The sequence below is a fragment of the Aulonocara sp. 'chitande type north' Nkhata Bay genome, linkage group LG23 (genome assembly GCF_057382095.1).
Source record: "Aulonocara sp. 'chitande type north' Nkhata Bay isolate Kocher_YH1m ecotype deep benthic linkage group LG23, A_spYH_male_GT1.1, whole genome shotgun sequence".
In the NCBI taxonomy this organism is placed as follows: Eukaryota; Metazoa; Chordata; class Actinopteri; order Cichliformes; family Cichlidae; genus Aulonocara; species Aulonocara sp. 'chitande type north' Nkhata Bay.
The window spans coordinates 49,279,220-49,423,398 of NC_141365.1; the positions used below are offsets into that span (position 1 = coordinate 49,279,220).

General features: G+C 41.6%; 5 protein-coding genes across 8 annotated transcripts; 2 read left to right on the top strand and 3 right to left on the bottom strand.

Moving 5' to 3' along the window:
• Window positions 1-2,367: 2,367 nt before the first annotated feature.
• On the bottom strand, window positions 2,368-5,106 carry LOC147302901 (uncharacterized). 2 transcript variants are annotated; one of them, XM_086284544.1, is made up of 5 exons: window positions 5,031-5,106; window positions 4,524-4,835; window positions 3,124-3,240; window positions 2,812-2,870; window positions 2,368-2,520 (listed from the first exon to the last, which is right to left on the bottom strand). In XM_086284544.1, the coding sequence occupies exons 1-5, from the start codon at window positions 5,104-5,106 to the stop codon at window positions 2,368-2,370; spliced, it is 717 nt and encodes a 238-aa protein (XP_086140670.1). The 2 variants fall into 2 exon arrangements, with proteins under 2 accessions (XP_086140670.1, XP_086140671.1); XM_086284545.1 differs by having other exon boundaries at window positions 2,812-2,857; window positions 3,123-3,240.
• A 5,324-nt stretch (window positions 5,107-10,430) lies between these two features.
• LOC147302902 (uncharacterized) lies at window positions 10,431-11,751 on the bottom strand. The gene is made up of 3 exons (XM_086284492.1): window positions 11,737-11,751; window positions 11,214-11,579; window positions 10,431-11,144 (listed from the first exon to the last, which is right to left on the bottom strand). Exons 1-3 carry the CDS (start codon window positions 11,749-11,751, stop codon window positions 10,431-10,433), a joined length of 1,095 nt encoding a protein of 364 aa, XP_086140618.1.
• Window positions 11,752-34,907: 23,156 nt separating this feature from the next.
• On the top strand, window positions 34,908-87,539 carry LOC147302903 (NACHT, LRR and PYD domains-containing protein 3-like). The gene is made up of 7 exons (XM_086283607.1): window positions 34,908-35,181; window positions 51,771-53,541; window positions 53,621-53,794; window positions 76,344-76,527; window positions 82,106-82,275; window positions 84,865-85,044; window positions 87,347-87,539. The coding sequence occupies exons 1-7, from the start codon at window positions 34,908-34,910 to the stop codon at window positions 87,537-87,539; spliced, it is 2,946 nt and encodes a 981-aa protein (XP_086139733.1).
• An 8,638-nt stretch (window positions 87,540-96,177) lies between these two features.
• LOC147302904 (uncharacterized) lies at window positions 96,178-115,214 on the top strand. Of its 2 annotated transcripts, XM_086284519.1 has the most exons (15): window positions 96,178-97,702; window positions 98,349-98,427; window positions 98,733-98,777; window positions 99,478-99,522; window positions 100,731-100,775; window positions 101,476-101,520; window positions 102,729-102,773; window positions 103,158-103,163; window positions 106,871-106,915; window positions 107,711-107,755; window positions 109,300-109,344; window positions 110,142-110,186; window positions 113,644-113,773; window positions 113,973-114,067; window positions 114,270-115,214. In XM_086284519.1, exons 1-15 carry the CDS (start codon window positions 97,578-97,580, stop codon window positions 114,279-114,281), a joined length of 852 nt encoding a protein of 283 aa, XP_086140645.1. In that variant the 5' UTR covers window positions 96,178-97,577; the 3' UTR covers window positions 114,282-115,214. The 2 variants fall into 2 exon arrangements, 1 of the variants encoding a protein (XP_086140645.1); XR_015127316.1 differs by lacking the exons at window positions 96,178-97,702; window positions 98,349-98,427; window positions 98,733-98,777; ... (8 more) ...; window positions 110,142-110,186; window positions 113,973-114,067 and having other exon boundaries at window positions 113,408-113,773.
• A 14,356-nt stretch (window positions 115,215-129,570) lies between these two features.
• On the bottom strand, window positions 129,571-132,316 carry LOC147302905 (uncharacterized). 2 transcript variants are annotated; one of them, XM_086284547.1, is made up of 5 exons: window positions 132,241-132,316; window positions 131,734-132,045; window positions 130,331-130,447; window positions 130,019-130,077; window positions 129,571-129,723 (listed from the first exon to the last, which is right to left on the bottom strand). In XM_086284547.1, the coding sequence occupies exons 1-5, from the start codon at window positions 132,314-132,316 to the stop codon at window positions 129,571-129,573; spliced, it is 717 nt and encodes a 238-aa protein (XP_086140673.1). The 2 variants fall into 2 exon arrangements, with proteins under 2 accessions (XP_086140673.1, XP_086140674.1); XM_086284548.1 differs by having other exon boundaries at window positions 130,019-130,064; window positions 130,330-130,447.
• Window positions 132,317-144,179: the final 11,863 nt, after the last annotated feature.

Genomic DNA, 144,179 nt, shown 5'->3' on the forward strand with positions numbered 1-144,179 from the left:
TACTGACCTCTGTCATCATTTTAAGTTGGGGAACTTGCACAATCGGTGGCTGACTAAATACTTTTTTGCCCCACTGTAGCAAAAACCATGATGGTCGCAGAGGCCACAGAGCCAAGTGGCAGGATTTTCAACGTTCAAACCAGATAAAAAACAGAAATTAAATGGTGTTAAAAGCCATGAATTAAGGCAATTCATTCACAACATCATTACAAGTTTTACTGGACGTTAATATTTTTCTCTTTTTTCAGTGCAAAACAAACTAACAGTACACATGATGCTGGCAAGTTAAAATGTCAGTGTCTTTTATAGATAGCATGTCTAGCATCATAGTTTTATAGATCACGTAGTCAGGGTAAAAACTCCATCTCTGATTATTATTGTACATGACTGTGACATGCAGCGGCCTCAGCATCATGATGAAGGCGACCGGAGGAGATAGTTTGGTAGACATCGATGTTTTGCCGATGAAGGCTCATGTAGCGGTCCTCTTTGTCCTAAACAACAATTTACACTGTCATTTACACTTAATTAAAGTGCAGCTTAAAAAACAGACATAATGCACTGCAGCCTCGGCACAATTAAGTGTAAAACAGAACTATGGAAAACTCACAAACATCTGGCGAGTTTCAGATCCTGTTAAGTTAGTTAGACCTGATCTGTTTTCTCTGTTAGGATAAAAACATCAGAGGTCATGGGGTGAAAAATACCTCAAAAACAAGACTAGCTATGTCTACAACTAATGTGTGGTGTTTTAAAAGAACCTATGAGATACTTTGAACACCACAGTGGCTGCTGTATGCAGTAATGTGCTCAAGTGATTTCAAAGGGTCATTTCATGAGTTTAAGTGCGTCAGTAAAAGTTTTCACCTGCGAGGATTTCTCCTCAGGCTGTAACCACAGGTTATCACAGCCACACTGATGAGTGAAGCAGCAGCAGAAATGATGGGAACTGTAGCCATGAACTTCATGCCAGAAGAATCTCCATCGTCTGTTGAATGTTGCCACACACACAACAAAAAAACTTCATTTTGAAAACATGAAAAGTCACGAAATTTGCATTAGCCTGTTATATTAAAGTGGAAAACATGTTTATCTTTTCATTACATTAGAGTTACAATTGCATCATTCAAACATTTCACTGATGAAATAACACCAAAGTTGTGATTGGAGCAGTTTTATAATGAAATTTTAAACAAATTAGCCAGAAGAACAGCTTAAAAACATTCCAGATGTTCATCTCCTGACTGAAACCTTTCATTAATCCGCTGCAGGCGGGAATGACGACCTCAAACCATGTATGACAGAAAAGAAAGTGTTAACGCAGTTCCAAACATCCACCTTGAATCTGCGGTGTGGGTATAAATAGAAAATGTTTTTACCTCTCACAGTCACACTGAGATGGAGAACATACAATCCACCACGAAATCCACACTCACAGGTGTAGTTCCCACTGTCTTCAGATGTTAAGTTGAGCAGGTGGAGAAACACAGTCTCATTTTCTTTGATCAGTGTGAACCTGGAGTCACAGCCATGAATAAAGCCTCGGTCGTAACGATAGAGCAGACGACACTGTTCTCCTCGGCTCCTCTCTGTGCTGATCTCACACAGTATCATCACAGTAATATTCAGAGTTGTTTTGCTGCATATTTGAGTGGAATCGGGTTTCTTTCCAATTGTCTTCACAAGAGTCTCTATAAATTGTTCCAGTTAAAATGAAACAAAATCGGGATTATAGTTTCTATATATTTGTTGTTGTGGGAAAATCAATCACATATATTATTTCACTAACCTAACTAAAGCTTTCTTCTTAAACACCTGGCTTTACAGCTTTTCTTTTTTAATTATATATATTTACCTTCACTGCTAAAAACCACAAGCAGAAGCAGGAGAAAGCAGAGTTTCCGTGCAGTCATGCTGGTGAGGAAGTAACTGTGGCTGACAGTGTGAGGTAGACTATAGTGAAAGCAGGAAGACTTGCACCCTCCTTATTTCACCTCTTGTGTCTACACTGAAACTTTTACTATGTCTAAAATAGAAGTGCATAAAAGTGGAAGGACAGTAGAAGGTAAACCACCAACATTGTTTAAGCCAGACTGATCTCTCTGTTTATCTGGATGGACATTGTGTTCAAATTATGATGAGATGTTTGTTCAAAAACAAAACTAGTCTGATACAAAGAGTCATGTTTGCCACAGTTTATTGTGTTTGTATTGTATTAAATCTGAGAGCCTGAGTTGGAGTATTATGACTGAATGGTCTCCATTACTGGGAAACAACTATCCAGTGTGAAAAGATGGACGTTTATTTTAATATATGAATATTATTATATTAGTATGTCACCTAAAGTTTTATTTACTTTAAAATGTTTCATAGAGCTTTATTATCCACTCCCACAGTTCCTGTGCTTCTTGCTGAGCGTGTCTTGTTGTTGTGTTGATGGTTCACTGAGATGATAGTCTGGTAGGAATCACTCGATGGCTGCTGAAGGTTTGTATAGGGCTGATCTGGCTCATCGTCATCCTTTAGAAAAGTGAAATATTTTAGGTATTAATCAAGTTCAACCCGGTCTACCCACACACTCTATTGATCTTTAAATCTCTCCATCTGTTGCCTGGATTATTTAATGTTTCTGCTCATTTCTGTAAGAGCTTCTTCACAAAATAAAGGACACTGAAGTTGGCACTAATAGTATTATAACACTAATCTGTAATTATCTATATAAGTAACATCCTAAAACATAAATGTACATGTTTTATGTTTACTGGCAAACTTTTAACTAGCTGCTGTAGATCGTAGCAATAAATTGCTCACCAAACCGTTGGGATTTTCAGGTACAGACACTCCAGATGTTCCTGACCTTAAGCAGCCACGTTGATAAGAAAGGATGTCAGCATTAGTGTAACACTATTCACATTCAAACAGAGAAAAATCAAGTAAGAACATCTACATTTATATTATCTTCTCTCTTAATAATGATAATTATTTTTGGAAGGATAAAAAGTGTTCATTCTAGACATGATGTTTAACACACACCGAATTCTCATTTATTGAAATGCGATGTTTCCTTTTACTTTCTCTACATCTATATCATCTTTGAATTACTGCAGCAAAAATAGTCTCACCCATTACTTTTCCTCCAGTAGATAAATCCCACGATAACTCCAGTTATAAAGATGATCACAACACCGGGCAGATAAACGGAAAAAGATTTGTCTGCTGAAGTGTGGGCCTCGTTTGTGTCTAAATCATTGAAAAGATGCATTTGTCAGTAAAATCATTTACTTTCATTTCCTGGAAATCAAAACACAAATCAAACACAGTTTACGTCTACTGAAACTCTGAGTGAAGTAATGAAACCCCAGTTTTATAACCACAGAGCTTTAAATATTGTCACTGTGCTCTTTTCTTTTGTCTTCTTCTTCTTTTGCATCTTTTCTGAATATTACTATGAACTGAAATTGGTCCAACTGCTTATATACATTCACTGGCCACTTTATGAGGTATACTTGTTCAGGGTGTAACACAAATATTTCAGTGTTCATTTCATTTGTCAATCACATGTCAGCTTCATCTTCCTGGTTAAATAAAGGTTAATAAAATAATAAAATGTCAGCAAATCAATGCTCAAACAGAGCAACATGGCACATGTTACTGGTCCCAGTGCTTCACAAACTGCTGATCTGCTGGGATTTTCCCACACAATCATCTCTGTTCACAGACAATGGTCTGAAAAATAGAAAATATCCAGTGAGCTGTGATTCTCTGGGTAAAAATGCTGTTTACACATCAAACCTTGAGGCAGAGCGGACCACACTGGATATCACTGCTGTCCTCTAACAACAGCAAGCTGAGGCTACAGTTTGCAAGTCTGGACAACAGAAGACTAAAAAAACGATGCCTTGCCCGATGAGTTGATTTCTAACAGTTCAGACTGCTGGTGGTGTAATGCTCTGAGAAGGATTTTCTTTGCAAACTTTGGACCCTGTAGTAACCACTGAGCATCATTTAAACACCACAGCCTGCCTGAAGGTTGTTGCTGACCACATTCATGTCTTTATGCCCAAAAAATACCCATCGTCTGATGGCTGCTTCCAGCAGGATACCACACCATGTCACGGCGCTCAAATCATGTACGGCCTGCGCAGTCACCAGATCTCAATCCAGCAGAGCACCTTTGGGATGTGGTGGAACGGAAAGTTTGCTTCAAGTAAGAGCAGCTGACGAATCTGCAGCAACTGTGTGATGATGTAATTTCAATATGTCTTGAGAATCTTTGAGGAATGTTTTTAGCGCCTTGTTGTGCCACAAAAAATGAAGACATGTTTGATGGCTGAAGGTGGTCCAACTCGGTTCAAAGATGTACCTGATAAATGAGTCAGTGAGAGTATTTAAACTGCTGTAAGTGAAAATAAGAAGAAAAGAAATGAACAAATTACAAGAATAAAAAACACATAAGCAGGTCAATACAATGCTAACACAGTGCTGAATAACTGTGTCAGATAAAGAAACCAAAATGCATTTACCTTCCACAGTGACACTGATATGGACAATATATGTCCCTTCAGTGTCTGTACACTCACAGGTGAAGTTCCCACTATCAGCTGGTGTTAAACTGGTCAGCTCCAGAAAGGCAGTCTGATTTTCTTTTGTTATTGAGAACCTGGGGTCACATTCCTGAGTAACGTTCTCTCCGTGTCGATACAGCAGATGACACTCTCCTCCTGTGTCCCTCTGTCTTTTGATCTTACAGATAATCAAAACAATAGTAGTCTGACTTTCCTTGTTGCAAATCCGAGTGACATCGTGTTCTCTCCTGACTGTCTTCACAACAGTCTCTGTAAACAGGGACAGCAAAATACGGTAAATACAAGATTCAGCCTGTGTCAGAGAGGACTTTAGTTTCTATATTTTGTGAATGTTAAACCATCTTTTTAATCCCATAATAATGTGTTTAGTTTAAACTAAAAGCAAGGAGGTTATAAATTTAAAAATATTAATAATGCATAATGAAAATAGTTTCCTTGTATTACCTTCAGCATCATGGGACACAGCTAGTGGTAACAGCAAAATCAAGCAAAGTTTTGATACGTCCATGCTTGTTAACATGTCTGTGAGCCACCGACAGTGAAGAGGAAGATGTGCGGAAAGAAACAAGCTGAAGCTTTCCTGGCTAAGCAGACGTCAGACTGTTGCCCTTCACGGGGCAAGTGTGAAATGATGTAAAAAGGAAGTGTACTGACAGGACTTTCATATTAAAAGGCTGTAAAGTTGAAACACTGTGCGAGCTCCCACACAAAAAGAAAACAAGCTAATTTTTCTTTATCACAGAGGAATTATTACACTGCTAACTGTCATGTTCGCTGAAACTGAAGGATGGATAATATTGTAAAAGTAACAACAAAACTACCATTTATCATAACATTATAAGCATTTTAAACTAAAATAGCGTGTTACGTCATCAAACCGCTTCATCCAATCACTCAGATACTTACAAAGTTTTGACTGCATTACCTTTAAAATTTGTACGAAGATGAGCATAAAATGAATAAAACTGACATGCTTGCATTTGTTGTGTAGTGCAACAGGTGTATGTGGCTGAGGGATTCCCATGATGCAATGCGTATTTCTTCTTCAGTCACCTTTCCTACTCACTGTGTGTTAATGCAGCTCTCTGCACTGAATCATACCTGTTATTAACCTCTGTCTCTCTTCCACAGCGTGTCTTTATCCTGTCTTCCTTCTCTCATCCCAACCAGTCGCAGCAGATGGCCCCGCCCCTCCCTGAGCCTGGTTCTGCTGGAGGTTTCTTCCTGTTAAAAGGGAGTTTTTCCTTCCCACTGTCTCCAGACTGCTCACTCATAGGGAGTCATATGATTGTTGTGCTTTTTCTCTGTATGTATTATTGTAGGGTCTGCCTTACAATATAAAGCGCCTTGAGGCGACTTTATATTGTTGTGATTTGTCGCTGTGCAAATAAAATTGAATTGAAAATTGAATTGTGAAGGCCACACCAGAAGCCACACAATTGGGAAGTCAGTAACGTCAGACACCAGCATCTTTATTTTAATTTTAATGCACATTTCCACAAACATAAATAACGACACATGTCCCATAAACAATTTCTGGTTAATGTTTTACTGGTGCTGGAGGTCTGTTGGACTGCTGAGGGTAACTGGAGAGAAAATGATGTGTTGTTTTCATTGGGCGTTAAGGCGTCTGGGAAGGGATCTCAGACCATTTACATCCTGGGCCATCTGACCTCAGGAAATCACATGATAAGGTGGGACCAGGTTTCACAATGAGCTCACCCGAAACCCTGGCTGATTAGGACCCACACCCGCTTTCACACCTTGGCTCATGTGATTAGGTAGAGGATCATCAGGGGGTCCTTTGTCCCTCTTTGGGGGGAAACTCCCACTGGTTTTAAGTCTAGGACTCCCCACCATTGACCCTTAGAACTGAAGAAGCTTCTCGGATGAGAGGTGAAACGTCTTCAAGCAACTCAAGAAGTCCAGACGCTTTTCTTTCCAAGCTCCTTAGACTACGATGACCTGGATGACTGAGAACCTTCACAGACTTAAGTATTAAATTAATAGTTGGTTTTCATTCTTTGTTTTTAGATATTTTTTTTTCTATTCGTATCCCCTCGTGTATTTAACTGGCCAGTTCAGTCCAATTTACTTTGGGAAATATTTAATCTGAGGTAGGGTTGCACCGATACCGGTATCTGGTATCGGCCTCGATACCACATTTTCTAAAGTACTCGTTAAAAGTTCCCCGATACCGAGGACTGATACCACGGTCTGAGACCTGTCTATGTTTGAGCGGCATGTAAGGGGTTAATCACAGGCGCCGAGTGCCCGCCCCACAGGCCCCGGCTGCGTCTCAGAGCTGGGAGAAGGCGAGGCGAGACAAGTCAGCCGTGTGGAACTATTTCAAAGTGAACGAAGACACGAAAACAAAGGCGGACTGCAAATTGTGCTCATCGAAATTGTCCAGAGGAGGCTCAAAAGGTAGCGCATTTAACACAAGTAATTTAATCAAGCACCTAAAATCCCAACACGACAACGAGTACAAAGAGTTTGCCCACGCTTATTTACCCACGCTTATTAGCACAGAGGAGCATAGCTGATGCTAAAGCAGTGGGACGGAAAATAGTTGGGCATTTTAAACATTTTAAACGCCTTAGCCTACTCCCGCCTCGAGGACATTCAGGGACAGCTCAACCAGCCAATAAAGAGACTGCAGCAGGACATACAGACACGCTGGAAGAGCACGTATTACATGACATCAGTCCTATTTTTCCACATATTAATACATTTATGAATTTTGTGCAGGTATAAAGAGCGCTTCTTCTCCAACACTGCTCCAGAGGCCAAGCTGCACCTGAAGCAGGAGCTTCTAGAGGTGAGGCAGAGGGGAGTCGGGCAGAAGCTGCAGAACCTCCTGCTAAACTGTTCCTCAAGGCCCAGGCTGCCGCTGGCAGCAGGTGCTGCCATTGAGCTCGACACATACCTCGGAGAGGCCCCAAGCCCTCGTGAAGACAGTCCTCTGAAGTACTGGGGTGTCAACAAAATCAGGTTCCCCACTTTGGCTAAAATAGCCTGTAAATAGCTCTCAGCCCCATGTAGCAGTGTGGACAGTGAAAGGCTTTTTAGCTCAGTGTCACACATTATAGATGAAAACAGAAACAGTCTGACTGCTGATGATGCAGAAAAGCTACTTTTCTTAAAAAACCCTGCCACTCACTGTTTCTCTCCATTTAGTGAGTCATCTTAGACTTGATGTTAATACCTACCTCAGTTGCACTGACTGCCACAGTTCTATGTCAGTGGATGTTGTTAGTTTATTCACATATTGTGCACTAAATGGCAAAGATGTTTATTAATGCCCCTTGTGTTGTCCAAAGCGGCAGAGTTTAAAATAAACTGAAAAATACTTGAGTTGCACTGTCACTGTTTAAATTTTTTTTATAATTATTTATTCTGTAATATGTTGCATACAACATGCTTTTCATTTTAAATAAATGTTCTTAATTCCAAACCAGTCCCTTGTTTGTTTGTTGTTAAATTATAGGACTAAAGCTGTTACCTGTAAATTTAAATCATGTTTTTATTAAGTACTCGGTATCGGCGAGTACTGAAATGCAAGTACTCGTACTCGTTTCCAAAAAAGTGGTATCGGTGCATCCCTAATCTGAGGTAAACATTTTGCTTTTCATTTGACCCCTGACCTGTCTGCTGTAATGCAGGAGGCAGGTTTATGACCTATACTGCAGCCAGACACCACAGGAAGCCTTCCTCCATGTTTTCTTTACAGTAATTGATTCAGCCAGTTTAAGTCTCCTTTGTTTTTGTGCATTAGATCACTGTGTGGGTTGTGTTGAGTGGTTATGTATTTGTAAGTAGCCATTATGACTTGACTAGTGGTGTTTATCTCTTTTAAGGGTCTAGTATCATCAGTTAATTAGTTTTTACACTTTGCAGGCACTTTGCTGTAAATACAACAACACTGCTGAAAACTCTAATTTAAATAATTACTACTGATGCACCTATCAAATAAACTAACATTTGCACAGGTGTTGAAATGCTGGACTCTTCCTCTCCTAAATCTGTGGCAGAGAAAAAATGTTGCAGGAGTGTTTTTTTTACATGATATGTAAGAAAAATAAGAAAAAGAAAGAAACCCTGTGATTTTAATGTGAATGCATTACTGACATCTTATCCAAACACACATTGTGCACACTACTTTATCCCCTATTACAACTGCAGCTTTTATTAGTGCATGTTCACGGGACTTCTGATTCTATAGGGTCTTGACAAAAGTCTCTGCAATCAATTGATTACAATCAAGTGATTCAATTGAAACATGGAAATCAGCATTTCACCATTTTATACTATACATACATGTTTTGCTTTCAAGACTGGACAGGAGTGGCATGTGGGCGGCATTGTAGAGTGTGTTGACAGGAGGAAAACTTACACGCTCAGTAAATCACCCCCGTCACTACCTAAACCTCAAAGTCTCTAAACAGGAAGTGCATCTGCATGAAAGCTTCTGTTTTATATGCAGACAGATGACCTTTTGATGTAAAACCTTTCTCTGTATCTAGAGAAACACTTTAACTATATATTCAACTATATAGTTTAACATTTGGTCCGTAACTATCATTTAAAAACAATAAAAAGGTTTAAAAGAATATACATAGGCGGCTATAAAGACTGCAGGTCAAACATCGTGCAGATACAGAAGGACCTCCTGGGGTCCAAAATGTCGCACTATTACAGAGCAATGCTTACAATAGTCTTGCATGGTTAGCCAGTTAGACAGATGCAAATGTTAAAGTGCTAAAACAGACATGTAAATAAAATACAACATCATGTTAGCAGCTTATTGGTATTAATGTCTCTTAAAGCTCTCCATGACCTAGCTGCATCTTAACTCTCTGAGCTGCCACAGTCTTATAAACCCACCCGCTGTCTCAGGTCAGCTGATCAGCTGTTCCTGAATGTTCCCAGGACTGAGCGTAAACTTAGAGGACATCGTGCTTTTGCTGCAGCATCTCTGAAACTGTGACACGATCTGCCTTTAGAGATTAGACAGGCTTCTTCTCTGCCTGTTCTTAAATCACTCCTGAAAACTCATCTCTTCACCCTGACCTTTGACACCTTGTAAGATGTTGGTTTTTAGTTTGAGTTTTTTAGTTTATTTTTGCTGTTTTATCTTGTTTTGAAATATAGGGCTGTTTACATTTTTTATGTATTATGTGTTTTATTTTTTTACTGTTATGTTTTATTCTATTGTTCTTAACTCATTTACTGTACAGCACTTTGGTTTTGTCCTGGGTTTTTTAAAGTGCTTTCTCAATAAAGATGGATTGGATTGGACTGGAAGATAAACACTTTAGTTTGCAGTACTGTGGTGAGTTCACAGTAAAGCACTGTGTTGGACTGGCGCACAGTGATTGTGGCGTTCATGGTCAGTGTTAGGTTACCTCAAGTACAGTGGATTCATTTGCATTTAAGCTGATGATGCTTCGATTAAGTCATCAAATTTCACCTTTATATCAGCTCTATAAGCCAATTCTCAGGATACTGTTAGTGTAGGAAATGGAAAGACAACCAAGATATCTGTGAAACGTCTGCTTACATCTTGAATTCAGCTCCGGCGTATGTGGTAAGTTGTTAATGAGTGACTTTAATTTATTATTTGTTCACATGTGGCTATACACTCTACTGAGAATAAGCATACTGTCATGATATGAGTGGATCTTCAAAATAGACATCGAAATAGGTCATGGAGAAAATAAGTATAAAAAGTAAAGATCTTATTAGGAATAATACTGTTTGGATAATTATAACCATCATAAGCAACCGAATCATCTCAACATGTATTTGCTCAAAAATGTATTTATTACCACAAACATGTATTTAATTATCAACACAAGGAAAATCAACAGTTTCTAGAACTCCAACAGGGGCAGGACTTGGAGGTACTGGGATTTCAGGAGGCAGCAGAATGGTACACTGGTCAGTGTCATTATTATTGACCTGTGATGGTGGATGGCCTTGGAGGGAGCTGAGAGGTAACTCAGACCTCTTGTCTTCAGGACACGTAAAGCAAACATACTCCTTCTCAGCAGCTGGAGACTTAGAGACATCCCAACTCATCAGCCTCATGCGTTTGGGCATCAAATGTTCCTCTTCATCATTAACAGAAAAAGCAGTAGAATACCTGCGCTTTCTGCAGAGACCTAACTCTGCAGTGGGTGGAGGTCTCGGAGGCAGAGGAACATCGCTAGGACACATGAAAAACATCACTTCATCATCCAGGGATGAACGATCGTTTTTCAAATCTGGATGCATGATCTTGTCTGTGTCCTTTGCATGAAAGCTGGCATCAGCAGGTGGAGGAACTGAAGAAACTGGTACATCAGAACTCATCAGCCTCATGCGTTTGGGCATCAAGTGTTCCTCTTCATCCTCCACAGAAAAAGCAGTAGAATATCTGCGCTTTCTGCAGAGACCTACCTCTGCAGTGGGTGGAGGCACTGGGATTTCAGGAGGTAGCAGAATGGTACACTGGTCAGTGTCATTATTATTGACCTGTGATGGTGGATGGCCTTGGAGGGAGCTGAGAGGTAACTCAGACCTCTTGTCTTCAGGACACGTAAAGCAAACATACTCCTTCTCAGCAGCTGGAGACTTAGAGACATCCCAACTCATCAGCCTCATGCGTTTGGGCATCAAATGTTCCTCTTCATCCTCCACAGAAAAAGCAGTAGAATATCTGCGCTTTCTGCAGAGACCTACCTCTGCAGTGGGTGGAGGTCTCGGAGGCAGAGGAACATCGCTAGGACACATGAAAAATGTCACTTCATCATCCAGGGATGAACGATCGTTTTTCAAATCTGGATGCATGATCTTGTCTGTGTCCTTTGAATGAAAGCTGGCATCAGCAGGTGGTGGACTTAGGAGCTCACATGCAGGTGCGCTGATAGGTCGGAACATGAAAGCGGGAACTTCATTGTCCAGAGCACAACGGTCTGCACTGGATGAGCGTGGGAGCTTCTCCTTTGCCTGTGGAGGAGGCAGACTTTGACTTTGTGTTGCAGAGGAACATTTAAGTCATCTGACGTTTTGCTCTGTTACATATTATTATTGTTGTTGTTGGATTTTTCTTTAAAAATTCACACGATTTAATGTTTAGAAACAGACACAGTGAAGGGTAACTTACCACAGCTCGAGCCATTTTAGGCGTCTGTCAAGGCAAAGACGCAGGATTTGGTTTCTCTGTGTAAGATTACAGGACAGTTGTCAGTTTCATTTTCAAGTCAGTTGGATAAATTCATATCAAACTTCTCAAACTGTATCATTAAAGCATTGTTTAGGTGGACAAATATGAAAGATATGAAGATAAAAACAGTAACAGCTGGCAATCAAGGGAAAACAACCTTACGAAAAAGGTCTTAATCATTATTGTTTAAAAGTAAATCTTTCAGTCCTTACTTCAGTGATTGTTTGAAGTCTCTGTGCTTGTTGTCAGTCGCAGATTTGTGTAAAATATTTGCAGTTTGTGAATAAAGTTTGCAGGAGCTCCAAAGTTTGTCTGTTCAATACCAAAGTAATGAGGAGACTGAGTGCAGGTTTGGAATCCTCAGTGACAGAAGAATGCAGCAATGTTTGAATTTGAATTTGTTATTGTTTTATTAACAACAACTACCAGGATCATACCATAGCAACACAGTGATGCCCAATCAAATGTCAGGTACAAGGGATAGCCCACATACACATCCAACAGCACAGTAAAGCAATGGGCACCAATGCCACCAGTCAGGCCTTAAAAATACCTGAGTTATATAACAGCACACTGACAGTGTCTCATCCAAAAATATAAAATGTATAAATACAGTTAATATCATTTTTATTTAAATTTTATTTAATTCTCTTCATATAGTGCCAAACAGATGTCTCAAGTCGTCACTGTTACAACATAGATAAACATGAACATGAAATCCATTATTTAATTCTCTTCCATTCACTCCAGTTCAATTCAATAGCTATATAGATGGATAGACAGATACTGTATTATATACTATATTGATTCCAAATGGAGAATTAATGTGTTATATCACCAGGATAATGAATTCAAGTAGTACAATCTCCAATAAACAGACAACACAGTTCAAGTTCAAAGTGCAATATGTGCAGGATCCAGGCTTTATATTGTAAGATGCAAAATGTTTATATATACATAATATTGTTGAAAAAATAAAGAAAGTTAAAAATCAAAATAAGTTTATTGTCACTGTGGCTGATGTGATTGCAATATGAACCCGGAAGCAGACAAGGGAGAGATGGAACTGAATCTTAACAAAAAAACAAACCATTTATTAGGTTGAAAAACACGAACACAAAACAAGGCCCAGCAAACAGGAGCGGAAACTAAAACTAAAACCTATCCTGGGAATAACTCGGTATGACTATGACAACTATGACAAGAAAAACATGAACATGAATCCGAGGAGGTGCATGCGAGAAACTCTGATGAAAAAACATGAACATGAACATGGACCTAAACAGAATCAGGAGATAACCTGAAACCCGGAATAACGTGAACGGAGGAAAACGCACCAACACTGCCCAGAGGAAGACAGCGGACTTAAATACACAGAAGAGAAAGGAGGGAAGTGGAAACACAGCTGACACAAATGAACCTGACACCACAGGGGAAGCAAAATGAAACACACTGAACATGGAAACACAACCCTTTCATAATAAAAGACGAAACAAGGAGAGACGTGGACGTGTGATGGGCTGAGTTGCCAAATGGCTGGTAGGCTTTTAGCTAGGCTTTAGCTTCAGCCAAGTGGAAGCTAAATTGGCTAGTCATTCATATGTAAATTAGGTTGTTACCTGAGAATTCTGGAGGGGAGTGGGGGTGTGTGAATGATTGCTGATTTCTAACTGCCAACTGCCTCTTTGTTTGTCTGGGGGGGAGCTGCTAAAAGCGGTGAACTTCCTTTTGTGTTCGTCTTGATGCATTCTCAATCATCCAGGAAAATAAATCTCCAAAAGTCACCAACTTGGAGTGGTTAGTTTCCTGAGCCACAAGGAAACTTGTGTTTCAGTTTGCCATCTTAGGGAGAAATCAACACACATGGGTGTATTTCCTTTGTTGCTGAGATTTATTGATAAAAACAGTACAAAAAAACCAACCATTTGTACACATATTTACAAATAATAATAAAAAGTGAGTGAGTACATTTCAACATTTTCAGCAATCACTCACAATCCTGGCACTGCCATGGTATCTGTAGTCTGCATTTACCACATGTGTATCTGTAGCAGTGAACACATCGCACAGTGGCATGATTGTTCTTGCATTTGTGTTTGACCTGACACATGGCTCTTTTTCCAGGGCTAGGTGTGGAGGGTTGTTTCCGAAGCAACTGTTCTTTTCTTGCCTTCTTCCCAGCTACATGAGAGTGAGCCAGCTCTCTTGCAAGCTCCACCAGGAAGTCCACCGTCTTTCCTTCGTCCCGGTGCATGCTTGATACAGCACATGTGCATTCAGTGCTGCCATGTCAATCATAATTATCAAAGACCAGTGGTCTGATTGATACCACAATGGACCTCTGATCAATGGTCCACTGTTCTCCCCGTGTTTGCGTGGGTTCCCTCCGGGTACTCCGGCTTCCTCCCACCGCCCAAAGACATGAAGCTTGTGGGGATAGGTTATTTGGATAATCCAAATTGTCACTAGGTGTGAATGTGCGAATGAATGTGGGGGGCGGTCAGCCTGTACTCGTGTCCCGTCTACAAGAAGCCTTGACGCACCGACCTGAACTTCATCTTCTCCCTGCAGCTGAGGAGCGTGCAGCCGCCCGAGCACTGGACGCTGCGAGGCGCCGCGCTGCTCTGCGACTGCAAGTGATCCAAACGTTGTTGTTCCACAGACACGGACAGACACTCACCGTGGGGCTCTGCCGTGTCTCACTCAGACCTCCCCACAGGTTTCACTTTTTTATTCTGATGTTCTGATATTTTCCATTTTTCTTCAGCACCAAACATGTTTGTAGGTTTTTAGTCTGTTAAATTTATGAAAATCAAAATGTTTCCACCTCTTCTCTCTGCAAGTCTCTAATAATAATAATAATAATAATAATAATAGTAACATTAATGATTTTGTATGGGACCTCACACAGTAAAGCTGATGTGAGGATCATCACAGTTTTGGTGGTTGTATGAACTTAGAATGCATAAACTAATAATTTGTTTTAATTAAAAAACTTTCTCTCTGTCATTTCCTGAGTGTTTCAAAATAAAAGTCCTCTCTTTCATGTTTTGAATGTGAGGCTGTTCCTGTGATGCCTTCAAATCTGTTTCAGTCTGCAGATTTTTACATTTCAGACCCAAAGTGACTCAAACATTTACTTAAAAGAGGTTTTTGTTCGTCTGGGTTTTCCTGCTCAGCAGCTCTAAACAGGCAAAAGCAGAAACACACAAACAGAAAGAAACAGGAAAATATGTGTTTCTGTGAACAATGCAGCAGCAAAATGAAAGACCAGGATTTATTTTTAATGATTGACCAGTGTTGGGTAAGTTACTTTAAATTAGTAACTTAGTTACATTGCTAGTTACTTCTATCAAAAGTAACTCAGTTACTTCAAGTTACTCGTTACTTTCAAAGTAACTAGTTACTAGGGAAAGTAACTTTGGTTTTACTCAGAATTCTCTTGTTAATGTGTTGCTTCCATAACTTTGCCAGTCTTCTAGCTTGCTTACCTGCCACAAGTGCACTGTGCCACCTACCAATAGAAAGGAAAAGATAATGTGCATATTTCCACGAGAGAAATCCCACGCCTGGACCGTCGTTGACCGCCACCATGATTCTAGCCTACGTCACAGCATCATGTGCGCCTTTTACATCCAACACAAAAACTGCAGTCATGGTGCTGTCGATTGTACTCAGAACTCGGAAATTCTGCCTTCTGAATAGGAAGATGTAGGTAACACCAGACTGCAGATGAGCTGCATACAGGGCTGGACTGGGACAAAAAAATCAGCCTGGGCATTGTGACTAGAGACCGGCTCACCATTATAGCAAAAATCCTAAAGCCTTTGAATGAAAACAAACGCTGTTGTGACAGTGATGCTCACTGTCTTGATGGTATATATGCATCAATCTATCAATCGTTTGTTGTAAGATTCAGATAATTATTTTTTAAAAGCGAGACATTTTAAATGAGAATAAGAAAGAAAAGTATTTCTTTGTGCCCCCCTCTCCCTGTTAATGCCCTACCTGGCCCCCCTGGCAAAACTTTGCTAGACCCGCCCCTGCACAGTTACCAGCTGTCAGCTACCTAAAAAAGGATCCTGGTGTTATTTGTCTCTCAGAAACAGTTCATAACTTCCCTTCAACTCATTCATGTCACCTAAAAGGTAAACCTGTTTCTCCATCACAGCTCTGATGATTCAGTAAGGACATCTCCTGGTTTCATCTTCATGTTTCCCTCTCACCACATAACCAAACCGACATCATGACCAGCAGCTTTACAGCTGTGGCTCCAGCAAACATCAGCTGATACTAGAAATTAATATTAAATAAATTCTAACAACAGCTGATCAAGCTTAAACGTGCTGCTGTTGTTTAACGTGAACTCCGCTGGTTTCCTCTTTCTGATGCAAAGTGGGCGATAAACAAACAAGAGAGACGATCAGCTGATCATTGATCAGTTTTCATGATTGAAGTAGAAACGGGAGAGGGAGGGGGAGAGAATGAGAGAAGAAGAGGCAGCTGTGCAGCAAAGACACAGAATAAATCCAGCTTTGTGCCTTTTTCATTGTAGCTGAATTACGGGACTAACTGTTCCTTTTCACCTCAATAAGAAATGCGTAATATTTTCTCTGAATACCAGATGAGACGGTTGGCAATTCTAATAACTTATGAACAAAATAAAGTTCAACATCATTAACTTCATAGCACCACCCAGCTGTATAGAAACTCTGTCATGCTAGCTAGTACGCAGTACGGAAAAAGTCAGAATAACAAAAATAAACTCCACCTAAACTTGGTTTATATCTGACCCAGAGAGACTGCAGGTCATAACTTCTTACCTGAAGTTCAGTTCACACTTGGACCGGCGGCTGCCTCGGGTCTCTTTTCCTTCTGCGTCCCCTTTCCTTCATCCACCTGCTGGCTTCCACCACTTGCTAATGTTACTGAATCTGTGGAAGCTCCGCGATAGTCACCACACGAAGTAACGAATAACGAGCCTATCTAAATCCCAGTAACGACTAACGCGTTCCTGATTTTAGCATAATAACTAGTTACCGTCCTCGTTACCACAATAATAACGTAGTTACTGTAACACGTTACTTAATAACGCGTTAGTCCCAACACTGTGATTGACAAAAACATTAAATGATCATGTTTATTTTCACACAAATGTTCCATCGGTCCTTCTTTTAGAATAAGTTTAGAAATGAAAAATACTAATAACACACCAGGAAAAAGCCAACAGCACGAGTCCTGAAAGGCTTAAAGAGAAAATAAACGCACAAAGAATGAAACAAAAAGGCACAAAACCTCAAAACAAGAGTGAATTAAATCTGAGCGACACACAAAGATGCTAAAAGCCCCAAACATGAACCTGTGAGGTCATTAATACCTGTGTGTGTGCATGTTTACATGTCTTTGTGGGGACCAAAATGCCCGTCCCCACAAGTTTGAAGACATTTGTGAGACTCAGAATGTGGTTTTAGTGTCAGGGACAGTCAGGTCAGGGTTAGGCATTCAGTCTTAATGGTTAGAGTAAAAGGCTGAGGAGAGCATGATGTCAAATAGATGTCCCCACAAGGATATGAAAACACATATATGCGGTGGCCCCTTGAGACAAAACATGTACAAACTCCAAAACACATTTCTAGCATGAACTGAACTTCCAAAGCTGAGCTACTAGATCACTTAAATTACACAATTGAAAGCATGTGTGTATTGTTTGTGTATTTATACACAGGCACTCATATATATTCAAATAATTAAAAAAAAATTTTCATTTACCTGTTACTACCACACACCAAATCCGGTCGTCGGTACTTGCTGGCTTGTGTAGCCATGAGGTAACAAAAGCTCAACTCTGCGCCCAGCATCCTGGAGTACTTCTGTTGTCTTTTGTACGTGTTTTGAGTTTTTATGTGCTTCTGAGTTTTTATGTGCTTCAGAGTTTGTACGTGATTTGAAGTTTGTATGTGCTTTGTCTCTAGGGGCCACCGTAAATATACTTTTATTTATTCACTCCGCATAAAATGTAATAAATAAATCATATAATACAAAAATCAACTATTCACATTTCAACTTTTAACTGTTTAAATTTTCAGCTTTTTCCTTTTACAAATTTAAAGTGAAACAACACAAAACACTGCAAACCACAACACAATTAAATATAAATTAAAATATGAAAACAAAAAGAACATGCATATTCTCTGTCATATGGACCTGCATGAATAAACTTTCTGAATCCTTTATCATCTCCAACTGAAAATAGTTGTGGATGATTACTATACCTTTCTAATGTGACGTTGTTGGCCCTGGCTCTTTCTCTCTCTCTGCCTCTGTTCCTGTGAAGCAGAAAAAAAGTGCAAGAGAGAGAGAGAGGCTGAGAGAAAGAAAAAAAAAAAAACATGTGACGGCTCGTGATAAGGAGGCGGCTGCGTTGTTCACGTCTAAGATCCGGCTCTAAGAGCCATTTCGTTCGCGAACGACCCATCACTAGTTCAGAGCAGCAGGAGGAGGAAGGTGGAGCTGAGGCAGGTGAGTGTTAACATGAATATGTTTCTTCTTATGACATAAAATAATTCCACACTGTTCGTGTCTGTGGGTGAAACGTGAGGCCGGTCGGCTCCTCTGAGCGCTGGTTTCCTGTAAGTAGAGAGGAAGTGAGTTCAGCTGAGAGAGCAGGAGGAGAGTGAGAGCTGTGCTGAGGCAGGTGAGTGTTAACACCGCTCTGACATTACTGTGTCTCTGTGGCGGGAACAACAGGCTCCGTCAGTGGAGGCAAAAATAATCAGACTTTGGTTTTTCAAAGGAAACTACTTTATGTTGGGAGAAGCCGCGCGCTCATTGGATAACGACTTGTCAATCTCAAGTTATTAGCCAATGAGCGCGCAGGTTCACAGTAAGACCCGCCCTTATCACGACGGGTTTTAAAACTAAAATGGCGACAGAAACTTTTTTTTTTAATTAAACTTTATTTACAAACAACAGTATAACATACAAGGCACCATCATTAATCCGATTATGTTACATCCTTGGTTGAGCATCAGAGGCGGAGCCAGATATTTGAAACACCCGGGGCTTAGCCCAAAGAGTAGTATGCATGTGGGATTTTTTTTTTTTTCTTTTGGGGGGGGGGGGGGGGGGGGGGTGTGTAGAAATGACTGAAAGATTAATAGGCTCTGTTCAAAAAAGAATGACTTCATATAGGGAAAAATCTATATCACATGTGCAGGACACCTTAAACTAGTTTTTTAATTAAGCAGCAAGGCAGAACAAGGTCAGGGCTGTATCAAGACACGAGGACTAAACCCCAATTCAACCAGACCCAGAACTGATCCAGAATTAAAACAGGACTACAACAGTTCAAAATCAGGACTACTGAGGACTTAACCAAGACAGAACCAGAATCAGAACTAGATGATAGTAGCACTAAAAACCATCATAGACCTGCACTACACTTGTTTTTTAATTCTACCAAAGTCCACTATTTAGATTGAGAAAAGTTTATATAATTATTTAGCCTTGTTGTACAAACAAGCCTGCATAACTTAATAAATACAGAATTTGAAAAATAACAAACCTAAAAAGAAACACTAGGTACGAGATACATGAGGACCTATGATACGGTGATACTTTTGGTAAACAACCATTTGACTAACATGTGTGTCTCACCTGCTCTTGTTCATCTGTTCTGTCCTCGTTCTCCTCTCTCTCCCTCTTTGTGCTGACAATCATCAAATATACAGTTGAAACCAGATATTTACTCTTCAGATAAAAACACTTTTTTAATTGTAACATCAAATCAGACAAAATGTTTATTTTTTTAGATTGATAAATATAAAAACATATTTGTTAACTTTAAGAGTAAAGAGAGAAACTATCTGTATTTCTTAATTGCAAATGGCACCAAATTGTATTCAGATTGAGCCACACTTATGAAGCTCCACAGTTCTTTTCCTGGTGTTTTGGTTGACATCTCTTGATGTTCCCATGTCAAAGAAACAGGCTCTGTGTTTTGCCTTATATGCATCCACAGGTGTGTCACCAGTTTACTCACATGGACTCTACAAACCTATCAGAAGCTTCTTCAGCTCAGAATGGAATCGTCTGGAGTTTTCTTATTAATTAACAATAAACTTAGTGTATATGTACTCCTTAATATGATGAAAGTGATAATAAATAGACAGCTCTGTCTCTCTTTATTCTGACATTTAACTAATTCAAAAGATATTTCAATATTTATCTAAAACAAAAGTTTACTCTAAATTGATGTTGTACAGTAAAAATGTTTTATGTTTTCTCCCTAAAGTGTAAATATCTGGTTACAAATGTGAATATCCTGCTGTGTACTGAAATCCCTCTTGTTTTGCATAGAAATATACTGAACAACATACAAAGCATAATATATAAAATAACATCTACCTGAGTTTTTTCTTTGAAAGAACCCTCTAATGTCCATTCTTATATTTCAGTACATAACTGAAACCGATTTAGTCGGGGAGGGTAAGAACTGAAAATATGAAATAAACACACGTAAGCTAAGACTCTAAAAAAATAGCATTTGTTCGGCTTTTCATTTCGCCATTTGTTGATTCACTCGAAGAGCAAGTAACGTAATATTGGTCAAGTGATCAGTTTGATATCAATCTTTCGTGATGCACCGTCATATTTACATTATTTGTACAGTACGAATGATTTTCTTTGGTACCTGGTCAAACTTCAGCTCTCCTTAGTATGGCTGGCTGCGTTTCTCCAACAGCGCACTCACTGCTGGCAGCAGCTGCCCCGCCCCCTCGCTCAGTCGCTTAGTGCCTGAGCTCGGATCATACCAATATCAGGGGGGATTCACGCACAGTCGTAAATTCCCACAGTGTGCACTATGTGCTTCGAATATTGTGTGTACTTTTTGTTTTATACAGTTGTCAGCCAGACATCTAACTATGAAAAATTACACTCCAAAATACCCCGGGCTTCTGACAAAACAACCCGGGCTTAAGCCCAGTAAGCCACCCCCACGCTCCGCCCCTGTTGAGCATTATAGCAAAACAAACAAACAAACAAAACGAACAAAAAAAAAAAACAACAACAACAACAACAATAAGCACAAAGCTAAAAGAGTTAGCACAAAAAGAAAGAACAGTCATTGAAGGATTTGAACCAAAGGCAAAAAATAACGTGCAAAAAAAGGGCAGTCGTGATTATAAAATAGGGAGGTTTTTTTTTTAACATAGGTTAAACTCTTTAAATAAAACAACAAGTTTATGGGCTTTCTTGTTATTCACAAGTTTCAGCGATTTAGCCCAGAGTCTAAAGTCATTCAGCCATCTGTTTATACATGGTTTAGCTTTAAAGTATCTGCATTTGTGAAGAAAAAATTTTCCCATCGTAAAGAAAACTCCCTTAAAATATGGACAATAACAAACCTGCTAAATTCCTTCCAGAATCTCTGTGTAAAAGAACAGTACCAAAAAAGATGTGTCACAGTTTCTGGATGATCCCCACAGAAAGTACAATTAGTATTAATGTCCCTTTTAAATTTTACCATGTAGTGACTGGCTGGATAACATTTATGTAGAATTTTAAATGAGACTTCTTTCACCTTATTTACAATCAAATATTTATGGGGGACCATCCAGACTGTCTTCCACTTGATATCTGGAACATATCGGTTCCAATAAGATATATGGGAGAGAGACGATATCTTCTTGGAATAAACTACGTATTCTCTTATTGCTGTTACCAAGTTCCTGTGAAAAGCAGATTTTTCCTATTGGTAACTCAGCTGGATCAGGGAGAGCATAGGTGTCAAACTCTGGCCCGCGAAGCCATACCAAATTATTATTAGAGCTGGCCTACTGGTATTATACAGCTAATATATATATTGTTTAGTATTAAGCTTTGCTTGTTCCATATTCAGTTTTTCAGAAAAACTTGTTTGAGTCCATAAGAAGAGATTCATTCTTAAATCTGGAGGAAGATTTTTTTTTCAGTAAATATTAATGTTAGCCCGCGACCTTGTTCCAGTTTTGAATTTTGGCCCACTGTGTATTTGAGTTTGACACCCCTGAGGGAGAGTGACTGAGGTAGATATTGAGCTGTCAGTGTTTTTATATAATATTAAAGTCCCTGAGGGTATGGCACCAAGCACCATTGAGAATTCCTGAACACTGATTGGAAAATTATATAGTGCAATAAAGCCGTTGTAAGTAAGTAGTTGTCCCTCTTTATTAACCAGCTGAGCCACCAATAGGATCCCATTTTGGACCCAAGTTTCCAGGAAAAGTGATTTATTTTTCTATAAAATATCTCTGTTGTTCCAGATGAGGTATTTGTGAGGTGAGAAGTTGTGTTTATAAATGAGGGTCCACGCTAAGAGGACCTGCTTATGGAAGGATGAAAGCTTTACAGGGAGTTTCTCAACATTGTAATTACAATTTAAAACAAAATTAAAGCCACCAAAACGAGAGAAAATATAATGTGGTATAAAGTTCCAGATAGAGGTAGGGTTTTTAAGAAAATGTTTGGCCCAATTAATTTTGAAAGTGTTATTTAAAGTAGAAAAGTCTAAAACGTTAAGCCCACCTGATTCGTACTTATTCATCACAACAGTTTTTCTAATATAATGCGTACGGTTTTTCCATATAAAATTAAAGAGCATACAGTCAATATCTTTACTAATTTTCTTATCCAGATGTAAGGAGACAGCAGCATATGTTAATCGGGATATCCCTTCTGCTTTAGTAATTAACACTCTACCTTTCAAAGACAAGTCCCTTTGCAGCCACTGGTTGAACTTTTTTAGGGTTTTCTGTATAATTGGAGTGAAGTTTGAAGAGAATCTTGATTTTTGGTCTTTGGATATTAACAGTCCCAAGTATGTGACTTCTTGTCTAACAGAGATATTACAGATAGTATTTGCAGGGCAGTCTTTAAATGCTAGTAACTCACACTTTTTTAGATTTAGGCATAAACCAGAGGCCTCAGAGAAATCACTAATCACAGTAAGAGCTGGAGGGATTTGGTTTGCATTCTTCAAGAAGAGTGTGGTGTCATCGGCTAACTGGCTGATGACGAGCTCCTTATCAGCTATGGTGATTCCTTGTACAACACTGTTTGAAATATTAGTTGCAAGAATTTGTGTACAAAGTAAAAATAAATATGGTGAAATAGGACATCCTTGGCGAATACCACGTTTCAGGTCAAATCTCGGGGTGGAGCCGTTAATCATTTTAATAGAACTATTGCCATTTGTGTATAAGGTTTTGACAGCTTTACAGAAAAACTTGCCAAAGCCAAATTTTTCCAAAGAGTGGAAAATAAATTGATGTTCAATTGTATCAAAAGCCTTATAAAAATCCAGGAAGAGAATGAAGCTATTGTCAGATACCAAATCAGAGTAATCAAGTAAATCCAAAACCAGTCTAATGTTATTAGAAATGTGTCTGTTTCTCATAAAGCCTGATTGTGTCTCATCAATAATTGTTTCCAAGACCTCTTTAATTCTGTTAGCAAGTATTAAAGCCATAACCTTATAGTCATTATTGAGCAGGGAGATGGGTCTCCAATTATCAATAAAGAGTAAGTCTTTGTTTGGTTTTGGAATAAGTGTTATGAGACCTTGAGTAAGAGAAGGAGGGAGGATGTTATTCTCTATACTTTCTGTAAAAACCTGCAGTAGAAATGGAGCCAGGAGATTAGAAAATGATTTATAAAACTCTGCAGTCAAACCATCTGTGCCGGGAGATTTATTGGCCTTAAGTGCAGAAATGGAATTACAAACTTCCTCCACAGTCAGAGGGCTGTCACAATAACTTCTATCTTCCACAACAATAGATTTTAGGTTTTTAATATTATTGAAAAATCCTGTTGAGACAGCCTCATTATATTTTGAGTCGTATAGTTTAGTATAGAATTCGGCACAGAAATGTGAAATTTCTCCAGGATTGTCAGAGACAATGCCATTAATATTTAGTTGATGAATAGAGTTTGTTTTTGATCTGTATTTTTCAAGTCTGAAAAAGTAAGCAGAATTTTGTTCGCCCTCCTCCAGCCACCTCTTCCTGGATCTTATGAAAGCACCCTCAGCCTTGAGTCGTTATAAACCGTCCAATTTATTTTGAAGTTCTAGTAAACTTAATTTATCTTCCTCTGAGATTTCTTCTGGGGACTTCTGGTAATAAGAGGCAATTCTGCTTATTACTTCTTGTTCTTCAGCTTTCCTTAATTTAGCAATTTGACTCCCATATCTTCTCAAGAATTTGCATGCTTCAAATTTAAAAAGTTCCCAATTGGTACAAAAGGACTTCTCTCTGTTAGCTTTGTTCCAATAATAAACAATTAATTTATTAATCTGCATGTTAACCATTTTATCTTTTAGTAAAGAATTATTTAACTTCCAATAAGAGAATTTATGAGGTATATTATCCAGTGTAAACATTCGGACGTTAATGTAAATTGCTCTATGATCAGTGAGGGGCGTGGCAAGTATATTAATGGTAATATTATCTTTATCAATACAGTCAGAAACAAGCCAAAAGTCAATACGTGATTGCCTGGATCCTGTCTTATTGCTCCAAGCAAAGAGTCTATCATCTGGAAATTTTTCTCTCCAAATATCCACAAGATTAAATTTTCCCATGAAATTTTTTAAGTTTGCACTGTATGAAGACTGCTGCCCTGGAGGCCACCTATCAACCGTATTGTCTAAAGCAATGTTAAAGTCTCCACCAATTAAGAGGACTGAATTTGGGTATTTGGAGAGCCAGAAATTAATTCTTTCTTCTAAGGAGTCAAGTAATTTATCATTTTCAGTTTTATTATTGTAACCATATATATTTACTGCACTGAAAGTACTGTTATTGTGTCTGATTAGTGAGCAGAGGTAGTGTCCTAAGGTGTCACAGTCAGAGTGTAACACATCTACAGAAAAAGAATTTTTAAGCGTGCCAACTCCAGCAGAACGCTCAGAGCCATGGGACAACCAGACTTCATTACCCCATTGTGATTTCCAAAAATTTGTATCAGCAGGTGTGGAATGACTCTCTTGGAAAAAGCAAAAATCTGTTTTAAATTGTTTGGCAAATAAAAACAAAGCTTTGCGTTTACATGTTTGTCTTAAACCCCTGGTATTAAGAGAAACAAATGAAAAAGACAAAGTTATTAGAAAAAGAAAGGGAAAAAGTAAGTTCTAAACTTCTACAACTAAGAATAGATCTATAGGATAAGGGGACCGGGTGCTGCACAATTTAGGTAGTAGAACAGTAAAAACCCTGAGTGACTAAGCTTATAAAAATACAGTATTTAACTATCTGCTATGGTTTAAATATAGCTTTTTATAGATAAACACACTCTTCAACACAAAATAAAACTTTAACCTGAGGGTGAAAATATCAAGTTCACCATGTAAACAAGCTTACAGAAATGTCATTTCGGAGACTGAATAAGCGTCTCTATGAAGGAGGGAAAACTTCTGATCCACTGATGAATCCTCGGCCTCCCACGAAATAAGCCGGCTTACCCTCCTTACGGGCTTTGTCTATCATCGGCCACAGTTTGTCACGACGTTCTCTGTCCTCCCTGGACAGATCTTCAGCGAACCTCAAATGATTGTCCTGCAGGTAGGAGGATGTTTTGGCTGCTTTCCATACAGCATCTCTGTAGATTCGGTAGGTGAACTGCACGATGATGCCTCTAGGTCTGGTGCTACCTTGTCGCTTGGCTCCGAGTAGGTGTACGGTGTCGATGACGTCAGGCAGCCTATGATTTTGTTCTGGCAGAACAGACTGGCATATCACAGTCACCTTTCCCCTTGCGTCTTCTTTCTCAGCCTCCCTGACTCCATGTAGTCTGAGATTCCACCTCCTGGAATATCTTTCCAACTCAGAGATTCTCTGTTGGCAGTTGTCCACTCGACCTTCCTCTTTAGTTACTTTTTTTTCCAAGTCGCAAACTTTCCCCTTCATATCTTTCATTTCCGCGCACACAAAATCAATCGTCTTTTTGAGACCCTCAATCTGGAGCGTATTCTCTTTCACCATGTTCGAGTTCTCTCTCACCATGCTCTCAATGTTATCAGACCTGGTGTTTATTAGTGCCGACAGACGAGAAATTATCTCATTTACATCAACTGGGTCAGAGTTGCTGCGTTCGTACATCACCTTCTTCGGAGCTGGCGATTTGAGAGGTGTAACAGGGAGAGGTGGGAACTCATCCACTTCTTCTTCGGCTAACGTGAGTGCCACCGTAGTAGCTGCGTAGTTATGGAAGCTATCCATTAGCACGTTGCTGGGCGTAGCACTCTCCTCGTTAGCATTCTTAGGCGCTATCTTAGACTTGGAACTTTCCAGTCCCCTTTTCGCTCCTTTCTGATTCGGCATTCTGCTGCTTCTTGCCCTATGATTGCTGCATCTTCTCTTATTTAGTGAATTGTTAGTGTTAGCAGCATAAAGTTGAGGTTTTACCGTTGTTCACGAACTTTCTGTGCAGAACTCGGTAGAGAGCGTCTACTCACTCCGCCATTTGGCACACCCCCGATCGGGTAGTGACAGTGTCCAAATTCATCGGCTGCATCCTCCCGAGGACCCGGCCTTCGCGGCGTACGTGGGCTGGGTCCTCAGAAGGTTGGATATGCTGGAAGTAAACAGCTGGGGAAATTGGACGGTCTAGCCTTCTGATTAGCGTCACCGCTGTCTCGGTGGAGTTTAATAAACTCGGCTGTCTGTTCCTTGCTATCTGCAATATAACAGGACACTGGAGTAAATTCTCGACCGTCTCATACTTCTGTTTAATCAGTTTTCTGTTTGATGTTTATTCAGCTGTGTAAAAACCAAGGAGGAACCCACCCGGGGGATTAATAAAGTTTTATTTTATCTAATCTAATAACTTTAATCTCAGCCAAACCGATTTACTCACGAACAAACAAAACACTGAAAAAAGCCAAACAATAACATTTTTAGGTTGTCTAAGTAAGTTATGCAGGCCCGTGCAGAGGGGGGGGGGGGGGGGGGGCTGGAGGGGCTTGAGCACCCGCCCCTTTCCTGATGGGTGCCCAAAGTGCCCTTTTGTTGAGGCAACTTTTAAAAAACATTTTTTTTTTTTATTTATTTTTATGTGTGTGTGCGTGCAGAGTCCTGTCTGTGCCCCTCAACAATAATATTTAACTATTAATCACAGTTTTGCTAAATAAAAGGATCTGGCTTGCATCAGTCACATGATCACATTTAACCAATGATCGCCCTTGATGGCAGAACGCGCTGGTTACGAGCCGGGAACGAGCTCACAAAGAGCACGCGCATTTTTTGCGGTCCGGAGCTGTAGGAGAAACACAAGTTAACTCAGAGACACAGACTGATGCGACAAACCCAGTAAGTAGGTGTACAGCGTACACTGTAGTGTGTAGCACACAGGAGTATTAGCTTATTACGTACACGTTGGTAAGTTGTCTTGTGGCAATTTGATGAACTGAAACAAACGAGCGTGCTGTGTGTGCAACAGCGTGACAAACATTACCTGTCCTTTTATTAACTGCACATGTAGTGCTGGTCATAGCTGCTGGCTACCTGTGTAAGGCTGTCATGGGTCTGTAGCTCTGTCACCGTTTTAGGGAACATATTTAGTTTTAAAGTAAGTTACAGAGCATTTCCTGCCTTTCTGGGGGGATTATATTTCACTAAAAACGATCTAATATGCATGTCCACATAATTATGCATTATTATAATATTTTAAAAAACACACGCTGTATTTTAAAGAACATACTTTAAGAAGCAGATTATATTAGATTTATATTTTAAATAAGACAAAATTTGGATTTTACAGCAGCAAAATTATTGTATCTCTGCAGTTTAAACATGTAATAAGCTTTGCCCCTGCACAGAGTGGATAGTGAAACAAATGGAATCATCATAAATACATTATTTCATATTTATTACTTCCCCCTCCTCATTGCTTTATTATTGTAGCTCTAGTAATAAATAATAATGTAAGGATTCTGGATCAGCACCATTATGCCCATAGTATATACAGTATTCTGAAGAAGGTCTAAAATGTCACTGTGTGTGCGTGCATGTGCTTGTTTTATGTATATGGATTTTTTTAAATTATTACTCATGATATAACATTGTCCAGACATGGCTGGTAAGGACATGAGGAGGAAACAGTAGGAGCTGTGTGAGGCTACTAAAGGCAGTGCTATAACATTTTTCTGTCATCATTTTATTATAGATTAAGTGCAAGAGTTGTTAGGTGTGGATAATTAGATTATAGTTTATTGCAATAGCAAGTTGTGCCTTGTTCTCAGATAGACAGCAAGTGGAGAGTGATATATGAAATGATGGGATGGAAGGAAGAAGAGAAGCAAAGAGTGATTCACAGGCAGAGCCTAATTTGTTTCTCACAGTTTTTTGTTGCCTTATGGTTCCAAGCGCTGTCACCAATCTTTGCATTTTGTTATTATCTCATGACACTTGTTTAATCAGCTACCATCTCTCCTATGGACTTTTTAATGTCTACAGTCTCAGATCAACACAGCCCTGCCCTTCAGCACTATCCACAGCAACCCCTCAACAGCAACATTGTACCCATCAGGTAAAACATCGACTACGTTTGCTTTGCCTTGTCGCCACCTCACAACAGTGATATAGTATGATGCAATCCCATATTAGATTGTTGATGAATGTGTGTTGTTGTTATTCAGCCTGGTTCAATGTGCCCCTTTTTAACTTTGAGCACCCGCCCCTTTAAACGTCTCTGCACGGCCCTGGACTTATATATCATGTTTAACCTGAGTAGCGAAAGTCCGCGGTGATCTGAAAATGATGTGCCGGGAGTTGTGCCGTTCTCGGTGGCTTCAGTGACCCTCGAGCTCCCGGCTGGCTATAGTGCTGGTGAGTAGCAGACGTCTCCGAAAACGTCAAAGCACTTTTGCAAATATGCGGTATCTTGATAAACCGAGCAGATATTTGATGTTTACACAGCTACTTTCTCGCCTGAAAATATGTTAAAAGTTTATTTTGTGACCCAGAAAGATTAGTATGAGTAATTTTAAAACTTAGTAGCGGCCGCCAAATTGAGGAACTGGATTTGGTGGTCATGAAAATGGCATTAAACAAGTCCCCAGGGACAGATGGACTCACTACTAATTTTTATCAATTCTTCTGGAAGGACCTAAGAACTTTATTGTTTGATGCATTAAAGGAATCGATAGAGAAAAAAAGAACTGATGCCGAGCATGAAACAAGCGCTGATAACCCTGATCCCTAAATCGGGTAAGGATAAAAGAATTTTAGACAATTTAAGACCCATCACCTTAAACACTGACTATAAGATCCTGTCTGGAGCTGTAGCTGAGAGGCTAAAGAAAGGCATCTCAAACATTATCAGTGAAACACAATCAGGTTTTTTGAAAGGAAGACTAATTCATAACAATATTCGGCTGGTTTTGGACCTCCTTGAGTACAGTGAAATAATCCAAGATGTCACGGTCCTGAGTCTGTGGACTCAGTGTTTTTCTGTTTGTATTAGTTATCTTTGATTTCATGATGTGTTTTGATTCTCTTGGGTTTGATTTTTGTCGCTAGTATTCCTAACTCCCTAGGTCCTTGGCATTTCTTGTGTTCTCCTTCTTAGGTCGTGGTTCTGTGTTACTTCTGTTAGTATACAGTCATCTCTGTCAGTGTGTCTCTTGTTCTGTCACTGTATCCCCTAGTTTAGTCCACGTCTGTTCAGTTTCCTGTTTTACTTTGAAAGTCTGTGTACTATGTCAATGTGTTGAGTTTTGCCGCCCCTTGTCTTGTCATGTCTGATGAGTCCCAGCTGTGTTCTCCTCCTGTTTCACATTCCCTAATCACCTCAGTATGTATTTAAGCCCTGTGTTTTTCTCTGCCAGTTGTTGCGTCCTCCACGTTTGTTGTGTGTGTATTCATTGTCGTCTACCTTCAGCATCTCCAGTCTAGTTAGTTTAAGTTGTTGTTTATGTATCGCCAAGGGTGACTCACCAGCAAATAAAGCTGTCGTTTAAGTTAATGTTTTGTCTCCGAGTCCTGCACGTGGGTCCAGCCACTGACAGCCACACAACTCATCGTGACACAAGAGAGAGGATACATCCTGTTCTTAGATTTTTACAAAGCATATGACTCAGTTGAACATACGTTCATATTAAAAACTCTGCAGTCTTTTGGTTTTGGACAGGAATTTATCAATTTTATAGAGATGCTATATAATGACATTAACAGCTCTGATTTGCTAGAACATGGTACATGTTCAAGGTTTGAGGTTAATAGAGGGATAAGGCAGGGATGTAGCAGCTCACCACTTCTGTTCATCATGGTTGCTGAGCTGTTGTCTATTTTGATTAAAAACAGTCACATTGACAGATAATAATCAGTCAGCTCGCAGATGATACCACCCTGTTTCTAAAAAACGAGGACCAGATTCCTTTAGCCTTACAGGTGATCAACCACTTCTCCAAAGCTTCTGGCCTGCAGCTGAATATTAATGAATAAGAAATTCTAGCTCTGCATGAGTGTACCCTGCAAGCAATAAATAATATACAGATAAAAAAAGAGGTGAAGTATCTGGGCATTGTAATTTGCAAGGATAAGACATCAACAGAAAATAAGAATATCTGTGCCAATATAGAAAAGTGTAAGTCAATTTTAAACAGGTGGCTGCAAAGGGACATAACTCTGTTTGGGAGAATCTTGCTAACCAAAATGGACAGTCTGTCCAGACTAATCTATCCAGCCTTTTCTCTGCCCATATCTCCAAAACTAATTCAATCTATAAATAATCTTAATTTTAGGTTCATATGGAGGAACAAATGTCATTATATAAAGAAAAATGATATGATTAAGAATTATGAAGAGGGTGGGGCTAATGCCATTGACTTTGATGTTATGAATGGTGTACTAAAACTGAAATGGTTAAGATCTTTCATTAGGAACAAAAATTCCTTTTGGAACATTATTCCCAGTGTGATTTTTGGCAAAATGGGTGGAATAGACTTTTTGTTACGTTGTGACTTTGATTGCAGTTCGTTACCTGTTAAACTCTCAGCTTTCCATCAGCAGGTCCTTCTCTACTGGAAGATCTTAAGGGATTTGGGCTGTAGCTCATTTTATGGATGATAATGGGGTCTTATTAAAACATGAGACGTTTTGTGAGAAATTTGATGTAAGATGTACTGCTAACAGATATAAATCCCTAGTGAAAGCCATTTCAGTCCCTTTGAGATCAATGATAAAAGAAGATATTGTGCACTCTAAAATTTCTCCTGGACTGAGGCAGCTCTGCATAGCTGGAGCTGAATTTGGTGACAGCAGGTTTACAAACAAAGTGATCAGGAATATTTTGATCAACGACATTTGCCCTAATCCGGTTAAAAGAAATTATATCCTTAAAGAATTTGAGACCATGGAGGTTAAGGCGATAAGAAAAAAGTATATTTCACTTCCTCTTTCCCCTAAAGTAAAAGAGGTTCACTTTAAAATCATTAATGAGGTTTATCCAACCAATGAATTCTTAAGACGGAAATTTAACTTAGATGTGAACGCCTGCACATTTTGTGAAAATGATATTGAAAGTCTGGATCACTTGTTTTTCTACTGTGAATCAGTGCACTCCTTCTGGACTGACATGTGGAGCTGGCTACAGTCCAGGAGAATTCAGTTACCACATTTGACGGTGACAGTAATAAAATTTGGAATACTTGCTGAGAATGCAGATTTTGACCTGTTGATTAGGACGATTTTGTTAATGGGAAAAATTTTTCTTCACAAATGCAGATACTTTAAAGCTAAACCATGTATAAACAGATGGCTGAATGACTTTAGACTCTGGGCTAAATCGCTGAAACTTGTGAATAACAAGAAAGCTCATAAACTTGTTGTTTTATTTAAAGAGTTTAACCTATGTTAAAAAAAAAAAAACTCCCTATTTTATAATCATGACTGCCCTTTTTTGCTCATGGTATTTTTTGCTCATGGTATTTTTTGCCTTTGGTTCAAATCCTTCAAAATACATACAAAATCAGTATCGATACTGACGTAAATTAATAGAAATAGAGATGGACCGATACGTAATATCGCATCAGTCCATCTCTATTTCCCTGTCTGGATTAAGGAAGGTTGTAAAAGCAGCTCGATGTACAACCTGTTCTTTGGATCCTCTACCAGCCTGGGCTATAAAGGAACTGTGGTCAGCATTAGGACCCTACAACCTGTTTCTTTTAAATACTTCATTGAGTCTTTCCTGAATGTTTTAAATCAGCTGTGGTAGTACCAATCTTGAAAAAGCCTGGACTGGATGTTGACATGGTCGCAAATAGGGCAGGGTATCGTCACTGAATTCTAGAATCGATTTGATTCCGATTCACAAGGTCCTGAATCAATTCGATCCACGATTTGATTCAATTCGATTTGAATCTGGGAAATTTTGCCTCAGACAGTCAGAAATATTATAATTCAGATCAGTACATTTACATATTTTTGTATCTATAAAAAGGAAGCTGACACTCGCAAGACTTTATCAAAGGTGTGAGCATCACAGCAGAGGCCTTTGTGTCAAAGTAGCTGAAGATAAAACAGAAAAACATGAAGGTGGTTTTATAAAAATATTCTACAGTAGATCAAAAACGAAAGAAAACCATTAATCGACATATGAACATTACCTCTGAAGTTACAGCGGTTTTATGACAGACACAGTGTTTTGCAATTTGCATAATTTTAAAAAGTTTAAATTTGTTCAGAAGCCTGTTGAACGGCAGAAATTAGGTTTTCTTTTCGGAAGTAAGTAAAAGGAAAAAAAACAGCGGCCGACAGCGCTGTAAACAACTGTAGACTTGTGCGTAACAAGCAAGCGAATAATGCAGAAAACAGATTTTTAGACAGGAAACTGGGTGTGTGAGAGAGAGAGAGAGAGAGAGAGAGAGAGCTGTGCATGACGTGTGATTTTATCCTGGTGGAAGCAAAACAGCAAAAGTCAGAGTGAGTTCATGACGATGTTTATGTGAAGCGTAGTTTGGATCTTCTTTTGCTGCTGGTTCAGTCAATATTGTTTGGAGAGAGATAAAACTAACAGCTTTAGAATCAGCGTAAAAAGGACGTAAACACAAAGCTCGGAGCCGCCGAAACATCAGAATCAGCGAGCTGTCGGCTTTCAGCCCCGACCGTGTCCGTGCCATCGGGTGAGAAAGGCGACATCTCACTGATTCTGATGTGTCGGCGGCTCTGAGCTTTGTGTTTACGTCTTTGTGCAGAATCCGTGTTCCTGCTCTCATTTACTGTTTCAGCTGTTTGGTGGTTGTTAAAGTTTTGTGAGGTTTAACCTGAGATTCTGGCGTTGGTGCAAAATGCAGCTGCTCGCATTTTAACAAGAACTGGGAAATTTGAGCACATTACCCCTGTTCTGAGATCTCTTCACTGGCTACCTTGTCAGGTTCGAGCAGATTTTAAGGTCCTGCTGCTCACCTACAAGGCTTTAAACGGATTGGCACCTTCATACCTCTCCGACCTTTTACACCTTTATGTTCCATCTCGTGCTCTCCGATCTCAGGACTCTGGTCTTCTAAAAGTTCTTAGAGCCAGAAAAAAGACAATTGGAGAGCTTTTTCTTTTCATGCCCCGTTTCTGTGGAACAACCTCCCACAAGATATTCGGCAGGCTGCTCTGTGGAGGTTTTTAAAACCAAGTTGAAGACACATTTGTTCACCCGATCCTACATGTCTTAATTCTATGGCTTTTAGTTTTTACATTTTTATTGTTTTTAACTTGTATTGTGTCTTTTACCTGTATTGCTATGTATCGCTTTTATTTTATTTATCTCTTTAGTTGTACAGCACTTTGTTTGAAAGCGCTTTATAAATAAAGTTATTATTATTATTATTATTACAAGGTCCACGTTTACGGGAACATCTGCTACAGATATGGGAGAATATTTGATTTCTATTGTAGACAGAAGCCACGGGTGTGTTCAGTCAAACGTTTAGAATAAACTTTGGTCTATAAATGTGTTTCATGATTTATTTTTAACTCCAACTGCTTATTTGTACTATGCTTTCATTTCAGAGCGCAATGAGAAATAAAAAGGATATTTTCAATAAAACTGTCACGATCCTGGGTCTGTGACTCAGTGTTTTCTGTTTTGTATTGTTAATCTTTGATTTCATGATGTATCTTTGTTTATTCTTACGTTTTGGTTCTGTGTTTTGTTGTACCTCTAAGTTCAGTCTTCCTATTTCCTGCTTTGTTGTGAAGGTCCGTGTCTCATGTCAGTGTGTTTAGTTTGCGTTTCCTCTGTCTCGTCTTGTCAATCACTCCCAGCTGTGTCCTCCTTCTGTGTCTCATTCCCTCGTTATCCCTCTGTGTATTTAAGCCTTGTGTTTGCCTCTGTTAGTTGCTGGTTTGTCTGTGTATCTGTCAGGGTCCTGGGTCTCCTGATCTAGTGGTTTCAGTTCTTTGTGATTTTTGTGTTATGCCAGTTTAGTTTGTGAGTTATTCTATGCTTCCTAGGTTTTGATTCCCTGTCCCCCTTGTTTCTCTGTGCGCTCTGTTCTGTGTTTAGTCTTCTCTGTCCATTTGTTCCGCCCTGTGTTGTTGCCTTCTGTGTCTCCCTCTGTGTAACTGTCTATATAGTGATGTGTTGTGGTGCTTTGCTTCCACCCCTTGTGTTCTGTGTTTTCGTCTTCCCTTCGTGTACTATTAGTTTTTAGGTTTTTGCTTAGTTTCCATGCTCACCTTCGCCATTTCTGTTTGTATCACCATGTGATGAATAAACTCACTTGCATCTGAGCTGCCTGCATAAAGGGTCCTTTAATAATTTACACACGGCTCGCAAACCGTGACGAAAACACTGGAAAAATTGGGCTGTTCTAAAACGTTTGACGGGTAGTGTATATATTTAGTTTATATATTTTCTTTATTTATAATAGTTTGTTTTATATTGTAGCAAAGTGTTACTTGGATACTTCTCTATGTGCTTCTTCATGTGCAATTTTGTTGCATTCTGAGCCTTAGAAATTTATTGGTGGTAGTGATGAACTGCTGTTAGAATCAAGTTAAATTCTGATAAATCAGACAATTACCTCTCCAGCTGTTGTTACAGTCGTTGTTTATCGGATCCTTACAGGGTAAAAGATGACGACACCTAAAGAAATCCTTCTGGGGACTTTGAAGGATTTGGGACGTGATGACTTTGAAGAATTTAAGTGGCATCTGAAGAATGGGTCTGTAGAAGGTTTACCAGCAATCCCAGAGAGTGAACTGGAGAATGCAGAGAGGACGGACATAGTGGATCTGATGTTTGATACCTACTCTATCAACACTTTTGAAGTTGCTAAAAATCTTTTGGGGAGGATAAACAGGAATGATCTGTTGGAGAATTTAAATAAAACCATCCCAGAACCCACAGGTAAGTCAGGGAATGACTAAACAAAAAACACATAAACAATAAAAACCTTAGTTAACATTACACAGGTGCCATTAAAATCCATATAAATAATAAATCCAAAACACTTGCCAACACTTTCAGGAGTGAGAGACTGCAGAAAGCCAACAGTTTGTGTTTTATGCATCTGCACAAATAACCTCCTGTGTACACATGAATATCTGCTCTTTGGGTTGGTTTGATTAAAATGGGACCAGCAGCAGGTTTTCTGCCCATTTTACAGATTTATATTGTCAGATTGGTTTTAGAGCTGTTTTATCAACATAAATGAGGCGACAACAACAGTTTGGGACACGTCACAAATATGATCAAAGTGCTTTCTCTTAAATCTATTTACCAGTTGAAGGTAAAGTTAAAAAAAATGGCTGCCATTTCTTTCTGCTGTTTGGAGACCCAAACAAAAAAATGCCCACACAGTAAATGCTTTTTATTATGGTTGATAAACAGGACACTAAGGTGATTGGTCAAAGGTTGGAGGAAAGCCACAGTTCTCCTTATATGACTAAAATCCACCATTTCAGCTCATGTTTTTTCTTCTGCAGCTTTCTGGGAGATTCCACTTCAGCCTTCTGCTGGCAACGCTCCCGTTACCAAGCTTCCCTTAGGCAGCATCATTAGAAGACATAGCATACATTTACACTGCTATGCAGATGATACCCAGCTCCATCTGTCCATGAAGTCAGATAACACACACCGATTAGTTAAACTGCAGGAACGTCTTAAAGACATAAAGACCTGGATGGCCGCTAACTTTCTGCTTCTTAATTCAGATAAAACTGAGGTTATTGTACTCGGCCCTGAAAATCTTAGAAATATGGTATCTAAGCAGATTCTTACTCTGGATGGCATTACCTTGGCCTCCAGTAACGCTGTGAGGAACCTTGGAGTCATTTTTGACCAGGACATGTCCTTCAACGCACATATTAAACAAATATGCAAGACTGCTTTCTTCCATTTGTGCAACATCTCTAAAGTTAGAAATATCCTGTCTCAGAGTGACGCTGAAAAACTAGTTCTGTCATGGTCCTGGGTCGTTCAGCGTTTTGTTTCATTTTTGGTATCACCTTGTGTACTTTGTGTTAATTCTGATTTTGTATTAGTTCTTAGGTTGATCTCTACCTGTGTCTTTCCTCTGTGTTCTGTTCGTGTCCCCGAGTTTGTGTTGTAAAACAGTCTGTTTCCTGTTTTACTTTGAAGGTTTGTGTCTCGTCTTGTGAATTAGGATCAGCTGTGCTCCCCTCCTGTGTGTCATTCTCTCATTACCTTGTGTGTATTTATAGTATGTGTCTGCCTGTGTTCCTCGTTGTGTCGTCTGCATTACTGTGTTAATCAGTGTTACTACTCGTCTCTCTATCCAGCCTTCTTTGTGTCATCTCTGTGTATTCCCCGCTGTCCTTATGTTTTCAGGTTTGTCTGTTACAGTGGCTTGCAAAAGTATTCGGCCCCCTTGAACTTTCCCACATTTTGTCACGTTACAGCCACAAACATGAATCAATTTTATTGGAATTCCACGTGAAAGACCAACACAAACTGGTGTACACATGATAAGTGGAATGAAAATCATACATGATTCCAAACATTTTTTACAAATAAATAACTGCAAAGTGGGATGTGCGTAATTATTCAGCCCCCTTTGGTTTGAGTGCAGTCAGTTGCACATAGACGTTGCCTGATGAGTGCTAATGACTAAATAGAGTGCACCTGTGTGTAATCGAACAAGGCCGAACAAGGAGAGTGCTGATCCGAAATGCAGCCAAGAGGCCCATGGTGACTCTGGACGAGCTGCAGAGATCTACAGCTCAGGTGGGGGAATTATTAGTCGTGCACTGCACAAAGTTGGCCTTTATGGAAGAGTGGCAAGAAGAAAGCCATTGTTAACAGAAAACCATAAGAAGTGCCGTTTGCAGTTTGCCACAAGCCATGTGGGGGACACAGCAAACATGTGGAAGAAGGTGCTCAGGTCAGATGAGACCAAAATGGAACTTATTGTTCAAAATGCAAAACGCTATGTGTGGTGGAAAACTAACACTGCACATGACTCTGAACACTGTCAAATATGGTGGTGGCAGCATCATGCTCTGGGGGTGCTTCTCTTCAGCAGGGACAGGGAAGCTGGTCAGAGTTGATGGGAAGATGGATGGAGCCAAATACAGGGCAATCTTGGAAGAAACCCTCTTGGAGTCTGCAAAAGACTTGAGACTGGGGCGGAGGTTCCCCTTCCAGCAGGACAACGACCCTGAACATAAAGCCAGAGCAACAATGGAATGGTTTAAAACAAAACATGTCCATGTGTTAGAACGGCCCAGTCAAAGTCCAGATCTAAATCCAATCCAGAATCTGTGGCAAGATCTGAAAACTGCTGTTCACAAACGCTGCCCATCTAATCTGACTGAGCTGGAGCTGTTTTGCAAAGAAGAATGGGCAAGAATTTCAGTCTGTAGATGTGCAAAGCTGGTAGAGACATACCCTAAAAGACTGGCTGTTATGCCCTTGAGTCAAAAGTCAGCGGTTGGTGTGTGTGCTGATTGAGCCACATAAGCAGAGTGATAAATAAGCTCAGAGTGAGACATCATTTCCACAAGAGATCTTTGTATCCTATGTGCGGAAATGGAGCGAGGGAGCGTCCTGTTCACTAACCTATCTTTGATGTACCCTTTCGCTTATGATGTCGTGAAAAAGTGCTCCGGCAGTTATTAAATAGGGACTAGTTCATGTTCACGCTAAGAGTGCTCTACACGTTCGCACCTCGGAAAACGTTCGGAAAACGTTCGTCTTTGTGAGTATTGACATGTGTAGAGACAGTCGTTATATGTGTTTACAAACCAAGATGCCCTGGTGCTTCAGTGCGTTACTTTTGTCTTGTTTTTGTGCATTTCTTCTGTGTCTGGGCACTCCTCTGGATATTCTTACACCAGAGAAGAGCTCCTTAACTGCAGGACTACAACGCCTGTGGATTTATTTCCGATATTTGTCGCATCTGCGGCAGATTTACTGCTGACTCTGATCAGGAAAGTGAGACGTCGAAAGAGAGGTAAGCGAGCCGGCGTACTCGTGCGTTTGAGGAAACGCGGACTGAGAACGGCCCTTCCTGGGATCTTCCTTTCTAATGTACGCTCACTCTGGAATAAGATAGACGAACTGGCCCTGATGAGAAGCATGAACAGAGACTTTGCCTCCTCCTGTGTCTTATGTTTTACGGAGTCGTGGCTCAGTGAGGACATCCCGGACTGCGCGCTCAAGCTGGAGGGCTTTCATCTGCTGCGCGCGGACCGGCAGGCCGCTCTCTCCGGTAAAACCAAAGGTGGAGGTGTCTGCTTCTACATCAATAGTGGCTGGTGCACAGATGTAACAGTGATTGCTCAGCACTGCTCTCCCTCTCTGGAATATCTTTTTATTCACTGCAAACCGTTTTATTCTCCGCGGGAGTTTGCTTCATTCATCCTGGCCGCTGTTTACATCCCGCCAGACGCGGATGCGCGAGCAGCTCAGTGCTCACTCGCAGAGCAGATTCTCCACACGGAGCGGACATACCCGGACTCTCTCATCATTGCTCTTGGGGACTTTAACAAAGCCAATCTGAGCCATGAGCTTCCGAAATACAAGCAGTATATTAAATGCCCGACCAGAGAGGAGAGGACATTGGACCACTGCTACAGCACGATCAGCGGGGCCTATCGCGCGGTGCCGCGCGCTTCACTCGGACTTTCTGATCACGTCATGATCCACCTAATCCCCGCGTACAGACAGAGGCTGAAGCTCTCCAAACCTGTCGTGAGGACTAAAAAACTGTGGAGCAACGAGGCTGTGGAGGAGCTTCGCACGTGTTTGGAGACCACAGACTGGGACACATTGAAGGCTGCTTCTAACAGCTTGGACGAGTTTACGGACACTGTCACCTCCTATATCCACTTCTGTGAGGACAGCATTGTGCCATCACGCACCAGGGTGAGTTATAACAATGACAAACCCTGGTTTACCCCTAAACTCAAAAAGCTGTGGCTGGAAAAGAGTAAGGCGTTCAGAAGCGGAGACAGGGACTGCTACAGAGAGGCCAAGTACAAGTTCACTAAGGAAGTGGACATTGCCAAACATCAGCACTCTGAGAAGATGCAGCAGCAGATCTCAGAGAATGACTCGGCCTCTGTGTGGAAAGGTTTTAGGAATATTACAAACTACAAGCCTAAAACCCCCCACTCCACTGACGACTTGCTCTTGGCCAACACCCTCAACGACTTCTACTGCCGTTTTGACGAGCCATCAGGCAGCCTTCACACCTCCAACGACCCCAACAATAGAGGCACTTTGGACACTCATTCCCCCACCTCTCCCCCCTCCATAGAGCCATCACCACCTTCAAACTGTTCACCTACAACACCCCCCTCCTCACCCCACACAAAAGAGGATTTCACACCACCTCCTCCGACCACAACTCTTCATATTCATGAAGCAGATGTGAGGAAGCAGTTTAAGAACCTGAATGCTCGGAAAGCTCCCGGCCCAGACGGTGTGTCTCCTGCCACCCTCAGACACTGTGCAAACGAGCTGGCCCCAGTGTTTTCTGGCATCTTCAACTCCTCACTGGAGGCATGTCATGTGCCTGCCTGCTTCAAGTCCTCTACCATAATCCCTGTCCCCAAGAAACCTAGGATCACTGGACTAAATGACTACAGACCCGTGGCTCTGACATCTGTGGTCATGAAGTCATTTGAGCGCCTAGTTCTCTCCCATCTCAAGACCCTCACGGCCCCCCTCCTGGACCCCCTGCAGTTTGCATATAGAGCCAACAGGTCTGTAGACGACGCCATCAACATGGCCCTACACTTCATCCTGCAGCATCTGGACTCCCCAGGAACCTACGCCAGGATCCTGTTTGTGGACTTCAGCTCTGCCTTCAACACCATCCTTCCAGACCATCTCCGAGGCAAGCTTTCCCAGATGAATGTGCCTGATCCCATCTGCCGGTGGATCACTGACTTCCTGACGGACAGGAAGCAGCACGTGAGGCTGGGGAAGAATGTCTCGGACTCCCGGACCATCAGCACCGGCTCCCCTCAGGGCTGTGTTCTTTCTCCTCTGCTCTTCTCCCTGTACACCAACTGCTGCACCTCCACCCACCAGTCTGTCAAGCTAATCAAGTTCGCAGATGACACCACCGTTATTGGACTCATCTCTGACGGGGATGAGTCTGCCTACAGGAGAGAGGTTGAACGTCTGGTGTCCTGGTGCAGCCACAACAACCTGGTGCTGAATGCCCAGAAGACAGTGGAGATTATTGTGGACTTCAGGACGCACACAGCCCCACTCCCCCCCATCATCCTGACTGACACCCCCATCACCTCTGTGGACTCATTCCGCTTCCTGGGTACCACCATCACCCAGGACCTGAAGTGGGAGCCCACCATCACCTCCGTCATCAAGAAAGCCCAGCAGAGGATGTACTTCCTGAGGCAGCTGAAGAAATTCAACCTGCCAACACGGACGATGATGCAATTCTACACTGCAATCATCGAGTCCATCCTCACCTCCTCCATCACCGTGTGGTACGCTGGAGCCACTATCAGGGACAAACAGAGACTGCAGCGTGTTGTGCGCTCTGCTGAGAAGGTGATTGGCTGCAGACTCCCATCTTTGCAGGACCTGTACACCTCCAGGACACTGCGGCGTGCAGCCCGGATCTCAGCTGACCCTTCTCACCCTGGACACAGTCTGTTTGACCTGCTCCCCTCAGGCAGGAGGCTCCGGTCCATTCGCACCAGAACCTCTCGCCACAAGAACAGTTTCTTCCCCTCTGCTGTTGGACACATGAACAATAACCACATGACTGTCCCCGCCACTAACACATGACCCTACGCTGTGTCACTGCATCATTTCATGTCTGGCACTGATCACCACCTGCACTCATGTATATATCTTTCAACGTAGCACTCTTAATTCTTATTCTCATGTATATATGTTTGGCACTGATCACCACCTGCACTCATGTATATATCTTTCTACGTAGCACTCATAATTCTTATTCTCATGTATATATCTCATGTATATCTCATGCACATATCTTTCTTTCTACATAGCACTTTAATTCTTATTGTTTGCACTGAAGCACCGCAGCAATTTCCTAATGTTGTAAACCTCAACATCTGGCAATAAACCCATTCTGATTCTGATTCTCTTTTTTTTTTTTTTTAATAAATAGGACAGGGGGAATGAATGAGAGAGAGGGGGAGAGAAAGAAAGAAAACCAAAGGGGAGAAGAGACAGTGAGAAGGGGGGGGGAAGAGAGACAAAAAAAAAAAAAAAAACTCCTGGGTCACCTGTATGGAGAAAAAAAACAAACAAACAAACAAACAAAAACAAACAGAGGAGACAGCAAACAACAAAGAGCAACATAATAATAGAGAAAACAAAGCACCATCACAATAAACTAGCTAGTCATAGATATCAGTATTTACTAAGTAATAAACGATATTGTGCAGCACGCAAGATAGACAGCGCACAGTGTGCTTTGAGGCAGCAGCCAAGAAAGCTTTAGTTCGCGTCTGTGAATACCCATGTGTGCATACCTGTGTGGATCAGCATGCTTGCATTCCAAAGGTTTCTCCATGTAATGATCTGCTAGGGAGTGTGGGGGGGCCACAGCCCCGTCCTCCAGGGTGTGAAGCGGGTATGGAGGAGATCAAAACTCCAGACATCCAGAGGCCCCCAGAACACAAGAGACCATGGAAGACCAACAGAGGGGCAGCCGCGCCACTGTCCCAGTAAGAGCTGAGGAGAGTCCCAGATGAGGGCTCGCCCAGCAGCCGCGGAGCAGAAGTCAGGGGGAGTTGCAGTGACGCGCCCGTGAGCTCCGCCGGCCCCCAGCTGCGCCTGAGTGACCGAGCCCTAGGCCGAGAGGCCGGGGGCACCCCACCTCCAAAGGGGCCCGAGCGAGCCCCAGGCCCCAGGCCCCGACAAGCGGCCGCCAAGGAGTGAGCCGGTGTGTACCCGGACGCCCACCCCCAGACACAAAGAACCACCAACACACCGACACCTGAGGGAGTCCGCCACCGGCAGGGGAAGTGGTGGTGGGTGGAGATAGGCCTCCAAACCTTGGAGGGCCTGAGGTGTCCCCAGAGAGGTGGCGTCTGATACCCAACCTGACATATAGACACAGACATACAGGCACACACAGACACAAACATCCATTCCCACCCTCATGCTCTCATATGCACTCACTCCACACTCAACCAACGTGGAGACAGACATAAAGAGACGCCGTACACACAATCACACTCCCCAAGCGTACTCTACAAACCGGGTCTAGGTACCCTTGCCCCTGGAGGGGGGAATTGCACCCAGACCCAGGTGGTGTTACCCTTTTCCCTGCGGTGGGGAGAGGCAGACCACCCCGACTCCGCAGCAGCAGGGAGGCCCCACACCCCAGACCGCAGTCGGACGGCCAACTCCTCCTACTAGCCCTCCCGCTCCAGCAGGCCGCAGAGAATGGGGGTGGGAGAAGACTCCAAACCTCCCTCCACCCGCTCATTGTAGTGTTGATGCATATGTGTTCTAAGGTGCAATTAAAACCCAGGAGGGCATGGAGCTACCTGCCAAGGAGCAGCAGGTAAGCGCATAGTCCCTCCTGCTAGCCCTCAATGACTAAGTGTATTTAAAATTGAGAGGTGGGCAACGACGTCAGGGGTGAGGTATACACCCTGATGGTGATTTGGACTCCGTGATTGTGCCCACCCCCAAGATCCTATATGTATGTGTAATGAGAGTGTGAATAATGTGAATGTCTAAGTTGTGGGATAAAATTGAGGCAGAGGCAGCCAGAAGGGGACAGGGGGGGGGGGGGGGTTAGCCTCCTCTGCACCCTGGTGACATACCCCCACTCCAAGGCCCTGCATGTGTGGGTGGTTGTGGAGGAGCGGGAAGAGGGAGGCAGCTGGAGATGGGGAGGGAAGGAAGGGAGGGGCAGGTAACCCCTCCCTGGGGCCAGCTCCCCCGCTGACCCCAGTAGGCACTCCCACCCTCCGCGACCCGCCAGGGAAGGGGGGCCCAGGCCCATCAGACCGGGGCCCAGTGCAGTAGCGCCCCCCGGCTCCACAGAGCCCTGGACAGTCCACCCAACCCCACCACAGAGAAAACTGCACCCACCCCACCAACCACACATCTTCCAGACTACATAAGACGGTAAACGCCCAGGCTGAGATCTTCCTCCACCTCTCCTGTATCTCCCCCTCCTGCAGAGAGTTCCTGAGAGAAGAAAGCTCCTGCAAGATGTGACCATCCCCCCCACCAGTTGAAGAGCCCCCCAGGCGGCTCGATGCACCGGCGGCACCCTGCTCCAGGGGCGGGCCCCCATGCACCCACCCGCCCACAACCCCGGCAACACACCAACCAGGACCCGAGCCCCCGAGGCCCGGCCCGGGCCCCAGCCCAGAGACGGAGCGCCCCCAGAACCTCACGCCCATCCCGGACCCACCCAGGGGCAGCCAGGTTGCCAGGTCAGTAACCCGCGTCCGTCAGCACAGACCCTCCCCTAGCCCCGCTGCACGCAGCCGCGAGGAAACAGTCACCTGAGAGCCAACAGAGCCCTCAACCGGACGTGACCGCTACCCCGGGTTGAGCCCCCCAAGGAAGATGCCTCCGGGGAACCCCCCGACGCCCTAAGCCTGTCCCTACCCCCTCACCAATCACAACAGTGAAGGCGGGACCAAACTATGACCCCCCACCCCCACTAGGTGATGGAGCTGATAAAAGGGGCCCAGAGCAATTGATCTAATGTGGTGGCAGAGGCTGTGTCAAGACTAATGTAATCTAATAGATAATTTCTATATTGGTTAGAATTAAGATTATTTTTATTTTTCCAGTTCATGAGGACTGTTTTCTTGGCTATGCATAGGGCAGTGAAGATCATATGGGCTATATTCTTTTCTGAAGTGACATTATCTAAGCTGCCCAACAAACACACTAAGGGGGAGGTTGGAATGTTACATTTCAGACATTTTGATAAGTCTTCACATATCTCGCGCCAAAACTTTTGCACTGGTGGACAGAACCAAAGAGCGTGGATGTAATTGTCTGGTGTATTGCCTTGACAGTGTGAGCAGTTGTTGGAAGATGTAAAGCCCATCTTGAACATCCGATGACCTGTATAGTGCACTCTATGAAGTATTTTGTATTGTATTAATTGCAGACTGGGATTTTTAATTAATTTAAAAGTTTTTAAGCAAATCTGAGACCAGAAGTTTTGGTCTAGGTTGACTGATAAATCTGCTTCCCACTTTGCAGTAGGAAGGGATATTGATTCATCTAATTTAGAAAGTGTTCTGTATATTTTAGATAATAATTTGGGGGATTTAAGAGTAAGAAAATGTGCCGCACTTAGTGGTGTTTGTAATTCAACTTGACTGAGGTTAAATTTCTTTTTTACTATGGATTTAATTTGTTGATATTCTAAAAACCTTGTCTTGTTGATCCCATATTGTTCAACTAGTCTGTCAAATGGAATAAATTCTGTTCCCTCTAATATATGTTCTAAGTATTTAATTCCTTTACAACTCCATTCTGGGAAATTAATCATATTATTGTTTTGTAATATGTCAGGGTTATTCCAGATAGGTGTACGTTTGCATGGGATTAATGAAGACTCCATTATTTTTAGAAACTCCCACCATGCTGTTAGAGAAAAGCTGATGTTGATACTTTTAAAGCATTCATGTCTTTTGATGTTTGAGCTAATAAATGGTAGGTCTGAAATCTCTAGATCCTTGCATAGTGCCTGTTCAACATCTAGCCAGGGCTCAACTAAGAAGGTATGTTTTAACCATTCTGAGATGAACTGAAGCCTGTTGGCTAAGAAGTATTGGTAAAAATTAGGCAGATCTAATCCTCCTCTATCCTTGGTTCTTTGTAGCGTTTTTAAGCTAATACGCGGGGGTTTATCTTTCCAAAGGAATTTGGAAATATATGAATCCAGAGATCTGAACCAATCTTGTGATGGTTTGTTAGGGATCATCAAAAATAAGTAATTTATTTTTGGCAAGATCATCATTTTTATAGTGGCGACCCTTCCCATGAGTGATATGGGTAAAGATTTCCATCTAGTCAGATCGCCTTCTACTTTCTTTAGAAGTGGGATGTGGTTTAGTTTAGTTAAGTCTGAAAGCTTAGGAGAGATATTAATACCTAAATATTTAATATTTCCGGATTGCAGTGGGGCAGAGGAAGAATTATGGAAGGAGCAGTTAATGGGGAGAACTGTAGATTTTGGCCAGTTAATTGAATAATCTGAAACTCTTGAAAACCAGTTTATTAAAGTAATTACCTCAGAGAGGTTGGTTTGTGTGTTTTGCAGAAAAAGCAACACATCATCCGCATAGAGACTGATTTTATGTTCTATGTTCTTACATTTTATGCCCTTAATTGTTGTAGCCTGTCTAAATGCTGCTGCTAGAGGTTCGATAAAAATTGCAAAAAGTGAGGGGGAGAGTGGGCATCCCTGTCTGGTGCCCCTCAGGAGACAGAAGCTGGAGGATGTCTGGTCATTTGTTCTGATACGAGCCGTTGGGGAATTGTATAATATTCTTATCCAGTTTATGAAAGAGTTTCCAAAACCAAATTTGTGTAAAGTTGCGAATAAAAATTTCCAATTAACTCTGTCAAATGCTTTTTCTGCATCTAGAGATAATATTATGGCTTCGATGTTTTTATCGTATGAGTAGTCTATTAAATTAAGTAATCTACGAGTGTTTGTTGAGGAGTGCCGACCTTTTATGAAACCAGTTTGGTCAGGATGAATTAAGAGGGGGGTCATTTTCTCTAATCTCTTTGAGAGAGCTTTGCAGATTATTTTAAGGTCTACATTTAAAAGAGAAATTGGACGATAGCTTGAGGGAAATAAAGGGTCTTTGCCTGGTTTTAGCAGGAGACTAATGTTGGCAGAATTCATATTTGGTGGTAGTCTGCCCTTTTCCTCGATTTCCTGCAACATGCTGTGGAATACTGGTGCCAAAATTGTCCAGAATTCTTTGTAGAATTCTGCAGGGAAGCCGTCTGGACCTGGAGCCTTATTATTGGGCATACTTATCAGGGCTTCCTGGAGTTCACTTGGCGTCAGTGGCGAATCCAATTCCATTGCTTGACTGTCTAGTAATTTTGGAAGAGTTACGTTGTCAAGAAACAGATCAATTTCATTTTTAGATGGGTTTATTTGTGGTGAGTATAAAGTTTCATAGAAATCCCTAAAAATGTTGTTTATTCTTCCAGGATCATATATTGTGTTCCCCGATAAATCTTTAGCAGCACATATAGTTGTTTTTTCTTTATTTATTTTTAGCTGGTTAGCTAGAAATCGACCTGATTTGTTACTGTGTTCAAAATTCTGCAAGCGAAGTCTTTGTATAAGGAATTGTGTTTTTTTATTAATAGTTTCATTTAATTCTAGTTTTGTTTTGCATATTTTGTTCAATGTTTCCTGATCTTGGTGGGACGCGTAGGCTTCTTCTAGTGATTTGATGTTTTTTTCTAATTCCTGAATATTTTTGTTTTCTTCTTTCTTTTTGTGTGATGAGAAAGAAATTATTTTACCTCTCATCACAGCTTTCCCTGCTTCCCATAGAACAGAAGCAGATATTCCGGGAGTGTCATTAAAGTCTAAATATGAAGTCCATTCCTTTTTAAAGTATTTAATAAAGTCTTCATCTTTAAGTAGTGATATATTAAATCTCCAGTTTTTACTTGGCGTAGTATTATTCTTGTGCATTAGTGTTAAAGATACAGGAGCATGATCGCTGACAGCTATAGGATGAATCTCAGTGTCTGAAATGTCACACAGCAGTGAGCTGCTGACCAAAAAATAATCCAGACGAGAGTAAGAGTGATGAACATGCGAGAAAAAAGTATATTCCTTACTGGTGGGGTGAAGAGAGCGCCATGCATCGCAAAGACCAAAGTCATTCATATACTGTTTGATTATATTTGTGGACTGCCAATTACGCTGAGTTCCTGTTGTGTTGAGCCTATCCATTTCTTCATTTAGTCCAAGGTTGAGGTCACCGCCAAGAATGAGTGTGCAATCAAGGTGTTCAGAGAGTGCACTAAAAAAACCGTGGAAGAATGAGGGTTCATCAACATTTGGACCATATATACTAACAATACATAGTTTTTTGTTCAATATTGATAGTTTAATAATTAGAAATCTACCCTCTGGATCTATAACTGTATCGAGTACTGTAAAATTAACATTTTTATGTATTAAAATTGCTACTCCCCGTTGTCTAGAATTATAACCGGCTGCAAACACGTTAGGAAACTCAGGTGTTTTAAGTTCATTTAAACCTGTGACAGGTTTGTGAGTTTCTTGTAATAAAACAACATCTGCCTGTAGTTTTTTAAGCTGGTTAAATATTTTTAACCTCTTTCCTCTGGTGCCAGCTCCATTTACATTCCATGTGACAAACCTCAGCATGCCCATAATTGTGCGTGTATGTTTAATGATGTATGCTGGGTGTTTCGTTTAGACAGGTGGAGAGAATATGGAAACATCCCTTGTTTATAAATAGAAAGAGAAAAAGAAGTGTGGTGAGAGACTCCATAAGTCTGACTATGTGTGTGAATATTCACTAATATGAACAAGCGTGGCTTGCTTATGTGTCCTGCAAGTCTGTGCGTGCTGTGAGGCTGTTGTGAATGTGCTGCCGTTGAGCTGATGTGTTTGCGTGATCGTGTTGTGAAAATATGGAGAAATAGAGGGTGTTGTTTGTAGGTGAGTGGGGGAGTAGGTGACCACAGCAGTGAAAGACAAGAGAAAGAAAGAAACCACATGAACTGTGAGCGACAACAAAAAAAAGGAAACGAAACGGAAACATTCCAATTAAAGCAATGACGGAGGGTGACGGTGTTATATGGTAAATGGTAAATGGCCTGTATTTATATAGCGCTTTACTAGTCCCTAAGGACCCCAAAGCGCTTTACATATCCAGTCATCCACCCATTCACACACACATTCACACACTGGTGATGGCAAGCTACATTGTAGCCACAGCCACCCTGGGGCGCACTGACAGAGGCGAGGCTGCCGGACACTGGCGCCACCGGGCCCTCTGACCACCACCAGTAGGCAACGGGTAAAGTGTCTTGCCCAAGGACACAACGACCGAGACTGTCCAAGCCGGGGCTCGAACCGGCAACCTTCCGATTACAAGGCGAACTCCCAACTCTTGAGCCACGACCGCCCCGCGATCTGCTATGACATCCTACTGATATTACTAGGTTAAACACATTTTAAAGGAGAAAGTGTGAATGAATAAGAAAAGAGTGTAGCGGGTTCTTATCTGGAGTGCAGTCAGTATAACCACGGTGTGGTGCCGGGGTCGCGGTACAGCTGTCCGTCCACGTAGAGCCGGTCCACAGCGATGACAGCACGGGAGCCTTTCTGGATAAAGCTACGTCGAACTGGGAACAGGACCTTGCGTCGTTCCAGGATCTCTTTGGGGAACTGGTCGTTCACGCTGAAGTCCGTTCCTTTCAGCTCTCTGCCGCGACTCTTCACCTGTTCCTTCTGTTTGAATTGACTGAATTTGGCCACAATAGGCCGTGGTCTCCCGGTCCGCGACCGCGCGCCCCCCAAGCGATGTACTCTATCGAAGTCGATGTTCTTTACGGTGTCCTCCGGCAGCTTCAGGTGGATTTTAATGAAGCTTTTCACCGTTGCCTCTGCGTCCTCTCCGGCAGTTTCTGGAATACCAGAAAACACAAGATTATCTCTCATGCTACGGGCTTGTAGATCGATAACGGACTCTTTTATTTTTTTATTTTCAATGTTTAGCTGGGTCACGTTATCGGTGAGAGATTTAACCGACTCCCGTAGCGTGGCATTTTCAGCGGCAAGCGTTTCCACCTGCCGCTGGCTGAATTCCAGGGATTCTCTCAGAGATTTAAATTCCCGGTGTAAAATCTCCACCAGGGACAGCCTCGCATCGAAACTGGACAATCGCTTGTCGATTGACTCCAGGATTTCTGCGATGTCTTTGCCGGCAGGCGATGTTGTACCGGGGGAGTCTGCCTGGCGACTTCTCTTCGATGACGGCGTCTCGATTTTGGCCGGGGAAGATGCACTCTGGGCCTTATGCATTACTAAATCTTGAAAACAGCGGTCGATGTAATCTTGGAGAGCGTCTAAACTCTCCCCGTTGTCCTCCAGGGTGTTAGAGATGATAAAACAGATGTTGTTAGTTATATGACAATTATAGTCATACAAGTATATTTGGTAATACTGAAGCTTGGAAAAACCTTTGTTAAACTCTATGCTACCATTTGCTTTTTCTCCGCCAAAATCTCCGGCGTCTGACGTCACCTACAACATCACTTCCGTCACTTACCTCACTTCCGTCCGTCACTTACCTCCTCCTCTTCTCTACTGTGCAAGCTCTGATTCTGATTCTCATTCTGATACATGGAGCGAACTGTATGCTGATGTAATGTACATGTTAAGCTAGGCTAATCGGCAAGTTGTTATTAAGATGTGTGTTAACCAGCGATTCATTTTCATTTTTTCTCATATTCTAGTTACATAAAAACAAGAAAGTCAAGCCTAAAAACAAGAAAGTCAAGCATTGTGTGGAAGACCTCTTCTATTTGTTCGCTAGCTGTCTAACCTCACAGGGTCACGTGTCGTGAGGGCAGCATACTGGCAGCTGGAACTGCAGCAAAAGCTGGTTCTACAAAGTATTGACTCAGGGGGCTGAATAATTATGCACACCCCACTTTGCAGTTATTTATTTGTACAAAATGTTTGGAATGATGTATGATTTTCGTTCCACTTCTCACGTGTGCACCACTTTGTGTTGGTCTTTCACCTGGAATTCCACTAACATTGATTCATGTTTGTGGCTGTAATGTGACAAAATGTGGAAAAGTTCAAGGGGGCCGAATACTTTTGCAAGCCACTGTAGTTTTTCCAGTTTAGGTTTATGTTTAGTTCTGCCCTCACCTTGGTTTGTTCACTGTAAATAAAACCTCACTCGCATCTCCACCACTGTCTGCAACTTGGGTCCTCATTTAACTCCACCGCACGACTGCTGCCCCAGCCGTGACAAGTTTATGCATTTATTACTTCCAGGCTGGACGACTGTAATTCATTATTATCAGCAAGTCCTAAAAACTCGCTGAAAAGGCTTCAGTTAATCCAAAATGCTGCAGCAAGAGTCCTGACAGGGACTAGAAAGAGAGAGCAGATTTCTCCTGTATCGACTTCCTGTTAAATCCAGAATTGAATTCAAAATCCTGCTCCTCACATACAAGGTCTTAAATAATCAGGCCCCATCTTATCTTAATGACCTTGTAGTACCATATCCCCCTATTAGAGCACTTCGCTCTCGCTCTGCAGGCCTACTTGTTGTTCACAGAGTATTTAAAAGTAGAATGGGAGGCAGAGCCTTCAGTTTTCAGGACCCAAAAAGATAGTTGGGGTTTTTTCTGTTGTATTATTGTAGGTTCTTTATCTTACAATATAAAGCACATTGGGGTGACTGTTGTTGTTATTTGGAGGAATTAATAAAAAAAAACTTTTATACTTGAAATTCTTTCATTTATTCTACATATTTATTCATCACTGGCTCCATAGTGTTGTTTATGTAATATGTGAAATGTTGCTAGTATTGATTTGGTGCTGTATAAATAAACATAATTAAATCGAATGTGTCTCTATAAAACCTGCCCTCAGTTATAACCCAAGTGTCAGGGCTCAATGGCTCATGAAAAGGAATGGAGTCAAGCACAGAACCAAAAAACGGAGGCTGAGTGACTTTTAACAGAAATGTATTTTACTAGATTTCTTGACAGAGAAAGCTGAATCACGGCTAAATTCAACAGCAAGCGAGGTATTATGAGAAGTGCAGAGCTGAGGCCAGAACATAAGCTGAGGCAGGTCAAAGGAACAACAGGGGCAGAATCGGGCGAATAGAAACTATCCAGGATCACTGGAACAAAGGAGATAATAATCAGAGTGGTCCACAGTGTAGTGAATGAGTCCAAGATTTAAAAACTAAGAGGTGTTACGTGGCTGCAGGTGGAGATCAGCTGGAGGAGGAGATGAATTAAATCTGGGTACAGAGTGAGATGTGGGTGCACAGGGAGGCAGGCAGCTGAGGATGGCAGTTTGCAAGAGTGAGTTTTCCCAGCAGTGGCAGGCCAGAATCCTGAGGCGTGACTTATGGCGAGAGTTGGAAGATGTATCCAGGTGCCGACTAGGGAACAGGAAAAGAGGGTTACGCGAAACAAGCTGAGGAGCACAAGACAAAATGTGAGGCAGAGAACTGACTGTGCTAAGCACACAATCTGGAGAAGGTTCATTGTCAGTGCTGCTCATAGATACTGCCGGAGTAATTGGCAACAGGTGAGGAGCACGGAGGAGTGAGGAGGGCTCCACCCAGGCGAGGAGAGCTGATGCTGTGGAAAGTTACTCAGACTCACCCGGATCATGACACCAAGAGTCCAGTGAACTGAACACATAACCACAGTAACCAGAATGCAGTTTTCTCATTTGTGTCATTTGCTGTTTATTCATGCAGAGATTCTCACTGAGTGTCAGCTCAAACTCAAGTCAGATCTGAAGCAGAAGTTCCAGTGTGTGCTCGAGGGGATTTCTACAACAGAAAACCCGACCCTCCTGAGTCAGATCTACACAGAGCTCTACATCACAGGGGGAGGGACTGCAGAGGTCAATGATGAACATGAGGTCAGACAGATTGAAACAGCATCCAGGAAACCAGACAGACCAGAAACAACCATCAGACAAGAAGACATCTTTAAACTCCCACCTGGAAGAGATAAACCAATCAGAACAGTGCTGACAATGGGAGTGGCTGGCATTGGGAAAACAGTCCTAACACAGAAGTTCACCCTGGACTGGGCTGAAGGCAAAGCCAACCAGGACATCCAGTTCATGTTTCCATTCACTTTCAGAGAGCTGAATCTGCTGAAGGAGGAAAAGTTCAGCTTGGTGGAACTTGTTCATCACATCTTTACTGAAACCAAAAAAGCAGGAATCTACATCTTTGAAGACTTCCAGGTTGTGTTCATCTTTGATGGTCTGGATGAGTGTCGACCTCCTCTGGACTTCCACAAAACTGCAATCCTGACTGACCCTAGAAAGTCCACCTCAGTGGATGTGCTGCTGATAAACCTCATCAGGGGGAAACTGCTTCCCTCTGCTCGCCTCTGGATAACCACACGACCTGCAGCAGCCAATAAGATCCTTTGTGACATTGTTGACATGGTGACAGAAGTCAGAGGGTTCACTGACCCACAGAAGGAGGAGTACTTCAGGAAGAGATTCGGAGATTCGGAGCAGGCCAGCAGCATCATCTCCCACATCAAGACATCACGAAGCCTCCACATCATGTGCCACATCCCAGTCTTCTGCTGGATCACTGCTACAGTTCTGGAGTTTGTCATGAAGAACAAAGAGAGTCAAGATCTGCCTAAGACTCTCACAGAGCTCTACCTACGCCTTGTGCTATTTCACCTAAAAACGAAGGACATCAAGTATGATGGAGGAGCTGAGACAGATTCATGCAGGAAGATCATTGAGTCTCTGGGAAAACTGGCCTTTGATCAGCTGCAGAAAGGAAACCTGATCTTCTATAAATCAGACCTGACAGAGTGTGGCATCGATATCAGAGAAGCCTCAGTGTACTCAGGAGTGTTCACACAGATCTTTAAAGCTGATGAGTGTCACATGTTCACCGGTGTCGTTTACTGTTTCGTCCATCTGAGCATTCAGGAGTTCTTTGCTGCTCTTCATGTCTATCTGACCTTCATCAACTCTGGAGTCAACCTGCTTAAGAAACAATCTCCTCGCTTTAAAATCTTCCAGAAAACACTTACTGTAAAAGACTTCTACCAGAGTGCTGTGGACAAAGCCTTAGAGAGTCCAAATGGACACCTGGACTTGTTCCTCCGCTTCCTCCTGGGTCTTTCACTGCAGACCAATCAGGATCTTCTATGCATGCTGACACAGACAGGAAGTAGCTCACAGACCAATCAGGAAACAGTCCAGTACATCAAGAAGAAGCTCAGTGGGAAACTGTCTGCAGAGAAAAGCATCAACCTGCTCCACTGTCTGAATGAACTGGATGATCGTTCTCTAGTGGAGGAGATCCAACAGTCCCTGAGATCAGGACGTCTCTCCACAGATCAACTGTCTCCTGCTCAGTGGTCGGCTCTGGTCTTCATCTTACTGTCATCAGATCTGGATGAGTTCGACCTGGAGAAATACTCCCGTTCAGAGAAGGCATTTTTGAAGCTGCTGCCAGTGGTCAAAGCATCCAAGAAAGTGCTGTAAGTGAATCTATGAACAAATATGTTTAATAATGCTAGATGAATAAAAGAATATGTCTCCATTGTTATTCTTCCTCAGGCTGAGTTATTGTAAACTCTCAAAAAGAAGCTTTGAAGCTTTGTCTGAAATTCTCAGCTCCCCATCCAATCATCTGAGAGAGCTGGACCTGAGCTCGAACAAACTGCAGGATTCAGGATTGGATTTGCTGTGTGTTGGACTAAAGAGTCCTGACTGTAAACTTGAAACTCTCAGGTAAGGATACAGACTTTTTGACACTTTTTGACTCTTAAATCTGTAAGTTTATCTTGATATGGACGTTCAAAGTCAGCACAATTTTCCTTTTAAGTTCCTGAGTTTATATTTTTGACTGTCAGGTTGTCTGGACAGATGTTTTTATTTTATTTTATTTTTTTACTTGTCCCTAAAGTCAGAACTAAACCCACATGTAGATGACTTTCAAATTCAAATTCAAATTTTATTTGTGACGTACACAGTCATACACAGTACGATATGTAGTGAAATGCTTGGACAACTGCTCGTGACCTAAAGAAAACAAAAAAGGAAAAGGCTATGAATAAGATAGGAAATAAATATGAAAAATTAAAAAGGGTAAATTTAACTAGGAAGGAATAAAATATAAATTAAGGTTAAAAATGAAATAACTGTACAACACAAATTAGAATGAAGGGTAAATTTAACTGGGAAAGAATAAGATAAAATACATAAATTAAAGTTGAAAATAAAATAACTGTACAACAAAATACACAATATAGAACTATATAAGAATGTATGAAGAAATATAAATAAATATATACACAATAACAGCAGCTGTACAAGTATTAGCTTGAAATGAAGAATATAATGTCCAGTGTTGTGCAATCCACATTATGTCTTGTGCAGTGCAAATATGCTTAAAGTGATTTAAGTGATGAAGTGAAAACAATGTCCAGAATGTCCAGTGTGTGTGTAAGAACTGTATGTGTGGGTCAGTACTGTGTGGTGGTGTGATTGTGATTGAGAGACCGTATCGCCTGCAGGAAGAAGCTCCTCCTCAGTCTCTCTGTGTTGGTCTTCAGGGAGCGGAATCGCTTTCCTGACCTCAACAGAGAGAACAGTCTGTTGTTGGGATGGCTGAGGTCCTTCACGATCTTCCTGGCCTTGGTCCAGCACCGCCTGCTGTAGATTGAGTGCAGGTCAGGGAGCTCGGAGCGGATGGTGCGCTCAGCTGATCGCACAACCCTCTGTAGAGCTCGTCTGTCCTGCATGGTGCTGTTCCCGAACCAGGTTAAGATGTTTCCCGTCAGGATGCTCTCTATGGTGCACGAGTAAAAGTTCCTGAGCACCTTGGAGGGCAGTTGGAAGTCTCTCAAGCGGCGTCCGGGTACACACCGGCTCACTCCTTGGCGGCTCGCTCGGGCCACTTCGGAGGTGGGGTGCCCCCGGCCTCTCGGCCTGGGGCTCGGTCACTCAGGCACAGCTGGCTGCCGGCGGAGCTCACGGGTGCGTCACTGCAACTCCCCCTGGCTTCTGCTCCGCGGCTGCTGAATGAGCCCTCATCTGGGACTCTCCTTAGCTCTTACTGGGACAGTGGCGCGGCTGCCCCTCTGTGGGTCTTCCTTGGTCTCTTGTGTTCTGGGGGCCTCTGGATGTCTGGAGTTTTGATCTCCTCCATACCTGCTTGATACCATAGAGGACAGGGCTGTGGCTCCCCACACTCCCTAGCAGATCATTACATGGAGAAACCTTTGGAATGCAAGCATGCTGATCCACACAGGTATGCACACAGGTGTACACATGGGTATTCATAGACGCGGACTACAGCTTTCTTGGCTGCTGCCTCAAAGCACACTGTGCGCTGTCTATCTTGCGTGCTGCACAATATCGTTTATTATTTAGTAACTATCGATATCTACTGCTAGCTAGTTTATTGTGATGGTGCTTTTTTTTTCTTATTATGTTGCTCTTTGTTGTTTGCTTTCTCCTCTGTTTTTTTTTCTCCATACAGGTGACCCAGGAGTTTTGTTTTTTTTGTTTGTTTGTTTTTTTCTCTCTTCCCCCCCTTCTCACCGTCTCTTCTCCCCTTTGTTTTTCTTTTTTTCTCTCCCTCTCTTTCTTTCATTCTTTCCCCCTGTCCTATCCCACAGTCATGTCTGTCCCGTTTGTAGCAACTGAAAATAAAATAAATTCATAATTATAATAAAGGTCAATCAAATGGACCAATATGGCAAGGCCATGATGATCCACTTGGTAAAATAAATCCGCTTGGCATCTTTCTTGGCCTTAAGACAACAATTCTGATGGCTAAAGATCCAAACGGGACAAAAAAAAAAAAAAAAGGAAGTCTCTCGAGCGTCTGAGGTGGTAGAGACGCTGTTGGGCCTTTTTCACCATGGTGTTGATGTGACAGGACCATGACAGGTCCTGCGTGATGTGAACTCCGAGGTATTTGAAGTTGTCCACTCTCTCCACTGGGCACTCGTTGATGACGGGGGTCTGGTAGTTCCTCTCCTGCTTAGTGCTGAAGTCCACTATCAGCTCCTTTGTCTTACTGATGTTTAGAAGGAGGTTGTTCCTCTGGCACCAGTTCTCCAGATTCCTAATCTCCTTCAGGTAGGCCGTCTCGTTGTTATCAGAGATCAGGCCCACCACGACGGTGTCGTCAGCAAACTTGATGATGGTGGTGGAGCTGGTAGTGGCCACACAGTCATATGTGTACAAAGAGTACAGCAGGGGGCTCAGAACACACCCCTGGGGGGCTCCAGTGCTGAGAGTGGTGGAGGCTGAGACATGTCGGCCCATCCTTACTGCCTGTGGTCTGCCAGTTAGGAAGTTGGAGATCCACTGACACATAGATGAGCTGAGTCCCAGATGCTCCAGCTTGGTGGTGAGTGTGGAGGGAATTATGGTGTTAAATGCAGAGCTGTAGTCTATAATAATAATAATAATAATGGATACTTTATTGATCCCCATGGGGAAATTACTTGTTTTTCTCTGCATTTGACCCATTCACTCAGTGAAGCAGTGGGCAGCCCACTAAGCAGGCGCCCGGGGAGCAGTGTGTAGGGACGGTACCTTGCTCAGGGGTACCTCAGGGTAGCCGTTAAGTGGATTCGAACCGCCGACCTTCTGATCATGGGGTGCCCACTTTACCTACTGAGCTATCCCTGCCCCCTATGAAGAGCATTTTAACATAATTCCCCCTTCTAGTGTCCAAGTGAGTAAGTGATGTGTGGAGGAGATGAGAGATGGCATCGTTTTGGAACGATTTGGACGGTAAGCGAACTGTAGTGGGTCCAGTGTGTCTGGTGGTGAAGAAATGATGAAGTCTCTGACCAGGCGTTCAAAACACTTCATCACTACTGAGGTGAGGGCTACAGGGCGATAGTCATTGAGAGAAGCAGGGTGGGGTTTCTTCGGGACAGGAACAATGATGGACTCTTTGAAGCATGTGGGGATCACCGACTGAGATAAAGAGATGTTGAATATCTCAGTGAACACAGGAGCTAGCTGGTATGCGCAGTCTCTTAGGATACGACCTAGGATGCCGTCTGGTCCTGCTGCTTTCCTGGTGTTCACTCTCTTGAAGGCTCTCCTTACTTCATGCTCGGAGATGACGAGCACGTTTCCAGTGCTGGCAGTATCTTCCTGTCTACAGCCGTTAGCGCCGCTAGCACTAGCATTGTTGGAGTCCTTAGCTGCAGCCTCGAAGCGAGCATAGAAAGTTACTGGAGCAGCCTTCCTGAAGACAGCAGTGTGTTTTCATGCTTTTAAAGCCAAACTCACCTTTCAGACCTGGCTTTCATTTATTATCTATTTTTATTTGTTTATTATATATTTATTTCTACTGTTTAACTACTGCTCACATCTTTTATCCTCCTTTTTAATTGTTCATTTCTTTTTACCCAGTGTTTCTATATTGCACTTTGTATTTGTCATCTATATTTATCATGCACTACTTTGCTCATTTATTGTTTGGTTTTAATGTTATTAAATTCCGGTTCTTTTGGTATTCGTTATGGCCAAAAAGACACGGCTCAAAAGTGGTCTTTTTACTTTAAAAGATTATCTTTATTTTACATATCCGGATATGGAGACCTGAACACACAACCCCAGGTCTGAAGCACAAAACAGCAAGCCTAGTCATTTATATAGACGTCACACACACTTTAAGTTTCGACCAAACACTCTGCTTAGTTTCACTTTTCGCCTGCAAAAGCATGTAATTTCCTGTCAGTCCTGTCGGCACAGAGTGTACTCAGATTTGGGCCTTTCTTATAAAGCAATATAATCAGCATATAAGTATTTAAGATTATAAATTTAAACCTCAACAATGTTCTTACCTGGGGTCCGTTCTTTGTACCTCGCTTACTACATCCAAGATCAAATCATCGCGCCAACTTTGAGCTTGCTATTCCGGTACTCCGAACACACCTGTTGTTGACGATTAGTATAGCTGGATGAAGTAATGTGAGATCACTGGGTGGCTTAACAGGGGCTACGCATCGATAGTAGAAACATTGATCGGCAACCCTTTGTTTGTTTATTGATTTCACACAGATACATACAGGTCATTTCCTAAAAAAGGGAAATGTACTATTAACATTCTATTACATGTATGTGATTATTACAGATGTAATTCATATTTCAGAGTAGTAATTGCAAATTACTTTGTGTAATCAAGATGAGAGACCACGGCTATAAAAGCGAAGGTGGATTTGGGAAGCCTGTCGCAGCCATGTCCTGTCCGTATACGCGAGCCACCCATTGCGGAAGGTGCAAGATTGATAAGGAGAGTCCTCAGAATCCAGCGTATATTGCGGGACAGACAGGATCCTTTAGCTCAGCGCGACAGTGTGCTCATAGAGAGATATCGATATTCCCGTGAGGGTATTATTTACTTAACCAACTTGTTGACGAGGGGGTGCAGGACCACCACCTGTCTTTTTTGCTCTGCCCTTTTCTTGGTTGCTGTTATGAACAAACAGATTATTCCAGGGTCTCTTTCCAAGAGACGAAAAGCAATATAAGTGATAAATATTACCATTCTGTAGAATATTCTTATATTTCACTTTTACCTGTTCCCATGTTCTAGTGGGTCCTGTCGTGGCTCTAATGTGACAGAGGATAAAATATAACATATTATAATATAATGTAATATAATATTGGATAATATAGTGTAATATAATAAATCTACCCTACCGCCTACTGGTGTTGGCCAGAGGGGCCGATGGCGCGATATGGCAGCCTGGCTTCTGTCAGTCTGCCCCAGGGCAGCTGTGGCTACAACTGATTAAACTCTGAAACTCCTGAAATCCCTCACTCAAGAGTTCTTGCTCTGCTGCCGAAAAATACCGAGCGCGCTCCTTCGACATTTCCGCCGACCAATCAGAGGGTTGCCGATCAATGTTTCTGCTATCGATGTGTAGCCCCTTTTACGACACCCAGTGATCTCACATTACTTCATCCAGCTGTACTAATCGTCAACAGCAGGTGTGTTCGGAGAACCGGATTAGCGAGCTCACCGTTAGCGCGATGATTTGGTCTTGGATGTGTCATTTGATCTTGGATGTAGTAAGCGACGTACGAAGAACGGGCCCCAGGTCTCTGGTTTGTTTGTTTGTTTGTTTGTTTGTTTGTTTGTTTGTTTGTTTGTTTTGCTCAGTTCTGTTTTTCTGAGGTTTTTTAAGTTATTAAATTTGTAACTCTAGTGATTTGTGTATGTGACAGAGAGGCACTGCTAGGGATTTTTTGACACAAGTTGTTCTTGTAAAATCAGTCTGTGGAGGTTCTCAGACATCCAGGTCACCGTAGTCTAAGGAGCTTGGAAAGAAAAGCGTCTTCTTTAAGTTTCCTTGAAGATGTTTCACCTCTTATGAGAGGGTCAAATGGTGGAGTAGGGCAGTCAGTGAAAGGGCAATGGTGGTGGCTCAGGGTTTGTATGTTTGGGGGGTTCAGAGGGAAAAGATGAATGCAGGTCTGGAGTTGGTGTGTGAGAGCAGGGAGTGAATTCAGCATCCTGACAACCTGGATGAAGCTGTCTCTCAGTCTCCTGGTTCTGGCCCGGAGGCTCTTCAGTCTCCTCCCTGATGGCAGCAGGTCCTGACAAGCATGTTGATAGTGTCACCACCCGATCGTTGGGGGGTGGAGTCTTCTGTGCTGGGGTGTCGTTCTGTGTCTCAAAGCAAGAGAAAATTTCACTTAGCTCTTACGGTAATGTGGTGGACCCGACAGCGGTCTGAGGAGTGGGCTTGTAGTCTGTGATGGTCTGTATCCCTTGCCACAGCCTCTGAGTATCTCTGCTGTCACTGAAGCTTTGCAAAATCCTCCTGGAGCACTGCATTTCCACCTCTCTGATGCATGTGACAGGTTTGCCCTTGCTGTTGTTAGGCTCACCTCATCCCCAGCTTTCAAGGCTGCATTTCTCACCCTCAGGAGCCTGTAGACCTCACCTGTGAGCCATGGTTTCTGATTGGCCTGGACAGTGGTCTCTATGACCTCATCGATGCCTTTTGAGATGTAGCCAATGACAGTTTCTGTATATTCCTGCAGGTCTGTGGTGTTGTCATGTGTGGCGGCCTGTTTAAGGATCTCCCAGTCTGTGGTGGAAAAGCAGTATTGCAGGTCCTTCTGGCCACACACGTACCTGCTTACGAACTGGTTTAGTGACTTTGACCAGGGGCCTGTATGCTGGCATTAGCATAACAGTGATGTGATCAGAGGCACCAAAGTGGGTGGGGGGCTTTGTAATCTCCTCTCTGGGTGGTGAAAACATTGTCCAAAGTGTAGTTTCCTTGTGTTGGAAATTCAATGTGTCTATGCAGTAGTAAACATAGGGGGTGTCCAAATTCATGGGCTGCATCCTCCTGAGGACGCATTTGTAGACCGATTACGTCACAGCGACACGATGAAGGCTGTCCAAATTCATAGACTCCTCTGAATGCAGCCGACCAATGCGTCCTCCTTTTCCCCAAAATTAAAGGATGGGTCGGGTGTGTCCTTCGTGGCCCACCATATCCCAGAATTCATAGCGTGGCCCATCCAATTCCACTTTCCGGCAATGGTGGTCGCTACTAAGTTTTTAATATTACTCTTTTTACTCTTTCTGGGTCACAAAATAAACTTTTAACATATTTTCAGGTGAGAATGTAGCTGTGTAAACTTTAAATATCTGCTCAGTTTATCAAGATATCGCATATTTGCAAAAGTGCTCCGACGTTTCTGAGACGTCTGTTACCCACCAGCTTGATAGCTAGCCGGGAGCTCGAGGGTCACTAGAGCCGCCAAGAACAGCAAACTCCCGGCACATCATGTTCAGATCACCGCGGTCTTTCGCTACTCAGGTTAAACTCAGGTAGGGCAGGGATAGCTCAGTAGGTAGAGTGGTGGCCCCATGATCGGAAGGTCGGGGGTTCGATTCCCCTGAACAGCTACCCTGAGGTACCCCTGAGCAAGGTACCGTCCCTACACACTGCTCCCCGGGCGCCCAGTGGCTGCCCACTGCTTCACTGAGTGAATGAGTTAAATGCAGAGAGGGATTTTCCCCACGGGGATCAATAAAGTACACTTTCTTCTAAACGTAATATATAAGTGACTTAGACAACCTAAAAATGTTATTGTTTGACTTTTTTCAGTGTTTTATTTGTTCCTGAGTAAATCAGTTTGGCTGAGATTAAAGTTATTAGATTCGATTAGACAAAATAAACCTTTACAGTGGCAAAAGTATTCGGTCCCCTTGAACTTTCCCACATTTTGTCACGTTACAGCCACAAACATGAATCAATTTTATTGGAATTCCACGTGAAAGACCAACACAAACTGGTGTACACATGATAAGTGGAATGAAAATCATACATGATTCCAAACATTTTTTACAAATAAATAACTGCAAAGTGGGGTGTGTGTAATTATTCAGCCCCCTTTGGTCTGAGTGCAGTCAGTTGCCCATAGACATTACCTGATGAGTGCTAATGACTAGATAGAGTGCACCTGTGTGTAATCTAATGTCAGTACAAATACAGCTGGTCTGCGACGGCCTCAGAGGTTGTCTAAGAGAATATTGAGAGCAACAACATCATGAAGTCCAAAGAACACAGCAGACAGGTCAGGGATAAAGTTATTGAGAAATTTAAAGCAGGCTTAGGCTACAAAAAGATTTCCCAAGCCTTGAACATCCCACGAAGCACTGTTCAAGCGATCATTCAGAAATGAAAGGAGTATGGCACAAATGTAAACCTACCAAGACAAGGCCGTCCACCTAAACTCACAGGCCGAACAAGGAGAGCGCTGATCAGAAATGCAGCCAAGAGGCCCATGGTGACTTTGGATGAGCTGGAGAGATCTACAGCTCAGGTGGGGAATCTGTCCATAGGACAACTATTAGTCGTGCACTGCACAAAGTTGGCCTTTATGGAAGAGTGGCAAGAAGAAAGCCATTGTTAACAGAAAACCATAAGAAGTCCCATTTGCAGTTTGCCACAAGCCATGTGGGGGACACAGCAAACATGTGGAAGAAGCTGCTCTGGTCAGATGAGACCAAAATGGAACTTTTTGTTCAAAATGCTATGTGTGGAAAACTAATACTGCACATCACTCTGAACACATCATCCCCACTGTCAAATATGGTGGTGGCAGCATCATGCTCTGGGGGTGCTTCTCTTCAGCAGGGACAGGGAAGCTGGTCAGAGTTGATGGGAAGATGGATGGAGCCAAATACAGGGCAATCTTGGAAGAAACCCTCTTGGAGTCTGCAAAAGACTTGAGACCGGGGGCAGAGGTTCACCTTCCAGCAGGACAACAACCCTAAACATAAAGCCAGGGCAACAATGGGATGGTTTAAAACAAAACATATCCATGTGTTAGAATGGCCCAGTCAAAGTCCAGATCTAAATCCAATCGAGAATCTGTGGCAAGATCTGAAAACTGCTGTTCACAAACGCTGCCCATCTAATCTGACTGAGCTGGAGCTGTTTTGCAAAGAAGAATGGGCAAAGATTTCAGTCTGTAGATGTGCAAAGCTGGTAGAGACAGACCCTAAAAGACTGGCAGCTGGAACTGCAGCAAAAGCTGGTTCTACAAAGTATTGACTCAGGGGGCTGAATAATTACACACACCCCACTTTGCAGTTATTTATTTGTACAAAATGTTTGGAATCATGTATGATTTTCGTTCCACTTCTCACGTGTGCACCACTTTGTGTTGGTCTTTCACCTGGAAGTCCAATAAAAAATGATTCGTGTTTGTGGCTGTAATGTGACAAAATGGGGAAAAGTTCAAGGGGACCGAATACTTTTGCAAGCCACTTTATTAATCCCCCGGGTGGTTTTCACACAGCTGAATAAACGTCAAACAGAAAACTGATTAAGCAGAAGTGTGAGATGGTCGAGAGTTTACTCCAGTGTCCTGTTATATTTTAGATAGCAAGGAGCAGACAGCTGAGTTTATTAAACTCCATTGAGACAGTGGTGATGCTAATCTGAAGGCTAGACCATCCCATTTCATAGCCGTTTACTTCTGGCCTACCCGACCTTTGGAGGTATAGTTCTCATCACGCTGATTTATGTCCAAGTTTGATTCTAATTCCGACAGCGGTGATGTTAAAATGGGGTGTAACGTCATCATAGCAGCTTTGACTCAGAGTGATGCTGAAAAACTAGTTCATGCATTTATTACTTCCAGGCTGGACTACTGTAATTCATTATTATCAGGATGTCCAAAAAACTCCCTGAAAAGCCTTCAGCTGATCCAAAATGCTGCAGCAAGAGTCCTGACAGGGACTAGAAAGAGAGAGCAGATTTCTCCTGTTTTGGCTTCCCTTCATTGGCTTCCTGTTAAATCCAGAATTGAATTCAAAATCCTGCTCCTCACATATAAGGTCTTAAATAATCAGGCCCCATCTTATCTTAATGACCTTGTAGTACCATATCACCCTATTAGAGCACTTCGCTCTCGCTCTGCAGGCCTACTTGTTGTTCCTAGAGGATTTAAAAGTAGAATGGGAGGGAGAGCCTTCAGTTTTCAGGCCCCTCTTCTGTGGAACCAGCTTCCAGTTTGGATTCGGGAGACAGACACTATCTCTACTTTTAAGATTAGGCTTCAAACTTTCCTTTTTGCTAAAGCATATAGTTAGGGCTGGACCAGGTGACCCTGAATCCTCCCTTAGTTATGCTGCAATAGATGTAGGCTGCCGGGGGATTCCCATGATGCATTGAGTTTTTCCTTTCCAGTCACCTTTCTCACTCACTATGTGTTAACAGACCTCTCTGCATTGAATCATATCTGTTATTAATCTCTGTCTCTCTTCCACAGCATGTCTTTTATCCTGTCTTCGTTCTCTCACCCCAACCGGTCGCAGCAGATGGCCGCCCCTCCCTGAGCCTGGTTCTGCTGGAGGTTTCTTCCTGTTAAAAGGGAGTTTTTCCTTCCCACTGTCGCCAAAGTGCTTGCTCATAGGGGGTCATATGATTGTTGGGTTTTTCTCTGTATCTATGAAGCGCCTTGAGGCGACTTTTGTTGTGATTTGGCGCTATATAAATAAAATTGAATTGAATTGAATTGACTGGCAGCTGCAGTCACGGAGAAACTTGCGTATCTCTGTTCGGGAATAGCAGATAGAGCGTAGACTCTGAGAGGACGGCCAGCGTTTACGCTACGAAGACACGACCGAGTGTTTTAACCTGACAGCCTGAGGTGTTCTTCAGTAAACTGGACTACCCGACAGATGGACCCGAGGCCCCGCTGCTATGGAGTGTGTTAAGGTTCAAAATTGAGGAAGGAGAGTACAAACCAGCCTTGGTCCAGAAGGTCTTGGTCAAACAATGATTTTAATGAACACACGTGTGGGAAGACACTCTGTACGCAGACAGCCAGTAGTCCTCGACTTAATCAAAGCATGAACAGATATTTTATAGCATCAGGGTTTGTTTACTGACGCCCCTTCATGCGTCACCGGTACATTTTATACATAGATCAGATCAACATCACCATGACTTTTCACCCAGAAAATCATCTTCTATTTTCATGGCTTGGTACTTTCCGTTCTTGTCTCAAAGTGAATTGTTCCTCTTTCTTGTCTAGACATAACTGATCTCTCCTCTAAATAAGTCTAACTAATATGTGTGTATGTGTTGACCTCACATGCTCTTTGTGTCACCTCTTAACTGTCTGTGTCTCGTCCTCAAATGCTCCTCAAAATAACCTACACTTAGACTCTGCTTTCGGTTTCAGTTCTGCAAAAGGCACACTCTGCAAACCTGCAACTTCCTGTCAGCCTGCAACTTAGTCTCTCTGAAAGACACACACTGTTTAAACATCTGAATGCAATATAAACTCCAGATTATATTATTAATGCAATGGTAATGATGACAATTATTTAACAATAGCAGTAAAATAATTTCCCTGCTCCACAAGTGCCACGACTGACATAATGAATTAATTAAATACACCATTATATAATTAATTAAATGTGGCAATAATTAATTAAAATTGGAATTAATTAATTAAATAAATAGTTATGACACATTTAATTAATTATTTATGTATTTCATATTTTAATTAATTATTGACACATTTAATTACTTATTTTTGTATTTCACATTTTAATTAATTATTGACACATTAAATTAATTATTGACACATTTAATTAATTATTTAATGATATATTTATTTATTTCATTTTGGCAGTCCTGGCGCCTGGCTCTCATCTTGAAATAATTTTATCTGTCAGCCTCACCCATCAAACTCAGGGGGCGGGGTTAACGCTGATCGAGTCAAAACCATTGCTTTGGCCTGGGCCCTATTTCAGGAAGCCGGTTTAGAAAACTCAGAGTGAAAAACGATACTCAGGGTTGAGTAACCCCGAACTGTCCAACTCGGAATATCCGGTTTCAGAAAGGCTGATAACAAGTAGTTCAATCAACGCGGAGTTGCTTTAACCCCAAGTTAAGCGCGCGCACGAGGATACATAAAGCCCTGATTAGTGGAGCACAGATTAAGCGAGACGGAGGGAAAGAAGGCGCGGTCAATGTATTTTACAGCGCTTGAGGCCGAAATTCTGATGGCAGCATATGCCGATAACATGCAAATTTTGCGGAAAAAAAGTAACACAGCCTCAGCTGCCAAAAAAAGGGAGCATGCATGGCAAAACATAGCCGACAGAGTCAATGTGTGAGTGTTAATTTAAACATTGATCTAGGGATTTCCACCCATTTAACACGTTATTTTATTATATGTTATTTTATTTTTTATTTTATACATTTTATTTTGTGACGTGATGTGAGCGCAGGTGCAACCCAACAGGCCCCAAACGTTCCTGGCAGCAAGTAAAAATGAAATATAAAAATATAGTCCAAACAGGTAAGGTGTAATTGTATTACGAGCCATAGTGCTTGGTCTGTTTGTCCCATGTAAATCAATTGCAGTTAGAGGCTACATTAATTTTCTTTCTGTAAGCACTTATTGAAATTATCTGAGCACATTACAAGTACATATTTGCTTACTCTGTATGCTCAAATGTGGCCCGTTATAGCCAACAGAAAAAAAGCGGAGGCCCGAAAAACAGGTGGGGGTCCTCCACCACCACCACTCACAGAGCCTGGCCACTTGGCTTCCACATTTGTGATAATGTTGGCAGCATCACATATGATCTTCACAGTGCAGAGAACACAAATTAGCATCCATTACTATAATGAAATAATTTGTTAGTTTGAAATGCTACAGGGAACTATGTACCTGCACATTAATGCTGTGGAAAGACTTCCTGTTCACATAGTCTCCTTCATTTACTGAAGGAGCAATGATTGGAATGTGAGTGCCATCTATACAGCCAATCACGCCTGGGAACCGTGACAATAAATGTAAAATTTAAGTAGTAGTTCAAGTATCACCACATCATGAATTAAGTTTTGTTCATTCTGCTACCTGCAATTTTGTGGAATCCCTCTTTGATGAATCTTGTGGGTCTGTGACCGGGGAACACCACAGACGAGTACAGGTGACGTTTCAGTGCAACTGTAACATTCCTGACTGCCCGACAGACGGTAGCCTTGGAAACGTGCTCAGCGTCATCAATATTATACAGAAAGCTCCCGTTTGCAAAAAACCGAAGTGCAATACAAATAATATATACAGAACTGAGAGGATGTCCACGATGTGTCACATGAGCAATATTAGGCCTGAGGATGTTATTCAAATAAATTATAGATTGTGCTGAAAAACGGTAACGTTCACACAGAAAATCATCAGGAAATGATAAAATGTCCAAACGCGCTCTAATCACTCTCTCCCGGTGGAGAGCTCTGCGGAGAATTTGGGCTTCAACATCTACTGGCTCTTCAAGGAAGAGGCACGCCATGTCTGACACTTCCTACAGTCAGGTTTCCGACAAAGAGGCGGAGAAAGTCAGGGTTAGTTGAAGTAAACCTGCTAGGGAGCAGGTTAGCTTCACGGAGTGTGTCGTCATAGTAACTCACTCAGGATTAATCTAAACTCGCTTTGTGAAACCGAAAACCCAGAGTTTTCGTTAACTCAGGGTATACTTACTCAGAGTTTGCACTAAACCGGCTTTCTGAAATAGGGCCCTGGTGTTAAACAGCTGACAGATGAGGAGGAGGATGCATGCAGGTAAACTGAGGGTCTGTTGAGCTGATCGCTGGTTTCGTGAGAAAAATGTCAGCTCGTTCTTTATGTTACAGAAGCACAGAGACACAAGACCAGGCGGAAAGAGACGATCGTTCGGTGAAAATGAGAATCTGCGAATGCAACATGTGGAACACGGAGAGTGGAATATGTAAACAAACCGGTTAACGTAACCCCCTCGGTGCACTCTGCACGCTGACTGTTAGCAGAGCTAGTGAAATCTCTGAAAACATCTGAGCACTTTTGCAAACATGTTCTATGTTGACAACCTGACCAGACATACGGCGTGACATTCGCGGCTAAAACACTGTTAAAAGTGTAGCTGGTGACAGAAAAACGGGGTATTTTAAAACTACACCACCACCATTGCTGCCTGTGATTTGATCTGCATTCTGGGATACCTGGCTGCCCCAAGTCTACACAAGCAATCGATTATCTAGGATCGACCTGTTTCGACTTACTTTGCACGGCAACCAATCAAATGTTAGAGAAGCTGCATGGGCAGCGTTAACCCCGCCCCCTGAGTTTGATGGGTGAGGCTGACAGATAAAATTATTTCAAGATGAGAGCCAGGTGCCAGGACTGCCAAAATGAAATAAATAAATATATCATTAAATAATTAATTAAATGTGTCAATAATTAATTAAAATGTGAAATACATAAATAATTAATTAAATGTGTCATAACTATTTATTTAATTAATTAATTCCAATTTTAATTAATTATTGCCACATTTAATTAATTATTTAATGGTGTATTTAATTAATTCATTATGTCAGTCGTGGCGCTCCATACGCTGCACTTTTTCGGTAAGTTAAACGTGTTTGTAAGCTACTCCGTAACTACCGTCCTTTGCTCGGTCCTGAGACCTAGCTAGCTAAGATGAGCACTCGGCCGTCAGGGTTTGTTTAGCTAACCCGTGCAGGTGAATGAATTTACTCTGACTAAAGAAATCAAGAGAAACGCCCCGGGCTGCTCAGTCACTAATTACCGTTACTGTACTTTTATTACAAGTATTATACTGTAAAGGCAACAGGCTGCACCCCGCTGCAGCTCCTGTGCAGAGCTGAATATTAAATATCTTATTAAACAGCACCATGTTTTCAGTCTCCACATGTGTAAAGACAGTAACACCTACTTTAAAAACCTGGCACTTCAGTAACTCCTCATTAATCTGTAAAAACCGATCAAATAGCAAAGCCCGATATTTACTGAAACCAACGACTTCCTCTTGGCAGCTTAAGTTAAAATTTTAATTTTTCGACTGATTAATTTTTTAGCACTGACTGTATTTTTTATACTGAGTTTGTTGCAAATATTCAGGTTAAAAACTGTCTGAAATATTGTTAATGAGGTATGTTCACAACGACACATGTGCAGAACTCTGTACAGCTTCCATCCTTTAAGACAAATAGTTTGAAGCATTAATATTTCTTCTTCAATACCAGTGCTGATACCAGTGCTGATACCAGTGCTGATACCACCTCCGTATGTTGTGACCAGGATGCAGCAGCACTGAAACCTGCTCCATCATCACATCTTTGCAGATGTCCATTTATAAAGCTCCAACAACTCAAAGGTGAACATGATATAGGAACATCTGTTCGTATATAAGGCTTTTTTTTAAATAAACAGCTCATATGTCAGCTGTCAGCAGAACTGTAGGACTGAAAAAATGTAAGAGAAGAGAAGAACACTCCCGAGTGTGGGAGGACAGAAGGATCAGCTTTATTTCAGATTTGAGAGATAAACTTTATTTATTTATTAATTTATTTATTTATTTAGGACAGTGCATGTTAATGAACATAAATGTAAAAAAAAAATTACATGAATGTAAACATACCAGATTATAGCCAAGGGCTAATTTCCATCTGTTGTCCTTAAGCATAAAAAATAGACATAATAATTCATAAAAATTCATCATTCATTCATAATAAAAACTCCGTCACCAAACTTACACATACACACCATTTTGTTCCCAAATAAAACATTAAAACTGTACAATTCATACATGATCGCACACTTGATTTGTCCATAACCAGTTTTTCACCTTTGCCTTAAACAAACTGAGTGTAGAGCATTCTCTAATGGGTTGAGGAAGACTGTTCCACAGATGGCCTCCCTGGACAGAGAGGACGTTCTGCCCAAATGCTGTCCGTCTGTGGGGTATAAACAAGTCTCCTCGGATTGTAGCTCGAGTGGTCCTGTCTGAGCTTTCTTTATGCCTAATGAACTGCTTTAATGGTGGTGGAGCAAGGGAGTGTAAGACTTTATATATTAAACTCACTCTTTTAAGTTTCACCTAGTTATTGAAGTTCAGTAATTTATGTTTTTTAACACATGACAGTGGTGGTGGGAAGTCGGTTTTTTGTCAAGTAGTTTTAAACTTCTTTTATAAATGTTTTCAATAGTTTTAAGTGTTGTTGGACAAGCAAGTGACCAGGACGTCAAACAATAGTCCATATGAGAGATGATCATTGAGTAAAAATAAGTTTTTGCAACATTCATATTTAAATTATTACGTATATGATTAAAATTTCGATTATTAAATTTAAGTACCTGGGACACTTTATTTATGTGACTCTTGAAGGATAATGTTGGGTCTAGAATGACCCCAAGATATTTAAATTCTGGAGCTAATTCAAGCTCTACTCCATCATATTTATATTTCAGTTTGTGATGATTGTGTTCTTGTTGTGACTACAGGAGCCGTCCTCAGATTCAGACCTCAGCACCACCCAGTGACAGCAGACAGATCATCCTATAGCTTCACTCTTTGTAGTAACTCCATAATTAACTGATGAAAACAGTCCAAAGGTTAAAGTACCACATGCGCTGTCAGTGAAAGCTGCAGCTGTTTAAAGATAAAGTTAAAAGGATGAATCACCCATGTAACTGTGTCACTGTATATCAGCATCAACAGGACCTGAGTTTGGTGTTTGAGAGAGCTGTTGTCTACGTCTGTGTGCTGTCATTGCTCAGTCTGACCGAACGATGGACAGACTCAAGTTTGACTTTGAAACAAACTGTGTTGTTAAACAGTTTCATGGTTCAAAAAACAAAACAATCAAAAACACTTTTTTCATACTTGTGTTAAGTTTTGTATAGAAATGAGACAAAATTGATTGTGAGGTTAAATGTGATAGAAACAGCTCACACTGACATCCATCCTGATCAAACATGAGTGTCATGAAGCCTGTTTGCAGTTGTTTGCACTGTTTTCCACTCTGGATGTTGTTTCTGTTCAGCTGTGAGTATAAAAGGCTCCATTCTACAACCTGTTTGTGTTAGTTGCTCAATAGAAACATTATTTTGTGCTGATGTTGCACTTCTTTTATTCACAACCAAAGAGTTTTTGACGTCCGCATCAAAATACAAAGATCAGTATTGTCTAATGTTTTGGCTGCAGTGTGTTTTTGCAGACAGGTATAACTGAACAGCTTTAGTGTTTAGATTTTTTAAACTTGAGTATGAACTTATACAAAATGCAGCAAGATATTAAAAAAACGTTTGATTATAAAATCGACTATATTGGATTCATATCGATATCGGACATAAAAAGTGGCATCGTTCCATCTCTGCTTTGACTAGAGACACAGCTCTAATCAAAGAGGTGGTCCGCTTGCCTCCGCCCCAGAGAGAAGGGTTACATCTCCTGGGTTTAGGTGCGGCTTGCCCCTCTGAGGGCGGGGGTACCTGGACTTGGGATATAGAGTATGTTTGGGGAGTGCGACGGTCTGTGCAGTTTATATTTGTGTCTGTCTACACGTTGGGTGAGTGCCGAGTATTTGGTTGTGCATATGGGGTGGGAATGCACGTTTGTGTCTGCGTGCGCCTGTTCGTCTGTGTCTATGTGTCAGGTTGGGTCTTAGACTCAACCTCTCTGGGTACATCTCAGGCCCTCCAAAGTACGGAGGCCTATCTCCCCTCACCACACTCCCTGCCGGTGGCTGATGCCCTCAGACGTTGGTGTGTTGGTGGTCCTTGTCGTCTGGGGCTGGGCGCTCATGTATGTACCGGCTCACTCCTGGTGGCCGATTGGCGATTCCCCCCCTTTTGGTGGTCCTCCTCGGGTCCTTGTACTCTGGGGCCTCTGGATATCTGGGGCCTGGATCTCCTCCATACCTGCTTCATACCCTGGAGGACGGGGCTATGGCTCCCCACACTCCCTAGCAGATCGTTACATGGAGAAACCTTTGGAATACAAGCATGCTGATCCACACAGGTGTGCACACAGGTGTACACACGGGTGTTCACAGACGCGGACTACACCTTTATGGCTGCTGCCTCTAAGCACATTGTGCGCTGTCTATCTTGCGTGCTGCACAATATCGTTTATTATTTAGTATCTACTGTTATCTACTACTAGCTAGTTTATTGTGATGGTGCTGTTTTTATTATGTTGCTTGCTTTCTCTTCTGTTTTTTTTTCTCCATACAGGTGATCCAGGTGTTTTGTTTGTTTTTCTTTTTTTCTTCCCCCCTTTCTCACCGTCTCTTCTCCCCTTTGGTTTTCTTTCTCTCCCTCTCTTTCTTTCATTCTCTCTCCCTGTCCTGTCCCCCAGTCATGTCTGTCCCGTTTGTAGCAACCGAAAATAAAATAAATTCATAATTATAATAAAGGTCAATCAAATGGACCAATATGGAAAGGCCATGATGATCCACTTGGTAAAATAAATCCGCTTGGCATCTTTCTTGGCCTTAAGACAACAATTCTGATGGCTAAAGATCCAAACGGGACACACAAAAAAAAAGAGACACAGCTCTGTGTTTTCCAATTTGTCATCGTTTTGAAAGTTTACATTTCTTCAGTGTTGAGCAGCAGAAATGAGACTTTCCTGTCAGAGGTCATTTTTAAAAAAATGAGGTGAATCAACCATGAAAACCATGAATCAACATGTGAACATGAGCTGATGCTGCTGAAGTGAAGCAAAGTTACAGAGCTTTGATTAATATTGAGTAAGAACTGGACTCTCATACAGCGAGACTCAAATGCCTTTAAACATCAGCTTATCCTGCTGATCCAAGTCCAACACTGAGTTTGTAAAAACATGTTTGTCAATCATTTTGTTTGGTTTCTGAGGAAAATGATTCAATAACTTGCTGCTAATACACAACATTTCATCATATTTCCTCATAACCCTCTTTTGTCTGACCATTTGATCCCATTTGAATTTGCAATAAAGGATCCACAGAGTTTGGTGACAATAATGACAGTAGATGTTTGTGTGAAAGTGCTGGAAGCAAATGAGTGTGTGATGTTCTTTCAGTGTTGCACTTTGTAGACGCTCCCTGAGCACTGGTCTCACAGCCAGCTGCACATAGAGACCAGTGTTGTTAGTCCAGGTCAGAAGATGACTTGTTGGAATGAAAATGAGCTTGTAGTTTGTCTGCTTTAATAATGTGACTGGAAAAAGGTGTTGGACTTCAAATATGTCCATTTCTGTCACACTTCACCTTTAAAAGTGAAGCCATGTGGTTCCTGGAAGGAAAAACACGACTTTTTCAAGTCTTTGTCCTGTTTTTATGAGAAATGTACGACTTTAATGTTCTTCTTTTTTTTTAACTCAATTTTTATTAAAATTTACAACATTGCAACTTGTGCTTGTCAATGTTCACAAGTAGGACAGTTACAGGAACTGCAATGCAGAAATGTAGATTAAAATAAGAACTGCAATTAGGAAGCACAAAACACAACCCAAGCAAGCAAACAAACAAACAGACAACAACATAACAAAAACAAAACAAAACCCAAGCAAACAAACAAACAGACAACAACAAAAAGAAAAAGAAAATAAAAACAAAAACTTTATGTAATATTAAATAACTTGTGACAAACTTAGCCGTAAATGGACAAAACGAAACAGACCTATGCTAAATTATTGAAACAGTAAAGCATGTATGGGTCGCCAACGCTCAGTAGACAATTCTCTTTGAATCCGCAGAGCAGATGTTATTTCCTCCATCTGGTAAATTTCTCTTGCTTTATCAATCCAGATATTATATGAAGGTGGGTCAAGATTCAGCCATTTAATAGTGATACACTTTAGTGCTGCTGTAAGATTCTTAAGAGATACGTTTTATTGTTTCCCGCAAAACCCTTTGGTAAGACTCCTAAAATGGCTAACTGTTGGTCTTTTGTTAATGGTTGTTGGAAAACTGTACTGAGAACTTTAAATATGTCATTCCAAAGTGAGCAGATTTTTGGGCATGACCAGAATATATGTGAGTGGGTTCCTAAAGAAGTACCACAATTTCGCCAGCAGGTGTCAGGATTTGTAGGCTTCATTTTGGCAATTATCTCTGGGGTTCTAAAATATCTCATGACCACCTTCCATTTAAATTCTCTCCACAGCCCAGAATTAGTCACCAGATGGGCTTCACCGAACACCTCTTCCCAGGTGTCCTCTGAGATTTGAGTGCCAGTCTCAGCTTCCCACCTTGCCTTAATATCCAAAGTTGCATTTGTATTGAAACTCATAAATGCGTTATAAAAATGACTGATTAATTTTGGGGAGGAATTACTTTGAAATGTTTTTACAAATATTTCCTCAATGGGTGAGGGCTCCAAAACTTGCCTCCATTCTTTGTGTTTTGTCAAAAAGCTTCTTAGCTGCAGAAATCTAAAAAAGTCAGAAGAAGGAAGCCGAAACTGACCTCAACTGTTCAAATGAGCTCAGGTGCCCATTCCTCACAACATGACAAAGTTTATGAAGCCCGCTATGTGACCATGCTCTGAAGCCAGAGTCTTCCACAATAGGAGAAAAACCCTGCAGGGAGGAGAGCCTTGATAACATTGAAATTTCTTTTGGAAGACCAAATGATTGTTTGATTCTACGCCAAATCTTTAGTGTGACCCTCGTCCGTTCCCCCATATGCACATTTTTAATTGAAATGTTAGAAAAAAGCAGGGATTCCAATGATCTTTCGCACATTGTCTTCTCAATGTTTAGCCACTGAGTTTCAGACAAATCCCGCACCCATACAGTCAGGGGTCTCATCTGAGCTGCCCAGAAATAATATTTCAGGTTTGGAACAGCCAATCCCCCCTGCAGGTTTGACAGTTTTAATGTTTGGAACTTGATCATCCCTCATGTGTATTTAGTCTCTGTGTCGCGTCATCTGTGTTCCCACCCTCCATATTTTCATGCCCAGTCTTTTGTATTCTTAGCCATAGCTTTCTGTGTCTTCATGATTTATTATAGTATTAGTTCCCCAGTTTAGTTCTCTTCACTGTGATTCTGCCTTGTTTGATGTCTTCAGCCGAAATAAAGGCTCGCTTTTCGTTCAAAACTCAGTTTCATGTCTGCGCCAGTGTCTGCGCCTGAGTCCTCCACACACTCTCCATACGGTCAGCCACTGTGACCGTGACACTAAACTACATGCTGTGTGCAGCCACTCTCCTGAGCCTGTATTATATACACAGCGGTTACAATGACAAACTGAATACAATCTCATATCTACAAAACAGGCTGAGTCAAAGTTGCAGCTACGCTTATGAACATGGAGAAAAAACAGGCGAGTTATCAGCTCACCAGCTACGACTAAGAACAGCTAACCAACTATCCTTGAGATCTACAATGACCAGGAAATAAGGTCTACAGACAACCAAACTATCCTTGAGATCTACAATGATTTCAATAAGGTGTTTGATATTCCCTCCTTGGGAGAAGATGCGATCGCTAGTCTGGAGGAACCTGTCTCTAATGTTGGAATTGAAACGGCCGTACGGAGCATGCAGTCTGGAAAATCTGCTGCCCCGATGGGTATCCATCTGATTTTTTCATAAAGTTTTCTGACCGACTGAATTCACTGTTAAAATCAACTTTTGAAGAATCCTTCCTCTCACAGTCGTTGCCTCCAACGATGCATCAAGCAGTGATGTGTTTAATTGTAAAACAGGAAAAAGACCATTTAGATTGTCGTTCATGTCGTTTAATATCTTTGTTCAACACAGACACCAAGATCCTGGCTCAAGTGTTGGCCCGTCGCTTACACAAGTATTTGTCCTCCATTATTTCACCAGACGGGCTTTATTAGGCACTCTTTTTTGAACATTAGAGCTCTATTAAATATCATTTATACCCATGTTAAAGGTGATACATTGGAAACTGTCATTTGGCTTGACACAGAAAAGGCGTTGGATCGGGTGAGATGGGATTTTTTTTTATACGCTTAAAAAATGTGTCTTTAATTTTGTATCTTGGATAAAAGTATTGTATTGCTCCCCTCTAACAGCCGTCCAGACTAACAATAATCTGCCCCCCAGGACAGGGATGCCCTCTGTCTCCTTTTTGCCATTGAACCGCTAGCTGTTGCTCTGAGACAATGTGTTGGTGTTGAGGGAAAACATCGAGGGGGTATCGAACATGAAGTCTCTCTTTATGCCGACGACATGATTTTATTTATTTCCAACCCATCGAACAGCCTCCGCAAACTTTTGGATAGACTTACAATAATAATAATAATACATTTTATTTATAGGCGCCTTTAAGAGCCTCAAGGTCACCTTAATGCACACTTAAGGAATTTGGGACAATTTCTGGATATAAAGTGAATTTTGGGAAGAGCGAGGCAAAGTCTATCTGTACGACAACTGGGGAGTTTTGTGTATTTTAGCCCCTTTTAAACCCAGCTATAACAAGTTTAAGTACTCGGGCATCTGGGTGACAAGAAAACCACAAAGACTTGTATAAAACTATCTTCCTTTATTGTCGAAGCTTAAAGAGGATTTTGGAAAATGTGAGTTTTGCCTCTTTATATTTATGGTGGGAATGCAGAACAAGGAGCAAAGATGAATGTGATGCTGAATCAGCAGAAGACTTGGACTCATTTGATTCCAGCTTTGATATCATTGATTTCAATATGTCCATTTCTGTCACACTTCACCTTTAAAAGTGAAGCCATGTGGTTCCTGGAAGGAAAAACACGACTTTTTCAAGTCTTTGTCCTGTTTTTATGAGAAATGTACGACTTTAATGTGAAACATTCAGAGTTTTTTCTCTTGTTGTGTTTGTTTGAAGCTGCTTCCTGTTGGCTTCAGCTGTTTGGAGTTTCCATTTTCTAAACTTCTACATTCTGAACCTTCTTCAGCTCTGAACAGATGATGAAACACTGAATGATTTCAAGCACTTTGTCTAATAAACTTACATCTTTCATTCTTTATACAGATTGAAGAACTGTGGTTTGTCAGATATTGGCCTTGATTATCTGGCAGCAGCACTGAAGTCCAACCCCTCGTATCCCACAGAGGTGGACCTGAGTGGAACCTACAGCAACCTGCAGGATCCAGGAGTGAAGCATCTGTGTGATTTGCTGGAGAATCCACGATGTCGATTTGAAACTCTGAGGTCAGTCAGCATGTTTTAGTTGTGCTGAGATGAATATGATGTGAAAGTTGTGCTGACACTAAACTGCAGACATCAGGCTGATATTATACTGATCCACACTGAGGATCTTCATGGTAAAGTCTGTTTTCTTCTTCTCTGGTTTAGTCCATTGACTGCAGCAGAACAATGTTCACATTTCAAACAGTGATACTCAACGTATGGCCCGCGGCCCACACGCGGCCTGCCCACCTTTCCTGATTCAGAGAGAGGGGACCCTGATTAACTGTGTAGCTTCTTCCTCACAGTTCTAAGTATCAGACACAACAATGAATAATCCACAGCTGACTGTCTTTAGCAGGTCAAAGGTCACGGCACACAGCAGACAGTCAGAAATATTCTAACTCTGATCATTTATCAGTTGTGACACTGTGAGACTTGATCAGAGGTGTGATCATCACAGCAGAGGCCTTTGTGTCAAAGTCACTGAGGATCAAACAGAAACACATGAAGCAGATTTTCCTCTTCTGGCTTTTTATAGCAGATAACCTTCAAAATATTCTGCAGTCGATCAAAAACTGAAGCAAACCATGAAGCAACATGTGAACATGAGCTGATGCTGCTGAAGTGAAGCAAAGTTACAGAGGTTTGATTACAGACACAGCTGAGAGTTTGTAATCTGTCATCATTTTAAAAAGTTTCCATGGAACAGCAGAAATGAGGCTTTACTGTCAGAGGCCGACAGCACTGAACACAACAGCAGACTGGTGGCTAATAAACAGTGAATGATGCAGAAACAGATGTTTGAAGCTGTTCTTGGAGTACACTGAGAGAGAGAGAGCTGTGCAGGCAGGAACAGCCAAAGTCAGAGAGAATTCATGAGCATATTGATCAAACGTGAAGCAGAGTTTGGATCTTCTTTTGCTGCTGCTTCACTCAGTTTTGGTTGGAGACAGATGAAACCTGCAGCTTCAGGATCTGTGAGCTGTCCACTTTCAGCCCCGACGGCGTGTCCGTGTACGTGCCGTCGAGTGAACGATCCACGCTCTGTGTTTCCATCTTTGTGTGTTTAGCTGCTCTCATTTACTGTTTTATCTGTTTGCTGCTTGTTGAAATAGTTTGTGAGCTTTAACCTGAGATTCTGGCAAAATACATTTATATTAAACATCGATTCAGGATTGAATGAATCAACATCGTTTTATTCAAATTAAAACCATTTAAATGGGAACATGAATTTTTTACAGCCGCCTCTAATGCTGGGTAATGTCAGCTGGTCCATGTGCAGCTGGCTGTGAGGCTCAGGGAGCGTCTACAAAGTGCAACACTGAAAGAACATCATCCATAAATATTGAGTAATAACTGGACTCTCATACAGCGAGACTCAAATGCCTTTAAACATCAGCTTATCCTGCTGATCCAAGTCCAACACTGAGTTTGTAAAAACATGTTTGTCAATCATTTTGTTTGGTTTCTGAGGAAAAAGATTCAATAAGTTGCTGCTAATACACAACATTTCATCATATTTCCTCATAACCCTCTTTTGTCTGACCATTTGATCCCATTTGAATTTGCAATAAAGGATCCACAGAGTTTGGTGACAATAATGACAGTAGATGTTTGTGTGAAAGTGCTGGAAGCAAATGAGTGTGTGATGTTCTTTCAGTGTTGCACTTTGTAGACGCTCCCTGAGCACTGGTCTCACAGCCAGCTGCACATAGAGACCAGTGTTGTTAGTCCAGGTCAGAAGATGACTTGTTGGAATGAAAATGAGCTTGTAGTTTGTCTGCTTTAATAATGTGACTGGAAAAAGGTGTTGGACTTCAAATATGTCCATTTCTGTCACACTTCACCTTTAAAAGTGAAGCCATGTGGTTCCTGGAAGGAAAAACACGACTTTTTCAAGTCTTTGTCCTGTTTTTATGAGAAATGTTCGACTTTAATGTTCTGTTCTTTTTTTTTTTTTAACTCAATTTTTATTATAATTTACACCATTGCAACTTGTGCTTGTCGATGTTCACAAGTAGGACAGTTACAGGAACTGCAATGCAGAAATGTAGATTAAAATAAGAACTGCAATTAGGAAGCACAAAACAAAACCCAAGCAAACAAACAAACAAACAAACAGACAACAACAAAAACAAAACAAAACAAAAACTTTATGTAATATTAAATAACATGTGACAAACTTAGCCGTAAATGGACAAAACGAAACAGACCTATGCTAAATTATTGAAACAGTAAAGCATGTATGGGTCGCCAACGCTCAGTAAACAATTCTCTCTGAATCCGCAGAGCAGATGTTGTTTCCTCCATCTGGTAAATTTCTCTTGCTTTATCAATCCACATATTATATGAAGGTGGGTCAAGATTCAGCCATTTAATAGTGATACACTTTAGTGCTGCTGCAAGATTCTTAAGAGATACTTTTTATTGTTTCCCACAAAACCCTTTGGTAAGACTCCTAAAATGGCTAACTGTTGGTCTTTGTTAATGGTTGTTGGAAAACTGTACTGAGAACTTTAAATATGTCATTCCAAAGTGGGCAGATTTTTGGGCATGACCAGAATATATGTGAGTGGGTTCCTAAAGAAGTACCACAATTTCGCCAGCAGGTGTCAGGATTTGTAGGCTTCATTTTGGCCATTATCTCTGGGGTTCTAAAATATCTCATGACCACCTTCCATTTAAATTCTCTCCACAGCCCAGAATTAGTCACCAGATGGGCTTCACCGAACACCTCTTCCCAGGTGTCCTCTGAGATTTGAGTGCCAGTCTCAGCTTCCCACCTTGCCTTAATATCCAAAGTTGCATTTGTATTGAAACTCATAAATGCGTTATAAAAATGACTGATTAATTTTGGGGAGGAATTACTTTGAAATGTTTTTAGAAATATTTCCTCAATGGGTGAGGGCTCCAAAACTTGCCTCCATTCTTTATGTTTTGTCAAAAAGCTTCTTAGCTGCAGAAATCTAAAAAAGTCAGAAGAAGGAAGCCGAAACTGACCTCAACTGTTCAAATGAGCTCAGGTGCCCATTCCTCACAACATGACAAAGTTTATGAAGCCCGCTATGTGACCATGCTCTGAAGCCAGAGTCTTCCACAATAGGAGAAAAACCCTGCAGGGAGGAGAGGCTTGATAACAATGAAATTTCTTTTGGAAGACCAAATGATTGTTTGATTCTACGCCAAATCTTTAGTGTGACCCTCGTCCGTTCCCCCATATGCACATTTTTAATTGAAATGTTAGAACAAAGCAGGGATTCCAATGATCTTTCGCACATTGTCTTCTCAATGTTTAGCCACTGAGTTTCAGACAAATCCCGCACCCATACAGTCAGGGGTCTCATCTGAGCTGCCCAGAAATAATATTTCAGGTTTGGAACAGTCAATCCCCCCTGCAGGTTTGACAGTTTTAATGTTTGGAACTTGATCCTTGGGCGTTTGCCTTGCCATATAAATTAGGAAAAAAGTTTATCTAAATTATCAAATGTAGAGTTGGGAATGTTAATAGGCAGCATTTGAAAAAGGTCTAGAAGTCTTGGCAATACATTCATACGTATACTCTCGATCCGACCCAAGAAAGACAGAGACAGGACTGTCCATCGCTCTAAGTCTTTTTTTATTTTTGCAGCTATAACTTCATAATTTATTTTAAACAAGTCTGATAATGAGTGAGGAATTTGAATTCCTAAATACTTGATACCTTCGTCTGGCCATTTAAAGCCACATCGCTCCTTGAATGTTTGTGAAATGTTTCCTCCTATATCCATTGCCAATGTTTTGTTAATATTAACTTTGTAAGCAGAGAGGGAACCGTAATAATTTCTCTTAAATGAGGTAAACTGACTGCAGGATTTGAAATGTATAAAAGTACATCGTCTGCATAGATGGACAATTTATGCTGTTCTCCATTAATTGAAAGGCCCTGAATTTCATGTTCTTCTCTAATCAACTGCGCCAGAGGCTCAATACTTATATCGAACAGCAGGGGCGACAGTGGGCATCCTTGTCTACGCCCACGTTCCAGTGGAAATCTGGCTGATATTGTTCCATTTACCCGTACAGCCGCCATTGGGTTGGAATAAAGAATCTGTATCCTCTTAATTAAGTTTGGCCCAAATTTGAATCTTTCAAGTGTTTGGCCCAAGTACTGCCAGGAAACCCTGTCGAATGCTTTTTGCGCATCAAGAGACAGAATCATTGTTTCTTCTTGTTTGGTCTTGTACAAGGATATTAAGTTCAACAATCTACGAACATCGTGCCCATAGTGCCTTCCTGCAATGAACCCCGTTTGATCTGGATTTATAACCTGTGTAATAATTTTACTAACTCTTTTGGCTAAAATCGTGGTGAGAATGTGTGAATCAGTATTAAGTAATGAGATTGGCCTGTATGATTGACAGTTTGTGGGGTCCTTGCCCTCTTTATGGATTACGACAATTGTAGCATCGTTCCAGGACGGCACCATATTCCCAGTCTCCAGAGCGCAGTGGTAAGCTTTCAGTAATAAGGGTGCGACTTTGTCCTTAAGTTTTTTATAGAATTCGTTAATAAAACCATCAGGGCCAGGACTGTTTTTAGTTTTAAGGTTTGAAATCACCTGTAAAATTTCTTGTTCTCAAATTGGTTCATCTAACTCCTTTGCTACAGACTCTGGCAGTGTTTTTAAATTGATCTTTTCTAAGAAATCAGACAGTGTATTGTTATCTTTACATGTATCTGAATTTTTATATAATGACTCGAAAAAATTGACAAAGCAACTTGCAATTTGATTTGGTTTAGTAATCAGGGTTTGATCTGACTTCAACTTTTGGACCATATTACAAGTTTGCTGTTTCCTGAGTCTTATTGCCAGCAATCTACTAGCCCTACTACCCTGTTCATAGTACTTTTGTTTAATGAATTGCCCTCAATTTTCTCGTTTATTAAACTATTACGCTCACTACGTAACATTTTAAGATCGGAAAGCAAATTGGCTGTCTGTGCTTTTTTGTGTTGTTGCTCTAGGTGTTTTATTTTGGCCTCCAATTCACACCGCCTAGCCTCTTTTCTTTTCTTCCTGGCACTTGCAAATGATATTATGCAACCTCTAATGTATGCCTTGGTGCAATCCCAGAGGGTTAAAGGCGATATTTTCGGAGTTGTGTTCAACTCCAAGTAAGTATTTAGTTCAGTATGTATGAACTCACAAAACTGGCTGTCATTTAGGAGTGAGGCATTTAATCGCCAGACTTTAATGTTCTTGATGCTCCTGTACCATCTCTCTGTCATCCTCCTCGCTCCCTCTTTGCACTCACAGTCTTTGTGCATCATTAACACTCACATGAGGAAAACCAAAGTTTTACTGGGCAGAAGATGATCATCAGTGACGCTGTCTTTAAAACACTCTTGTTAGAAATGTTCGACTTTAATGTGAAACATTCAGAGTTTTTTCTCTTGTTGTGTTTGTTTGAAGCTGCTTCCTGTTGGCTTCAGCTGTTTGGAGTTTCCATTTTCTAAACTTCTACATTCTGAACCTTCTTCAGCTCTGAACAGATGATGAAACACTGAATGATTTCAAGCACTTTGTCTAATAAACTTACATTTTTCATTCTTTATACAGATTGGAGAGCTGTGGTTTGTCAGAGATCAGCTGTGATTATCTGGCAGCAGCACTGAAGTCCAACCCCTCCCATCTGAGAGAGCTGGAGCTGAGCTGGAACAACCTGCAGGATCCAGGAGTGAAGCATCTGTGTGGTTTCCTGGAGAGTCCAGGATGTAAACTTGAAACTCTGAGGTCAGTCAGCATGTTTTAGTTGTGCTGAGATGAATATGATGTGAAAGTTGTGCTGACACTAAACTGCAGACATCAGGCTGATATTATACTGATCCACACTGAGGATCTTCATGGTAAAGTCTGTTTTCTTCTTCTCTGGTTTAGTCCATTGACTGCAGCAGAACAATGTTCACATTTCAAACAGTGATACTCAACGTATGGCCCGCGGCCCACACGCGGCCTGCCCACCTTTCCTGATTCAGAGAGAGGGGACCCTGATTAACTGTGTAGCTTCTTCCTCACAGTTCTAAGTATCAGACACAACAATGAATAATCCACAGCTGACTGTCTTTAGCAGGTCAAAGGTCACGGCACACAGCACTCTGTGAAACAGTTTGGAGCAGGAATTCTTGCACATCTCTTTATGTCTGTCTCCACGTTGGTTGAGTGTGGAGTAAGTGCATATGAGAGCATGAGGGTGGGAATGGATGTTTGTATCTGTGTGTGCCTGTATGTCTGTGTCTATATGTCAGGTTGGGTGTCAGGTGCCACCTCTCTGGGGACATCTCAGGCCCTCCAAGGTTTGGAGGCCTATCTCCCCCACCACCACTTCCCCTGCCAGTGGCGGACCCCCTCAGACATCGGTGCGTTGGTGGTTCTTTGTGTCCGGGGATGGGCGTCCAGGTACACTCCGGCTCACTCCTTGGCGGCCGCTCATCGGGGCCTGGAGCCTGGGGCTCGCTCGGGCCACTTCGGAGGTGGGGTGCCCCCGGCCTCTCGGCCTGGGGCTCGGTCACTCAGGCGCAGCTGGCTGCCGGCGGAGCTCACGGGCGCGTCACTGCAACACCCCCTGGCTTCTGCTCCGCGGCTGCTGAGTGAGCCCTCATCTGGGACTCTCCTCAGCTCTTTCCGGGACAGTGGCGCAGCTGCCCCTCTGTGGGTCTTCCTTGGTCTCTTGTGTTCTGGGGGCCTCTGGATGTCTGGAGTCTTGATCTCCTCCACACCTGCTTCACGCCCTGGAGGACGGGGCTGTGGCCCCCCCACACCCTCTAGCAGATTATTACATGAAGGAACCTTTTAAAAAAACAAAAAACAAGCGCGTCCATGCTCACAGGTGTACACATGGGTGATCACACCCACAAACTACACCCTTTTTGGCTCCTACCTCAAAGCACACTGTGTTCTGTTGATCTTATGTGCTGCACAATAATGTTTAACATTTAGTATTTATTGTCATATTCCCATATATCATTGTGATGTTGTTTATTCTATTACTCTTGTTCTCTTCTGCTTGCTTTCTTTTTTCTTTCTCAGCAGGTGATCCAGGTGATTGATATATGCATTTTTTTTCTCTGCCCGTTCTGTTGGTTTTTGTCTTTTGCCCTTCTCCCCCGTCCCTCTTCTCAGCTGTTTCTCTTTCCCTCTTTCTTTCTCCCCTTCTTTCCCCCAGTCAAGTCTGTCCCGTATTCAGTAAGTGAAAATAAAATAAACAATAAAAGGTGAATCAAATGGACCATTACGGCAAGGCTGGGATGGTCAGTTTGGTAAAGTAAATCCGTTGGGCATCTTTCTTTGCATTTAGACAACAATTCTGATGGCAAAAGAGCCAAACGGGACAGGCAAAAAAAAAAAAAAAAAAAAAAAAAAAAGGAATTCTTGCACATTTACAAACTGACACTGCTGCACGGCATGCTGGGTAATGCTAGCTGCTCAGTTATGGGCGTGCTAACGGCTGTGAGGCTCCGTGGCTGCAGAACACCGAAGAAGAGAAAAGAGAGGTGGAGGATGAAGAAAAGAGGCGGAGATGAAGCAGACGTTTAGCTCCAGAGAGGAGCTGTGTCTGTGTGGGCGGGGCTCAGGCAGCTCCGCCCACACAGTGAGACTGAAGCAGGTGAAGAGTAATAAATGAAGACAGCAGACAGGATTTGATAAGCTGATGTACAAACATGTAGAATGATGGTGGCAGCTACAGAAACAGGTCCATACAGACTGAAGCGTGTCTCAGTCTGAATGTACACTGCTGTTATAAGAGCTGTGGAAACTCAGGTCAAAAGGACGTAACCACACTGCTGACAGTTCCAGGACAGTCACAGAGTTACAGCATCATTTGTGACCATAAAGACAGAAAGCTCATCCAAATCCTGGGATTAAAAGTCTGTCCTGGTGGTGTCCAGTCAAACACGTCTCTGTGAAAGCTTCAGTCCAACAGGCTCCAAAGTCCTTCTGCTCATTTCCTCGCCGGGTTCTTGATGCTCCTGTACCATCTCTCTGTCATCCTCCTCGCTCCCTCATTGCACTCACAGTCTTTGTGCATCATTAACACTCACATGAGGAAAACCAAAGTTTTACTGGGCAGAAGATGATCATCAGTGACGCTGTCTTTAAAACACTCTTGTTAGAAATGTACGACTTTAATGTGAAACATTCAGAGTTTTTTCTCTTGTTGTGTTTGTTTGAAGCTGCTTCCTGTTGGCTTCAGCTGTTTGGAGTTTCCATTTTCTAAACTTCTACATTCTGAACCTTCTTCAGCTCTGAACAGATGATGAAACACTGAATGATTTCAAGCTCACACTTTGTCTAATAAACTTACATCTTTCATTCTTTATACAGATTGGAGAGCTGTGGTTTGTCAGATATTGGCCTTGATTATCTGGCAGCAGCACTGAAGTCCAACCCCTCGTATCCCACAGAGGTGGACCTGAGTGGAATCTACAGCAACCTGAAGGGTTCAGGAGTGAAGCATCTGTGTGATTTTCGGGAGAATCCACGATGTCGATTTGAAACTCTGAGGTCAGTCAGCATGTTTTAGTTGTGCTGAGATGAATATGATGTGAAAGTTGTGCTGACACTAAACTGCAGACATCAGGCTGATATTATACTGATCCACACTGAGGATCTTCATGGTAAAGTCTGTTTTCTTCTTCTCTGGTTTAGTCCATTGACTGCAGCAGAACAATGTTCACATTTCAAACAGTGATACTCAACGTATGGCCCGCGGCCCACACGCAGCCTGCCCACCTTTCCTGATTCAGAGAGAGGGGACCCTGATTAACTGTGTAGCTTCTTCCTCACAGTTCTAAGTATCAGACACAACAATGAATAATCCACAGCTGACTGTCTTTAGCAGGTCAAAGGTCACGGCACACAGCACTCTGTGAAACAGTTTGGAGCAGGAATTCTTGCACATTTACAAACTGACACTGCTGCACGGCATGCTGGGTAATGCTAGCTGCTCAGGTATGGGCGTGCTAATGGCTGTGAGGCTCTGTGGCTGTAGAACACCGAAGAAGAGAAAAGAGAGGTGGAGGATGAAGAAAAGAGGCGGAGATGAAGCAGAAGTTTTGCTCCAGAGAGGAGCTGTGTCTGTGTGGGCAGGGCTCAGACAGCTCCGCCCACACAGTGAGACTGAAGCAGGTGAAGAGTAATAAATGAAGACAGCAGACAGTATTTGATAAGCTGATGTACAAACATGTAGGTCGTGTCCAAATTCATGGGCTGCATCCTCCTGAGGCCGCATTTGTAGACCGATTACGTCACAGCGACACGTCGAAGGCTGTCCAAATTCGTAGACTCCTCCGAATGCAGCCAACAAATGCGTCCTCCTTTTCCCCGAATTTGAAGGATGGGTCGGGTGTGTCCTTCGTGGCCTACCATATCCCAGAATTCATAGCGCGGCCCAGCCAAACTCCAGTTTCCAACAATGGCGGCCGCTACTAAGTTTTAAAATGACTCATACTAATCTTTTTCGGTCACAAAATAAACTTTTAACATATTTTCAGGCGAGAAAGTAGCTGTGTAAACATCAAATATCTGCTCGGTTTATCAAGATACCGCATATTTGCAAAAGTGCTTCGACGTTTTCGGAGACGTCTGCTACCCACCAGCTCGATAGCTCGCCGGGAGCTCGAGGGTCACTGAAGCCGCCGAGAACGGCACAACTCCCGGCACATCATTTTCAGATCACCGCGGACTTTCGCTACTCAGGTTAAACGTGATATATAAGTCACTTAGACAACCTCAAAATGTTATTGTTTGGCTTTTTTCAGTGTTTTGTTTGTTCGTGAGTAAATCGGTTTGGCTGAGATTAAAGTTATTAGATTAGATTAGATAAAATAAAACTTTATTAATCCCCCAGGTGGGTTCCTCCTTGGTCTTTACAGAGCTGACTAAACGTCAAACAGAAAACTGATTAAACAGAAGTATGAGACGGTCGAGAATTTACGCCAGTGTCCTGTTATATTTTAGATAGCAAGGAGCAGACGGCTGAGTTTATTAAACTCCACCGAGACAGCGGTGACGCTAATCAGAAGGCTAGACCGTCCAATTTCCCCAGCCGTTTATTTCCAGCCTACCCGACCTTCTGAGGACCCAGCCCACGTAGACCGCAAAGGCCGGGTCCTCAGGAGGATGCAGCCCATGAATTTGGACACGACCGTAGAATGATGGTGGCAGCTACAGAAACAGGTCCATACAGACTGAAGCGTGTCTCAGTCTGAATGTACACTGCTGTTATAAGAGCTGTGGAAACTCAGGTCAAAAGGACGTAACCACACTGCTGACAGTTCCAGGACAGTCACAGAGTTACAGCATCATTTGTGACCATAAAGACAGAAAGCTCATCCAAATCCTGGGATTAAAAGTCTGTCCTGGTGGTGTCCAGTCAAACACGTCTCTGTGAAAGCTTCAATCCAACAGGCTCCAAAGTCCTTCTGCTCATTTCCTCGCCGGGTTCTTGATGCTCCTGTACCATCTCTCTGTCATCCTCCTCGCTCCCTCTTTGCACTCACAGTCTTTGTGCATCATTAACACTCACATGTGGAAACCCAAAGTTTTACTGGGCAGAAGATGATCATCAGTGACTCTGTCTTTAAAACACTCTTGTTAGAAATGTACGACTTTAATGTGAAACATTCAGAGTTTTTTCTCTTGTTGTGTTTGTTTGAAGCTGCTTCCTGTTGGCTTCAGCTGTTTGGAGTTTCCATTTTCTAAACTTCTACATTCTGAACCTTCTTCAGCTCTGAACAGATGATGAAACAATGAATGATTTCAAGCACTTTGTCTAATAAACTTACATCTTTCATTCTCTATACAGATTGGAGCACTGTGATTTGTCAGAGATCAGCTGTGATTATCTGGAAGCAGTGCTGAAGCTCAACCCTTCGTATCCCAGAGAGGTGGAGCTGAGCTACCACAAGCTTCAGGATTCAGGAGTGAAGCAGCTGTGTGTTCTTCTGGAGAATCCACAACATCAAATTGAAACTCTGAGGTCAGTCTCCACGTTTTAGTTGTGCTGATACTGTCGATCTGTGGAACTAAAACCTTTATACAGGAAGTCTGGTTCAGCTCTTTGTAGACCTTCTAATCTCTGATGCTCTGAGTCTTACTCAGTAGATGATGCAGAGTTGTGAAGCCGATGTGGGTGAGGACACTCGCCCAGCTCTAACTACTTTGACGTCAAGGCGGCTTCCCTGCTTGTCCTGATACAAACAAACCTGAGTAACCTTGCAGGTCAGATCTCATCAGTCACACCTGTTATGGCAGCTCTCCTCTAGATTGTAGTTCTTGTTAACCTGGGATGGTTTTAGAAGCCTGGACCACAGACTGCAAGGGAAGATATTACTGGGAAAGGCCAAAGCGTCCTATTAGACCCATTAAACACTAACATAGATGAATACTCAGATTTAAACCTTTATTGTTTCACAAAGGGTTAAAAAGGGAACGTCCACAGTTTAGACTGCAGCAGATTTTATTAAAGCAGTTTGACAGGAGCAAAGCAAAAACACAAAGAATAAGTGTTTCACATATTAATACATATAACATAATAATAAAAGAAAAGCAAAATAATGATACAAAAGAATGAAAAAGTTGTCCAGAGCAGCAGGATGTCTGAGGTCTGCAGAAACACAAAAACACAGCAGCTAAAAATAGTTGTTGAAAGAAAACGAGGTGGGAGCTGCTGATTCCTGAGCTTTGATACTGGATTAGCTTCAGTAGTTATTCCCATCACTGCTGTAGGAGCTACATTTAGTCACAGCTGATTGTCTCCTTTGACCAATCAGAAGACTACTGTTGTAAAAACAAGCAGACAAAGAACCAATGAGAGTGAAGAACAGGATAAAGAGCTCGTGTGATGGAGGCAAAGCAATAATCAGCAGACTGTAGCAGTTTCTATCTGGATGAAAGTAGAAGGAGCTCAGCGGAGCTCAGTCCCATATCTTTGGTTAGAAACAACATCAGTGATTTCCTGCTGCTCGAGATGATTCCAGCAGCTCTCATTACAGCAGCTGATGAGAGAAACAGCTGATGGCTCACAGCTCGTGCACTGTTGGATCTCCAGATGTTCACGTGGCTGAAGTCTGTGAAGAAACTGTGGTCCACGTAGTTCACACGGCCTCAGATTGGACCGAGCTCCCTGGATCACTGCAGCATCCTCAGCTGGTACATGGACGTCTCTGCTCCTCAGTCTTGGAGCCCCTGCAGGTCCGTCCACACCACCAGGGTCTTCTCACTCACCTTTCCTTTGTCCTCGTCCTTCATCGGCCGTGCTGTGTCTTTGTTCCTGCGGTGTTGTTCCCACGATGCAGCGCTGATGTTCCCTCCTTGAATGCACAACAAGTACGGTGCTGGTCTTACTCGGGTGGAGCAGAGACAGATTGAAGTCTTTCAGGCTTTAGTGCCGACTTCCCTGACAGAGGCTGGACTCCATGGTCTGCACAGGAGGCTTCTACACTGTGTGGAGGTGACTCCTGGACTCGAAGACAGGCTGCAGGTACATGTGTGATGAAGAGGAGCTACAGCAGTGTGATGGAGCTGCAGGTGTGAAGGAAGTCCTGCTGTCCTGTCCCACCCTCATCTTTGCTTCCTCTGTCTTCTCTGGACTTGTCCTCCTGTTTCAGAAACAGCACTGCTTCATGCCGAGGGTGGACGGGAGCGTTGGCTCTGATTCTTTTACCGTCCACCACAAGGAGACACTGATGCTGACCTCCTGATTCATCTGCATGTGTTCTGCTTCACACTGCTCACCTCCACCAAAGACTTCACAAACATCTTCTTTCTTTGAGTCCAGTTTGTCCCACAAACACTTCCAAATCTCCTCCTCTGAGATTCTGCAGCTTCTTGCAGTGTGACTCAGCTGACTTCTGACAGACCACAGACTGGCACAGCATCCACATGTGTCTCCTTTCAAACAGGCTCTTGATGTTTCCTCCCACATCATTCTGGCCTCTCAGTCTCCTTTGTTCTCCAGCTCTGTAGCTCCAGCTGGTGAAGCTTCAGTTTTCCATGTTGGTAACAGTAAACTACAGCCTCTGCTGTCAGCTGGGTAACTAAACAGAGCTGCAGCACGTCTCTGCGGTGGTGCTACATCCAGCCTGCAGACGGCCGTCTACATGTTGTAGTGGTTTACAGTCACCAGGGGGCGCTGTCCCAGCCATGCAGGCAGTGGGCTGCTCTGCTTGTGCTGTTGTTGGTGAAGCTGAAGTGAAAGTGATAGGTTTGTAGTTTGAACCTATCCACTGGAACGTTAAGGACAATCTGCTACGCAGCAAAAAGCAAGACACAAGGCACCAAAGTTCTCTGGTTTACTCATGCATGAGGGAGACCTGGCTGGAGCCAAGCGTCGTTCCACCACTTGACCACCATCAGACTCTCAGCCAGGCTCCCCATAGCACTCCTTTTATTGTGGTTACATGAATATGCATAGGGTCATTAACATATAGCATCTCACATAGGTATACATGTGAACAAAGAATACTGTGTGTGTGTGTGTGTGTGTGTGTGTACTTGTTTTCATGACATCTTAGGACAATTTTATGATAACACACTCACAAAATGAGGACGCTCAGAAAAATGAGGACATTTTTGAGGTCCTCATTTTTCTGAGCTTTCTAAAGTGTTCTAGAGGCTCCCAACATGCTCCCAAACCAAAAATCTCGAAAGTCCTGAAACATCACAATTTTATGAAAAAGTGTGTTTAAGTGTGTTTAGCGTTTTTGCTCACTTTCAGTTTCGCCGCCTACTGGCCAGTTTTGGAACTTAACACACTTTAAACACACTTTCAGTGACGTCACTCTGCGAGTCCTCATATTGTAGGTGTGTCAGACACAATAACACATTTGACCCAGGTTATACCCTTCTGGGGCTTAGCGGACACATGCGTGGACAGCACCTTTTAGTTCTTATGTCCAAAGTCGTATTCAATGTTGAAATGGAGGTGAACTTTATTTCAATCATTCGTGGAATAGTAACAGATGAATTTTGAGGCTTCTGAAAATTGTTCGTTCAAACCTTGCCAATTAAACAATCATTCTAACACACATCAAAAACTTTTCACATTTTTATACATATTAAGGTGAGCTATAAGCAAGGGTAACAACAGTTAAATCAGGCAAATCTTGACAAAAATGAAGGTCTTTAGATTCAGTTATCAGTACCTGCACAGCTTGGTTTCTTTTGTTGTTGACAAAATGTATCGAAATATAAAGTTTCAACATTTGTCTAATTATATTACTATTAATTAATGAGTCTTACTTCTCAAGATCAATGCACAAATTGTCTGACCTTCACTATGCAGAATGATGTGTGTGCAGATTTTGACCCTTGAAGAGTTTATATTAATCTACATTAATATAATTGCATCTGCAATCTGCAGTTGAACTTGGAGATTCCTGCCGCTGTCATCTGATTCAGTATGATCATCAGGCTCAGTCTCGACTCTGTGTATCTACAAGAATTGATGAAAAAAGTCAACACTTTATTAATTATATTTTAAATTCAACTTACCTTATACTTTTTACAATATAGTATAAAATGCATATTGTTTCTTTAAAAACTAATAACACACTATTAAAAACTGCAGAATGCACAATTCCAGCTTCATTTAGTAATTCAATTAGTAAATAAAAGTGAGTAATTAAGTCACTTAATTAACTAAGCAACTGTAAATGTCACAGAAGTACAATTCAATTTCAATTCAATTTTATTTATATAGCACCAAATCACAACAAAAGTCACCTCAAGGCGCTTCATAGATACAGAGAAAAACCCAACAATCATATGACCACCTATGAGCAAGCGCTTTGGCGACAGTGGGAAGGAAAAACTCCCTTTTAACAGGAAGAAACCTCTGGCAGAACCAGGCTCAGGGAGGGGCGGCCATCTGTTGCGACTGGTTGGGGTGAGAGAAGGAAAACAGGATGAAAGACATGCTGTGGAAGAGAGACAGAGGTTAATAACAGATATGATTCAATGCAGAGAGGTCTATTAACACATACTGAGTGAGAAAGGTGACTGGAAAGGAAAAACTCAATGCATCATGGGAATCCCCGGCTGCCTACGTCTATTGCAGCATAACTAAGGGAGGATTCAGGGTCACCTGGTCCAGCCCTAACTATATGCTTCAGCTAAAAGGAACGTTTTAAGCCTAATCTTGAAAGTAGAGATAGTGTCTGTCTCCCGAATCCAAACTGGAAGCTGGTTCCACAGAAAAGGGGCCTGAAAACTGAAGGCTCTGCCTCCCATTCTACTTTTAAATACTCTAGGAACAACAAGTAAGCCTGCAGTGTGAGAGCGACGTGCTCTAATAGGGTGATATGGTACTACAAGGTCATTAAGATAAGATGGGGCCTGATTATTTAAGACCTTGTATGTGAGGAGTAGAATTTTGAATTTAATTCTGGATTTAACAGGAAGCCAATGAAGGGAAGCCAAAACAGGAGAAATCTGCTCTCTTTCTAGTCCCTGTCAGTACTCTTGCTGCAGCATTTTGGATTAGCTGAAGGCTTTTCAGGGAGTTTTTAGGACATTCTGATAATAATGAATTACAGTAGTCCAGCCTGGAAGTAACAAATGCATGAACTAGTTTTTCAGCGTCACTAAGAGACAGGATATTTCTAACTTTAGAGATGTTGCACAAATGAAAGAAAGCAGTCTTACATATTTGTTTAATATGTGCATTGAAGGACATGTCTTGGTCAAAAATGACTCCAAGGTTCCTCACAGTATAACTGGAGGCCAAGGTAATGCCATCCAGAGTAAGAATCTGGTTAGATACCATATTTCTAAGATTTTCAGGGCCGAGTACAATAACCTCAGTTTGATCTGAATTAAGAAGCAGAAAGTTAGCGGCCATCCAGGTCTTTATGTCTTTAAGACATTCCTGCACTTTAACTAATTGGTGTGTGTTATCTGGCTTCATGGACAGATAGAGCTGGGTGTCATCTGCATAGCAGTGAAAATGTATGCTATGTCTTCTAATGATACTGCCTAGGGGAAGCATGTATAATGTAAACAGAATTGGTCCTAGCACTGAACCCTGTGGAACTCCATAATTGACCTTAGTGGGTGAAGAGGACTCTCCATTTACATGAACAAATTGTAGTCTATTAGACAGATATGATACAAACCACTGGAGTGCAGTACCTGTAATATCTACAGCATGCTCTAATCGCTCTAATAGGATATTATGGTCAACAGTATCGAACGCTGCACTAAGGCCTAGCAGGACAAGCACAGAGATGAGTCCACTGTCAGAGGCCATAAGAAGATCATTTGTAACCTTCGCTAAAGCTGTTTCTGTGCTGTGATGAGCTCTGAAACCTGACTGAAACTCTTCAAATAAGCCATTCCTCTGCAGATGATCTGTTAGCTGTTTGACAACTACTCTTTCAAGGATTTTTGATATGAAAGGAAGGTTGGAGATTGGCCTATAATTAGCTAAGACTGCTGGGTCTAGAGATGGCTTTTTGAGTAAAGGTTTAACTACAGCCAGCTTGAAGGCCTGTGGTACATAGCCGATTATTAGAGATAGGTTGATCATATTTAAGATTGAAGCATTAATTAATGGCAGGACTTCTTTGAGCAGTTTTGTAGGAATGGGGTCTAAAAGACACGGAGGATTGGAGGAAGTAATTATAGAAGTTAACTCAGAAAGATCAATTGGAGAAAAAGAGTCTAACTTAACATCAACGGTACTAAAAGTAGCTGTAGATAATGTTACATCTGTGGGATGATTATTGGTAATTTTTTTCTCTAATGATAAGAATTTTATTTGTGAAGAAGTTCATGAAGTCATTACTAGTTAACGATGGTTGGCTCAAAAGAGCTCTGACTGTTTGTCAGCCTGGCTACAGTGCTGAAGAGAAACCTGGGGTTGTTCTTATTGTCTTCAATCAGTGACAAATAGTAAGATGTTCTGGCTTTGCGGGGGGCTTTCTTATAAATCAGCAAAATATTTCTCCAATTATGATGATCCTCTAAATTTGTGACACGCCATTTCCTCTCCAGATTACGAGTCATCTGCTTTAGGCTACGTGTTTGAGAATTATACCACAGAGTCAGGTACTTCTGATCTGAGACCTTAGTTTTCACAGGAGCTACAGTATCCAGAGTCATATGTAGTGAGGAGGTGAAATTATTAACAAGATGATCGACCTCTGTTGGAGCAGCGTTCAGATAGCTGCTCTGCTCTGTGTTGGTACAGGTCATTGAAGATGATAACAGTGGGTGGATTACATTCTTAAACATAGTTACAGCGCTTTCAGAAAGACATCTGTGATAAAGTCTACTCTCCACTGCTGTGTAATCAATTATTGTAAATGTAAATGTTATCAGGAAATGATCAGACAGGAGAGGGTTTTCAGGAAACACTGTTAAATGTTCAGTTTCTATGCCATATGTTAAAAACAAGATCTAGAGTGTGATTAAAGTGGTGGGTGGGTTCTTTTACATGTTGAGAGAAGCCAATTGAGTCTAATAACAGATTAAATGCCATGTTGAGGCTGTCATTCTTAGCATCTACATGGATGTTAAAATCACCCACAATAATTATTTTATCTGAGCTGAGCACTAAATCAGATAAAAAGTCTGAGAAATCAGAGAGAAACTCTGTGTAAGGCCCAGGTGGACAATTAGATGATAACAAATAAGACTGGTTTCTAAAATTTTTCAGCTGGAGTGGACAATGCTAAGCATCAGGCTTTCAAATGAATTAAAAGTCTGTCTTGGTCTTTCATTAATTAATAGGCTGGTGTGAAAAATTGCTGCCACACCGCCCCCTCGGCCTGTGCTTCGAGGTTTCTGGTAGTTAGAATGACTCGGGGGTGTTGATTCATTTAAACTAACATAATCATCCTGCTAAAACCAGGTTTCTGTAAGGCAGAATAAATCGATTTGTTGATCAATTATTAAGTCATGTACTAACAGAGACTTGGAGGAGAGAGACCTAATATTTAATAATCCACATTTCACTGTTTTACTCTTTAGTTAGGATGTGGATACTGTATTGTTCTTTCTTTGTAATTGTTTATGTTTAAGTTGTTTGTTGCTGGTTTTTAGTTTGTTTTTTGTCTTTTTGGAAGCTGACACAGTCTCTATGGAGATGGGTTTTTGGGGGGGTAGCAGGAGGAGAGAAGCTGCAGAGAGGCGTGTAAGACTGCAACTCTGCTTCCTGGTCCCAACTCTGGATAGTCATATTATGGGGGGTTTAATTAATTTGTCCATATTTCTAGAAATGAGAGCTGCCGTCTCTCCTTATAAGACCAGGTTTCCTCCAGAAGGTTTGCCAATTATCTATGAAGCCCACATCGTTTCTGGGACACCACTCAGACAGCCAGCAATTTAAGGAGAACATGCGGCTAAACATGTCACTCTTGGTCTGATTGGGGAGGGGACCAGAGAAAACTACAGAGTCCCACATTGTTTTGGCAAAGTTACACACCGATTCAATATTGATTTTAGTGACCTCCGATTGGCGTAACCGGGTGTCATTACTGCCGACGTGAATTATGATTTTACTGAATTTACGTTTACCCTTAGCCAGCAGTTTTAAATTTCCTTCAATGTCGCCTGCTCTGGCCCCTGGAAGACAATTGACTATGGTTTCCGGTGTCTCTAGCTTCACATGTCTGAGAACAGAATTGCCAATTACCAGAGTTTGACCCCCGACGGGTGTGTCGCCGAGTGGGGAAAAACGGTTAGACATATGTATGAATTTGAGGAGTGGACCCAAAATGCTGACACAAAGGAACGTGAAAGAAAATTTGAATATTAACAGAAAGCAAGCCGTTTATTAATCTCTACTTTTAAGATTAGGCTTCAAACTTTCCTTTTTGCTAAAGCATATAGTTAGGGCTGGATCAGGTGACCCTGGATCCTCCCTTAGTTGTGCTGCAATAGACGTAGGCAGCCGGGGGATTCCCATGAAGCACTGAGTTTTTTCCTTTCCAGTCACCTTTCTCACTCACTGTGTGTTAATAGACCTCTCTGCACTGAATCATACTTGTTATTAATCCACAGCATGTCTTTGTCCTGTCTTCCTTTTCTCACCCCAACTGGTCACAGCAGATGCCCGCCGCTCCCTGAGCCTGGTTCTGCTGGAGGTTTCTTCCTGTTAAAAGGGAGTTTTTCCTTCCCACTGTCGCCAAAGCGCTTGCTCATAGGTGGTCCTATGATTGTTGGGTTTTTCTCTGTATCTATTATTGTGCGATCTACTGTACAATATAAAGCGCCTTCAGGCGATTGTTGTTGTGATTTGGCGCTATATAAATAAAATTGAATTGAAATTAAAAGATTACAAAACAAAAGGCAGAGGTGAAGCTAAACAATAACCTAACCTGGGGAAAATATTTTTTATTAAAAAAAAAAACAAACAAACCATGAAACCTGACATGGATACAAAGATACCTGGAACATGGAAACGTGGCACCAAAGACAACAGATGACCTGACACTGAACAAATGAGGACAGGACTTACAGTGGCTTGCAAAAGTATTCGGCCCCCTTTAACTTTCCCACATTTTGGCACATTACAGCCACAAACATGAATCAATTTTATTGGAATTCCACGTGAAAGACCAATACAAAGTGGTGTACACGTGAGAAGTGGAATGAAAATCATACATGATTCCAAACATTTTTTACAAATAAATAACTGAAAAGTGGGGTGTGCGCAATTATTCAGCCCCCTGAGTCAATACTTTGTAGAACCACCTTTTGCTGCAATTGGATTCCATTAAAATTGATTTGTGTCACGGCTGGGAAGGCGAGCCGTGTGGTGTGGAGGAAGGAGGACCCAAGATGCAAGCAGTGGATGAAAATGCTAGTGAAGTTTATTTACAAGGTGTAGTGGCAAACAAGCAGTGGGGCATGACAAATAACTGAAGACACCTAAACTGGGAAGAACTAAAATAACAGACCTGGGTGCATACGACAAAGGGATGCGCGGCAGCCGCCGAGCAGGACACCGAGTAACAGGCAGGAGAACACACAGGGCTTAAATACACACACCAGTAATCAGGGGATGAGAGACAGGAGGGCAACACGGCTGGGAGGAATCAGAGCTGACGGGACAGGGGAAACGTAAACTGAACACACTCACATCAGACAGAGACCTTCACAATAAAACAGGAAACTCAGACACGGGGAACCAAACAAGACACAGAACTAAACAGACAGATTCACAAACAGACGGGGTGACAGCATAGACAGAGACACAGACTCAGAGGCAGACCAAATATAACACATAGAACTCAAACAATAATAATCATCATCATCATCATAATAATAAACTAAAAGCGCTGGGTCACCGACCCAGGACCATGACAATTTGTGTTTGTGGCAGTAATGTGACAAAATGTGGAAAAGAGGGACGAATACTTTTGCAAGCCACTGCAAGTACACAGAGAGATAATGAGGGGATGAGGAACAGCTGGGACAAGGGGAAACAAAACTAGACTCACTGCATTTAGGACAAAGACTTTCCCAATAAAACAGACATCACAAGGGTAATCTAATAAACAAATGAACTTAGCAAACCTAAAGAACTTATAAATAAACATCGACATCTAAACAAACTAAAACTTAAAACGCTGGGTCAACAGACCCAGGAAAGTGACAGTAAAATCATTTATTATACACATTATACTTATTTTCTTAAATTGCTTATCTATTATCTGTATTTTAACTTGGGGGTCTAGGGGTGCTGCATGTTTATGATAACACACTGACAATATCAGGACAATTTTAGCCTTACTCTATCAGTGAACAGCATGCCCATGCTAACTTAAACTAGACCAGCAAGCTAACCCCATGTGTATTAAGTGTTACTTCAGAATAGGAACCAAACAAATTAACGGAACGAAATTAACTGTAACAGCAGTTTGCAAAACATTGTGACAGTTCTCAAGTGTTCCTACCTCAAATCCAGCACGTGTTGCTGTGTTTTTGTTGTTAAATGGACGAGGAGAGACCGTGGCTGGTGAGAGGATGCAGCATTTCGTCAGTGGAGCATAGAACGACGTCTCTGATTGGTCAAAAAGTGAGTAAAGATGCATCTGATTGTTCGAAAGCGTCAACCAAAGAGCTGCTGGTCACGGCAAGATACAAACTCGCCGGAGCTCTGCGTGAACGGCACATCCGGGACCTTCAGCACTCAGGAGAGATTTATCTTGAGGTATGTATTTACCTTTGATATCCATGCGTCGACGCAAGCTCCGCGAGGTAAAGTTGTATGTTTAACAAGCTAATTAAGGTTAGTTAAACGGAATTAAAACAATACACAACCGATTTGAACAAATTGAAAGTGGTGAATGATGATAAATGCTAAAAAATTACTTAAGATTTATCTTTAACAATAGATATTAGAAGTTAAATTTAACTGTTTTTAAATTCCCACCGGAGTTAAAGGGACCTGCGGCCTTGCATGTGCTCTGCATCTTCAACTGCAGAGACAGTCAGTCTAAGCTCAGTGTAGCTAACTGCAACACACTTTTTTTTTTTCAACACAAGATATGCTTGGGGGGATTTAAATGATAATATTAATGTTTTCTTATTCAGCACAAATCAATAATATTATAGTTATTTGCTCACGGTCTGGGTCTCTGGCCCAGCGTTTCTGATGTTATTCTAAGGTTTTTGAGTTTCTTATGTTTAATGGCGGGTTAGTTGAGTTTGGCTTAACGTTATTAATATCGTTTTAAGGAGTTTATGTTAGGGCTGTATATTACCACGTTTGTATTTTCATGCCATGTTTCCTGTTTTATTTTGAAAGAGTCTGTTGCGTTCAGTTCATTAATCTCACTTCCCTGTTGTGTCAATAGAATCATTTGTGCAAGCTACTACCCTGCTGTCCCTCTGTCGTGTCTCAACCTCCAACAGGAAAGTAGAAGTCCTCATATGGTAGGACCAGTGATTGTAGTGTGTGTTACACTGTCCTCATATTGTTTTAAGCTGTGAAGGACAGGAGTGTGTTTCAGTTGCCTTCCTCATGTGGTAGGACCAACAACTCTAGTGTGTGTTACACTGTCCTCATATCGTTGGGTAGCAGAACCGTACAGTGTTAAGTTTCTATAGAATCTGGTATAAGGAAGTCAGATCCTTCTGTAATAATATTCACTGATACAAATATGATCTGTAGTTAATTAAATAGTCGGGATTTATACTAGAGAATGTTTCTGACGTTATATTGTTGTCTTTTGTTGCAGACACCAGGTGCCGAGGTCCTGTCTCAACCTCCTTCAGACCAATTGGTGAGTGACACACCCACTTCATTCTTCCAACAGGTTACACATTATTTTTTTGTATTTGGCATCAAGTATATGTGTCAGTTGGGCCTAGTGCATAAATGAAATGCACTTTAATTGTACTAAAACAATCAGTTTTAGTCGAAGTTAACCAAAACCAACATTAGCATTAGGATAAAGTAATTGTCTATACCATTTGTTAGTCCAAACTTTCCCTTAAAGCATCAGCTTGATCTTTATTCTGACAAAATTTGATATTTTTGTCGTTTTACACATGTTTTTGTCAAAATAAGCTCCCGCTGATCAGTTTACATGATTTAATTTCTGGGGAAATAGATGGCTGTACATCAGTGTTGGGTTTAGAGCTTTTATTGACAACAGCAGGAGAAGTTAGAGGTCAGGAATGTGAACTCTACATGTGTTCAGTCGTCATGTCCTCATATTGTTTTAAGCTGTGAAGGACAGGAGTGTGTTTCAGTTGCCTTCCTCATGTGGTAGGACCAACAACTCTAGTGTGTGTTACAATGTCCTCATATCGTTGGGTAGCAGAACCGTACAGTGTTAAGTTTCTATAGAATCTGGTATAAGGAAGTCAGATCCTTCTGTAATAATATTCACTGATACAAATATGATCTGTAGTTAATTAAATAGTCGGGATTTATACTAGAGAATGTTTCTGACGTTATATTGTTGTCTTTTGTTGCAGACACCAAGTGCCGAGGTCCTGCCTCAACCTCCTTCAGACCAATTGGTGAGTGACACACCCACTTCATTCTTCCAACAGGTGAAGATGGATGTTGCAGACAGGACATATCCTAACTTTTGCAGCCGTTACGATAATAACGCGCTGTTTGCACGATGAGCACAGCTTCCAAGCTCCCCTAAATTGACCGTGCGCTTCGTGTTGTGTGTGCGTGAGTCTGTGCATTTAGTGGCGTCTGTGCAGAAATGACTAGTAAGACAAGGCTGCAAACTATTCTCACAGACTTCAAGTGTGCACTTGAATCCAAAACGATCTCTCTCTCTCCCTCCGGCTCTGTTGAGATGCCACTGGGAGAGTAACAACTGCCCCTCCCCCCCTCTGCTCAGCAAACAGGTGGCTGTTTTTGCACCCCTCCCCCTCTGCTCTGCAAACACGTGGCTGCTTTTGCACCCCTCCCCCCTCTGCTCAACAAACACGTGGCTGCTTTTGCACCCCTCCCCTCTCTGCTGAGGGCAAAAACAAGGCTCATGTGCAAAGTGAAGCAAAATAACATTGACAGAGGTTCAGAGAAAGGAGGAAAAAAACGGAGCAGGCTCCCGTTGTTCACTTCAAGGAGGCGGCTCTACGGGCCGTTTTGTTTGTGACCGACACACACAGTATATATATATATATTCTCAATCACATTCACACCACTCTCTTATATCAGTTCCACTACATCAAGACTATTTTATGGTGGTCAGCTGTTTTATTGTCATGTATTTTGCATAGTAAGATAACCATGTCCTCCATTCAAAAGCACTGAAAATGTCTATGGTGGTGCTGTACCTAATATTGTGCTCATTTGATCCAAAACCTATTTTTCCTTTATTTTGAAGGCTGAGGCTTAGATCCATTAGGTATTCACGAGAAAGGCATTATCGCATGTCAGGATTACAGTATATCGAAAATATGTGATTATAATGGGAGTCAATGGGGCCCAAACGGATACAAGGGTAAAAGGAGGTAGTACATATGTGAATCTTCTTTACTATACACCACACCATAGAGGGGATCATTGAATTTCAAAAATAATCCTAAAACACACATCCTGGCCAAGTTTCATGCAACTAGTCTTTAAAATGACTGATATATTGAGAATCAAAAATCCAAAGTTACCCAAGCGGGTCCCTTTTTTCGCTAGGGTAAAACGAGGGTTAAATAGTCGGGATTTATACTAGAGAATGTTTCTGACGTTATATTGTTGTCTTTTGTTGCAGACACCAGGTGCCGAGGTCCTGCCTCAACCTCCTTCAGACCAGTTGGTGAGTGACACACCCACTTCATTCTTCCAACAGGTTACACATTATTTTTTTGTATTTGGCATCAAGTATATGTGTCAGTTGGGCCTAGTGCATAAATGAAATGCACTTTAATTGTACTAAAACAATCAGTTTTAGTCGAAGTTAACCAAAACCAACATTAGCATTAGGATAAAGTAATTGTCTATACCATTTGTTAGTCCAAACTTTCCCTTAAAGCATCAGCTTGATCTTTATTCTGACAAAATTTGATATTTTTGTCGTTTTACACATGTTTTTGTCAAAATAAGCTCCCGCTGATCAGTTTACATGATTTAATTTCTGGGGAAATAGATGGCTGTACATCAGTGTTGGGTTTAGAGCTTTTATTGACAACAGCAGGAGAAGTTAGAGGTCAGGAATGTGAACTCTACATGTGTTCAGTCGTCATGTCCTCATATTGTTTTAAGCTGTGAAGGACAGGAGTGTGTTTCAGTTGCCTTCCTCATGTGGTAGGACCAACAACTCTAGTGTGTGTTACAATGTCCTCATATCGTTGGGTAGCAGAACCGTACAGTGTTAAGTTTCTATAGAATCTGGTATAAGGAAGTCAGATCCTTCTGTAATAATATTCACTGATACAAATATGATCTGTAGTTAATTAAATAGTCGGGATTTATACTAGAGAATGTTTCTGACGTTATATTGTTGTCTTTTGTTGCAGACACCAAGTGCCGAGGTCCTGCCTCAACCTCCTTCAGACCAATTGGTGAGTGACACACCCACTTCATTCTTCCAACAGGTGAAGATGGATGTTGCAGACAGGACATATCCTAACTTTTGCAGCCGTTACGATAATAACGCGCTGTTTGCACGATGAGCACAGCTTCCAAGCTCCCCTAAATTGACCGTGCGCTTCGTGTTGTGTGTGCGTGAGTCTGTGCATTTAGTGGCGTCTGTGCAGAAATGACTAGTAAGACAAGGCTGCAAACTATTCTCACAGACTTCAAGTGTGCACTTGAATCCAAAACGATCTCTCTCTCTCCCTCCGGCTCTGTTGAGATGCCACTGGGAGAGTAACGACTGCCCCTCCCCCCCTCTGCTCAGCAAACAGGTGGCTGTTTTTGCACCCCTCCCCCTCTGCTCTGCAAACACGTGGCTGCTTTTGCACCCCTCCCCCCTCTGCTCAACAAACACGTGGCTGCTTTTGCACCCCTCCCCTCTCTGCTGAGGGCAAAAACAAGGCTCATGTGCAAAGTGAAGCAAAATAACATTGACAGAGGTTCAGAGAAAGGAGGAAAAAAACGGAGCAGGCTCCCGTTGTTCACTTCAAGGAGGCGGCTCTACGGGCCGTTTTGTTTGTGACCGACACACACAGTATATATATATATATTCTCAATCACATTCACACCACTCTCTTATATCAGTTCCACTACATCAAGACTATTTTATGGTGGTCAGCTGTTTTATTGTCATGTATTTTGCATAGTAAGATAACCATGTCCTCCATTCAAAAGCACTGAAAATGTCTATGGTGGTGCTGTACCTAATATTGTGCTCATTTGATCCAAAACCTATTTTTCCTTTATTTTGAAGGCTGAGGCTTAGATCCATTAGGTATTCACGAGAAAGGCATTATCGCATGTCAGGATTACAGTATATCGAAAATATGTGATTATAATGGGAGTCAATGGGGCCCAAACGGATACAAGGGTAAAAGGAGGTAGTACATATGTGAATCTTCTTTACTATACACCACACCATAGAGGGGATCATTGAATTTCAAAAATAATCCTAAAACACACATCCTGGCCAAGTTTCATGCAACTAGTCTTTAAAATGACTGATATATTGAGAATCAAAAATCCAAAGTTACCCAAGCGGGTCCCTTTTTTCGCTAGGGTAAAACGAGGGTTAAATAGTCGGGATTTATACTAGAGAATGTTTCTGACGTTATATTGTTGTCTTTTGTTGCAGACACCAGGTGCCGAGGTCCTGCCTCAACCTCCTTCAGACCAGTTGGTGAGTGACACACCCACTTCATTCTTCCAACAGGTTACACATTATTTTTTTGTATTTGGCATCAAGTATATGTGTCAGTTGGGCCTAGTGCATAAATGAAATGCACTTTAATTGTACTAAAACAATCAGTTTTAGTCGAAGTTAACCAAAACCAACATTAGCATTAGGATAAAGTAATTGTCTATACCATTTGTTAGTCCAAACTTTCCCTTAAAGCATCAGCTTGATCTTTATTCTGACAAAATTTGATATTTTTGTCGTTTTACACATGTTTTTGTCAAAATAAGCTCCTGCTGATCAGTTTACATGATTTAATTTCTGGGGAAATAGATGGCTGTACATCAGTGTTGGGTTTAGAGCTTTTATTGACAACAGCAGGAGAAGTTAGAGGTCAGGAATGTGAACTCTACATGTGTTCAGTCGTCATGTCCTCATATTGTTTTAAGCTGTGAAGGACAGGAGTGTGTTTCAGTTGCCTTCCTCATGTGGTAGGACCAACAACTCTAGTGTGTGTTACAATGTCCTCATATCGTTGGGTAGCAGAACCGTACAGTGTTAAGTTTCTATAGAATCTGGTATAAGGAAGTCAGATCCTTCTGTAATAATATTCACTGATACAAATATGATCTGTAGTTAATTAAATAGTCGGGATTTATACTAGAGAATGTTTCTGACGTTATATTGTTGTCTTTTGTTGCAGACACCAAGTGCCGAGGTCCTGTCTCAACCTCCTTCAGACCAATTGGTGAGTGACACACCCACTTCATTCTTCCAACAGGTGAAGATGGATGTTGCAGACAGGACATATCCTAACTTTTGCAGCCGTTACGATAATAACGCGCTGTTTGCACGATGAGCACAGCTTCCAAGCTCCCCTAAATTGACCGTGCGCTTCGTGTTGTGTGTGCGCGAGTCTGTGCATTTAGTGGCGTCTGTGCAGAAATGACTAGTAAGACAAGGCTGCAAACTATTCTCACAGACTTCAAGTGTGCACTTGAATCCAAAACGATCTCTCTCTCTCCCTCCGGCTCTGTTGAGATGCCACTGGGAGAGTAACGACTGCCCCTCCCCCCCTCTGCTCAGCAAACAGGTGGCTGTTTTTGCACCCCTCCCCCTCTGCTCTGCAAACACGTGGCTGCTTTTGCACCCCTCCCCCCTCTGCTCAACAAACACGTGGCTGCTTTTGCACCCCTCCCCCTCTGCTCTGCAAACACGTGGCTGCTTTTGCACCCCTCCCCCCTCTGCTCAACAAACACGTGGCTGCTTTTGCACCCCTCCCCTCTCTGCTGAGGGCAAAAACAAGGCTCATGTGCAAAGTGAAGCAAAATAACATTGACAGAGGTTCAGAGAAAGGAGAAAAAAACGGAGCAGGCTCCCGTTGTTCACTTCAAGGAGGCGGCTCTACGGGCCGTTTTGTTTGTGACCGACACACACAGTATATATATATATATATATATATATTCTCAATCACATTCACACCACTCTCTTATATCAGTTCCACTACATCAAGACTATTTTATGGTGGTCAGCTGTTTTATTGTCATGTATTTTGCATAGTAAGATAACCATGTCCTCCATTCAAAAGCACTGAAAATGTCTATGGTGGTGCTGTACCTAATATTGTGCTCATTTGATCCAAAACCTATTTTTCCTTTATTTTGAAGGCTGAGGCTTAGATCCATTAGGTATTCACGAGAAAGGCATTATCGCATGTCAGGATTACAGTATATCGAAAATATGTGATTATAATGGGAGTCAATGGGGCCCAAACGGATACAAGGGTAAAAGGAGGTAGTACATATGTGAATCTTCTTTACTATACACCACACCATAGAGGGGATCATTGAATTTCAAAAATAATCCTAAAACACACATCCTGGCCAAGTTTCATGCAACTAGTCTTTAAAATGACTGATATATTGAGAATCAAAAATCCAAAGTTACCCAAGCGGGTCCCTTTTTTCGCTAGGGTAAAACGGGGGTTAAATAGTCGGGATTTATACTAGAGAATGTTTCTGACGTTATATTGTTGTCTTTTGTTGCAGACACCAAGTGCCAAGGTCCTGCCTCAACCTCCTTCAGACCAGTGTGTGAGTGACACACCCACTTCATTCTTCCAACAGGTTACACATTATTTTTTTGTATTTGGCATCAAGTATATGTGTCAGTTGGGCCTAGTGCATAAATGAAATGCACTTTAATTGTACTAAAACAATCAGTTTTAGTCGAAGTTAACCAAAACCAACATTAGCATTAGGATAAAGTAATTGTCTATACCATTTGTTAGTCCAAACTTTCCCTTAAAGCATCAGCTTGATCTTTATTCTGACAAAATTTGATATTTTTGTCGTTTTACACATGTTTTTGTCAAAATAAGCTCCCGCTGATCAGTTTACATGATTTAATTTCTGGGGAAATAGATGGCTGTACATCAGTGTTGGGTTTAGAGCTTTTATTGACAACAGCAGGAGAAGTTAGAGGTCAGGAATGTGAACTCTACATGTGTTCAGTCGTCATGTCCTCATATTGTTTTAAGCTGTGAAGGACAGGAGTGTGTTTAAGTAGAAGTCCTCATATGGTAGGACCAGTGATTGTAGTGTGTGTGTTACACTGTCCTCATATTGTTTTAAGCTGTGAAGGACAGGAGTGTGTTTCAGTTGCCTTCCTCATGTGGTAGGACCAACAACTCTAGTGTGTGTTACACTGTCCTCATATCGTTGGGTAGCAGAACCGTACAGTGTTAAGTTTCTATAGAATCTGGTATAAGGAAGTCAGATCCTTCTGTAATAATATTCACTGATACAAATATGATCTGTAGTTAATTAAATAGTCGGGATTTATACTAGAGAATGTTTCTGACGTTATATTGTTGTCTTTTGTTGCAGACACCAAGTGCCGAGGTCCTGTCTCAACCTCCTTCAGACCAATTGGTGAGTGACACACCCACTTCATTCTTCCAACAGGTGAAGATGGATGTTGCAGACAGGACATATCCTAACTTTTGCAGCCGTTACGATAATAACGCGCTGTTTGCACGATGAGCACAGCTTCCAAGCTCCCCTAAATTGACCGTGCGCTTCGTGTTGTGTGCGCGCGAGTCTGTGCATTTAGTGGCGTCTGTGCAGAAATGACTAGTAAGACAAGGCTGCAAACTATTCTCACAGACTTCAAGTGTGCACTTGAATCCAAAACGATCTCTCTCTCTCCCTCCGGCTCTGTTGAGATGCCACTGGGAGAGTAACGACTGCCCCTCCCCCCCTCTGCTCAGCAAACAGGTGGCTGTTTTTGCACCCCTCCCCCCTCTGCTCAACAAACACGTGGCTGCTTTTGCACCCCTCCCCTCTCTGCTGAGGGCAAAAACAAGGCTCATGTGCAAAGTGAAGCAAAATAACATTGACAGAGGTTCAGAGAAAGGAGGAAAAAAACGGAGCAGGCTCCCGTTGTTCACTTCAAGGAGGCGGCTCTACGGGCCGTTTTGTTTGTGACCGACACACACAGTATATATATATATATTCTCAATCACATTCACACCACTCTCTTATATCAGTTCCACTACATCAAGACTATTTTATGGTGGTCAGCTGTTTTATTGTCATGTATTTTGCATAGTAAGATAACCATGTCCTCCATTCAAAAGCACTGAAAATGTCTATGGTGGTGCTGTACCTAATATTGTGCTCATTTGATCCAAAACCTATTTTTCCTTTATTTTGAAGGCTGAGGCTTAGATCCATTAGGTATTCACGAGAAAGGCATTATCGCATGTCAGGATTACAGTATATCGAAAATATGTGATTATAATGGGAGTCAATGGGGCCCAAACGGATACAAGGGTAAAAGGAGGTAGTACATATGTGAATCTTCTTTACTATACACCACACCATAGAGGGGATCATTGAATTTCAAAAATAATCCTAAAACACACATCCTGGCCAAGTTTCATGCAACTAGTCTTTAAAATGACTGATATATTGAGAATCAAAAATCCAAAGTTACCCAAGCGGGTCCCTTTTTTCGCTAGGGTAAAACGAGGGTTAAATAGTCGGGATTTATACTAGAGAATGTTTCTGACGTTATATTGTTGTCTTTTGTTGCAGACACCAGGTGCCGAGGTCCTGCCTCAACCTCCTTCAGACCAGTTGGTGAGTGACACACCCACTTCATTCTTCCAACAGGTTACACATTATTTTTTTGTATTTGGCATCAAGTATATGTGTCAGTTGGGCCTAGTGCATAAATGAAATGCACTTTAATTGTACTAAAACAATCAGTTTTAGTCGAAGTTAACCAAAACCAACATTAGCATTAGGATAAAGTAATTGTCTATACCATTTGTTAGTCCAAACTTTCCCTTAAAGCATCAGCTTGATCTTTATTCTGACAAAATTTGATATTTTTGTCGTTTTACACATGTTTTTGTCAAAATAAGCTCCCGCTGATCAGTTTACATGATTTAATTTCTGGGGAAATAGATGGCTGTACATCAGTGTTGGGTTTAGAGCTTTTATTGACAACAGCAGGAGAAGTTAGAGGTCAGGAATGTGAACTCTACATGTGTTCAGTCGTCATGTCCTCATATTGTTTTAAGCATTGAAGGACAGGAGTGTGTTTAAGTAGAAGTCCTCATATGGTAGGACCAGTGATTGTAGTGTGTGTGTTACACTGTCCTCATATTGTTTTAAGCTGTGAAGGACAGGAGTGTGTTTCAGTTGCCTTCCTCATGTGGTAGGACCAACAACTCTAGTGTGTGTTACACTGTCCTCATATCGTTGGGTAGCAGAACCGTACAGTGTTAAGTTTCTATAGAATCTGGTATAAGGAAGTCAGATCCTTCTGTAATAATATTCACTGATACAAATATGATCTGTAGTTAATTAAATAGTCGGGATTTATACTAGAGAATGTTTCTGACGTTATATTGTTGTCTTTTGTTGCAGACACCAAGTGCCGAGGTCCTGCCTCAACCTCCTTCAGACCAATTGGTGAGTGACACACCCACTTCATTCTTCCAACAGGTTACACATTATTTTTTTGTATTTGGCATCAAGTATATGTGTCAGTTGGGCCTAGTGCATAAATGAAATGCACTTTAATTGTACTAAAACAATCAGTTTTAGTCGAAGTTAACCAAAACCAACATTAGCATTAGGATAAAGTAATTGTCTATACCATTTGTTAGTCCAAACTTTCCCTTAAAGCATCAGCTTGATCTTTATTCTGACAAAATTTGATATTTTTGTCGTTTTACACATGTTTTTGTCAAAATAAGCTCCCGCTGATCAGTTTACATGATTTAATTTCTGGGGAAATAGATGGCTGTACATCAGTGTTGGGTTTAGAGCTTTTATTGACAACAGCAGGAGAAGTTAGAAGTCAGGAATGTGAACTCTACATGTGTTCAGTCGTCATGTCCTCATATTGTTTTAAGCTGTGAAGGACAGGAGTGTGTTTAAGTAGAAGTCCTCATATGGTAGGACCAGTGATTGTAGTGTGTGTGTGTTACACTGTCCTCATATTGTTTTAAGCTGTGAAGGACAGGAGTGTGTTTCAGTTGCCTTCCTCATGTGGTAGGACCAACAACTCTAGTGTGTGTTACAATGTCCTCATATCGTTGGGTAGCAGAACCGTACAGTGTTAAGTTTCTATAGAATCTGGTATAAGGAAGTCAGATCCTTCTGTAATAATATTCACTGATACAAATATGATCTGTAGTTAATTAAATAGTCGGGATTTATACTAGAGAATGTTTCTGACGTTATATTGTTGTCTTTTGTTGCAGACACCAAGTGCCGAGGTCCTGTCTCAACCTCCTTCAGACCAATTGGTGAGTGACACACCCACTTCATTCTTCCAACAGGTTACACATTATTTTTTTGTATTTGGCATCAAGTATATGTGTCAGTTGGGCCTAGTGCATAAATGAAATGCACTTTAATTGTACTAAAACAATCAGTTTTAGTCGAAGTTAACCAAAACCAACATTAGCATTAGGATAAAGTAATTGTCTATACCATTTGTTAGTCCAAACTTTCCCTTAAAGCATCAGCTTGATCTTTATTCTGACAAAATTTGATATTTTTGTCGTTTTACACATGTTTTTGTCAAAATAAGCTCCTGCTGATCAGTTTACATGATTTAATTTCTGGGGAAATAGATGGCTGTACATCAGTGTTGGGTTTAGAGCTTTTATTGACAACAGCAGGAGAAGTTAGAGGTCAGGAATGTGAACTCTACATGTGTTCAGTCGTCATGTCCTCATATTGTTTTAAGCTGTGAAGGACAGGAGTGTGTTTAAGTAGAAGTCCTCATATGGTAGGACCAGTGATTGTAGTGTGTGTGTTACACTGTCCTCATATCGTTGGGTAGCAGAACCGTACAGTGTTAAGTTTCTATAGAATCTGGTATAAGGAAGTCAGATCCTTCTGTAATAATATTCACTGATACAAATATGATCTGTAGTTAATTAAATAGTCGGGATTTATACTAGAGAATGTTTCTGACGTTATATTGTTGTCTTTTGTTGCAGACACCAAGTGCCGAGGTCCTGCCTCAACCTCCTTCAGACCAATTGGTGAGTGACACACCCACTTCATTCTTCCAACAGGTTACACATTATTTTTTTGTATTTGGCATCAAGTATATGTGTCAGTTGGGCCTAGTGCATAAATGAAATGCACTTTAATTGTACTAAAACAATCAGTTTTAGTCGAAGTTAACCAAAACCAACATTAGCATTAGGATAAAGTAATTGTCTATACCATTTGTTAGTCCAAACTTTCCCTTAAAGCATCAGCTTGATCTTTATTCTGACAAAATTTGATATTTTTGTCGTTTTACACATGTTTTTGTCAAAATAAGCTCCCGCTGATCAGTTTACATGATTTAATTTCTGGGGAAATAGATGGCTGTACATCAGTGTTGGGTTTAGAGCTTTTATTGACAACAGCAGGAGAAGTTAGAAGTCAGGAATGTGAACTCTACATGTGTTCAGTCGTCATGTCCTCATATTGTTTTAAGCTGTGAAGGACAGGAGTGTGTTTAAGTAGAAGTCCTCATATGGTAGGACCAGTGATTGTAGTGTGTGTGTGTTACACTGTCCTCATATTGTTTTAAGCTGTGAAGGACAGGAGTGTGTTTCAGTTGCCTTCCTCATGTGGTAGGACCAACAACTCTAGTGTGTGTTACAATGTCCTCATATCGTTGGGTAGCAGAACCGTACAGTGTTAAGTTTCTATAGAATCTGGTATAAGGAAGTCAGATCCTTCTGTAATAATATTCACTGATACAAATATGATCTGTAGTTAATTAAATAGTCGGGATTTATACTAGAGAATGTTTCTGACGTTATATTGTTGTCTTTTGTTGCAGACACCAAGTGCCGAGGTCCTGTCTCAACCTCCTTCAGACCAATTGGTGAGTGACACACCCACTTCATTCTTCCAACAGGTTACACATTATTTTTTTGTATTTGGCATCAAGTATATGTGTCAGTTGGGCCTAGTGCATAAATGAAATGCACTTTAATTGTACTAAAACAATCAGTTTTAGTCGAAGTTAACCAAAACCAACATTAGCATTAGGATAAAGTAATTGTCTATACCATTTGTTAGTCCAAACTTTCCCTTAAAGCATCAGCTTGATCTTTATTCTGACAAAATTTGATATTTTTGTCGTTTTACACATGTTTTTGTCAAAATAAGCTCCTGCTGATCAGTTTACATGATTTAATTTCTGGGGAAATAGATGGCTGTACATCAGTGTTGGGTTTAGAGCTTTTATTGACAACAGCAGGAGAAGTTAGAGGTCAGGAATGTGAACTCTACATGTGTTCAGTCGTCATGTCCTCATATTGTTTTAAGCTGTGAAGGACAGGAGTGTGTTTAAGTAGAAGTCCTCATATGGTAGGACCAGTGATTGTAGTGTGTGTGTTACACTGTCCTCATATTGTTTTAAGCTGTGAAGGACAGGAGTGTGTTTCAGTTGCCTTCCTCATGTGGTAGGACCAACAACTCTAGTGTGTGTTACACTGTCCTCATATCGTTGGGTAGCAGAACCGTACAGTGTTAAGTTTCTATAGAATCTGGTATAAGGAAGTCAGATCCTTCTGTAATAATATTCACTGATACAAATATGATCTGTAGTTAATTAAATAGTCGGGATTTATACTAGAGAATGTTTCTGACGTTATATTGTTGTCTTTTGTTGCAGACACCAAGTGCCGAGGTCCTGCCTCAACCTCCTTCAGACCAATTGGTGAGTGACACACCCACTTCATTCTTCCAACAGGTTACACATTATTTTTTTGTATTTGGCATCAAGTATATGTGTCAGTTGGGCCTAGTGCATAAATGAAATGCACTTTAATTGTACTAAAACAATCAGTTTTAGTCGAAGTTAACCAAAACCAACATTAGCATTAGGATAAAGTAATTGTCTATACCATTTGTTAGTCCAAACTTTCCCTTAAAGCATCAGCTTGATCTTTATTCTGACAAAATTTGATATTTTTGTCGTTTTACACATGTTTTTGTCAAAATAAGCTCCCGCTGATCAGTTTACATGATTTAATTTCTGGGGAAATAGATGGCTGTACATCAGTGTTGGGTTTAGAGCTTTTATTGACAACAGCAGGAGAAGTTAGAAGTCAGGAATGTGAACTCTACATGTGTTCAGTCGTCATGTCCTCATATTGTTTTAAGCTGTGAAGGACAGGAGTGTGTTTAAGTAGAAGTCCTCATATGGTAGGACCAGTGATTGTAGTGTGTGTGTGTTACACTGTCCTCATATTGTTTTAAGCTGTGAAGGACAGGAGTGTGTTTCAGTTGCCTTCCTCATGTGGTAGGACCAACAACTCTAGTGTGTGTTACAATGTCCTCATATCGTTGGGTAGCAGAACCGTACAGTGTTAAGTTTCTATAGAATCTGGTATAAGGAAGTCAGATCCTTCTGTAATAATATTCACTGATACAAATATGATCTGTAGTTAATTAAATAGTCGGGATTTATACTAGAGAATGTTTCTGACGTTATATTGTTGTCTTTTGTTGCAGACACCAAGTGCCGAGGTCCTGTCTCAACCTCCTTCAGACCAATTGGTGAGTGACACACCCACTTCATTCTTCCAACAGGTTACACATTATTTTTTTGTATTTGGCATCAAGTATATGTGTCAGTTGGGCCTAGTGCATAAATGAAATGCACTTTAATTGTACTAAAACAATCAGTTTTAGTCGAAGTTAACCAAAACCAACATTAGCATTAGGATAAAGTAATTGTCTATACCATTTGTTAGTCCAAACTTTCCCTTAAAGCATCAGCTTGATCTTTATTCTGACAAAATTTGATATTTTTGTCGTTTTACACATGTTTTTGTCAAAATAAGCTCCTGCTGATCAGTTTACATGATTTAATTTCTGGGGAAATAGATGGCTGTACATCAGTGTTGGGTTTAGAGCTTTTATTGACAACAGCAGGAGAAGTTAGAGGTCAGGAATGTGAACTCTACATGTGTTCAGTCGTCATGTCCTCATATTGTTTTAAGCTGTGAAGGACAGGAGTGTGTTTAAGTAGAAGTCCTCATATGGTAGGACCAGTGATTGTAGTGTGTGTGTTACACTGTCCTCATATTGTTTTAAGCTGTGAAGGACAGGAGTGTGTTTCAGTTGCCTTCCTCATGTGGTAGGACCAACAACTCTAGTGTGTGTTACACTGTCCTCATATCGTTGGGTAGCAGAACCGTACAGTGTTAAGTTTCTATAGAATCTGGTATAAGGAAGTCAGATCCTTCTGTAATAATATTCACTGATACAAATATGATCTGTAGTTAATTAAATAGTCGGGATTTATACTAGAGAATGTTTCTGACGTTATATTGTTGTCTTTTGTTGCAGACACCAAGTGCCGAGGTCCTGTCTCAACCTCCTTCAGACCAATTGGTGAGTGACACACCCACTTCATTCTTCCAACAGGTTACACATTATTTTTTTGTATTTGGCATCAAGTATATGTGTCAGTTGGGCCTAGTGCATAAATTAAGTGCCCTTTGATTATATTAAAATAATCAGTTTGATTGAAAGTTTCCCATATTCAACATTAGCATTACTTGTTTGTGAACATCTTAGGAGAAAGAAATTGGCATATCATTTGTTAGTCCTAACTTTCCCTTTAAAGCATCAGCTTGATCTTTATTCCTACTAAATTTGATATTTCTGTGTTACATTGTCCTCAGATTGTTTTAAGCTGTGAAGGACATGAATTTGTTTTTTTGTTTTTAGCCTTTCTCAATTGGTAGAACCAACAACTCTAGTTTGTGTTACATTGAAACTGAACAGCAGGGATGTTTGTCATGAAGATAATAACACTCTATCCGATTTCAAACAATCACACTGTGATGAGTATTATTAGTAGATTATGTTCACATGTAAAATATTCATATCAAATGGTAAATATCCTATATTTATATAGCGCTTTACTAGTCCCTAAGGACCCCAAAGCGCTTTACACATCCAGTCATCCACCCATTCACACAGACATTCACACACTGGTGATGGCAGCTACATTGTAGCCACAGCCACCCTGGGGTGCACTGACAGAGGCGAGGCTGCCGGACACTGGCGCCACCGGGCCCTCTGACCACCACCAGTAGGCAACAGGTGAAGTGTCTTTCCCAAGGACACAACGACCGAGACTGTCGGAGCTGGGGCTCGAACCGGCAACCTTCTGATTACAACTCTTGAGCCACGATCGCCCCTTAGCCCCTTAATGTAGAATTACACACTGCCCAACGCTGACTTTGCCTACAATGCAGAGAAAAAAGCAAACAGACCTATTGCATGCATTGATTCTCATATTTCACTGTTACTTTTCAAAGGCTCAAGGACCAAGTATTCCGGGGGTTCCAAGCCACACGCTTTACTCAGCTGCCCTGGACAACATGAAGGGCACCTCTGCCTCAATCACCCTGGACAACAAAAACATTAGCAACACTTCACCAAGAAGGGGTAAAGGCACCCAAATACAAAATGTTTTAGGTTAATATACTTGTGATCAAAGAACAAGTTTGTTTTCAGACATGACACTATTCAGAGCTTTTATCATAAATCATTTCATCTTATTTGATTCCCAGCAGAACACAGCACTTCAAATGGTTCATTCCAAGCATCCTTAAAGGAGCAATAAGCAATATCTTTTCACTGCTAGGTGTGCTGTTTTGCACTGCCTGTGAACCAAACCAAAGTCTATGGCTGGAGATCAACACAGAGAGAGGGATTGTGACTTCATGCTGTACTCCAGATGTAATTACACCTCTAGTTCTTCACATAGTCATTTTTAATTCCTTCAACCTAAGTATGATGAATTGTGCTTATTGCTCCTTTAAAGTGCTCCAGTAGAAAGCAAGGTTTAAGAACATTTTGTATTCACATTATAAACTAGAATATTTTCTATCTTTTCTTGCATTCACATTAAGATATTTTCTTTTGTTTCCATTTATGACAGCTGGGACGGTGAGAAGCAAGTGGACAAATGATGAAGTGAAGGTTGCTGAGCGGCATGTTTCACTTCATAAAAAGCTGCAAAGTACCAGGTAAAAAGGAATGTGACTGCTGCCTCCAAGCAGAGCCGGCAGCTCTGAAAGGCAGAGACTGGGTTGTCATAAGGTACTACAGCCACAACAGGATCATAGCATTAAAAGAAAGATGCAAGAAAAAAAGAAACAAGCAAGAGAGATACTTTGTTACTTCCACAGTTATGTCAGTATTGCAGTTTTCTGTATTGCATTGTTCTTACTCATAAATCTGTGGTTTATGCTGGGTGCTTTTTGCAATTAAATGATAAAAAAGGCAGATAATGTTCCACGTTTTTATTCACATGAACATTCACTACAAAATGAATTAATGCATTACAATATCAAGACTTAAAAAGTAGACTGACCACATTTGACCCATGTCTTTTTTTTTTTTTAAAAGTCTTTACACAGCTCAGATTTACTGTTTTATTAACACATAAATGTCTGATATTTCTGTCAGAAGTTACCCAACTGATGAGCATTACTATTGTGCATCCATGTCTATTATATTGTAATCTCAAAAGGAGCCAAGCTAAAAATGCAGAACCTACCGTTACCTGGTCCTTATAAGTCATGTATACTTGAAAATTATGTGTTTCCATGGGCTTCACAATTCACCTAAACATGAAATATCTGTGTGTGACCTTATGGTACTCATAAGTCACATAAACCTGACAGTGTCCTCACAAGTAGCATTAAATTCAGGTTTGACCAAAATTTAGCCCTAGCCAAAATCTCAACAGATGGGTGTGTTCCTGGAAGCATGGGTCAAATTTTTTGAGATCCCCATGCCTCTAGGACCTTCGGAAAGGCACGTTCCCATTTGTCACATTTTTGTCATACGTACTGATATATCACGAAAACACGTATGTGTGTGTGTGTGTGTGTGTGTGTGTGTGTGGTACTGCTGATCAAAGGGTCATATAACATCCTTGGTCAGGAAGAGGGTAGACCCCCCTTCACCCTAGATGGTTCACCCTAGATAACATGGTGAGGAAGTCCAGCAGTTCATCTAAACAAAAAGCACTTAGACTAGAACAGACGTAGCTACGTTAATCCTGCCATAAAACAATAAGAGAAGGTACGACCTCTCTCGTGCTCCCAGGATGTGGGTGTGCATTCTAGTGTGGAATACACACCAAGCCCCTGCAGCCTGCTAAAGATCACACATCCTATCACTACACAATTGATTATACACCTCTAAGAATATATGGTTAAATATTTCCTAATACAAATGACAATAATAAAATCTAAACCCATCAGAAAGCGAGAGTTAAAACACTGAACAGTGTCCACTGAGCTTCTCATGCTCTTCTCATGCTCAAAGAAGTTTAACAGGAAGGACGACTCGTCCATCAGGCGTCCAGCTGTCCGTGACCGTGTCCACAGCAGAGTGTAACCGAGGCTTCATGCTAACACGCACACATGAAGCTAATACCACCACGAGCAGCTGCTCAGTGGATTTGGAGGACAAATGTCTGCAGCTTCTCACAGGCAGTATGCAGAATGTGGATCTCCACAAAGACTGTGGAGAGCTCGTCCCACACTCTAAATCCAAACTTGTCTGCACAAAACTTCTCACACGTTCCCGTCACAAGTGTCTTCTAAGTGAAGCTACCAGGTTCAGGTCCAGCTTGTTTATCTGGAGCTGCAGGAGATGATCCATCCTCACAAAGCAACACAGCAGATATGCAAACACACAACACAACCAAAGGATTCTCTATGCATGTCTGTGGCTGATGCTGCTGGAACGAAGCTGTTTGAAACCTTGTTGTTCTGCACTTTGGGACCAGAAGAGGAAACTGAAGCTCTGTGCAGAGGGTCCAATGGAAGCAGCCAAGCGCTGTAAGTGTCTGCTGTACAGGGATGCTGGTTCAGCTGTGGCTCAGTTTCACAGTGTGACTCAATAAAAGCAGCAGGAAATCAAAGCTTGATGCTTTCATCAGTGTGGAAATAAGAAAGTTTCCTGTGACAGACGCTGGAGCTCTTTCACTCTCAGCTTCACAGTTTCAGCTTCAAACTTCTTCCAACATGTTTCTAACACGGCCACATTCCACCTTAATGGAGCTGATATCTTGTGCATCAGCACATTTTCTAAAGGCAGCGATCACATCTTTAGTTTTGGATGTTTAACTGCAGATTGTTTATGTGTTTATAGCACATTAATTACAGCAGCAGCGTTGACCACAGTGCTGTACAAGAATCCAAGATAACGATTAAAATAACTCCTAATATTAATATCACACATCAAATATCAAATAACTCTCATGCTGTATTAAAAGCCAGTGAATACAAATGTGTTTTCAGAGCAGATTTACAGAGACTGACAGCAGGAGCTGGGGCTGTTCGATAGAACGATGTATATATGATGACCATATGAAAACGTCTATCGTTTCATATCACGCTCTTTGTTTCCTGCTTATGTGTTTGTGTTTTCCAGATAAAGCTTTCAAAATAAATCTGAAGATCCTGTTGAGAGTTTTCAAAATAAACACAATACAGTACTGCGGTCGCTCGTTTATCGAGTTACGTTCTAAAAATAAGTCTCAGAATGAAGTAGCAGCTTTATGTTTTACAAGTATTATAGAAGTTTTAAGGCAGTTAAACCCTCACTGCACACTTTCTACACTTTTCTCAGACAGGCATGAACATTTTCACACTTTTCTCTCTTGTTTAAACAAAGTTCAAACCTTCATAGAAAAATAAGTTCATTATTAAAGAGTGAAAGCAAAGTGTTTCTGAAACGTGTCAAATCAGCCTTTGCTGGCATTAAATGAGCTTCTGTGTGAGGAGCACTCGTCCATGGCCTGGGCTCCTCGCTGTCAGGTAAAGTTTCATAAAGCTTTTGAGTTTTTCTGCAGATAATGTTGGTGTCCAGCACGATGTTCTTTTTCCTGCGGTCACTGAGCCACAAAGCCAAAGCTGACTCCATCCTTACGATGTTCTTGTTGTGGACAGTTACAACCTTTTTGCCTCCTTGTTGAAACTATGATGGTCAGCATCTTCCTCTGCCTTTGGCTGCTACCACAGGTGCAAAACGTCTCGTCATCATTGTTGTTTGTTGGGGACAAAACGTACAAACATACAGTGCAGCACTGCAGAGTCACACTGCTGTAAATTTGAACACATTCTGTACTGTACAGGAGACACGGCACGAGATTGACTGACAATGGTCTACAGCCAATCAGGACGCAGAACACAATGCGCTGTAAAAAACAAAAACATGCAAAATTGCACAAAAAAGATCAGCGAAACAGCGAGGCCGCCAAAGGTGAACTGTGTTACAGCGAGGGACCAGCGTATATGTGGTTGTTGGGACGATAAATGTCTTTGAGCTTGTGTCAGAAGACGAGCTGCAGCTTTCTGGACCAGCTGCAGTCTTGCCAGGCAGGTCCCACTAACTCCAACATATAAGGAGTTACAATAATCCAGCTGGGACGTCATGAAAACGTGGATCGCCCGTTCAAGGTTTTTAAAAGATAGAAATGATCTCACCTTAGATAAAAGCCTCAGTTTGAAGAAAGACCGCTGTACAACTGAGCTCAGCTGTTTTTCAAATTGCCGTCAAATATAAGCCCCAAATGTAATAATGCGATTTAATAAAAGAGCTGAACCAGTCTAATAGAGCGCCCTTGATGCCGCCATGCTCCAATGGTGAGGTCAAGATGCTGTGGTCAAGGCAGCGGTCAGATCCAAAAGCACAGCGGAGTCTCCTGATCAGTGGCTGATAAAAGATCATTAAGAACTTTTCAAAGTGCAGTTTCAGTGCTGTGAAGAGCTTAAAAACTAGACTGAAACCTTTACAACAGATTGCAGCTGAACAAATATAATCTTTTACAAAATCTTCGACAGGAAGGGAAGCTTTGAAATAGGCCTGAAATTTGAGCGCACAGAGGATCCAGATCAGGTTTTTAGTACAGGCTGTACAACAGCATGTTTAAAACAGGCTGTACAACACCTGAACTAAGACTGCTGTTAAAAATCGCTAAGATGTCGGAACCAACAACCTTTAAAATCTTTTTAAACATGTGTTGGAACAACATCATTTGGACAAGATGATGTCTTTATAGCATCACATCGTTCCTCCACCTGATCAAACCACACAGGCTCAAACTGATCAAAAACAGCTGAGCAGGTGAATATTTTAGCCCCGGTGCGATCTCGGGCGAGAGTATCGATGATGGCCAAAGGGCAGCGTCCAGCTCTACGGCCGCTGAAGAGCAGACTCAACAGACGCGCGTGATGTGGATCCTACTGCTCTAAAATTGGAGCTTCTTCAATCCATTAAAGAGACAAAAAACCACAAAGACTTGTATAAAACTATCTTCCTTTATTCTCGAAGCTTAAAGAGGATTTTGGAAAATGTGAGTTTTGCCTCTTTATATTTATGGTGGGGATGCAGAACAAGGAGCAAAGATGAATGTGATGCTGAATCAGCAGAAGACTTGGACTCATTTGATTCCAGCTTTGATATCATTGATTTCAATATGTCCATTTCTGTCACACTTCACCTATAAAAGTGAAGCCATGTGGTTCCTGGAAGGAAAAACACGACTTTTTCAAGTCTTTGTCCTGTTTTTATGAGAAATGTACGACTTTAATGTGAAACATTCAGAGTTTTTTCTCTTGTTGTGTTTGTTTGAAGCTGCTTCCTGTTGGCTTCAGCTGTTTGGAGTTTCCATTTTCTAAACTTCTACATTCTGAACCTTCTTCAGCTCTGAACAGATGATGAAACACTGAATGATTTCAAGCTCACACTTTGTCTAATAAACTTACATCTTTCATTCTTTATACAGATTGAGGAGCTGTGGTTTGTCAGAGATCAGCTGTGATTATCTGGCAGCAGCACTGAAGTCCAACCCCTCCCATCTGAGACAGCTGGACCTGAGTAATGACTCCTTCTCTTCTTCAACTAAGAACAACCTGCAGGATCCAGGAGTGAAGCATCTGTGTGGTTTCCTGGAGAGTCCAGGATGTAAACTTGAAACTCTGAGGTCAGTCAGCATGTTTTAGTTGTGCTGAGATGAATATGATGTGAAAGTTGTGCTGACACTAAACTGCAGACATCAGGCTGATATTATACTGATCCACACTGAGGATCTTCATGGTAAAGTCTGTTTTCTTCTTCTCTGGTTTAGTCCATTGACTGCAGCAGAACAATGTTCACATTTCAAACCTTCAAAGAAGAAGAAAAATCCTCCACTGGAAAATTCACTGTGAAACTCTCAAACTCTTCATTGCACCTTAAAGTCTGTCTGACACTGAAATCCAAAGCAAAATGTGCGTTTGCTTTACAGACAGCAGTCCAACACAAACATACACACATCATCCAAAACACAGTCCAACATCCAAATCTCCTCCACTGCCAGCATGAATGATGGGAAAGAGAAGGAGGAACACTCTGACATTCAGGGTTAGAATGAGTTTCATCAAGCAGACTGTGAAGATCAAAGCTGCATTAGAAAGCTTACATGAATGAATGAGTGGACAGAAGTGGACAGAGATCATCTGAAGCACTTCAAAGGCTTTAAATCAGCACATTTCTCTTTATTCTTTATCAACTCTGTTAGTTTCTCTCAGTTTTCTGTGGAATGAAGCTAACAGCAGGCTAATAAGATGCTGACCAATAGGTTTCTATTAAAGGTTGTAATTTGTATATGAAAAAGTGCTTTGGCTCAGCAGGGATCAGCTTACAGGTAGAATACAGCTGCTGGATGGGATTAGCATGTCATAGCTATCTACCAAACTGCTAACTGGGGGATTTCAGGCCATCTATGGATCATTTTTGCTAACTGTTTATTCAGCTTAGGCTCACAGGGCTGCAGCCTGTGCCCTAGCTGTCATAGGGCAAGAGGCGTGGTCCACCTGCACAGGTGAGCAGTCCATCACAGGGCCAACAGAGAGACAGAGAAGCACTCCCTCACATCCACACCTACAGCCAATGTAGAAGCACCAACGAACCTAAGCAGCATTTCATTGGACTGTGGGAGAACATCCAACCTCCACAGAAAGGCCCAGCTGACCAACAAGCTTCAACCTACAACCTTCTTGCTCTAAGGCACTAGTGCTAACCACCTTTCCCCATTTCAGCCCAAATCCTGCATCTTCCTGTTTCTGACTCCAGGCCAGCTCCACTAACACTTTCTCATCAGACACTGCCACCTAGTGGAGGAAGTCTTAGTTCCATTTGAAGCTTCAGATTACAGTTAGTTCCTTTACAAAGAGGTGGAGGTGGTGGGGCCACAGCACCATCATCACTGAGTGCCATAGGACACTTAACCTTTGTTTCCATATGCTGGGAACTTCCTGTTGTTCCAAGGAGGACTGGAAAATGTGTGAAAATCTCCCAGTCACTTCCTCACAGCACACTTCAATCATTTCCCTCCCACAGCATCAGGACCAGGGCTTTTTCTCTCTTTGGTCCCACTAAGAGATTTCCACACAAACACCTCATCAGTGGGACTCTCAGAGCTACCAGCCCTTTGCTACAATCACAAAGCTCTTCATTGAAATCAATGATATCAAAGCTGGAATCAAATGAGTCCAAGTCTTCTGCTGATTCAGCATCACATTCATCTTTGCTCCTTGTTCTGCATCCCCACCATGGACTTCATTCCTTTCCAAGCCAGCCTTGAGTGTCCTTTATTCAGCTCATCCTCTGCTTTACTTTTACACCTGATTTTAGCTGCTTTATCTCTCTTTCAACAGGTTTCTGTGCCTCAATCTTTTTCTTCTCTCCCTCATAACAAGACAGCTTCTTCTGCCTGAGAACATGTTGGAGTGATTTACTAATCCAGGGCTGCTTATTGGGGAAAATACTTCCTGTTTCCAAAGTAATCCCCATTTTTCCCAGAAAGAAATGTCAGTAGAAATCGATGATCTAAGTGAGAACATGAGCCTTTCAAAAGTCCCAGTGGGTGCAGTCAAAGCAGTCCCTCAGTCCCAGTATAGAGTCTTTGGTCCAGACTGGAACAGCTGTGTGCCCAGTTTGAGCTCTCTTCAGTGCTGTGACCTGACAGACCCAGAGGGGCCATCACATCACATTTAGAAGCTCCCCTGATGGAGCCACAACACATGTCCAATACTTAGTCTGTCTTGTTGGACCAACTGGAAGAAATGATTCAAGGACTTAGTCACAGAACAGAGATTCAAATCTCCAAAATCCAACTGGCTGCATCAGGACATATAGTCTGAAACTCTGCACAGTTTCCTGTTTGAAGCTGCTTCCTGTTGGCTTCAGCTGTTTGGAGTTTCCATTTTCTAAACTTCTACATTCTGAACCTTCTTCAGCTCTGAACAGATGATGAAACACTGAATGATTTCAAGCACTTTGTCTAATAAACTTACATCTTTCATTCTTTATACAGATTGTGGGACTGTGGTTTGTCAGAGATCAGCTGTGATTATCTGGCAGCAGCACTGAAGTCCAACCCCTCCCATCTGAGAGAGCTGGACCTGAGCTGGAACAACCTGAAGGATCCAGATGTGAAGCAGCTGTCTGATCTTAAGAAGAGTCCAGACTACAGACTGGAGACTCTGGAGTAAGTAGAGTGATGGAGTGAGTGGGTGGTGCTGTCAGCAGTATTGTACTAAACACAGTCAGTATGAAACAAAGATCCAGTGTTTCCTGTAAAGCTGCAGCTTCTCAGTGAAGCTGTGAGAGGAGAACGGTGACAGGCTTCAGGATTGGACACAAACACTTCCTGTTTCTCACCTTTATGGTCACCATAGTAACGGCTGACACGCTCTGATCAAACACTGTCAACAGCCAATCAGCTCTCTGAACAAAGCAGCACGCAGACCAATGACTGCATTGATTTCCAAGTTTAAAGCAGTGAAGAACACAGTCTGTAGGTGAGGAAGAATTTAGTGAGAGCAGATGTTTGGATGGAATTCCTCCAGTTAACAGCTGGAACCGTCCATCTGGATTGTTGGGCTTGTTGTTGGGGTTCCTACAGAGCTCAGAGTGGACACACCAAGGTTCTTCTAATGAATGAAAGTCCAAACTCAAACTAGGAGGGAAAAACATTTTCAGCAACTTCAATAAAAATCCAAAGATTAGAAAAAGTGAAGCAACAATGAGTCCTAGTACAGTCCCAGCACTGACGTCCCTGCTGCATCACTGACTGACAGCTGATGAAGAGTCTCTGGAAACACTCGTTTATCTCCTCTGCTCTTCCTCCTTCTCTCTGCAGGTGGAGCTGATGATGGTAAACAGGACGGTGTGTGTGCTGAGAGAGGAGCAGCTGTGTCCTGATGATCCAGAGAGGTTGAAGCAGCAGCAGCTTGTGTGTAGAGACGCTCTGACTGGGCCATGTTACTGGGAGGTGGAGAGGAGAGCTTCATCCAGCAGTGACTGACAGAGGAATGAAGTGCAGATGACTGTCAGTGCTGCAGAGTGAACTGCTCTGAGAACAGCTCCACTGTCAGACACAATGTAGAGTCCAGCATCAGCCCTGTGTGTCCCTCTGGATCTGACAGAGGATCATCAGTGTATCTGGACTGCTCTGCTGCTGCTCTGTCCTTCTACAGTCTCTGCACAGTCTCTGTCTCACTCTGGAAAGATTTTACAACTTGTTGTAATTACAGAACGTTAATATAATATTCAAACATGTGATCTTCTCTTTATTTCTGAATCTTTACCAAATAAAGAAAAACCAAACTAACAAACAGAAGCTGTCGTGTCCTTTTTCACCACATCTGTGAATCTTTTCTGTGTTTTTCCTCTTTTCCTCCTTCCTGCAGCTCCATCTTCATCATTCTGTGTCCAGTATATGTGAACACGTCCAAAGCATCTGAGCCTCATGTTACCCGTTTGTGTGAGTTACGCCTGTCGTTGTGTTGTGGTGTATAAATAAGGGGCAGGAGACAGCGCTGGATCTCTGAGTTCTTTACTCTCAATTTCTGCAACATCTGCAATATCTAGAAATGCAAACCTGTGAGCTGTGTGTGTTGTGCGTCTGCTCGGCCACCTCTCCTCCGGCCGTGCTGGAAGCAGCTGTGCGTTTGACAGTTTTATCGACTCGACAATAATCGAACAAATTAAATGTTCAAAAATATCAACTTAAGCACTTCAAAGTCAACAAAAAGCTTAAAACAATGAAATAATATTTCACTGACAAAACAACAGCTCATAAGAACGATACACAAAATAATACAGAAACAAACAAATAAAAGTTATTAACCAGGATCCATGTTTTTGTCACAAACACTGAATCAGCTGATTCACTCTTTATGTTTCTGAGTTTGTTTTGTGATTATAGTTCTGGTTTCTGTTTCTGTGTCTTCACTGTGTCCCACGTCTCCTTACTTTGGACTCTGTGTTTCCTGTTTTACTTTGACAGTCCCGTGTTACTGTTTCCTGTCTCGTGTGTGTAATTGGTCCCAGCTGTGTTTCCCTCCTGTCTCCCGTTCCCTGATTACTAAACTGCGTCCACGCCGCCGGCGCTCCTCTCCACAGCTGGATTCCAGGATTTCAGAGCATCCAGCTGTGGTGAGTGATGGAGACACTTTCTCTGCTCCCTCAGTAATGACCTCCATACAGCTGGTTCCATTCTGCCCTCACACAGCTCTTTAGCGATCTGTTCACGCAGGTTTCCAGACATGAACCGCTTGGAGTGGCCAGTGTGCAGGGAGAAATCTGTATTTCTCATGAAACACTGGAGCACCATTGGACTATTAATTGCTGGCTGTCTGTCACATGACATTTCTAACTGGCCATGACACTCCTTACAGTCGCCTCTGATGTCCAGATATTTATTGGTGACAGTTGGATGGACCGTTGCTCTACGGAACACAAGTGTACATGTATTTTTGATCTTCTTCCATATAAGATCGTTGATGATATGAGTCCAAGTGCCAGGTTTCAAAATTGTGTATTCCCTTTTTTGGGTAGGAGAAAACTTGTCATTGTATTCAACCTTTTCAGGAATAAATTTAACCCAGTCCTCAAAAGGGACTTCTAGTTCAAAAGCTTGACAGTTTTCTTGTCCAGGAGAAATGCAATGTGAATCTAACTCTCCTTCACTATTACTTTCCTGATCACTGATTTCCAAAGCTGACCAGATGTTGTGTCTATTTAGCTTCACAAAAGTGTACAGGGCCTTTGCTGACATCTTGTCTTCTAGCTGCTGACTCAGCTCTTTCCAGACTGATGCAGCTGGAGTGGCTATTTTGCCATTTTGGACTATGGCCTCTTTTGAATTGCAAAGAACTGCAAAAATGGAAACCTTGTCTACAGATGGCTTTCGAGGCATCTAAAAAAAAAAACAACACACTGATTATGATGGAGCAAAATGTGATTTCTGAACTATATATACAGCCAGGAGCAACCCCTCCCCCAAGTTCTCCACCAATCTACACTTTCATATTTTGTGGAATTATTGTTTTTAAGATGGAGCTATTGAATTTGTGAGTTTATTAAATTGAGTCTGAGTATTTAACCCATGTACTGTACAGCACTTTAGTCCAGTGTACTACATGTTTTAAAGTGCTTTAGAAACTTTTTTCTTGGACATTTTTGAAAATGTTTAACATTGAAAAAAATCCTTTTGATCCAGACAGTTAACTATATCATGTATTAACTCAGTAACTAAAACCTCAGTATTTTAAATGTAAGCTTACCTTGTTCAGAAATCAGATGAACGCTGTTCTAAGAATCCTTCAGACACAGTAATGCCAAAAAATAGTTTTTTCTGCCAGAAAATGTGTATTTGATGCAAAAGACTGCTAGCTTGTTCGTTTCTCAAAAAGTGTTCATGGGAGTGTAAAATGTTCAAATGTAGTTTTCAATAAAGTTTTTTTAATCCACTCTAAAAAAAATAAATACTCAAGCATTTGCATCGTGGTTTCATGAACAAAAAGTGATTGAAGTAAAGAAATTGAAGTTTAAAAAAAAATACACTTATTACAAATTTAGCTTATTAAATACAACAAGAGGGTTTTTTTAACAGAACTTTATTGAACAAGTGAACACACAAAGTGAAAGGTCCATTTGAAAAAGAGCAGTAAACCATAACAGGATATCTCAAATCACAGGAGCACAAACGCTAATTTTACCTGCACAAATCTGCACAAACGTAGCACTAAAAAAGTAGACCATTTTGGCCCGTTTTGGAGCAGTCTGGGGGGATGGTGATGTCATCAGCAAAAAATATAACTTTTAATATCTCAGATACTGTAGCAGCACAAACGCTAATTTTACCTGCACAAATCAGCACAAACGTAGCACTAAAAAAGTAGACCATTTTGGTTTGTTTTGGAGCAGTCTGGGGGGATGGTGACCTTTGAATGACCTATAAAATAAAGTTTAATATCTCGGAAACCGTAGCAGCACAAACGCTAATTTTACCTGCACAAATCAGCACAAACGTAGCACTAACCGCTCCGCCTATTTGCCTTTACGTTTCAAGTGGGTGGGGGGTCAGCTTCACTCTGCTTAGAGCAGCAATGTTTGTTCCCCTCAGAGAAAGGGAAGAATGGGAAAAGGAAAACACCTGGCTGGAAAAAGTTAATATGGGCATGTGCAGTGAATATCAGCGCTATGTGGCCAGAAGTGTGATAATATAACTTATTTTGTGTAAGAAACAACTGCAAGGATAGATGATTACAACAAATAGATGACTAATACATAAAAGTAATACATAGATGAATAATGATGATGAGTTATGATGCATAATCATGGGAACAGGCGGGTTTACAAACAGGAGCAGCTGATTAGCATTAGAAAAGCTGAAATAATACCTCAACTGAAGCCAATTGTACTAAATGCACTAAATGTGCACTGTTAGAAGAATATTTTTCTTTCTATTGTTTTCTATTATTTTAAGTTAAGCAGGACAGAGTTCTTTTAAAGAAAGATTTACTTATATTCTCAAAAGTTAAGCATGACAGGCTTCTGTTTAAGAAAGAGACCTGTTTTACTGTGTTAATGTTGTCATTTTGAGCTACAAAAAAATGGCTAAATGATCATTTGTTTCACATGTGTTCATATCACAAAGAATAGAATAGGATTTAAGTAGAACATATCTACTTAAATCAACTTCAAGTCAAATGGTTAAAAAAAAGAGCTAGAAAATTCACCACACTGGGAAGGGTGAAGACAACTGGGTCGCCTGGCCCTGGCCACGAGGTGTCCCTTATTTATTTTTCAGGAAGTTGGCAACCCTATTTCCAGTAGAATTCCTCGTTGTCATCTTGTTCCCTCTCAGAGCCCCGTATGCTTGCAGAGACCCCTACAGTAGGGAAATGTGCCAAAGAACGTCCAAAACATTGCATTTTAGGTTTATTTATGCCTTACACACAATCCCAACTCTTTAGCTAACTTAACAACTTTGGCTAAAGTCTATAGTTAGTCTTACTCGTTTGTACAACATTTCTGGATCGCCACTGTTTGAAATGATATGACATATGACTCTCACTGAAACAGCAAACTTTGTAGAAAACAACACTTCTGATTCTCTATCTAGCTGTTTGGTCACAGCTGTAGATTACATTATAAGTGGTTGTTCACTCTTGTCAATAATTACATTTCTAAATTCTATTTGTGCAGTTACATGTAAACAAAGTCCAATATTGTATCTAAATGATTGTGTTATGGTGGGACAGTTTCCAATTTTGTTGTATTATTGTACTAGGTATGACTGTGCAAGAGTTATCTTATCTTCCTTGCTTGCACCACACTCTTTGCAGAAATGTTGCACAGCAGCACTGCATCATGTTATTGTGTTGTATAATATACCAGAACTAATACAAAGCAACATCCATGTACACTATAGGTCCATGCCAATGTGCCCAAATGGGACCTCCATAAATGGTAAGGGGCGCAAAGGCACTTTAAGACCAGTGGGCACACCATCGGTGCACATCCGCTCGGATGCTTTTTTCTATTCATTTATTTCCCTGTTTATTTATCGATGCACAAAAGCAATTATCTCAGAGACACCATCCTCTTAACAGAGACTCAAATCAGGAACCTGCAGATTATTAGTCAGCAGCTTTAACTTCCTGTCTTTGTCTCACTAAACCTTCCACGTGGAAACTTGAGCTGCCCACTCAAGCACAGTAGGCTTTAACTGGCTCTGCTCAAGTCACTTCAGTATCTGAGAAACTGCCTCGATGCATGCCAAAGAACACTTTGACAATACGCTTGTGTTGAGTCAAATCCACCACAAGCATATTCTATGGCAGTTTAATTCCACTCCACATAAAAATAGTCACGTATTATTTCCCCCCACCACACTTCCTGCCAGTAGCTGGTGCCCCCACCCACAGTGCATTAGTGGTTCTCTGTGTTTAGTGGCTCACTCTGGGCGGCTGCTCGGTGGGGCCCGGCCCCCTGGCTCTGTTGGGCCTGTGCTGCGGGTGGGGTGCCCTCAGGTCTCGGCCCTCTGGGCCCATTTACTGCTCAGTAACATTTAATATCTATTATTTACTACTACTTACTAGCCTACTTACTGCATATTATTGGTTGTTGCTGTGGGTTCCCCACTGTGTTGGTTTTTCCTTGTGTTTTTCAGCAGATGATGAAATAGATTTTCAGTATGTTTTCTCTCTTCCTCTCCATCTATTTCTCTTCTTCTCTATTTTTCCCTCTTCTTCTGTTAACTTTCTCCCCAGCTTATCTTTTTTCTTCTTTCCTGACCCCCGTTCTGATTCTAATGACTCAAAATAAAGTAAAATCATCATCAAATATGACTATCAAGTGGACCAGTATAGCAAAAACCATAATGGTGGCAGAGGCCACAGAGCCAAGTGGCAGGATTTTCAACGTTCAAACCAGATAAAAAACAGAAATTAAATGGTGTTAAAAGCCATGAATTAAGGCAATTCATTCACAACATCATTACAAGTTTTACTGGACGTTAATATTTTTCTCTTTTTTCAGTGCAAAACAAACTAACAGTACACATGATGCTGGCAAGTTAAAATGTCAGTGTCTTTTATAGATAGCATGTCTAGCATCATAGTTTTATAGATCACGTAGTCAGGGTAAAAACTCCATCTCTGATTATTATTGTACATGACTGTGACATGCAGTGGCCTCAGCATCATGATGAAGGCGACCGGAGGAGATAGTTTGGTAGACATCGATGTTTTGCCGATGAAGGCTCATGTAGCGGTCCTCTTTGTCCTAAACAACAATTTACACTGTCATTTACATTTAATTAAAGTGCAGCTTAAAACACAGACATAATGCACTGCAGCCTCGGCACAATTAAGTGTAAAACAGAACTATGGAAAACTCACAAACATCTGGCGAGTTTCAGATCCTGTTAAGTTAGTTAGACCTGATCTGTTTTCTCTGTTAGGATAAAAACATCAGAGGTCATGGGGTGAAAAATACCTCAAAAACAAGACTAGCTATGTCTACAACTAATGTGTGGTGTTTGAAAAGAACCTATGAGATACTTTGAACACCACAGTGGCTGCTGTATGCAGTAATGTGCTCAAGTGATTTCAAAGGGTCATTTCATGAGTTTAAGTGCGTCAGTAAAAGTTTTCACCTGCGAGGATTTCTCCTCAGGCTGTAACCACAGGTTATCACAGCCACACTGATGAGTGAAGCAGCAGCAGAAATGATGGGAACTGTAGCCATGAACTTCATGCCAGAAGAATCTCCATCGTCTGTTGAATGTTGCCACACACACAAAAAAACTTCATTTTGAAAACATGAAAAGTCACGAAATTTGTATCAGCCTGTTATATGAAGGTGGAAAACATGTTTATCTTTTCATTACATTAGAGTTACAATTGCATCATTCAAACATTTCACTGATGAAATAACACCAAAGTTGTGATTGGACAGTGTGAGGTAGACTATAGTGAAAGCAGGAAGACTTGCACCCTCCTTATTTCACCTCTTGTGTCTACACTGAAACTTTTACTATGTCTAAAATAGAAGTGCATAAAAGTGGAAGGACAGTAGAAGGTAAACCACCAACATTGTTTAAGCCAGACTGATCTCTCTGTTTATCTGGATGGACATTGTGTTCAAATTATGATGAGATGTTTGTTCAAAAACAAAACTAGTCTGATACAAAGAGTCATGTTTGCCACAGTTTATTGTGTTTGTATTGTATTAAATCTGAGAGCCTGAGTTGGAGTATTATGACTGAATGGTCTCCATTACTGGGAAACAACTATCCAGTGTGAAAAGATGGACGTTTATTATAATATATGAATATTATTATATTAGTATGTCACCTAAAGTTTTATATACTTTAAAATGTTTCATAGAGCTTTATTATCCACTCCCACAGTTCCTGTGCTTCTTGCTGAGCGTGTCTTGTTGTCGTGTTGATGGTTCACTGAGATGAGAGTCTGGTAGGAATCACTCGATGGCTGCTGAAGGTTTGTATAGGGCTGATCTGGCTCATCGTCATCCTTTAGAAAAGTGAAATATTTTAGGTATTAATCAAGTTCAACCCGGTCTACCCACACACTCTATTGATCTTTAAATCTCTCCATCTGTTGCCTGGATTATTTAATGTTTCTGCTCATTTCTGTAAGAGCTTCTTCACAAAATAAAGGACACTGAAGTTGGCACTAATAGTATTATAACACTAATCTGTAATTATCTATATAAGTAGTTAACATCCTAAAACATAAATGTACATGTTTTATGTTTACTGGCAAACTTTTAACTAGCTGCTGTAGATCGTAGCAATAAATTGCTCACCAAACCGTTGGGATTTTCAGGTACAGACACTCCAGATGTTCCTGACCTTAAGCAGCCACGTTGATAAGAAAGGATGTCAGCATTAGTGTAACACTATTCACATTCAAACAGAGAAAAATCAAGTAAGAACATCTACATTTATATTATCTTCTCTCTTAATAATGATAATTATTTTTGGAAGGATAAAAAGTGTTCATTCTAGACATGATGTTTAACATACAGCGAATTCTCATTTATTGAAATGTGATGTTTCCTTTTACTTTCTCTACATCTATATCATCTTTGAATTACTGCAGCAAAAATAGTCTCACCCATTACTTTTCCTCCAGTAGATAAATCCCACGATAACTCCAGTTATAAAGATGATCACAACACCGGGCAGATAAACGGAAAAAGATTTGTCTGCTGAAGTGTGGGCCTCGTTTGTGTCTAAATCATTGAAAAGATGCATTTGTCAGTAAAATCATTTACTTTCATTTCCTGGAAATCAAAACACAAATCAAACACAGTTTACGTCTACTGAAACTCTGAGTGAAGTAATGAAACCCCAGCTTTATAACCACAGAGCTTTAAATATTGTCACTGTGCTCTTTTCTTTTGTCTTCTTCTTCTTCTTTTGCATCTTTTCTGAATATTACTATGAACTGAAATTGGTCCAACTGCTTATATACATTCACTGGCCACTTTATGAGGTATACTTGTTCAGGGTGTAACACAAATATTTCAGTGTTCATTTCATTTGTCAATCACATGTCAGCTTCATCTTCCTGGTTAAATAAAGGTTAATAAAATAATAAAATGTCAGCAAATCAATGCTCAAACAGAGCAACATGGCACATGTTACTGGTCCCAGTGCTTCACAAACTGCTGATCTGCTGGGATTTTCCCACACAATCATCTCTGTTCACAGACAATGGTCTGAAAAATAGAAAATATCCAGTGAGCTGTGATTCTCTGGGTAAAAATGCTGTTTACACATCAAACCTTGAGGCAGAGCGGACCACACTGGATATCACTGCTGGCCTCTAACAACAGCAAGCTGAGGCTACAGTTTGCAAGTCTGGACAACAGAAGACTAAAAAAACGATGCCTTGCCCGATGAGTTGATTTCTAACAGTTCAGACTGCTGGTGGTGTAATGCTCTGTGAAGGATTTTCTTTGCAAACTTTGGACCCTGTAGTGACCACTGAGCATCATTTAAACACCACAGCCTGCCTGAAGGTTGTTGCTGACCACATTCATGTCTTTATGCCCAAAAAATACCCATCGTCTGATGGCTGCTTCCAGCAGGATACCACACCATGTCACGGCGCTCAAATCATGTACGGCCTGCGCAGTCACCAGATCTCAATCCAGCAGAGCACCTTTGGGATGTGGTGGAACAGAAAGTTTGCTTCAAGTAAGAGCAGCTGACGAATCTGCAGCAACTGTGTGATGATGTAATTTCAATATGTCTTGAGAATCTTTGAGGAATGTTTTTAGCGCCTTGTTGTGCCACAAAAAATGAAGACATGTTTGAGGGCTGAAGGTGGTCCAACTCGGTTCAAAGATGTACCTGATAAATGAGTCAGTGAGAGTATTTAAACTGCTGTAAGTGAAAATAAGAAGAAAAGAAATGAACAAATTACAAGAATAAAAAACACATAAGCAGGTCAATACAATGCTAACACAGTGCTGAATAACTGTGTCAGATAAAGAAACCAAAATGCATTTACCTTCCACAGTGACACTGATATGGACAATATATGTCCCTTCAGTGTTTGTACACTCACAGGTGAAGTTCCCACTATCAGCTGGTGTTAAACTGGTCAGCTCCAGAAAGGCAGTCTGATTTTCTTTTGTTATTGAGAACCTGGGGTCACATTCCTGAGTAACGTTCTCTCCGTGTCGATACAGCAGATGACACTCTCCTCCTGTGTCCCTCTGTCTTTTGATCTTACAGATAATCAAAACAATAGTAGTCTGACTTTCCTTGTTGCAAATCCGAGTGACATCGTGTTCTCTCCTGACTGTCTTCACAACAGTCTCTGTAAACAGGGACAGCAAAATACGGTAAATACAAGATTCAGCCTGTGTCAGAGAGGACTTTAGTTTCTATATTTTGTGAATGTTAAACCATCTTTTTAATCCCATAATAATGTGTTTAGTTTAAACTAAAAGCAAGGAGGTTATAAATTTAAAAATATTAATAATGCATAATGAAAATAGTTTCCTTGTATTACCTTCAGCATCATGGGACACAGCTAGTGGTAACAGCAAAATCAAGCAAAGTTTTGATACGTCCATGCTTGTTAACATGTCTGTAAGCCACCGACAGTGAAGAGGAAGATGTGCGGAAAGAAACAAGCTGAAGCTCTCCTGGCTAAGCAGACGTCAGACTGTTGCCCTTCACGGGGCAAGTGTGAAATGATGTAAAAAGGAAGTGTACTGACAGGACTTTCATATTAAAAGGCTGTAAAGTTGAAACACTGTGCGAGCTCCCACACAAAAAGAAAACAAGCTAATTTTTCTTTATCACAGAGGAATTATTACACTGCTAACTGTCATGTTCGCTGAAACTGAAGGATGGATAATATTGTAAAAGTAACAACAAAACTACCATTTATCATAACATTATAAGCATTTTAAACTAAAATAGCGTGTTACGTCATCAAACCGCTTCATCCAATCACTCAGATACTTACAAAGTTTTGACTGCATTACCTTTAAAATTTGTACGAAGATGAGCATAAAATGAATAAAACTGACATGCTTGCATTTGTTGTGTAGTGCAACAGGTGTATGTGGCTGAGGGATTCCCATGATGCAATGCGTATTTCTTCTTCAGTCACCTTTCCTACTCACTGTGTGTTAATGCAGCTCTCTGCATTGAATCATACCTGTTATTAACCTCTGTCTCTCTTCCACAGCGTGTCTTTATCCTGTCTTCCTTCTCTCATCCCAACCAGTCGCAGCAGATGGCCCCGCCCCTCCCTGAGCCTGGTTCTGCTGGAGGTTTCTTCCTGTTAAAAGGGAGTTTTTCCTTCCCACTGTCTCCAGACTGCTCACTCATAGGGAGTCATATGATTGTTGTGCTTTTTCTCTGTATGTATAGGGTCTGCCTTACAATATAAAGCGCCTTGAGGCGACTTTATATTGTTGTGATTTGTCGCTGTGCAAATAAAATTGAATTGAAAATTGAATTGTGAAGGCCACACCAGAAGCCACACAATTGGGAAGTCAGTAACGTCAGACACCAGCATCTTTATTTTAATTTAATGCACATTTCCACAAACATAAATAACGACACATGTCCCATAAACTATTTCTGGTTAATGTTTTACTGGTGCTGGAGGTCTGTTGGACTGCTGAGGGTAACTGGAGAGAAAATGATGTGTTTTTTTCATTGGACGTTAAGGCATCTGGGAAGGGATCTCAGACCATTTACATCCTGGGCCATCTGACCTCAGGAAATCACATGATAAGGTGGGGCCAGGTTTCACAATGAGCTCACCCGAAACCCTGGCTGATTAGGACCCACACCCGCTTTCACACCTTGGCTCATGTGATTAGGTAGAGGATCATCAGGGGGTCCTTTGTCCCTCTTTGGGGGGAAACTCCCACTGGTTTTAAGTCTAGGACTCCCCACCATTGACCCTTAGAACTGAAGAAGCTTCTCGGATGAGAGGTGAAACGTCTTCAAGCAACTCAAGAAGTCCAGACGCTTTTCTTTCCAAGCTCCTTAGACTACGATGACCTGGATGACTGAGAACCTTCACAGACTTAAGTATTAAATTAATAGTTGGTTTTCATTCTTTGTTTTTAGATATTTTTTTTTCTATTCGTATCCCCTCGTGTATTTAACTGGCCAGTTCAGTCCAATTTACTTTGGGAAATATTTAATCTGAGGTAGGGTTGCACCGATACCGGTATCTGGTATCGGCCTCGATACCACATTTTCTAAAGTACTCGTTAAAAGTTCCCCGATACCGAGGACTGATACCACGGTCTGAGACCTGTCTATGTTTGAGCGGCATGTAAGGGGTTAATCACAGGCGCCGAGTGCCCGCCCCACAGGCCCCGGCTGCGTCTCAGAGCTGGGAGAAGGCGAGGCGAGACAAGTCAGCCGTGTGGAACTATTTCAAAGTGAACGAAGACACGAAAACAAAGGCGGACTGCAAATTATGCTCATCGAAATTGTCCAGAGGAGGCTCTAAAGGTAGCGCATTTAACACAAGTAATTTAATCAAGCACCTAAAATCCCAACACAACAACGAGTACAAAGAGTTTGCCCACGCTTATTTACCCACGCTTATTAGCACAGAGGAGCATAGCTGATGCTAAAGCAGTGGGACGGAAAATAGTTGGGCATTTTAAACATTCCGCCTTAGCCTACTCCCGCCTCGAGGACATTCAGGGACAGCTCAACCAGCCAATAAAGAGACTGCAGCAGGACGTACAGACACGCTGGAACAGCACGTATTACATGACATCAGTCCTATTTTTCCACATATTAATACATTTATGAATTTTGTGCAGGTATAAAGATCGCTTCTTCTCCAACACTGCTCCAGAGGCCAAGCTGCACCTGAAGCAGGAGCTTCTAGAGCTGAGGCAGAGGGGAGTCGGGCAGAAGCTGCAGAACCTCCTGCTAAACTGTTCCTCAAGGCCCAGGCTGCCGCTGGCAGCAGGTGCTGCCATTGAGCTCGACACATACCTCGGAGAGGCCCCAAGCCCTCGTGAAGACAGTCCTCTGAAGTACTGGGGTGTCAACAAAATCAGGTTCCCCACTTTGGCTAAAATAGCCTGTAAATAGCTCTCAGCCCCATGTAGCAGTGTGGACAGTGAAAGGCTTTTTAGCTCAGTGTCACACATTATAGATGAAAACAGAAACAGTCTGACTGCTGATGATGCAGAAAAGCTACTTTTCTTAAAAAACCCTGCCACTCACTGTTTCTCTCCATTTAGTGAGTCATCTTAGACTTGATGTTAATACCTACCTCAGTTGCACTGACTGCCACAGTTCTATGTCAGTGGATGTTGTTAGTTTATTCACATATTGTGCACTAAATGGCAAAGATGTTTATTAATGCCCCTTGTGTTGTCCAAAGCGGCAGAGTTTAAAATAAACTGAAAAATACTTGAGTTGCACTGTCACTGTTTAAATTTTTTTATAATTATTTATTCTGTAATATGTTGCATACAACATGCTTTTCATTTTAAATAAATGTTCTTAATTCCAAACCAGTCCCTTGTTTTGTTTTGTTTTGGTTAAATTATAGGACTAAAGCTGTTACCTGTAAATTTAAATCATGTTTTTATTAAGTACTCGGTATCGGTGAGTACTGAAATGCAAGTACTCGTACTCGTTTCCAAAAAAGTGGTATCGGTGCATCCCTAATCTGAGGTAAACATTTTGCTTTTCATTTGACCCCTGACCTGTCTGCTGTAATGCAGGAGGCAGGTTTATGACCTATACTGCAGCCAGACACCACAGGAAGCCTTCCTCCATGTTTTCTTTACAGTAATTGATTCAGCCAGTTTAAGTCTCCTTTGTTTTTGTGCATTAGATCACTGTGTGGGTTGTGTTGAGTGCTTATGTATTTGTAAGTAGCCATTATGACTTGACTAGTGGTGTTTATCTCTTTTAAGGGTCTAGTATCATCAGTTAATTAGTTTTTACTGTTTGGATAATTATAACCATCATAAGCAACCGAATCATCTCAACATGTATTTGCTCAAAAATGTATTTATTACCACAAACACGTATTTAATTATCAACAAAAGGAAAATCAACAGTTTCTAGAACTCCAACAGGGGCAGGACTTGGAGGTACTGGGATTTCAGGAGGCAGCAGAATGGTACACTGGTCAGTGTCATTATTATTGACCTGTGATGGTGGATGGCCTTGGAGGGAGCTGAGAGGTAACTCAGACCTCTTGTCTTCAGGACACATAAAGCAAACATACTCCTTCTCAGCAGCTGGAGACTTAGAGACATCCCAACTCATCAGCCTCATGCGTTTGGGCATCAAATGTTCCTCTTCATCCTCCACAGAAAAAGCAGTAGAATACCTGCGCTTTCTGCAGAGACCTACCTCTGCAGTGGGTGGAGGTCTCGGAGGCAGAGGAACATCAGTAGGACACATGAAAAACGTCACTTCATCATCCAGGGATGAACCATCGTTTTTCAAATCTGGATGCATGATCTTGTCTGTGTCCTTCGACTGAAAGCTGGCATCAGCAGGTGGTGGACTTAGGAGCTCACATGCAGGTGCGCTGATAGGTCGGAACATGAAAGCGGGAACTTCATTGTCCAGAGCACAACGGTCTGCACTGGATGAGCGTGGGAGCTTCTCCTTTGCCTGTGGAGGAGGCAGACTTTGACTTTGTGTTGCAGAGGAACATTTAAGTCATCTGACGTTTTGCTCTGTTACATATTATTATTGTTGTTGTTGGATTTTTCTTTAAAAATTCACACGATTTAATGTTTAGAAACAGACACAGTGAAGGGTAACTTACCACAGCTCGAGCCATTTTAGGCGTCTGTCAAGGCAAAGACGCAGGATTTGGTTTCTCTGTGTAAGATTACAGGACAGTTGTCAGTTTCATTTTCAAGTCAGTTGGATAAATTCATATCAAACTTCTCAAACTGTATCATTAAAGCATTGTTTAGGTGGACAAATATGAAAGATATGAAGATAAAAACAGTAACAGCTGGCAATCAAGGGAAAACAACCTTACGAAAAAGGTCTTAATCATTATTGTTTTAAAGTAAATCTTTCAGTCCTTACTTCAGTGATTGTTTGAAGTCTCTGTGCTTGTTGTCAGTCGCAGATTTGTGTAAAATATTTGCAGTTTGTGCATAAAGTTTGCAGGAGCTCCAAAGTTTGTCTGTTCAATACCAAAGTAATGAGGAGACTGAGTGCAGGTTTGGAATCCTCAGTGACAGAAGAATGCAGCAATGTTTGAATTTGAATTTGTTATTGTTTTATTAACAACAACTACCAGGATCATACCATAGCAACACAGTGATGCCCAATCAAATGTCAGGTACAAGGGATAGCCCACATACACATCCAACAGCACAGTAAAGCAATGGGCACCAATGCCACCAGTCAGGCCTTAAAAATACCTGAGTTATATAACAGCACACTGACAGTGTCTCATCCAAAAATATAAAATGTATAAATACAGTTAATATCATTTTTATTTAAATTTTATTTAATTCTCTTCATATACGGCCAAACAGATGTCTCAAGTCGTCACTGTTACAACATAGATAAACATGAACATGAAATCCATTATTTAATTCTCTTCCATTCACTCCAGTTCACTTCAATAGCTATATAGATGGATAGACAGATACTGTATTATATACTATATTGATTCCAAATGGAGAATTAATGTGTTATATCACCAGGATAATGAATTCAAGTAGTACAATCTCCAATAAACAGACAACACAGTTCAAGTTCAAAGTGCAATATGTGCAGGATCCAGGCTTTATATTGTAAGATGCAAAATGTTTATATATACATAATATTGTTGAAAAAATAAAGAAAGTTAAAAATCAAAATAAGTTTATTGTCACTGTGGCTGATGTGATTGCAATATGAACCCGGAAGCAGACAAGGGAGAGATGGAACTGAATCTTAACAAAAAAACAAACCATTTATTAGGTTGAAAAACACAAACACAAAACAAGGCCCAGCAAACAGGGGCGGAAACTAAAACTAAAACCTATCCTGGGAATAACTCGGTATGACTATGACAACTATGACAAGAAAAACATGAACATGAATCCGAGGAGGTGCATGCGAGAAACTCTGATGAAAAAACATGAACATGAACATGGACCTAAACAGAATCAGGAGATAACCTGAAACCCGGAATAACGTGAACGGAGGAAAACGCACCAACACTGCCCAGAGGAAGACAGCGGACTTAAATACACAGAAGAGAAAGGAGGGAAGTGGAAACACAGCTGACACAAATGAACCTGACACCACAGGGGAAGCAACATGAAACACACTGAACATGGAAACACAACCCTTTCATAATAAAAGACGAAACAAGGAGAGACGTGGACGTGTGATGGGCTGAGTTGCCAAATGGCTGGTAGGCTTTTAGCTAGGCTTTAGCTTCAGCCAAGTGGAAGCTAAATTGGCTAGTCATTCATATGTAAATTAGGTTGTTACCTGAGAATTCTGGAGGGGAGTGGGGGTGTGTGAATGATTGCTGATTTCTAACTGCCAACTGCCTCTTTGTTTGTCTGGGGGGGAGCTGCTAAAAGCGGTGAACTTCCTTTTGTGTTCGTCTTGATGCATTCTCAATCATCCAGGAAATTAAATCTCCAAAAGTCACCAACTTGGAGTGGTTAGTTTCCTGAGCCACAAGGAAACTTGTGTTTCAGTTTGCCATCTTAGGGAGAAGGAGGATCATCACAGTTTTGTTGGTTGTATGAACTTAGAATGCATAAACTAATCATTTGTTTTAATTAAAAAACTTTCCCTCTGTCATTTCCTGAGTGTTTCAAAATAAAAGTCCTCTCTTTCATGTTTTGAATGTGAGGCTGTTTCTGTGATGCCTTCAAATCTGTTTCAGTCTGCAGATTTTTACATTTCAGACCCAAAGTGACTCAAACATTTACTTAAAAGAGGTTTTTGTTCGTCTGGGTTTTCCTGCTCAGCAGCTCTAAACAGGCAAAAGCAGAAACACACAAACAGAAAGAAACAGGAAAATATGTGTTTCTGTGAACAATGCAGCAGCAAAATGAAAGACCAGGATTTATTTTTAATGATTGACCAGTGTTGGGTAAGTTACTTTAAATTAGTAACTTAGTTACATTGCTAGTTACTTCTATCAAAAGTAACTCAGTTACTTCAAGTTACTCGTTACTTTCAAAGTAACTAGTTACTAGGGAAAGTAACTTTGGTTTTACTCAGAATTCTCTTGTTAATGTGTTGCTTCCATAACTTTGCCAGTCTTCTAGCTTGCTTACCTGCCACAAGTGCACTGTGCCACCTACCAATAGAAAGGAAAAGATAATGTGCATATTTCCACGAGAGAAATCCCACGCCTGGACCGTCGTTGACCGCCACCATGATTCTAGCCTACGTCACAGCATCATGTGCGCCTTTTACATCCAACACAAAAACTGCAGTCATGGTGCTTTCGATTGTACTCAGAACTCGGAAATTCTGCCTTCTGAATAGGAAGATGTAGGTAACACCAGACTGCAGATGAGCTGCATACAGGGCTGGACTGGGACAAAAAAATCAGCCTGGGCATTGTGACTAGAGACCGGCCCACCATTATAGCAAAAATCCTAAAGCCTTTGAATGAAAATAAACACTGTTGTGACAGTGATGTACACTGTTCTGATGGTATATATGCATCAATCTATCAATCGTTTGTTGTAAGATTCAGATAATTATTTTTTAAAAGCGAGACATTTTAAATGAGAATAAGAAAGAAAAGTATTTCTTTGTGCCCCCCTCTCCCTGTTAATGCCCTACCTGGCCCCCCTGGCAAAACTTTGCTAGACCCGCCCCTGCACAGTTACCAGCTGTCAGCTACCTAAAAAAGGATCCTGGTGTTATTTGTCTCTCAGAAACAGTTCATAACTTCCCTTCAACTCATTCATGTCACCTAAAAGGTAAACCTGTTTCTCCATCACAGCTCTGATGATTCAGTAAGGACATCTCCTGGTTTCATCTTCATGTTTCCCTCTCACCACATAACCAAACCGACATCATGACCAGCAGCTTTTTTGCAGCTGTGGCTCCAGCAAACATCAGCTGATACTAGAAATTAATATGAAATAAATTCTAACAACAGCTGATCAAGCTTAAACGTGCTGCTGTTGTTTAACGTGAACTCCGCTGGTTTCCTCTTTCTGATGCAAAGTGGGAGATAAACAAACAAGAGAGACGATCAGCTGATCATTGATCAGTTTTCATGATTGAAGTAGAAACAGGAGAGGGAGGGGGGAGAATGAAAGAAGAAGAGGCAGCTGTGCAGCAAAGACACAGAATAAATCCAGCTTTGTGCCTTTTTCATTGTAGCTGAATTACGGGACAAACTGTTCCTTTTCACCTCAATAAGAAATGCGTAATATTTTCTCTGAATACCAGATGAGACGGTTGGCAATTCTAATAACTTATGAACAAAATAAAGTTCAACATCATTAACTTCATAGCACCCACCCAGCTGTATAGAAACTCTGTCATGCTAGCTAGTATGCAGTACGGAAAAAGTCAGAATAACAAAAATAAACTCCACCTAAACTTGGTTTATATCTGACCCAGAGAGACTGCAGGTCATAACTTCTTACCTGAAGTTCAGTTCACACTTGGACCGGCGGCTGCCTCGGGTCTCTTCTCCTCCTGCCTCCCCTTTCCCTCCTCCACCTGCTGGCCTCCACCACTTGCTAATGTTACTGAATCTGTGGAAGCTCCGCGATAGCCACCACACGAAGTAACGAGTAACGAGCCCATCTAAATCCCAGTAACGACTAACGCGTTCCTGATTTTAGCATAATAACTAGTTACCGTCCTCGTTACCACAATAATAACGTAGTTACTGTAACACGTTACTTAATAACGCGTTAGTCCCAACACTGTGATTGACAAAAACATTAAATGATCATGTTTATTTTCACATAAATGTTCCATCGGTCCTTCTTTTAGAATAAGTTTAGAAATGAAAAATACTAATAACACACCAGGAAAAAGCCAACAGCACGAGTCCTGAAAGGCTTAAAGAGAAAATAAACGCACAAAGAATGAAACAAAAAGGCACAAAACCTCAAAACAAGAGTGAATTAAATCTGAGCGACACACAAAGATGCTAAAAGCCCCAAACATGAACCTGTGAGGTCATTAATACCTGTGTGTGTGCATGTTTACATGTCTTTGTGGGGACCAAAATGCCCGTCCCCACAAGTTTGAAGACATTTGTGAGACTCAGAATGTGGTTTTAGTGTCAGGGACAGTCAGGTCAGGGTTAGGCATTCAGTCTTAATGGTTAGAGTAAAAGGCTGAGGAGAGCATGATGTCAAATAGATGTCCCCACAAGGATATGAAAACACAACCGTGTGTGTGTTACTGTGAATTTGTGAAACAAGTGAAGATTTCAGAATCAGTGAGAAATGTTTCACTTCCTGTTGGTGAAGAAGAGCAGACTCCTCTTCAGCCACAGAAATGAAGAAGCTTTTATTTTGTCAGCCTGACAAACACGAGCTCAGCCACGAGCAGAGGCGACCCTGCAGAGGTGAAGGTCACAGTCAGAATCAGCGCCAGAGAACCGCACAAGGACGGCCTCATTGGTCACGGCTGAGTTCATCATGTGATGGTAACAAGCTGATTATTACAGAACAGGAAACACACGTCTGCTCATCAAACACCAGCTGCTGCTGCTTTTATCAGTCTGCCAACAAAACCTCACAAGAAAGAAGTTTTTGTGAGTTTGCAGCGTTCCTCTAAACTGAAAACTAAAACAGCCTGAAAATGGGAACACGCACCCACACTCGAGAGTCAGGCAGCTTAAATGTGTTTGTCTTCATCTGTAGTTACGTTTCATTGGCTGGAAATGTGCTAACTGGAATCCTTCATGAGTCCAGATGAACAAAAACAAGTGTTTACTGCTCCACGCTGCACGAATCTGAATCAAAATCACTCAGACGCGCCCACGTAGGCATTCCACTAAAACCATGTGACCACCTTCACCTTTAAACCTGTCGTGAATATAATTTTAGACTTTTCACATTATTTTGAAAGAACAGATTTGCAGGAAGTGCGGCTGCTGCAGAAACTTTTCACTGGCTTTAATCTTGAAGGTTTCTCCAGATGTGGAACATTCATGCTAAACATTCAACATCTGACGACCGTCTCCGTGTAAAACACTGACAAACTCAAACTTTATACGGTAACTGACAGATTTATTCCTCCATTTTCAGGCATTTCACAATGAACTTGGATTAGTTTGATGATTTTATTCACGTTGGTGAATAAAACCAGCCAAGAGGCTGATTCCTGCAGAGGAGGAGGCAGAGTGGAGGAATCTGCAGGTTCTGTCTCTAACACACAACCAGAGCTTCAATCATAACGAGCACATAATAAAACCATGATCCCCCCTGATCGACTCTTTTAGCCTGTTTCCTCTGGATCGAACAGGATCTAACAAACCCCAGCTTCTGCTGGGACACTGGTCAGCATGGGAGGAAAAAGATGGCTGCCGTGTTGCTGTTTCCTGTCTTACACCAGGGTTATACTTCCTGTATCTGTGGGTCTGAGTTTTTAATCAGAGGATGAACTTAAAGCTTTCAGTCTGCTCTACAACCCACCACCTATCCACACGTCTGCTAAGTGGACTGGAAATCAGTAAAACTTCTACCAGACTTTAGAAAATATTGCATTAAGATGAGCAGACAGATTTTAATCTCAGCATCGTGCACACAGATTTTTCAGGACACTGGAAGAGTTCCTGCCGTGGATTTAGATGTTAGTGTTGTGTGGATGATCCCATTCTGTGATCTTTGTGTTACTAACACTGATGCTTTTACACTTTAGGACCCTCGAGACCTCTGCTGCTCAGCCGTCCTGATCGCTGCCTCCACTTTAACCAGAGGCTGTAACCTCTGATCATTTCACCTGCACCGGCAGTAAAACTCTTCTCCAGAACCAAACGTGCCATAAACCCATCACAGCTTCATCATCAGCTCAGTCTCAGCAACATGCAGACGACCGAGCAGCAGAAACTCTGCAGGGAACGTCTGAAGTCTGTTCTTCAGTTTTCCCAGCTCACTGTTTATTGAACATGAGACAGAAAAATAACTTCACCTTTAATGTGAAACGTTTATCGCCTGTGACATGTTTGCAGGAAGTTTTCATGCTGTGATTTAGTGTCACAGCCATAAATATCACACAAGGTAGTCAAAGGAGCTTGCAAAGAAAAGCGTCTGGACTTCTTTAAGTTGCTTGAAGACGTTTCACCTCTCATCCGAGAAGCTTCTTCAGTTCTAAGGTCAAATGGTGGAGAGTCCCAGATATAACCCTAGTGGGAGTATCCCCCCACAGAGGGACAAAAGGACCCCCTGATGATCCTCTAATCACCTGAGCCAAGGTGTGAAATTGGGTGTGGGACCCAATCAGCCAGAGTTTCGGGTGAGTTCATTGTGAAACCTGGCCCCACCTTGTCATGCGAAGTCCAGACGCTTTTCATTGCAAGCTCCTTTGACTACGATGACCTGGATGACTGAGAACCTTCACAGACATATCACACAAGGTAAAAACTACAAGTCCCAGCATCCTCTGTGTTTAGGGAGGAGCAGTGAAAGTGAAAGTGTTGATTCTCCGTTCAGAGCAGCAGGAGGAGGAAGGTGGAGCTGAGGCAGGCGAGTGTTAACATGAATATGTTTCTTCTTATGACATAAAATAATTCCACGCTGTTCGTGTCTGTGGGTGAAACGTGAGGCCGGTCGGCTCCTCTGAGCGCTGGTTTCCTGTAAGTAGAGAGGAAGTGAGTTTAGCTGAGAGAGCAGGAGGAGAGTGAGAGCTGTGCTGAGGCAGGTGAGTGTTAACACCGCTCTGACATTACTGTGTCTCTGTGGCGGGAACAACAGGCTCCGTCAGTGGAGGCAAAAATAATCAGACTTTGGTTTTTCAAAGGAAACTACTTTATGTTGGGAGAAGCCGCGCGCTCATTGGATAACGACTTGTCAATCTCAAGTTATTAGCCAATGAGCGCGCAGGTTCACAGTAAGACCCGCCCTTATCACGACGTCTTTAAAACTAAACGTCCAAATTCATCGGCTGCATCCTCCCGAAGACCCGGCCTTCGCGGTGTACGTGGGCTGGGTCCTCAGAAGGTTGGATATGCTGGAAGTAGTGAGGGCCAAATGAAGCTTTCCGAAGCACTGAAGCTTGTATTGAAAAACTGTTCATTACTCGAAGCTTTTCAACACAGTACTCTCCGGTGACATCTGGTGGTGAAAATTTTGAAGAGCAGCTTGAATCTGCAAAATAAAACGGACTGCTCAATCATCACTGCTCACTCAAGAGCAGGGACTAGAGGGGCTTGAGCACCCGCCCCTTTCCTGATGAGTGCCCAAAGTGCCCTTTTGTTGAGGCAACTTTTAAATTTTATTTATTTATTTATTTATTTATTTTATGTGTGTG

Coding starts and splice junctions, on each gene's coding strand:
- LOC147302902 (XM_086284492.1), bottom strand. Junction 11,145..11,213: donor TGAGGCTGATGAGTTGGGAT/GTCTCTAAGTCT, acceptor AAGAGGTCTGAG/TTACCTCTCAGCTCCCTCCA.
- LOC147302905 (XM_086284547.1), bottom strand. CDS start 132,316: ATGTTAACAAGCATGGACGTATCAAAACTTTGCTTGATTTTGCTGTTA. Junction 130,078..130,330: donor CTACTGGAGGAAAAGTAATG/GGTGAGACTATT, acceptor TTTCTTATCAAC/GTGGCTGCTTAAGGTCAGGA. Junction 129,724..130,018: donor CTGAAAATCCCAACGGTTTG/GTGAGCAATTTA, acceptor ACTTTTCTAAAG/GATGACGATGAGCCAGATCA.
- LOC147302901 (XM_086284544.1), bottom strand. CDS start 5,106: ATGTTAACAAGCATGGACGTATCAAAACTTTGCTTGATTTTGCTGTTA. Junction 3,241..4,523: donor TATCAGTGTCACTGTGGAAG/GTAAATGCATTT, acceptor TCAATGATTTAG/ACACAAACGAGGCCCACACT. Junction 2,871..3,123: donor CTACTGGAGGAAAAGTAATG/GGTGAGACTATT, acceptor TTTCTTATCAAC/GTGGCTGCTTAAGGTCAGGA.
- LOC147302903 (XM_086283607.1), top strand. CDS start 34,908: ATGACGACACCTAAAGAAATCCTTCTGGGGACTTTGAAGGATTTGGGA. Junction 53,795..76,343: donor TGTAAACTTGAAACTCTCAG/GTAAGGATACAG, acceptor TTCTTTATACAG/ATTGAAGAACTGTGGTTTGT. Junction 85,045..87,346: donor TGTCGATTTGAAACTCTGAG/GTCAGTCAGCAT, acceptor TTCTCTATACAG/ATTGGAGCACTGTGATTTGT.
- LOC147302904 (XM_086284519.1), top strand. CDS start 97,578: ATGCATCTGATTGTTCGAAAGCGTCAACCAAAGAGCTGCTGGTCACGG. Junction 97,703..98,348: donor CAGGAGAGATTTATCTTGAG/GTATGTATTTAC, acceptor TTGTGTCAATAG/AATCATTTGTGCAAGCTACT. Junction 109,345..110,141: donor AACCTCCTTCAGACCAATTG/GTGAGTGACACA, acceptor CTTTTGTTGCAG/ACACCAAGTGCCGAGGTCCT.